This window comes from Mus musculus, chromosome 9 (genome assembly GCF_000001635.26).
Source record: "Mus musculus strain C57BL/6J chromosome 9, GRCm38.p6 C57BL/6J".
In the NCBI taxonomy this organism is placed as follows: Eukaryota; Metazoa; Chordata; class Mammalia; order Rodentia; family Muridae; genus Mus; species Mus musculus.
This window is the reverse complement of record NC_000075.6, coordinates 74,778,084-74,922,262: the sequence shown is the minus strand read 5'-3', so window position 1 is coordinate 74,922,262 and position 144,179 is coordinate 74,778,084. Positions and strand designations below refer to the sequence as shown.

The window sequence follows — 144,179 nt, the reverse complement described above, 5'->3', positions numbered from 1 at the left end:
AGCTGTTTGTCTGTTTGTCTGGGAATGGGAGATAGTTCTGTTCTCAGCCCCTGCACAGACAATAAAGCCTTCTGTGAATCAGGGCTGAGTAAGGGCCAGCCACAGGCTCGGCAGAGGTCAAGCATGAAGACATAGAGATGACCACTGATTGTGTGGAATGAGGTCACAGATAACTTAAAGGAACTAAGGGAAAGTGTCTATGATGAACGGTGCTGTGTAGCTTTGGATTAGCCAGGAGTTTGGGATGTTTATCTGCAAAGCCCTGGGCTGATATAAAACAGCCTGGAGAGAAGAAAGATCCCTACTTGCTGGAATAGTGAGATGTTGCTTGAGAGGGTCAGAAAACAAAACCTTTTAAAACATGGGACTTTTTTTTTTTAAAGACAAGTTCTTGTATGTTTCAGGCTAGCTTTGAACTTGCTATGTAGCTGAGGCTGGCCTTGAACTCCTGATCTTCTTGCTTCCACCTCTTGAGTGTTAGGATTAGAGGCATGCACCACCAAGATTACCTACATTCTGGAGGTCTAACTGTTGAGGTTACTTCACTTTTTCTAAGCAAACCTTTAGTCTTTAAACAAAGGGAAAGTTAACCTCTCTCTTACTGTCAACACCTGGGCACACGGCCTTTCTGCTGAGGTAAGCACTTGGCCAGCCCATCAAAGCACATGCTCCCTTCCTCCCCTCAGGCAGTCCCTCCCCTTGGCTAGACTGCCTCCCCACACTTGCCACAGAGCCCTCATTCCTCTCTCACCTCTGCTTTTTCCATTCTCCTCCACCTCCCTAGCAAGGCTCCTTTTGCCCCTCAGAATAGTTCACATCCTTCAAAGCTAGCTTAAGATTCCAGCACATTCCTCTCTGGAGACATTTCCTAAGTACCAGGACCACCCAACTCCTGATCTCTGAACTCTGATATTCTATTATCTTTTTATCTATCTATTTTCTATCTATCTATTAATCTATCAATCTATTATCTATCATCTATATGTCATAATAATTGATTTATTTGTGTAGTACTAAGGACTGAGCCTAGGCTCTGGAGCATTGGAGACAAGGGTTCTCTCAATGAGCTACACCCCGTCTTCCTTCCCCTCTTTGAGACAGGACTCCACTTGATTGCTCAGGCTGATCTAGAACCCACTGTGTACCTCAGTCTTTGAACTTGTTATCCTCCTACCTCATCCTCCCAAGTACCTGGGTTTACACCCTGTGCCACTAGGTCTGCCTGAGCAGGCAATATTATAATAACACTCCAAATAATGAACCAGGTCTTAATGTTGGAATATTACTAAGAACGGCAACAACATGCTATTATCTTTGAATGTTACAGCATTGTTCCAAAGATAAGGGATCAATATTATTACTGCTTAAAAACAAACAATAATAAAAATATATAACAATACATATGGAAAATATACATGGAAACTGAGGTCAAGAACAAATAAATCTGTTTCAGAAGACAGCCAGCCTCCCTTCCATTTAGGTCTCTAGCTTGTGGATGGCTATGCACGTGGCCTAACACATCACAGACTTACTAAAATCACTGAGAGGTTTGTTTTGTTTTCGCAACTTAACTAGGCAGTTCTTTGTAGATGACAACATCGTTTCGCAATGGCAGAAGTTTGGACACACCTGGCAGTTTCTGATTTAATGTGGTTTTGCAGAAGCCAGGTGTGGTGGTACGTGTCTGCAATCCTAGCTACTCAGGAGACTGGGTCGGGAGGATCAGGAGTTCTAGACAAGACTGTGTTACTCAGCGAATCTGACAAATAGCAAGCACACATGTGCATGCGTGTGCGCGCGCACACACACACGCGCGCACACACACACACACACACTTCCTACAGTGCTTTCAAGTTCTTTTCCATTGCTAATTTGGCTCTCTAGTAAGATCATAGGTTTCTTCGGGGCAGGAAAACTCTGCTTGGGTTTTTATTTTGTTTGTGTTCTCTTGGCTTCTAGAATTGCAGCCAATGTGTAATTAAGGGTTTTAAAATGCTGCCTTGACAGGCAACAGCTTTAGGGACAGCCCTCACTCTGTTGTTGGAAGGCCCTTGTGGAGGCTGAGCTCCACATCCGCTGCATACATGCAGGGGGCCAAGGTCCAGTCTGTGTATGTTCTTTGATTGGCGGCTCCAAGAGCCCCCAAGGGTCCAGATTAGTTGACTCTGTTGGTCTTCCTGTGGAGTTCCTACCCCTTTCAGGGCTGCCTTGTCGGACGGACCTCAGTGGTAAAGGATGTGTCTACCCTGCAAAGCCTTGATACACCAGAGGAATGGGATACCCAGGGGTGGCCCTCACCCTCTCAAATGAGAAGGTAGAGAGGGGAATGGACTCTGTGTGTGTGTGGTGGGGGAGGACCAGGAGTTGGGGCAGTGATTAGGATATAAAATGAATAAATAAATAAATTAATAGAAAGAATGCTGCATTGAACTGGGGGGTGAAGTTCAGCGGGAGAGCTTTCTTCCAGCATGAAGGAGGCCTGGCTGTCATACACCAGCCATGAAAGATGAAAGAAAACTCTGTTGTGGTGAGGAAGACCCTGGGCTTACTCTCCTGGGCATGTGTGAATGTGGACAATGAGGCTTTCTGGGTGAGTCCATTCACCGCGTTTGGGTGTTGGAGGGAATGAAGAATATGAAGAAAGCTCTGAGATAGGAGCTTCTATTACTAATTGAGAGTTCTTCAGCATTGAAGTCCAGGTAGGAAGAAACGAAATGTCTCCTCAGATGAATGCGGCGATAAGGATGAAGAAGGTATGTTGGGAAGACGGGCTATGCAGCTGCTCACTTATCTATTCATCTGAGGGAGAATTTAGGGAGGAAGAGGGTGTGGCCTATCTTTCCTGGGGCTAAGTTGGAGAGAGATGGCCCATGGGTCATCAGCCTGGCTCTGCTTTTGACCCCTGGACAAGAGGAAAGAGGGTTCCCTGAACTTGCTCCAAACCCAATTCCTAAAGGTGAAGCTACTGAAGTTACGGTGATGGGTGATGGCGCAGGGACAGATGGAGAATGGACTGACTCGCGTGTCCTAGGAATACTGGAGCTGATTGATGTATCTACTGTCTTGGTGCCATGTATGCTTGTGTCCCACGATGAGGATATGCAATCTTATAATGGCACCAGAAAGATTTGCTAAGATTTACATTTGTAAACATAATGGAAGGAATGTTAAAGTTTCAGTACTCGGAGTAAATCCTACTGAGTATTGATCACTGCACAAAAGATTAATTTGAACCATGTTCCAAGTTGGGTATGTAAGCATGCCAGCAATATTTCTGAGGAAAAATTATCAACGTACACCTCCCAGGCTCCAGATCAGTTTTAATAAATGTGTAATAACTGCTTCATTTCTAACTAAGACATCAAATATTCCTGAGAACTTGACCTTCTCGAGAGGGAAATCAATCAAACTATGATCAGCAATGAATGACTTGAACAAACATAAGAGCTGGGGAAATAAAATATATTTATGATGGCAAAGATTGCTTCATTTTTCAGCATATTTCACCCCATATACATATGCCTCAGAATTGGCTGAGAAAGTTTAAAAAGCAGTTTAAAATTCTAAGTATGCGGGGTGGGGGTGTAGCTCAGTTGGTGTGGTATTTGTCTAGCATGTATGAGGCTGTGGGTATGATCTCAGTACTGAAAAAGTGGGTGTGGGGATTTGTGATCCCAACACTCAAGGTAGAAGCAGACGCATCAAAATCATTCTTAGCTACATAGAGAGTTCCAAGCCAGCCTGAGTTACTAGGAACCCTACCTTAAATAAAATAATACATTTTAAGTATGCAAATATTTTTGTATACATATATTAAGGTATAAAACCATATTAGACATTCAGGAAAGTAATCAGACACTGCAGGTTAAGTTAGAGAGACCAAAATGGTAGATGTACTGAATAGGAACATGGTCTCAGTTCATTCAACTGGTCTTTGAGGACAAGATAGCAAGCTTTCCTGTATTGTCACTTACATGCCTGGTGTTGTCTCAAGCAATTTCAGCATATTGACATACTTAATTTAATTAACAACTTGATGAGTTAGATTTTATTCTGTTGGTTTCATAGATGAAGAAATCATGGTCCTGAAATTCAGTTCAGCAATTTATCCAAAGTCACAGTAAATAACAATGTAGGGGAATTTTAATTCAGCAACATGGCTGCTCTGGCAAGAGATCCTATCCAAAGACCTTCTAGGCCTGAGTGATGGAACTGGAATACAGACACACCTTTAGTCCCTCTGGCTAGAATATGGACACACCCTTAGCACATATCTTTAATCTTAAACAAGGTAGGTAAATTTAGTTTGTAGAAGGAAGCGTCTGTGTTTGAAAGTGATGTCTAACTGAGAAGCAGACAAAGAGACAAATTAGAGAAAGATTTGAGTATAAGTCAGAGACAGGATATACCCAGTAGATGGGAAAGAGAGGTATTTAAGAGCAGTGCAGGGAGAGATAGTTTAGTTCGTTCAGTTCAGTTTGGTGCAGTTCAGTTGAATGAGTGCAGTGCAGTAGAGTTGAGTTCATTTGCCAGGAGATTAGAACAGATTTCGAGAGTTAGTTTGAAGTCAGGCAGAACAATTCAGTGAGAAGCCAAGAGAAGCCAGTTTGAGTCAGTCAGCTTGGAGAGGAGGTGAGCCAGCACAGCTGAGTTGAACCAGCTAGCCAGAGTTCAGAAAGGACTAGAAAGGGTGAACATATTTAGCAGTAAGCCTCTGAGACAACAATTACATCAGGTGAGTAAAGGTTACTTTTGCATAACAGCACTGGAAATACAATCCCAAGTCGTACAGAGCTAGGGTCTCATTATATAGCCCAGGAACTCAACAAAATCCTCATGCATCAGTCTCACAAGACCTGGGATTATGAGTATGCACTATCACACTGCAAGGTTGTAGTCTTAACCACACAGAATCTCAAGCTTCAAGTATGACTACTGACAATAACAACAATGATGGTAATGATGATAAAAATGAGATGATGGTGATGATGGTGATAATAATTTTAGTTGTTTTTTCCTATGTTAAAACTCAAGGCAAAAGTTGGGATATTAATGAGATATATGCATGGAGATCCCTGATCATGGTTCTATAGCAAGCCATATCCATATTCCCCATCTTCTTATATCCTGGATTGTGATTGACAGGCAAGGGGCTGGCTCTGGAAGCCTCTAGTTGGTTACCAACTCACAAATCATCTGAAGAATTCTTTGTGTATGAATTACTTAGTTGGGGTGTGGCAACATGCCCCACCACTCCAGGCACCAATACCTGCTCTGCTGAGCCCCTTGACCAGTACTGTGACTGGCCCAGTCAGACTCATTCTGTGAGACTCCTCATGTCCTGCAGAGGGGAAGTGCTGAGTTAGATTCTGTGAAAGCAGTCCAGCCTTAAGGAGAAGGAACCCTGGGGTAGGAGAGGCTGGGCTGACTGGGAGAGTTAGGGCATCTGCTGGCTGGTGGTAGGGGCCATCAGTTTTGCAGACTTGCTTGCTGCAGAGCCTCTGGGTGACACCTGGTGACAGGGCAGTGTGGGCCTCTTGGACCATCACAAGTGACATTGTCTGTGAAGCTGGCAGTGTGAATGTGGAGACTTTCTCTTCAGTTCTTGAAGAGCCCACACATCCTTAAGAGAAGTTCCTATCCTCAGAGTGCTGTCATAGTTTCCTGTTGCTGTGATAAAATATCTAGACAAGAAGCAGCTTAGGGGGGAAGGGGTGTGTTTTAGCTCATAATTCCAGGTTATAGCCCAAGAGTGAGGTCATGGGCCAGACACTTGCAGACTTGCAGCAGTCACATCAGAGCCTCAGTCAGAGCACAAAGAAATAAGTTCATGAGTGCTTATTGAACGACTGACTTTCCTGCACTCCTCTACAGCCCTGGGCCACAGCCCAGGGAGTAACACCACACCCTTTCAGCCTGGCTCTTCTCACATCAGGGAAGGCAGTCACAGATATGCACACAGAGCACCCTCATCTAGACAGTCCCTCACTGAGTCTCTTCCTAGGTGATTCTGTTTGTGACAGTTGAAGCCAGCCGTCATATGTATATGTGCCTTTTTGCAGCTAACAATAAAAAAGAACCTAACAACTCAGGCATTATGGCCCCTTTCTTCATCCCCTCCCCCAAGGCTCCCACTATCAAACAGAACCAACTCTCTGCCAGCCTTCATCCCCAACCCACCCCCACCGTGAGTCCTTCATCCCTCCTACAGGAGCCAACAGGAAGCCCCCAATCGGATTCACTTTAGGAACGAATCTGCTTAAAAGTCATTCTGAAAAAAATAATTTATAATGAGTTTTGGGTTCATTTGCCAAAAAACAAAACAAAACAAAACAAACCTTTAAATTTGTCCCTTTTTGATTAGCATGCTATTATTGCTGATTGGAATCAGAACATATGAAGATTTCCAGGCTGAATTTCAGCAAAAGTGCTTACATAATGGGGACATGGGGCTGAAAAACAACGGTGGTGATTTATTAACATGTGGACTCCCTTGGGTCTGCTGTTTTTTTTTTTTTTTTTTTTTTTTTTTTTTTTTTGGTAAGGTGTCATTCATCAGCCTTGACAGACAGCCCCTCAGACTCCATGAACCCACACCAATCTTCTGCAGGTTGCGATTTCTTAGAGGAATAGAGTGTTACCGACCTCACTGCTCATACTTAAACTATTAATATTGTTTTCTGGAATAAGGGAGGTGCCCAAGAATCAATGGGGGTGACCACAGCTGTGACTCACAGAATTGAGGATATGGAATCTGAAGAGGTCACCTCCTGTAGCCAGGCAGGAGCTCCAATGGAGCGATAGGGACACCAACCTACCCACAAAACTTGGGACCTAAAATTTATCCTGTGTACAAGACATGCAGGCATGGAGGATGGAGCAGAGACTGAGGGAATGGCCAACCAATAACCAGCCCAACTTGAGACCCACCCCATGGACAAGCACCAGTTCCTGACAGTACTAGTGATACTCTGTTATGCTTGCAGACTGGAGTCTAGCATGACTGTCCTCTGAGGGGCTCCACCCAGCAGCTGACTCAAAACAGATGCAGACACCTACAGCCAAACAGTGGATGGAGCTTGGGGACTCTAATGGAAGAATAGGAGGAAGGATTGCACCTCTAAAGGGATAGGACCTCCACAGTGAGACCAACAGAGTCAATTAACCAGGACCCTTGGAGCTCTCAGAGACTGAACCACCAACCAAAGAACATATAGGAGCTGGACCTAGGCCTCCCCACACATATGTAGCAGGTGTGCAGCTTGGTCTTCATGTGGGTCCCAAACAACTGGAGCAGGCTATCCCAAAAGCTGTTGCGTGTCTGTGGGATAGGTTCTTCTAGCTGGGCTGCCTTGTCTGGCCTCAGTGGGAGAGGATGTGCTTAGCTTCACAGAGACTTGAGGTGCCAGGGTGGATTTCCTAGGGTGGCCCTCACCTGCTCAGAGGGGGGGGGGAGGACTGTAGGAGGGTATGAGTGGGAGGGGGCAGTGAGCAGGATGTAAGTGAATAAGTTTAAAAAAAAAAAAGCTTTTAAAAAAAAAGAATACGTACTTCTGGGGCTGGAGAGATGGCTCAGTGGTTAAAAGCACTGGCTATTCTTCCAGAGGACCTGGGTTTAATTCCCAGCAACCATGTGGCAGCTCAAAACTGTCTGTAATGCCAGCTCCAGGGTATATAACACCATCACACCAATGTACATAAAATAAAATACAATTTAAAAATATTGTTTTCTGGAATAACAAATACTTTAAAAAATTATTTAGGGGTCCAGATAGTAGATTGGTAGGAGGGGCTGGAGAGATGGTTCAGTGGTTAAGAGCCCTGACTGCTCTTCCAAAGGTCCCGAGTTCAAATCCCAGCAACCATATGGTTCACAACCATCTATAATGAGATCTGACGGCCTCTTCTGGTGCGTCTGAAGACAGCTTAGATATAATAATAAATAAATCTTTAGGCTGGAGTGAGCGGGGCTGACCGGAGCAAGCAACCTTCATTCCCAGCAACCACATGATGGCCCACAACCATCAGTGCAGCCACGGTGTACTCATATACATAAAAATAAACCAATCAATCTTTAAAAAAAAAACTAAAAATAAAAGTAGATTGGTAGGAAAATGTTCGCTTATCACATGAATCCCAGATTACAACCCAGCACCTCAAAAACTATTTATGAGCTGGAAGGAAAGTGAGGTCCCTGGACCTACAAGACCCAATGCTAGGTCATCTCCACTGCCTTCTTCTCTTGCCTCTCTGGCCATCTTCCACCAGTGTCCACTGCACTCTGAAAGACTGTGCTTCATGTAGCCCCACTTCCAGCTTCCCCTCACCCAGTGGTCTCAGTTGTTCCGTCCTCTTGTCCAGCATCCCAGATGGCTGAATTCTGACTCAGCATTTGTACTTTCCTTCCTTCTTCTTTTCTACCTTCTTTTCCTTCCATTCTTCCCTCCCCACCCCCTTGTCCTAGAACTCACTATCTAGTCCAGACTGGCCTCAAACTCTTGACAATCCTTCTGCTTCAGCCTCCCTAGTGCTGGGATTCGGGGCATGAGCTTCCAGCCAGGCTCTCTGTCCGTGTTTGCTGGGATTCCCACCCTCAGCTGACCAGGCTCTCTGTCCGTGTTTGCTGGGATTCCCACCCTCAGCTGACCAGGCTCTCTGTCCGTGTTTGCTGGGATTCCCACCCTCAGCTGACCACAGTTTTCCCGTGCCCCGATGTTCTGCTTTTGGGACTCAGCTCACATTTTACCTGTATCCCCGAGAAATTTCCCGTACCTTCTACCAGCCCAGTGATCCCAAGAAGTCAGATTCCATGGCAGGTCCTGTTTCGTATCCTGGGCCCTGCTGCCTCAGGTACTCTGTGAGCATTTTCTTGCTCTAGCTTTACCCTGTGCTGTCTTCCTGAGCAACCTTCCCCAGCGGGCTCTGTCTTTCCTTACGCCCTTAGACCTGTACAAATGCTATTTGTTACCACTCAGGCTTTCCAAGAACCAGGGACCAACTGTTCCTGAGAAAGCCGTGAAAACAGAGGTCGACTCTCACAATGCCTCTCACACAGCCCATAAGGCAATGCCAGCTGCAGTGTGTGTCGCCTTCACGTTTAACAACCAGACATCTGTTGCTTGTCAACATTGCGTCAAACAAGACCACGGGGTAGGCTGTGGTTACTAAGTGGTCTAAGTGTGTTTCAACAACAAAATGATTCCGTCTCAGGCCTGATTTAGAAAGTCTCTGAAGAGGTGAAGAAAGCACCTTCCATTCTGAAGGAAATGATCTCATGGATGAGGCGGATAATCCTGAATTATTCACCAGCCCTGATCTTCCTGAGACACAGCAGAGGGGACAGAAACTAAAGTTCTCGTCTCACCCGGAAAGGAAAGCACACAGCCACCTGTTGTGACTCACACGGGCTGTCTGGCAATGGTTTCCAGGTTTACTTCCAATTAAGAAGCCGCACAGAAGGACGGAGATTGTCTAGTTGAGCCTGGAGGGCAACAGGTGTTCAGACCTTGCAGTCGCTCCCAGGATGGCGACTTGGTCTGAAGATGAATTCTGATTTTTTAAAAGTGCTAAGACCAGGGGCTGGGGGTGGAGCTCAGTTGGTAGCGCCTCGCCTGCACAAAACCCTTGGCTCAATCAATTCTCAGTGCGGCCTAACCAGGGGTGGTGATACCTGGTTAGAATCCCAGCCCTTGAGAGGTAAAGGCAGGTGGATTCCAAAGTTCAAGGTTACCCTTGACTACACAGAGAGTTCAAGTCAGCCTCCATAAGATACTCCCTCTCTTTCATATATATATATATATATATATATATATTGGTTGTGAGTCAATATACTATGTATATATTATATGATATATATTTTATATAGTAATGATATTTAAAATTGTATATAAATATTGCATAAACTTTAAAATAAAAGCCAAAGTAGCTGAACTCTGTTATGGGTTCTGACAAATGAGTCACTTCATGCTGTTGAAGGAATGAACAGGGGACCTAAGTGACAGATTCAAAGGTTCAGTAGCCATGTAGCCTCTGGTCATAGGAGTCCTATGACTTTGGGCTGCATTTCTAACAAGCTATCAGATAAAACACAGCTGGGGAGAAGGCTGAGTAGGCAGGAAGCCGGGGGAGTGGGCAGACAGGAATGGAGTCATAAAGAAGGCAGCCAGCCTGTGGCTGAGAGGACTTGGGAATCTGGAAACAGCTCTCCTCCCCTCCAGCCTGAGGGGCTTCCTGGAGGGTACTGAGAATGGACAGACACTAGCTCTCATACAGAAGCCAGCCCTCAGCTTGTCCCGTCTGAAAGATTTCTGAGGGCTCAGCTTGTTCTTAGACCAGTGGTGAACTCCAAACATAATTCATTGCTGAAAAAATATGACTCTTTTGTTTGTTTTCCAAGACAGGGTTTCTCTGTGCGGTAGCCACAGCTTGGCCTTGAATCCCCAGAGATCCGCTTGCCTCTGTTTCCTGAGTGCTGGGATTAAAGGTGTGTACCATCACGCCCGGCTTGATTTAGACTCTTGAATAGGGTGTTTTCTGAAAGGCCTTTAACAGGCAGAGTGTGGTGGCACAGGCCTGAAACTTCAGCTAGGGGAGAGGTGGAGGCAGAAGGAGTTAAGATCTCAGGGCAGCAGCCAGGGCTACATCGAAAGAGCCAGGGCCTGGACTGGCAGAGCAGTTAGGTTCCCAACACCCAAGCCACATGGCTCACAGCCATGTTAACTCCAGCTCCAGGGGATCCAATGATCTCTTCTGGTCTCTGTTGGCATCTGCATGCCACACACACACACACACACACACACACACACACACACACACAGAGAGAGAGAGAGAGAGAGAGAGAGAGGGAGAGAAAGAGAGCACTGCGAGTTAAAAGGTCATATCATGTTGTAATCAGAATTAGTTTTATGATTATTTCTTTTGAACCAAAGCCATTCCCTGCTTTTCTCTTAAGGGTAAATACAATGACCACTAACTGGGAAGAAACTAGCATGATGTCCTAGTCCCGCACACAGGCTGAGGGAGGTTTGTGGAGATAGCATACTTGCTTGATATTTTTGTACCAAATCTGAGGGTGGTGGGTCACACCTACAATCCCAGCTACTCTGGAGGCTAGGGCTGGGAAGAGCATCTTAGTTCAGGAGTTCAAGGCCAGCCTAGGCAACACAGTGAGACCCTGTCTCAAAGGAAAAAGACAATGTTAAGTCATTATTCTTTCACTTTCTGTGGTTTGTTTGTTTTTAGATTTATTTATTTTATGTATGTGAGTACACCGTAGCTGTCTTCAGACACACCAGAAGAGGGCATCAGATCCCATTACAGATGGTTGTGAGCTACCATGTGGTTGCTGGGAATTGAACTCAGGACCTCTAGAAGAGCAGCCAGTGAGTGCTCTTAACCACTGAGCCATGTCTCTGGACCAACACTCTCTGTTTTTTGAGACAAGGTCTCATGTAGGCCAGGCTGGCCTCCAGTTCACTATGTAGCCAAGACTGGCCTTGAATTCCTGGTCCTCCTGCCTCCATCTCCTAAATGCTAGGATTATAGGCTTGTGCCACCCTGCCCCGATTCTTCACTCTGCCTTGGGAAGAAAAACCACCCTCCCCCAATTTCCAGAGATCATTTGTGTGTAGTACACCTGCTTCCGAATACGCCCATTGTACTGCAATGGGATCAATTTCCTGTTGAATTGGTTTGTCCCAGACACGTGCCAGCCAGCCTTATGACTAATGCACACCTTAAGAAGCCCTAAATAGCTGACCTGCCATTCTGGTTTTTGGTAATAGGCCTATATATATCTGGTATCTCTTCCTCATCGAGCTGAGGCAGCTGATATGGAGGTAACTTTCCTGTTCCTTTCCTACAGGGACATGAATGAGGTTAGCTGCCCCAACTCTACTTCTGTGTCAGAAACAAGTTAAAGGAAGTATCTCCAGGACTCCCAGGGGGCTGAGGATATAATAGCTCAATTGGTAGAGTATTTGCCAGCTTGCACAAAACCTCGGGTTTAGTCTCTAGAGGTGAAGGCAGGAAGGTCAATGCCATTCTTGGTCAGTTAGTGAGTTCAAGGCCAGCTTGGTTGAGAAGAGACCATTTCCTAAAACACACACACACACACACACACACACACACACACACACACACACACACACACACAGAGAGAGAGAGAGAGAGAGAGAGAGAGAGTGAGTCAGAGAGAAAGAGAGAGAGACAGAGAGACAGAGGTGTAGCAATTTTAGAGGCCAGGAGAGGGCACCGAACCCTCTGAAGCTGGAGCCACAGGAGGTTGTGAGCACCCAGATGTGGGGGAAAGAAACTGAACCCCTTTGGAAGACCAGCAAGTGCTCTTAACTCCTGAGCCATCTCTCCAGCCCTTTCGGCGGATTCTTTGAGACGAGGCTGTTCACCAAACCTGGAGCTCACGGATAGGCTGAAGTAGGTGGTTAGCAAGCAAGCCCCCAAAGAGCCTACTCTTTCTGCTTGGCCAGCCCTGGGATTTATACGCATGGGCCACCTCGTTGGCTTTTTGTGAGAGATCCAAACGCAGGTCCTCATGCTGGCAGGACAAGCACCTTGCTCACAGTCACCCCCAAGGTCACAAGCAAAGATGTTCTACAGGCGTTCAGGCACACGCACAGCGCCTGCCCGCCCGCCCGCTGGCATTGCCCTTGCCTTTTAGCTGACGTGAGTACGTCCCAAGTGTCCCTGCACCTGCCTCCACCCCCTTTATTTATTTGTTTGCTTTCGAAGCTTCGTTTGGTCGGAAGATCCTTGTGCTTGGGGACTCCGGCATTGCCCGGTTCCCTGCTCACCCTGCAGCACTCAGAGGCTGGCTGGGCTCCAGGATGAGTCAGAGGCTCGTGCCCCACACACTGGAAAACAAAGGGGGTTTCCAGCCTTTGTATTCCAAGGTGCTGAGCTTCGGTGGCGTGAGCAGGTCACTAAGGTGATGTGTATTAGATACAAGCTCACAGAACAGAGTGTTTGCTCCCTAAAACCTGGGCAAATGTTTCCAACTGGGTTCATAATAAGCTTCAGGTTCAATTAGAGGCTATTGAGGCCATGTGTGTGGCTCAGTGGCAGAGCGTGTGCTCAGCGTGTACACGGTCCTGGGTTTTGTCCCCAGCACCACCCAAAGAGGAAAGGCATTCATAGCTGTTGAAGACCTGGAGAATCCGGCCTCACCTATCTTTGTTCTCTCCCATCTGGATCTGTCACAGGTTTGTGGTCACCAGAAAGGTTGGCCCAGGAGCATACTAAGAGTAGAGTTAAGGCTGAGGGTCAAAAAGTAGACCCTAAGGCTGGGGCTGTAGCTCACAGCAGACTAGTATCTTAGCATGTGTTTCAATCTCCAGTACTAAAAAAAAAAAAAAAAAGGTTCATGAGCACACCTCCTAACACAGGCACACATACACAAATACACACACACACACACACACACACAGAGACACTCAAGCAGACACACACACAAAAGCAGACACACACAGACAAATACACACACAAAAGCAGACACACACAGACAAATACACACACACAAGCAGGTACACACAGAGACACACAAGCAGACAGACACACAAATATCTACACAGACACACACATACAGACACACACATACACACAAGCAGTTCCAAGAAGACAGAAACATAGACACAAGTAGGCAGACACACACATAAGTAGATAGTCACACACACACAAACAGACTGACAGACAGGTAAGTAGGCAGATATAGATACACACACAGACACATAGATATAAGCAGACACAAGTAGATGGACACACATACACAACAGACTGACAGGCAGGCAGACAGGCAAGCAGGCATGACACACATACACACACACACACACACACACACACACACACACAGAGAGAGAAAGAGAGAGAGCTGAGTCAAAGAAAAAGCAGGAGGACACTTGGTGATGGCTTTAAATATCCTGGTAGCTTTTGTATAGATTTCTCCCAAATTGCCATATTCTACACACAGTTACAAGTAGCCCCCTCTCTGTGTGACACAGAGTGGGATCTGTGTTTCCCAGGAGGAAGATGAATGTAGTCTCACTGAGCAGTATATGCATGCGTGACACTCTATGTGACTTAGGTGTTCATCATTTACAGAAGTCAACTCTTCTGTGTAGCACTTTTTCTTAGAGTGGCTGAGGATGAGGCTTCGTCACTAGAAACCAGGAGTAACAAGCACACCTGTAATCCTAGCTCTCAGGAGGTGGAGGCAGGAGGATCAGACATTCAAGTTCAACCTTGGCTGTATGGTGAGTTTCCCCAGCGTGGGGTAATAAGATCCTGTCTAAAAGCTTAAAATCCTAACACCTCAGAATATTTAATCTGGATACGGAGATACAACTTCCAGCTTGCAGAAAATCAGTAGAAAAAGTGCTGGACACAACCAAGTGACCTGGCATCCTTTGGGACAGGTGACCCCGTCTTCAAGGAGTCAGAACATGACTAAGAGGAGTTTAGTGGCTTGAGAAAGACATGAAGGTTTCAGGTCTATAAAAAGCAGGCACATTGTATGGTCTTATACTGGATACTACTTCCCACAATCTCACTATAAAGAGCATTTTTAGGGACAATTTGGGAAATTTTAACATTTACTGCAAATTATATAGTATCGAGGATATAAATGCACAAGTTAATTTGGTTAACTATGAAAGATGTTATTTCGACTCCAGAAACGTGTTTTTATTTTTATTTTTTAAAATGTGAACCGAGTTTAAAAACCAACTTTCTCTCCCTTTCCCTGGAATTTTCAGCCTTTAAAAGGAAGGCGACAAGACCAGGGTACGCGTGGCTGTGCTGCAGTTTTATTCTTGTTCTGGCGACCTGAAAGCAGGTGTTAATAGTCACAAGTGGGGCCAGATTCATGGGGAGAAAAGAAGAGCAAACTAAAGTGTTTGTGGACGGACACACACACACACACACACACACACACACACACACAGCTCTCCTGTGCTGCCTCTGTGAGTGGCTGAGTTCTGCTCAGTCGGCTGGCTAGTGTAGGCAGGACCTGTGTTACAGGAGGCTTCTTGCACCACAGTCTGGAGAGGCCTCTGACCCACATCCTCTCACACTCACCGGAGCTATGGCAAGGCACTCTGCAGCAAGAGACAGGCACACCCTTGTTTGCATCATGTGTTCCAGGCCTCCCAAGTTCAGGGACCCACTTCAGAGGTAGCAGGAAGCTCTGTGTTAATATTATCAGAGGACTCACCCGAGGGTGGGAGGGCAGTTGAAGTCTCTCTCTAGAGTCTTTAGTTCCTCCAGCCACACAGACCTCAGAGCTATGCCTTTAACCCCTCCGGAGAGCCTCAGGAGGGAGAATGTATAAACTTGGCCTTGACTTCTTGGATTGTGCAGTTTGGAATAAACCTTGAGATTCACAGACAGTGGCCTTGGATGTTCTCAACAGGAACCAAGAAACTACGGATGAAGTCAACTCCAAAAAGCTCATCTGTGCTTGGCTGAGGTAGAGCACACCTGAAATCCTAGCACTCACTGTGAGGCTCAGGCAGGAAGAGGCAAAATTGGAAGCCATCTCGGGCTGCCTAGTTAAGTTCCATCTTAGCTTCCATAGTGAGACTGCCTCAAACAAAACCAATACAAGCGAAAAGAAATCCCCAATCTACCCTCACATCTCCTACGTTTGAGCCGCAGACCGTCTGGGTTCTGTTCACTCAGAGAGGACTGGGTGTCCCACACTGCTAGGAAGCAGGTGAGAAATAGCTGGGTATTCCAGTGTTGCTCTGGGAGCAGGCAGGGATGCCCCTCCACCAGTTAGCAGCAGGCTGTGGATTAGGAGTGGCAGAAAGGATGTCTTTAAATAGGTTTCCGTTTCTGTTTGTTTGGTTTGAGGCTTGGTGATGGAGGTCACTCTGGGAGAAGCTTGGGACATAGCAGAGACTTTGGGCTTACATTTCGGCACCATCGCCCTTCCACTTCCATGAAGGGAAAGAACAAGGTTGGCTGGGCAGGGTAGAAAAAAAAAATGAGAAACAGAAGGATCTCTGTGCAGGGAAGGCAACACCTGCAATATTATTAAAGTATACTTTAGGGCTGGCAGTGTTGCCCAGTGGTAGGAGCATTTGCTCAGCGTGTGCGAGGGGGGCCCTGGGTTCTGTTCTGAGCACCGATAGGAATGATAAACACACCTATGGCTTAGTCCTCCCTGGAGTTCAGCCCGGCTGGCACAACCCAGCTTGACGAGGACTCCTTGGCGCTCAGTGTTGGAAAGCATGTGTCCTAATAGCCACACACCTCCTTCATAGTTAAAGGGGTTCTTGCTTTGTGAGCAAAATGTGCCTATCCAAGGTCCTAGCTAGATTAAGGTTAAGTCCTTCAGTGGACACTTGGTAGCTTGCTTGCTTTTGGTGTGTGTGTCTGTGGTGAGCATTAAGACAGTGTTTTGCCATGCATCCCAGCCTAGCCTTGAACTCACAGCCAACCCCATCCCCCGCCCCCCGGGTCACTGTCCGATCTTAGGATACAGGTGTGTGTACCCTCGTACCCAGATAGCCTGGGTGTTTTAAACACATTGTTTGGCTTCCCAGGGCTCTGCAACTAACAAAGAGCTGAGCTCACCAGGGCAGGGTGCTGACTTGAACAACTTCATGCTGAAGTGAGCAGATTTGGTTTGTGAGAAAATTGAATGAACCCATCCCAGGTGTACAATTATAGGGGAGAAAATGTGTGTGTGTGTGTATGTACAGGTAGTGCATTTATCTATAATACAAATATAAACTTACATAAATTTGTTTATAATTTTGTTTTTTAAAAATGACTTAAGGAAAAATGAGAAAAAAATGATGTGATATATAGTTTATTGGACTAAAACATTTGGGAGTACCTTTTGCTACTTTTCAGAAGTGTGACCTTGGGCACTTGGGGAGTCCTCTGAGAGCACCAGACAAGCCCTCTCTTGGGCTCCTTCAGGACAGTGCAGGCTGCAAGAGGAGGAAGGGTGTGGTGGGTGGGGTAGATAATTTAGCCTCGGAACTCGACATCACTGTTTATTGCCTCATTCTTTTGTACCTCGTCACCTAAATGTCCATAAAAACTGCATCTCCTTGTAGTTATTATACATCACACAGTGATGTCACCTGCTCTAATGTGAGCAGAAGTTATCTCAACATTTTACAGCCCTCCCTCTTTTTGATCCCTGGGTCTTCCGAGTTTTGTTGACAAGCATGTGGTCAAGTGCTGCCATCTAGTGGTCAAAGTCGATATAACTAAGACGCAGAGCTCTGGGAAAGATTAAGGAAAGGCCCAAGCCTGTCTAGCCTTTTGACCCTGGACACATGGTCATTTACAAAGTTTAAGCTGGAGACTACCCACTTGAGTTACAAAGCCAAGCGCACACACACACACACACACATACACACACACACACACACACACACACACACACACACACACACACACAGAACTCATAATGTTTTAACTATGTTTCCAATTTCCTTCCATTGCTATCTAGGGCTTATTTCCTCTTATTGATTTTTATAACCGATTTTATAGTGACAAGCATTTGTATGCATGCTTCATTGTGACCGGGCCTTTTTTCGTTCTTTTAGTTACGAGTGCAAATGGAAACTGTATGAAGAACTTGATGTGAAAGTGTCAGGTTGGTCTCTAAAGTTCCTGAACTTCTTACACTCTGGTCAATGACATGATGAAACTTAAATTCCTCTAGGGAGTCTCCAACGTGAGTTGAGGCTTTATTTATTTATTTTTGGTTTATTCATTTCTAAAACAGGGTCTTGCTGAGTAACTCTGGCTTGCCTAGAACTTGCTGTGTAGATCAGGCTGGCCTTGACCTTGTTATGGTCCCCCTTTCTCTGCTTGCCCAGGGCTATATGACAGGCATATGCCATAAGGCTTAGATTTAAAAAGAAAATGCTCTCCTAGCTGCCAGAAAGTGATGTGTCATTACGGTTTTGATCTTCATTGCCTTAGTGATTTAATATGTTAAGCATGTTTTATGTGCTTGCTAGCCATTTGTGTGCCTTGTTTTGAGAAATATCTACCCAGGTTATCTGGCCAATTACTAGCTAATCTTTGTATTTCCAAGTCGTTTTCTATATATGTTGCATGGTCCATGTTTCATCTGGGCAGCTCTTAATTCTAATTGGCCAGGTCTCATGGCCATGTTTTTATGACTCACCTACCCGATAGAGTCTTCTCCTCTCCCCACCTTCTCTCTCCCTCCTCCTTGATGTCTCCTCAGACCCCCAGTCCAGGAAACAAAACAAGACCCATCTGTCTTCTGCCCAGCGATAAGCTGTAGGCATCTGTATTCATCAATGGGGCATAACTTGGCAGCAAGATGACATAGCATCACTTGAGTTTGCGTTAGACTCTCCTCATCGCTGGGGGCCACCAGGCCAGTATTTAGCATTACAACACATAGCAACATACTAAACCTCAACTGTCCCAGTAAAGAGTGCCACTCATAATTGGGATGGGTGTACACAGATTGCCCAGGGACTGGTATCCTAGGTTCTGTTAAGTTCACAATCAAGTTTACAAATATTAACTGTAGGCATATATATTTTTTGCAACCTACTTATAATAAGGGTTCAACCTCTCCTCTAGCCCACCCCCCAGCAGAGGTAGTGGAAGAGGAAAGTCATTAGGATATGGGGAACGTGGACCTGTTCAGCAATAGCTCTTTGGGGGCGAGCTCAATCTTTTTTCTCAGCAGTTCAGTCCCATAGCAAACACCAAGTAGGATTCAGCAGCATCAGTCCAGTCCTCCAGGCAGGCAGACACCACACATGAACTGGCAGCTACAGCCCAATCCTTTCGGCAAGCAGACATCATGAATAGACTAGCTGCCGTAGCTCAATCCTCAAGGAAACGCAAGGCTCGCTAACCAGCCTGAGGCAAGGCCTCAGAAGCTGCAAGCTGTCTCAGGAACCTCATGAGCAGTTCTTTAGCAAGTTTCTCTCAATGGTGTCGTTATCACAAGTTGAGGTCAACAACTCAATGTAAGCTGACCCAGTATATGTGTATCATTAACAAAGAATAGCAAGGCAGAGCAAACCAAACCAATGCTCTCTGCTTGTCTCCCACTGTCTGTGGGGTCATATTTATACTCCTTCATCACGGGTTCTTTCACATGTTTGCTATATCAAAGCATCCTTTTATCCGTGTCTGCTTTAGCAAGACATCCTTTCACCTGTGTGCCCCAGCAAACCATCATTCGACATAACTAACTGTCCAAAGAAACTAGAAGTTTCCACTTTGATTACCAGTCACTGGTAGGAAGGTGTTTGGTTTTGTTCAGGCTGATTTCTCCTAGCTCAGCTCCCAGTTCCACAGCCCAGTATTCATCTAGAAGCCTGTGTTTTGTCAATGTGATTGTTGTTTATAATCTGTGAACACCAGGAAGTATTCTGGATAGATGTGTGTGACTGTCCAGGTTCCCAGCAGTGTCCTGGAAGTTTCTAAAGCATGTTATGAAAGTCATAGCTGCCTTTCCCTTTTTGTTTTTAACTCAGCTTTATGGGGTCTCAGTGTGGCCGGTACTTCCAGCAACTGTGATATTAAACTCTTAATTTTCACTGTTCTTGACAAAGCCCCCAGGACACCAGGACAAGCTCCAAGTGTCAAATAAATACATATCCTGTGAATAGAGATCTCGGGGCTTCTTGTTTTTGTAGACAAGGGCTTTGCTGACTGGGTGTCTCCCCAGCCCTCTGGTTTTCTCAAACACTCACTACTCAGATTGTGGCAAACCCATGACTAATTCCTACGGCTGACTAAGTTGTTTCTGCCAGTGTCCTTGTTGGTTTTGTGGGAGACAGACTTTGGGGAGCATCTCTCCCTCCCCTGGTATGCCTAGGGCCCCTTTCAAGTCACAGGTCAGTGGAGACCAGCTTCAGAGAATAGAGACTCTTCTAGAGCCTCTATTCATGGCTACCTTCCTCATTCGGTGTCTGTCTGCTTGAACAGAACACGAGTGTCTTCATGTGGTTGTGCTACCCAGCAATGTGCTGGGGAAGAGATCCATCTACCCTCTCCTGAGTTCACTTCTTGAGAGCATCATGGCTCTGTGTACTCAGTGAGGTCTGGAGAGAGCTTACTGAGCACTGAGGCTCTGTTGTCTTCTGGTTCATTCATTCTAGATGGAGCCTTGCTGTAAGTGTCAGGTCTAAGGCACAGCAAAGCAGAGGTGATGACCGATCTCTTGTGAAGAGTGACCTCACTGGATGTCTCTGGGCAACACAGACAGTGTGCTGACCCACTAAAGAGCACTGTGGTGTGTGGGAGGAAGAGTATGTGCCTGCGTGTCTGTGTGTGCACACGTGCGTGCGTTATAAAAGGGGTCAGACAGAAGCCAACATGGAGATGAGGAGTGGGAAGCTGTGCTAGAGAGTCACAGAGAGGGAATGGGGAACTTCCGGCAGTCAAGGTGCCTCAAGGGTAAGGCATTGGCAGATGGCAGTCTTGCAGGTGATGACAGCTGAAGGGTGGATGGGTTAGTATTCCAGGCAGAAGCCTTCAAAGGCTGAGGCAGTCAGAGCAGAGAGAACAAACCTGGGGAGTGGCCCAAGCTGGGGAAGTCAGGAACAGGACAGCTCTTATAGTGCCTCTTATGACCATCCTTATGTACTTGGTATAGGGTTTAGATAATGCAATGATTAGTACGGCAATCAGTATGAATATAAGGAACACGAACTCTATCCTAAATGCATTAGATAGCCAAGGGCTTTTCTGCCAGCTTATTACCACGATCTTATATGTATATGTATACATATACAATATCTTGCATATATGTCTTATATATAATCTTATATATCTATATGTATAATATACATGTATGTATAAATATGTATTTGTGCACGTATATGTTGTATAACCTAATATGTTGGTTGTTGTTTTGAAACAAGCCTTCTTCTCTGTAACCTAAGCTGATCTTGACTTCATAACCATCCTCCTTCAACCTTCTTAGTCTAGGACAGCAGTTTGAGAAACCCGTGAGTCTCAACCAGTTTGAGGGGGTTACATATCAGATATCCTGCATATCAGATATTTACATTATGATTCATAGCAGTAGCAAAATGACAATTAAGAAGCAGCAATGAGAATGATTTTATGGTTGGGTCACCACCTAGAGAGCGACAGTTTTAGCAAGGTTGAGAACCACTGTCCCAGAACCACAGGTGTGTCACGCTCTGCCTTCCTTAGGGTGCCCGGCTCTTAACAGTGCTTTTCTCAGAGTGCTAGTTAAGAGAGGACGCCATCTGTAGCTTATGGCCAAAATTCTTGTCTTAGAGAGAGAACTTTTGAGGCCTTACTCCTAAACAAAAATCTTTAAAGATGAAGCCAAATGCAAAATTCTCCGGTTTCACATTCCCTTAAGGGTCTGGCTGACACCACAAATTCTGTGCTTATGAATCCAGCAACTGCATTGGGATTAGAGGAGAAGACTGAAGGTCGAGTGGCCCTTAAAAACCCGGAAAGACAGAAGGGTGAGGCCTCCCTTCCTGCACACAGTCAATGGCCCTGACCTGGGTGGAAACTGGAAGGCCTGCCATAGAAGGACTGCTCTTAGCAATCAAAACTTACACTAATTTCAGGGCTTTAAAAAGCTGTTGGTGAGGGGCTGAAGAGATGGCTCAGGGGTTAAGAGCAATGACTACTCTTCCAGAGATCCCGAGTTCAATTCCCAGCAACCACATGGTGGCTCACAACCATCTGTAATGGGATCCGATGTCCTCTTCTGGTGTGTCTGAAGACAGCGACAGTGTACTCACATACATGAAATACATAAATAAATCTTTAAAAGAAAAAGGAAAAAGGAAAAGAAAAAGAAAGCCATTGGTGAGATGGCACCACAGGTAAAGGCACTTGCTGCCAAGCCTGGAAGCCTAAGTTCAATATTCAGGACTTAAGGGACTCTGGCCAGCTCAAACATGGCAAACATGGCTCTGGCAAGCCTTGCCCTTCTGCCCAATTCCCTCTTCCTTGTTAAAAATTCAACAGACAACATCCCTAAAGCAAGCCATCAAGGTCTATTCCCTTATTAGCCACTTTTTCCACCTGGGTCGACTACCAAGGTCCAGCTATCAAAGTACCAAAGTATTCAAGTCCAGCAATCAAAAGCCCCCATCGGCTCCCATAATTAACACATTCCATTAAGAGTAGATGCCTCGGGGCTGGTGAGATGGCTCAGTGGGTAAGAGCACTCGACTGCTCTTCTGAAGGTCCAGAGTTCAAATCCCAGCAACCACATGGTGGCTCACAACCATCCTTAACAAAATCTGACTCCCTCTTCTGGAGTGTCTGAAGACAGCGACAGTGTGCTTACATATAATAAATAAATAAATAAAATCTTAAAAAAAAAAAAAGAGTAGATGCCTCATCCTCACATGGGTTTTTTCCTTGTACCTTTTAAACTGCCACTTTCCTGTGGGTCACGTCTGTCTGCTCTCTAGAGGCAGTCCTTTGACCTCCAGAGACACATACTTCTCCTCCCTCTCCCTTGTTCCCTTCTCCTGCTCCCTCATCCTCTGTCTCCTGTCTTTGTCTCTTGTTCCCTGCCCTCTGTCCCTCTGGGGCAAACATATCTCATTTGTGCTGAGAACTGGGTCTTGAGAGTCCTGGGCCGATACTTTTCCTTTCAAAGACCCTCATAATGGAGGGAGAAAATCGATTCCTGTAACATTTTGTTTTCTAACCTTCACAAGTACACTCTCTCTCTCTCTCTCTCTCTCTCTCTCTCTCTCACACACACACACACACACACACACACACACACACACATCAATGTATTTTTTTTTTAAAGAAAGATTCAAGACAGTGACCGTTCCTGGAATGTTTCTATTTGGGGGGGGGGGCAGGGTCTCACTATGTAGCCCTGGCTGATTTTGAACTTTGCTCTGTAGTCCAGGCTGGTTTTGAACTCACAGGGATCTGCCTGTCTCCGACTTCCCAAGTGCGGGGGCTAAAAGCATGAGCCGTTGTGCCTGGTGTCTTCTGATGTCTTTTGTTCCATTTTCCTGGTGCTTGTAGCCCCAGCATGCTTTTGCTATGTTCCTTTTCAAACTTACCCATGGTTTAAGCCATGCTTAAAACTGGGGCTTCTGGGGGGGGGCACCTTTGGGAACCCTTTCTAGGAAAGGTTCAAGATCAACTCAACTTTCAAATATCACCCAGGCACATGGCTGTGTCTCTAATGGTATTCTAGTGCTTAGTCTTTTCAGCCGGGAGCCTCTACAGGCCCAGTCCCCTGGGTGATTGGAGGGACTTTGCACTGCTTTACCCTGAAGCTTCCCCACTACCGTGGCAGATATCATGCAGTGAAGGATGCTACTAAAGGCATTGTGTCAAGAGAGCAATTCAGTTCTTATATTTAAAATATGTAAAATATGATAAACTTGGGCCAGAGAGATGACTCGGAGGGTAAAGGCAGCTGCTGCCAAGCCTGGTGACTTTGAGTTCCATGTCTGGGACTCACACTGTGGAAGGAAAGAACTGATTCCCACCCCTACCTACCACTGTCCTCTGATCTCTAGTCATATGCTTTAGAGTATGTATGTGAGCACACACACAAACACACACAAAATAAATTAATTTTAAAAATGTAGTAAAAAATGTTAAAAAGAAAGCCCTGACTTGAGAATCAGTTGTGGGGGTTTGAATAGGCATGGCCCCCATAGAGTCATGCGTTTGAATGCTTGGTGGCCCACGGGGAGCGGCACCATTAGGAGCCTTGTTGGAGGAAGTGTGTCACTGTATAGTGTGAGCTTTGAGGTCTTATTCATATGCTCAAGCTACACCCAGTATGAAACACAGTCTCCTCCTGGCTGCCTGCAAAATACAGTCTGCTTCTGCTGCCTGTGGATCAAGATGTAGAACTCTCGGCTCCTCCAGCACCGTGTCTGCCCGCACGCTGCCATGCTTTCTGCCATGACGATAAAGGACTAAACCTCTGACACTCTAAGCCAGCCACAATGAAATGCTTTCCTTTAGGAGAGTTGCCACGGTCATGGGTTTCTTCACGGCAATGAAACCCTAAGACAGTTGTTTTCGTTGTGGCTATGCCAGGGATTGAATGGGGAAAAAAAGACAAAGCAAGCCTGCTTTTAACAGGTAAGCTAAGCGTCACCTAGGACTGACGGAGACTGAGCTAAACTCTACTTCAGTAAAAAAAACCTGTAGGTTTCGACCCCTTTGGGAGTTGCATATCAGATATCCTGCATATCCTATAACATTACAATTTAAAACAGTAGTAAAATTGAAGTATGAAGTAGCATTGAAAACAATGTTATGGCTGGGGGTCGCCACAACATGAAGAACTGTATTAAAGGGTTGAGGCCAAGTACTCTATGTGTGTCTTGTTCTAATCTCCATAACAACCCAGTAATGCAGGCAGGTCCATTTTACAGAGGAGAAACTGAGATTGGGGGGGGTCGTTTGCCCAAGCTCACATTCCTAGTGGCCAAGTACAACAGGAAGTCTAAACCCACTTCCTCTTTTCCTTGAGCTCTTCCCCCAACCTGTTTTTACTGGTGTGTTGTCACTGTTGAGATAGGGGTCTTTGCTATGTTTCCCAGGCTAGCCCCAAACTCTTAGGCTCAAGCCAACCTTCTGTCTCAGCCCCACCCCTCATTGCTGGGGTGACAGGTCCAGCCACTATATCCAGCTCTTATGTCTTAGTCATTCTCAAAGATAGCTCTAAGCAGTGTATGACTCAGGGCTATATAACAATTCCCTGTCTCAAGATAAAATAAAATCAGGATTCTAATTCTCCAGCCATCTAGTAGCTCCAGAGACACTCACGTATACAATCATTTGGCATATTCGTATTGTAGAGAACTGGAGGACCCTTAAGTGCCAGCCTCTCTCAAATCATATTTTACTTCTTTTACAAGACCACCTGGCTGTTAGGAATGGCTCACCTGTAGAAACAGAAAGCCCCACTTTAAAAAAGATATCCTCCTGCAGGCAGCCAGGAACGGCAAACACCTTTAATCCCAGTCCTAGGGAAACAGAGGTAGACGGATGTCTGTGCGTTTGAGGCCACTCTGGTCACGTGTCTGGGAGTGGGAGTGGGGAAAAGATATCTTCTTGCCCCACTAAGCAGTATCTGTTGTTAAACGATTGTGTTCATCCCCCTAACTTCTCCCAGAGCTCCGGAAATATGAAGGAAGAGGGGGCAGAAAGGTAGTAAGAGCCAGGGGTCCGGGAAGGACCGCCGGGGAGCAATGTCTACCTGAAGTGACTGAAACACTGCACTCATAAACAAACACACAGTAGCTGTGATTGCCTAAGACCCGGACAAGATCAAGCCAATCGACATTCTGGCATGGATGGGGGAGGGGCTCACAAGCTCCACCCCTAGCTGAGGAACTATGGACCACTGAGGGCGGCTGGAGGAGGAAGAGTTGGTTTCTTTAAGGGTTTGGCCCTTGGCAGGTTGGCTATGTTCCAGTGAAAGGCCCCACACCAGTGAGTATATGGGCAGCACAAACTGGACTCAGTGGGTTATTAATAAAAATACATTTAAAGTTTTGTTTTCTTATTCTTTCTTTAAGTGCAGCCCTGGCTTGGGTTCTTAGGCACGCTATTCTCTGACCTTTGCCCTTCCCCCAGAGAAAATCCAGAGAAAATCCAGTGTGCTCACCCAGCACTGCTAGTGGAATAAAACGAAAGAAGGCAAGGAGTGTCTAAATTTAAAGTGCTGGAAAATCCAACATTTTATTCACTACATTTCGGTGACTACACAAATGCGGAAACATCGTAACACTGGGAGCGTGATGACATCACCACTTGCTTTTTTTTTTTTTCTTTTCTTTTTTTTCTTTTTCTTTAGCAAACACAGCAGATGATATTGCACGGCATAAAGTGAGGACAGTATCGAAGCTCAAAAAATTAAAAAAATAAAAATAAAAAAGAAGAGGAAAGAAAGAAACCTTAACGCAGTACAAACCAGAAGAATGCCTAACACACGACACATTTTTGTCGCTACGCACGAAAAAATACAGAAGAAGCATCAACAGAGAAAGACAGACGAGGTATCAGCAAACGACCGTAACTGGGTACAATAATAATTTCATCTGATGTGTTGATGCAGTGTAGAAACTTACCACCATTTTCTAGTCGACAAAGAAAAGGACAATAACATTTGTCTCTTATCAGAAATCTTCTAAGCCCCTCATGGTCAAGTGTGTAGTTAGTTAATCATGTATTTACCTTTTCTGTTGACTTCTTTATTCGTTGCTATGGAAGAACTCCCCCTGCCCTTGGAAGATTTTCTATTCTACTGATCTTTTCTTTAATTTTTACCTGATGATTGTCTTAGGCACCCTCCTTATATAATAAACCATCAAGCTAACTTGAACAGGGAAACTGTGTCACACTCTTATAATAGCTGAGGTCAAAAGTGTACTGAAAAAGAAAAGGGGGAGGAAAGGACGAGTTTCAGTGAGTGACAGATGGGTTGGTTCTGACTGGACAGCAAAAGAGGGGGAGATAGGACAACAACTAGCAAAACAAGTGGAAGGCGGTGTTTTAAAGTTTATTATTACTTTTTAAATTGTCAGTTGATTCAGATGGCAAATCTAAAATGAGCCCACAATGATTATGTAATAAATGCAGAACATACTATAAAAAAATTCAACACTAACATAGAAGTAGAAAATGTGACCTTGTAAAGAATTCTGCTTTGAGCTTTATTCCCAATCCTAACTCCTCTCTCTCAAAGCCTTTCCTCTTCTCCCTGACTCGGGGCAGACTTATTACCCTATTCACATACATAATCAGTATAAAATTGTTCCTTTTGGCCTACACCCTCCCTTCTCCGTCCCCACCCCAAACATGCCTGCAAAAGAAAAGAAGGACAAATGCCCGTGTTGAGAGGAATGGTGTGTGCATCAATGGGTCCATGCAGCTTAGGTCAGAAAAGCCGAGAGGTGGCTCCGGTGAAGGTGGTTCTGGTCCTTGAGGGTCCTGTGTGTGCTGATCAAGAACCAGACCTGCCTTGGCTAAGGGGCCTAGCCAAGGCTCATGTCTGTGAGGTGTAGAGGGAGAAGACACACATTCAAACAGCTCCGGGGTGCACTATTCCTCCCCAAGACCATTAGAGTCCTTCCCGTTTGGGTAAGGCAAGGATGGGGCAGCCACGGGGAGTAGGAGTGTGGCGTTCTTAATTGTATTTCCTAAATTGGGGTGATCATCGAGCTAAGTGACTTTCATTTGCTTCTTGCCTGGGCTACTGGGGAGTGGCGGGAGCTCCCAGCCTTGTCTTTCTCTCAAAGACAGCTTGGTGGGTAGGTTGACTTCCACTCGGAAGTGCAGAAGCATGGTTGATTGAGAAGTGTTTCCAGATTCTAGTTAGCTTGTCTCTTTGGGTTTTTATACTTTGACTTATACCCATGCTTGGATAATTAAAAACAAACAAAAGCATGGGTGGAGCCAAGTATCTCAGAAACACAGGTGCTGTGAGACACTGGGAGGGTCTTACACTCTTTGAAATTGCAGGTCTTACCTGCAAAGTGATATTTTTTCCCCTAAAAAACACATAATAATAAATGAAAGGAAAACCACAGGTAATGCCTTCTGTCTTCCTGTCTTGGTACACTCATTTGGCATGTACAAGTTTTTGAGGGGGAGCTGGCAGTGTTCAGAGCACGTGCAGATGTGCCCACATAAAACAAACTAAAGACAACACCCTGAAGGCAAAGCTCTTGCCTTCAGCTTAGCATCAAGAACAAAAGAGATAGTAACATAAAGTTTTGGCCATTTCAATTGTACTATATACACTGTAAAAACTACACAGTCATAAATTAACAAGGTGATTAAATAAGTTCATATAAAATGTAATTAAATTAAAACAAATCACAGCACATTATAGAGAAAAATAGGAACCAGTTTCACAAAAGATTATATATATATATATATATATAATTTTTTTTACCCTGTAGAAACAAATTTTCTACAAAACACAAACTTATGTAAGTAACCATCAAAATGAAAATCATCTCTTATTCCATTCTTGCATTTTTACACAACCCTTAACATTCCCAAAAAAAATAACTCTTCCTTGAGCAACTGAGGAGTTCAGCCAAGAAAACAAACCTCAAACCAAAGGGGGAAGGAAGGGAGTACCTGAACACACAGCTACAAAATAAATAGGAATTATAAAGGTTTTTGTTTTCTTTAAAGTAACCTTAACAATTAACAAACTAGTAAGTTCTGCCTTATCACATAGACTCTCTATACAACATAACCCTAAAACTTTATTACTATGAGGTATTTGGAGGAATTGGTAAAAGTGAAACACGGCCTGCCTGGGGAAGGGACTCCACGAAGGGACAGGGAGGGTCTCAGGGTGGAGTAAGAGGAGGAGCTTTGGTTTATCAGCAAGAATTGGGGCGGGGGAAGTCATCCTTTGGTATCAAAGAAAGTTTCATTGCATGGTTGCACAGAAAAAGCACCACGGTGAATAATTATTCCTTTTTTTTTCATTAGTGGCCTTTCTAAGAGGCTGAGGTATTCAAAGAGTATAAGGTGAGAGAGGTTAACAGCGGTTTAACACTTTGGTTCAAGCAAGGCACTCGTCCTAGGAGTTTACAAACTTTGCAACGTGTTTGCCTAGAGATTTACAAGAAGTAGCAGTAATAAGAAGAGGCGTTCCTAACGTTGTTGTTATCGGTATCGTATTGTTATTAAGAATGAAGACAACTTTACACACTGAGTGACAAGGGAGGAGGTGGGGAGGGGGAAGGGTGGGTGGAGTTCCCTCTGCAGACCATGGCCGTGCATGAAAATATCTTTGGTATTCTTTGGTATATCAATGTGATTAAAATCACCAATGGAAATTGAGTGAGGTAGCGTCTTTGGTTCACACTATAAATAGTAGATCTTTACACTTTTTTTTCTTTTTTTTTCGTTTTTTTTCGTTTTTTTTTCTTTTTTCTTTTCTTTTTTTATTTTAAACACATGGAAGTAGCTATTTCTTACCTTCTGCTTCTTTGTCCACACTATTTGGGAAATAGTTACCAAATGCACTGTAAAGCAAACCCACACCACAGTTATAACCCAGAAGGCCAAGTGCATCCCCACACAGCCTCTGGTATTTGAATGCACCCTAAACAACTAGATAGAAAAAGGAGAAGTGCTTTCTCTTTGTTTGCTGAATGCATAGCTTCATTTTGTATGTACAAAGGAGGGAGGACAGACCGTAGGGAGAATGTCCTTAGACTCTTTGGTTTAGCAAAGTTGCATTTAACCTGCAAAGGGTTCTTCACCTGGGTGGGGTAGAAATGGGAGTGGGGCGGGTCCAAATATAGCGAGGGCTTTTATGTTGTTCTGGAAAAATAATTATGTCTTTCTGAGGGACTGAGGGGCATGGTGAGTGTCAGGTTCTGTCAGAACTTGTGGGTCTTCCTATACATTTTTCTTTGGTCTTTGGAATCAATTCACATGATGCCCAGGGACAGGAGTACTTAGTCCCCAGCACCCAGAATTCCTCTATCTAGACAGTTACTGAAATCTGAGTTTTACAATCTCTAGACTCCAAACATCGTTCTGGATGGCTTCCGGCTAAAGCTTCCAGTTATTTGAGGACCTGAACGACTTATGTCCAAAACCACACTACCAAAAAAAAAAGTATATAAATAAATAAAAGTAAGATTAAAAAATAAAAGTAAAATAAAAAATAATAAAAAAGAAAAAGAAAGAAAAAAAGAGAAAAGTATTTGAAGCCTTACTTTGTGATGTGCACAGCGATGAGAAGTAAACTCTTGGAGTGAATGGTTCGAAAGGACTGAGGAATGACAACTGACAACTGACATGTGACCTGCTCTGCAGGTCATGGTGGGAGCCATCAGTTAAGGTTCCATAAACAAGGATGGAAGCGCGTTCTCTGAATGCTGGTTCCAAAACAAAGAAGGGGCCGCTCCTCTAGGGTGTGAGGAGGTATTGCTTATGGAAAGTGGGGTCTATTTGCTGCTATTTCTAAGAAGCAAAAGCTTGGAGTAAAAATTGCTTTTCAGGCTCTGCCTTGTGCCTCTGTTTATGAGAAAATAGATCTCTGGGCCCTGACATTGTATAATGGGTGCAAATTTAACGCTGGTATGGAATTATCTTTGGTGTCAGCAAGTAGGGTAACTGGTTATTTCTCAGAAACCCTTCATGGCAGGATTTTTAAAATGTAGTCATATCTTTTTGAAGACTGTGCCTCCACAGTACCAATATGATTGGCTTGAAAAAATGCAAAACGCAGTTGGGTTAATCATGAAAGGAACATGGTAGAAGCAAAGTCAAGACGCGAGGTTGACTGAATCCACTTTTTTTTTCTGACTTTTCTTGGAGTTTTTAAAGTTGGTAAGATTGTGTGCAGACACAGCTGGGTTTCCCCCGAATTTTAAATTCCTTTGTTTTAAGTAAATAAGGCTATCCTCTCTCATGTTATATAAATGCACCTGTATCCCCCAGCTCCCTCCACTATGAAGAGAGAAAATATATTTCTGCTTTTATTTTTTGCTACTGAAAACCAAAGCAAAACTCGAAGGGCAGCGATTTACTGGCTCTTCATGATAGAACTGGAATTGTGCCATATTCCGAAGGAAAACTTTTTAAGTTGGAATCTTGGGTGAACTTTTAAAAATACTAAGACAAAACATGTCAAGCCATTTCCTTCGCTCAATCAACAGTGAACAGGAAGGGGATGGATGGTCCACTGGTCAGCTTAGGTTCCTGTCTCTGGGTCCTGAGATTTGACCCCAAGGAGTGAGATTTTGTGTTATAAATTTTTAATTTTTTTCGATTTGGCATTTTAGTGAATCTCAGTGCAGAACTTACTATCAATATTGCTTTTGGTGTTATCTTTCTATTGAGGTGCAATATTAACTGAGGGTCCCCCATTCTTGACCTTCCTGTTTAGCAGGTGTTCATTCACATCGGTTGTAGTTCAACTGAGTTCAGAGTGTTTCTGGGAGTCAAATGATTGCTAGAACTTTGTTTTCTTTTCCTGCCTTGGTCTGTTCATCCCCAGTTAAATGATTTGGAAAAAGTCAAAATTTAAATTTTTGATTAGGAAGCTTGGGACTCATTTCTATCCTAGCCCTGTCAGAGAGTAGAAACCATGTGGTAAAATTACCAGGTTCATTGATAGCAAGAAGGACTGTGACTTGCTTTGGAGGCGATGCTTAGTGAAATGAGTCCTTTAATTCTGAAAGGACGAAGCGTCTTATGTGAGACCGGACCTCTGGCTTCTTCTGTGTGGTTCTACCATTCTGCTGTTTCTCAGTGGCGCCTGCTGATTTCCTAACATCTACACTGTAAAACACCTGAAATGGCCAATAAGTCAGTTCAAATGCTTTTTAGGATGGTTATAAAATATGGGATAACGAACTGTGATTAATATTGGCATGCTTGCTTCATTAGTGTTTGGGAAGGATTTTTAAATGATATTTGGTGCCAAAGTACATAGAGTAAATTTAAGCGAAATTAGTCTAAGTTTTTTTTGTTAACGGATCACTTTGGACAATTTTCGTTATTTAATTATCTGCTGTGTTAAGCTTATTTTTCTAGTGTTTATACAGGGCCCTACTCTGAAAGGGTCCTCGCATCTTCTCAGCTGTGAGTAGATTATTCATTATGTCTTTTCTGTGTGTAAGCGGCATTTATGGGTCCCACATGCATGGTGTCAGACTCTCTGTCATGATGGTAACTGCTTCCCTGAAGCCACGGTCTTCCTTGCCAGTTCTGAAAATTCATATTTCAAATGCTTTCAAGAGTCATAAATAATAGTCCTGAATCTATGTGGCATGTGGATTACAGCTAGATCAGTTCATAAGTATAACTTTACATAGTATCTTGTGTAAAAATAGCTTTGGTTATTAAAATCATTGCAATAAAATACCTGCACTATAATACTGTGTGTTCTTTGGTACCTAGGTGATTTTTTTTAATGGATGGACTCGTTTCATTTTTTTAAAAAATATCTGAACATTTCTTAACAAACAAAGAGAGTGCACTGGTTTAGGCGCCATTCAAATGTTCTCTGCTGGGTTTGACTCTGCATTTAGGTTGTGGGCCTGGCAGGTTCAAACGCTAGGCTAGATGAGAGAAATCACATCTCAGATCCAATGAACTTAGAAATCCCACACCGGGTTGGTCACACTCCTATGGTGCAACCCTTCCTGAAGACCAGCCCCGCCCGAGTCCCTAACCACTGTTGTTGTTGTTGCATGTGTGTATATGTGTGTACACACACACACACACACACACACATCCATACCCACATGTGATATTGAAACGCTATACACCTTTGTGGTGTGGTGGAACAGATAAGAATGTCTGATCTTAAAGGATGTCCACTCAATGGCTCAAACATAACTGTGCTTAGAGCCACTGAGCAGCCGAGCACAGTGAGGTGCAGGGGTTGAAGGCGTGAGATCAGATGTTTTCCCCATCATCTTTCCTGCCGGGTCTTGCCCCGCTGAAGTATGTGTCTCTGAACAAAGTCAGAATGCAGGTGAGCTTCAGTCTTTGGTTTCTTTGGACTATAAATACCACTTGTTTTTCTTCAAATATTTCTAAGTATAAACCTGCTATCTTGAGGTCCTGGTCTTTAAAAACTTTTTTTTTTTAATTTAATTTAAAGCTTTTCCACCGAGGTACTAGTCCGTGGTTCTTCCTCCCTCATGCTTTGGTACAAGTGCTCGATGAGGACGATGAACTGCCTGAGTTGGAGCCGCCCTCGTCCTGCCACTTGTCCAGACTCCTCCTCCTGGCATTCATGAAGAAGTTGCTGACAGTGCTCAGCTCCAACCCCAGCTGCTGGGAGATGGTGATTTGTAATTCTTTGGACGGACGCTTATTTTCCTTGAATATTGCATGTAGAGTTCGACGTTGGACGTCTGTGAAGACCAGCCTGGGCTTTTTGGGGGTGTTGCCTCTGTCCTTCCCGTGTTCTTGCTCTTTCCGTTTGCAGGCTGCAAAGAAATATGGAAGACGTTTTAGAACAAATTCCCTGCTGGGGATTGGTCAACCATTCCTCACAGCCCCTTTTCCTGTCTGCCGACCCATGACTAAAGCTCCGAGAATGGATGGGAGGAAGTGTAGTAAAAGCACAGAGAACTGAAGTACAGGTGGGACTTTGGGCCCGTGAGTGGGTCCTGGCTTTGACCAGTTTCTGCACTCTGTCTTAGGAAGGTCAGGTAGCTCCATCAGGCCTCTAGCTAAATGAAATGTTTGAGTTTGAGTTTTTCTTCTAAAAGGACATTTAATTCTCCAAAAAAATATATATGTGTGTCTGTGTGAGGGTGTGTGCACATGAATGCAGGTGTCAATGGAGAAAAGAAGAGGGTGTCAGGCACCCCCCCCCCCAGCTCCAGATCTGGAATTACAGGCACTTGTGAACCACTTGACTTGGTTCTAGGAGCCAAACTTGGGTCCTCTGGAAGACCAGCAAGTGCTCTCAATCACTGAGCCATTTTTCTAGCTCCTAACTTGAACAACTTTTAAAATTAAATTTCTTTATTCGTCTGTATGTTTGTGGCCTATGTGTACAACTCCATCACACTCTAACTCCACATTCCCCAACAGAAGGTTTTCTCTAAAGTGCCCACCATTTTCTCCCAGCATGCAAATCTCTCAGTCTCCCAGAAACCCTGAGCCAAGAGAGAAGTCAGGTGGAAGACCCAGAGTTAGACAGTGGCAACTGAGTGGGATATATTTCTCAGAAGGTGGAATCCGGAGAATATGTTAACAATCTGGCTTAGGGCCTGGGTAGAGAGAATTCAGAATACTTTTAGGTTTCATGTTAGATGATGGCATATGGAAAAAAGGAATTTTATGAGGGTGTAATTACTTGTCTATAGGACAAAGTGCATTGGAAGTGCTGGCTGGGCATTCTGTTAAAGATCTCCGATAGGTAGTTGTCCAGAAGACAGCAGGATGTATGGAGCCTGGAGCTCAGGGGACAGGTTTGAGCTAGAAATACAGCCTTGGAAGTCATTAGGGCTCTAGATGATAAATTATACAACACATACTTATGGAGAGGTAAATAACAGGATTGGGCGAAGCCTCAACTTATCTATCATTCAAAAGGCAGAGCTAAGGGAAATCTCTGCAAAGAGATGTCCATTTTCCAGCTAACCAGGGAGCACATTTGAAGGTCTTTAAGCAGGTCCTGGGTACTTGGCAGGATTCCGTGGACTGAAGCCACTACAGCCATCATTTTCTGCCTGGCACCAGAGCAGAGAGACGATCTCCACAGGGGTCTTTGAAGGGAGGATTTACAGGCAAATGGTACCTGGAGAAACCTTACTACACAGCCTCATCTTCAAGATTCACGTTTGACATCTGTTTCTCAAATCTACTCAACCCCAAATCCTTTGTGGTGGAGTATGCATATTCATAAATCATAAAATACCCACATCAGGGAAAATGTAGGTCACTATATTTTGCTGGTCAAGGTCTCAAGTGCTGTGTATACTGCAGGGTCAGAAAACTGGGAGGTGAAATGCTATTGGAACAGGGACTGAGCTAGACTCCTCCTCCCTGACCCCCAGTTAGGGTGTCCTGAAAAATGCAGGCTGTTAGGGATCTCAGAGCCTATGGGGCTATTGGCGATGGTACTTGCATGTTACATTTGAAGAGAACTCTGCAAGAGCAAAAGCCAGAGTTGCCAAATATGAAGGCTGTGGTATCAATAGAAGAGAGAACAGACAACTTCATGTAGGCCATGAGGTGAGCAGAGAAGAGGACTAGCACGCAAAAGCAAAGCCATACTTCTGGATGCTTCCATAGGGTATAACAGAGTCCTTCGGAGACCGTATGAATGAGAGAAAAACTTTGAGATGTCTATGGGATACTGTACAGGATAGAGATGGCCCATGCCAAGATAGAAAAGTTCAAGCTGGAGGTCTGAGTCTCCACATGTGTCTGTGGGAGCTTGGGGAGGGGAACACAGACAAGGAACGGGGGGGGCTGGGGGCACTGCAGTACAAGGAAGTACTCACATACAAAGGCACACACAAGATATGCACGGGTGTGGGTTAATAGGAGGGAGGCAGAAGTGGATTTGGAGGGTACTGGAGACACATGAAGCCCCAATGTGAGTCCCCTCTGGGAAGGAGGCAAATCACCATGCTTTCAGGATTCTTTGGCAAGTTGTAGTGAGAGATGCCTCAGCCAGAGAGGCCGCTTTCGTCTGCAAGAGTGTGGTCATTCATAGTCCCACACAGGAGGCAGAAGTAGGCATGAAGGATTGTGCACACCAGAGAGGAGGGAAGAAGAGAAGTGAGCCAGGTGCAGGTGGCACGCATCTGTCATTATAGCAGAGGAATAGAGGCAGAAGAATTTCAAAGATAGGAAAAGGGCAGTATAATGTCTGGGAACTTGCTCTGCCTATAATATGGAAAACAGAGCCAAATGTGTTTTTGGAAACCGAGTCTTCAGGGTGTTAAAAGATACTCTGTGAACAGAGTTTTGAGGTCAAGTTGGTTTGGAAATGCCAATCGATCAAAGCCCAGTTATTTAATTCAGAGACTTCCTCCCCTGCCCCTACTGCCATACATATCTCAGCCTGCAATGTGGGAATGTGTCCCCAGCTCACGCTATCAGAAAAGTTTAGGGTTTGTTTCCCTTGGAGGAGTGTTTCTTAATGTGTGGTTGGCTGCCCTCAAGCTGGTCTGTGGGTGTACAAGAGGATCACTGTAGGAAACTAAGAGTGAGCAGGAAGAACTGCCTATAGATGCTCGACATTGCTCTACTCATGCACAAGTGTACGCCTACCAGGACATCTTTCCCACATTACAGAACAACATGTCCAAGACACATGTAGACTAGCAATCAATCAACAAACAAGCAGTGCTCTACTACCTAGATTTTAAGAAGCGTTGTGCTGGAACACACTTTAAAAGTGTGGTGTGTACTGACACCCTAGAACCGACTCTGAGTCAAGGATCTAAATGTCACCTTGTCAGATTTCCTTCCATAATGACCCAAAGATCTTTCCAGCATTGGAAGTGTTGACTGATGGGGCTGGAGAGATGGCTCAACAGTCAGTGGCTCTTGCTGCTCTCCAAGGGGCTAGGGATTTGGTTCCCAGCATTCACTTGCATCAGGAGGCTCACAGTTGCCTCTAACTCCATCTCCAGGTGATCTGACACCCTTTTTTTGGCCCCTGTAGGCACTGTGCTCAAGTGTACATACCTACACAACACACACATGCATACATGTAAATTAAAAATAAAATAAGTCCAAGTATTGACTGAGTCGTGCAGAAGTCTACCAGGAATCTATCTGGAAATATGTGGGCATGGATATCATGGCCTGGAGAACATTTACAAAGATGGATGGACTTGGAATACCCGTTAGGTAAACCTGGACTCAGGAGAGACAGACAATAGTTCTGGGGCCGGAATCCCCTAAAGAGAATTCTGTGCATGTTCCTTACCATGTCTGAGCTTGATGTTTCTCGGTTACAATGTGTTTCTTGTTTCCCAGGTTGGTAATACATTTTAAATAGGATCAAATGCCTAGATATGATTAAAACCATAAGCTCTTAAGAACTACTGCAGAGGTTTGCAAATTAGAGGCTGGAGATGAAGCACAAAGCCAGGAGTTCAAGTCCCATTGCTGTAACTTTGATTTTTGCATATGAATTTACCAAGCTTTCCTTCTGAAGTCAGCATGCAAGTCAGGCAGTGGGCTCAAGTCTTTGCTGACTCTGACTTGTGCTATGAAGTTGTTAGATCCTGGAGACCTCTTTAACTGAGCAAACATCGGTGTAAGGCCTCCGAGGGCTCTGAAACTACCACTCAGGGATGAAGCACCTCTTCTGGTTTCCAAAGCCTACTATGACCTTAATTAAATAATATTTGAAGCCATCCCCCGTCTCTCTATCTCAGTGTCTAGCTGCCCCGTTGACTTCCATTATACCATCTGTGATCTTTATGGATTTTTATTCTCTATTCTTATTGTTTGATTGGGACAGTAATTTCTCAGGCTGACTTGGAATTCAATGTGTGACTGAGAACGAGGATCTGAGAACCTCTCAAGTATGGGGTTACAGGCATAAGTGCCATCACCTCTCATTTAGGAGGTTCTGGGGGCTGAACCATCACCTCTCATTTAGGAGGTTCTGAGAACTTCATGCAAGCAAGACCAGCCCTCTACCCACTGACTATATCCCCAGACACCTTCACTGCTTTTGAAAAAGGAGTAAGTAAGTCATGAGTTATGTGATACATACTTGTAATCTATTCCAGGCCATGCTTGGATACAAGGGGAGAGCCTGTCTCCCTCCAAGGAACAAATAACAAGAGCGACAACAAAACGAAGCTGTGGTAGCTCTGTAATCAGCAAGTCCGGATTCAGGCTCATTTAGATGGAGGCGGTAAAGCAAATCCATGCCCCCTCACAATGGCCCAAATCACCAATATAAGAGCTTAAAACAATGACAAGCACCACAGACTCCACCAACAGCTCAACACTGCGTCTTCCTAGACCTCTGAGCCATTAAAAAGAAATAGAGGCTGGAGAGATGGCTCAGCAGCTAAGGGCACATATTGCAATTATAAAGGACCTGAGCTTGAGTCCCAGAACCCAAGCTCACACTAAGTACAGCTTTAGGACATCTGTCAAACCTCTTCTGGCCTCTGCAGGCAATTACACTCATGCACACCTACACTCAGACAGACACGTAAACCTAATTAAAAAAATAATAAAAATACATCTTAAATACGTGTGCACACGTACACGCGTTTCATAGGAATATGTGTGTGCATGCTTTTTGAAGCTGAATTTCCACTCTTCCATTACAGGTGTAGGAACAGTTGTTTGAATGCACTTGCTGGTGTTTCTCATGAATCTTTGTCTCAGGGCTAGCTGTTTCACACAGGCTGGAGAGAAGGTCTTTTTCAGTGCACAAGTGCTGTACATTCAAAGGGGCCTGAGCCATGAGAAAAGCATTCACTCTGCCAGAAGCTTTGGTTCTGCTGTGAAGCCAATCAAACCTCATGTCAACCTGGGCCAGGTTCCTCGAGAGGTAAAATGAAAAGCAACTTCATGGCTTGCCAATACCGACAACCACCATGTTCTAGAACAGACCTTGCCAAGGACTGTTAGCCTCTGTGTAAGATATGGACAGCTTAAGATGGGCCTGGTGGCACTTGCTTGGAATTCCAGCACTTGGGAGGCTGGTTTATGGGGATAGTTGAAGGAGGCAAACCTGGGCTACATTACAAGATCCAGTCTCAACCCACTCTCCATCCACCACCAAAAGGAAATGGACTCCTCAAGAGGTGTGGGTTGAACTGTGTGGTCATCTCTTGGTGCAGTTGGGCAGACCCTCTGTTCCACATCTGTTTGTCTCACTGTTCTTATAAGTCAGTATCAGTCCTTGGTCTTGTAGGCAGAGATGAGTACGAGGTGGGGGCAGACTAGGAAGAGAAGGCCTTTTAGCCTCTATGTGGAAGGGGAGAGATGGCAGCTGAGGGCATAACACATACACATAATTAAAAAGTATTTTAGGGCTGGCGAGATGGCTCAGTGGGTAAGAGCACTGACTGCTCTTCTGAAGATCCTGAGTTCGAATCCCAGCAACCACATGGTGGCTCACAACCAACCATAATGAGATCTGATGCCCTCTTCTGGTGTGTCTGAGGTCAGCTACAGTGTACTCACATATAATAATAAATAAATCTTTTTAAAAAAGTATTTTAAAGCCCTTCGATCATTTGGGGCCCAATGATTGGTATGGTCCTACAGTTATGATTGTTTTGCAAGCCAGTCAAGATATATAGCTGACCTGATGAACTACATGCTTAGTATGCCCTTTGGCTCATGTACGTCTATTGTGAATTATAAAATTGACTGCTCCAATTTTTATAATTGGCATCTATATATTTTATAGTATTCATAACAACTAAAAGTTATAATAAAAAAAAACACCCAGAACTATAAAAATCAGTTTCCAGGGGCAGGAGACGACTCAGCGGGGTAAGAGTTCTTGTTCTACAGGCGTGGGGACCTGAGTTTGGATTGCCAGCACTCACATCAAAAGGTGGGCAGGGCTGCATAGGCCTGTGACCCAATGCCATGGAGTCTGGGGAATTGCTGGGGCTTACTGGTTGCCAGTCTAGCTCCAGGTTCAGCGAGAGACTGTCTCAAGGGAATAAAGAGTGATAGACAGGGACACCTGATGGCTTCCTCAGAGTATATCATGGATGTGCACAGTCATGTACACGTGTGCACACACAAAAATAGAAATGAAACTAATTTCCTATAGCTAATTTCAAACAAGTGGAGCTTGCCTCGTTTGGGTTTCTAAAAAAATGTCTGTATAACCATACTATACATTTCCATAACATGTCAATAGTCAACACTGAAAAATGAACCCCATAGGGGTATCCTGAAGCCCAAGAAGAGAGCTCAGTGCCTGTTCTGCCTCAAGGATCTTGGTACTATGACTTCAAACAGCTTGCACCTTTCTCCTGACTGCCCACCACTCCTACCACACTGCTCAGTTGCACCTCAATGCACTAAGCACATTCATGCTTTACCTAATAAGCTATTTCCTCCCCGTCCCCCCCCCCCAATGCCATTTCTGTCTTCTTTCCATACAAAGAATTCCTTATAGAGTAAGGCCAGGTTCCAGAGTTTCCTTTTCTCTATGCCTTCGCTGACCCAGGGGAAATTGTTGGTTCCCATGACAACAGAACAGCCCCCCCCCCCAGTTTAGTTATTCCTCATCAATCTCTCTCACTGGTGTGGAAACAATCTCTTGTATGGTAACATCATCATCATCATGTCCACAGATTCCCCACCCCCAGTAAACTAGCATTCTTGTTATATAAATAGGCTAGATGTGGGCCTGTAGAAAATAGAACCACTAAAGACAAAACTTAATATCAAATTTCAAAAATACTTTTCCTGGATGGCTACTCTTGAAACAGGGCAACTCTACTAAGGAGCTATTCTAAGGAGACTTTGGAGATCACTGGAGGGCTGGAGAGTTGGCCCAGTGGTTAGAGCGCTTGCTGCTTTTGCAGAGGACCCGAGTTTGAATCCCAGCACCCTCTCGATGACTTGATGACTTAACAACTGTCTGTAACTCCAGTTCCCATGGATTTGACACTCTCTTCTGCCCTCTGCAGGCACCAAGCACACACGTGGGTGCATGTTCATACATGCAGGTAAAACATTCATACACATAAACTAAATAAAATCTAAAAAGGAACAAAGGAAGAAGAAAGTCAGCTGAGACCTTGGTGACGGAAGCTGTGATTCCCTGAATCAGAAGGCGGTTCAGGGACAGTCAGGCAGGGAACATGTTGGAAAGATGGGGCTAGAGAAGCAGAAGGTTCAGGGGAATTAAGTTTGTCTGAGACCCTGAAATGAGTTGTTAGTTGAGTGACCACGCCTTTCACAAGCAATTGGTGTGCAAGTGCAGGCTCTGTGCTCCAGAAGGTCAAGATACACTGTGATCTTCCTTGCTAAGCCTGGAGTGTAACTGATCAATAGATCCCTAGTTCAGGGGACAGAAGAAAATAATTGGATTTCTTTCCCTCCTAAGACAGGGTCTTGTGTAGGTCAGTCTGACCTCAAGCTTGCTATGTATCTGAGAATGACCCTGAACCGATCCTTCTGCCTCCCAAGTGTTAGAATCCCCATGCTGGTTTATGCATTCGGGGGAACAAACCTAGCACTCTAGTATCTGAGCCATCTCTTTAGTCCAAGAACTGGATTTATGGGTGTGGACAGCACATATCTACCTCCCTTGTAGTGGAAACCATAACAAAAAAATTCATGAGATGGCCCCTGGAAATTTTCCACCTTGGGGAAATTCAATCACTGGGGCTAAAGCTCTCACACAAATAATGTGTTTGGAAACACACAAAGATGTCATTTTGCTTCTTTTTCTGGCAACTGCATGTTACTGAATATTTTGCCACTTGGATCCCTCTGGCTACTGGTTCCCCATCTCCATAGGTGATAGTATCATGCTTTCTCCTGGACTCCAGGGCTAGCCTACACTCTGCAGTGAAAAAGGCTAGAAAAGCCTTCAGAAGTTTTAAGTGGTGGGTAGACACTGTAGCCAACTGGGAAGCATTCGGAGCTGGGACCTGGGTCCCAGCTCTAGATGTGCAGTGCACACAGCGGCCCCAGGTGATTGAGTCACACAGCTAAAGCTGAGGTGTTCTAGGTCAGTGTTTCTTAGACTTGAGCCATGTGAGGACTCTGCCCGAGCAGAATAATGGGAACTGAGATTATAAACGCTACCCCAAATCAGGACCTTCTGAGGAAAGTGGAAGTTGGGGTGCTCGGATCCGTGACTTTTGGTGCTGGGAATCTAACCCAAGGTTCACCATGCTGACGACATACTGTACCTCCCACCAACAGTGCAGCCTCTGGCCGTTGTAAGACTTTTCAGCACTAACTAACGGAGCCTCCCCCCAACATGCAAAGCAGCTAATGAGGAGAGAGTTCAGGGAAACTGGAAAGCAGCTTCTTGGGTGGGTACATATTTCAGGACCAGAGGGATGAAGAGGAGTTTTGGAGTGCCCCTCATTTACCAGGCTGGTACCAGATGAACAGGACAAAGCTACATTACAACGGTGAGCTGAGTCTCAAAGTTTAGTGTGTGTTACAAAGGCTTTGGGGCTTGTTAAGATATTGACGACGAGGATCTGTCTCAGTGCTTCTGATTCAGTGGGGTTTCTAAGATGCTCCCAAGTGATTCGGGGACATGTGTTTGAAGGAAGACCTGGGGGTTAATTCCTCTGGAAAAATCAGGGTTAGGCAGGTTTGTTTCTGGATGTGCCACGGGACTGAGCAAATGTGTGTGTGTGTGAGTCTCTCTCTCTCTCTCTCTCTCTCTCTCTCTCTCTCTCTCTCTCTCTCTCTCTCTCTCTTTCTCTCTGTATATGTGTGTGAATGTCTATCTGTGTCTGTATGTGTATCTCTGTGTATGTGTCTGAGTCTGTCTGTGTCTATATGTGTGTGCATGTCTGTGTATGTGTCTGAGTCTGTCTGTGTCTATATGTGTGTGTATGTCTGTGTATGTGTTTGCGTGTATCTGTGTGTCTCTGTGTATCTATGTGTGTCCATGTGTATGTCTCTCTCTGTGTGTAAGTGTCTCTTAGTGTGTGTTTGTGTGTGTGAAAGAGAGAGGGGGAAGGGAGAGAGAATGATAATTGAGTATTGAGTGTCAGGTTTCTGACTGTAGACCAAAGAGGGATATACAAGTAGGGTATAAGGAAAGGCAAACAAACAAACAAACAAACAAACAAAACCCCTGCATGGGTTTATTTAACAATTGTGTGAGTGCAGGAATTGATATAAACTTGTGATTTTACACACACACACACACACACACACACACGATAGCCAAAAGGGAAAAGGAGCTTGTTATTAGGCCTGGAAACTGTAGTTTCATCTCCAGGACCCACACGATGGAAGGAGAGAACTGATTACTGTAAGTTTTCCTACACATACTATATCATGTACATATGCATATATCTATATCTATCTATACACACATACATATATCTATGTTCATGAATACAGACATGGACACAAAAATAAATGTAATACAAATGTAAATATTAAGCATGTTCCTGTGTGCATGTGTGTTATATATGTATGAATGTGTTTATGCTTACCTCTTTGTATATACTTCCCAGCATTATCTGAGAGAGTGGAGAAACAAGGCCATGCTAATAGCGCACACACAGGCAGTACCCAGCTCTTCTCAGTCTCTAGTGCCTTATCCACCAGCATAAGCCATGGTTCATGAAGGAAGGGGTAAACCCAAGGCTTAGGGCAGCAAGGGTACCAAATGAACTTGGAATATCGCTTTATGTTGGAAAGTTTTTTTTTTTAAAGTAGTAATAACTTGTCACATAAGAGAGGCAGGCTTCCATTAGCCAAGTCTAAGACAACTTGAGCACCAGAATACTTAAAAGCAAGCAATATTTTTCAAATTGTCAATAAAAAGGAAGTGTGCACAGTGCTGAGGGTGGAAAGCTGGAGCAAGCAAAGACAAACAGGTGCTAAGTAGATGGGGATTTTTGAGGAGAAGTAGAATATTTCCACTGTCTTAGAGTGCTTCCCACGGGTTGCCTTTTGGTTGGAAGGAAGGGGGGAATGCCCAGTAATTACACAGTGTAGAAATTAGACAACACTTTGGGTAAGCAAAACTCACTCACCAGGTAAGGGAGGAGCAGACAGTTGGGGGCCTCCAGATGTCCTCAGAGAAGGCACACTGCCACCCATGGCGCTTTCTGGGTAAGAGAGCAGAAGCTCAATGGAAACTCGAGGAAACAACAGAGGCACACACAGGAGAACAAGCGAATTCTACAGGGGCTGGGAATTAAGGGAACTTGACTAGAGTTCAATTTCTGGGACCCCCCCCCTAACCCCCGCCAGTGGATGGAGAGACTGGACTTCTGCATATTGTCCTCTGACCTCCATATAGGTGCCTGGCATGCTGCCCCACCCCCCACATATACACATGCACACACACCTGCAAACAAATGAACGAATGAACGAATGACTGTAATAAAACAAATACAAATTTTAAAGAGAATAGCATTTCTTTCAAACATGCCAGCTTTGTAAGAGAGAGAAGGTGGAAGAAGACTACTGCACAGTAAAATTTGGAAGCACAATGGAGACAGAATTCTGTGCTGGAGAACCGTGCTCCGAGGACACCACGAATCACTGGACAAAGTGAGCAGTGACCATGCAAGAGAATATCCCTGGGCTCAGGAAGACACTGGAGTATTTTGAGGTAAGGGGCAGGCCATGATGAACGTAGCATGCCTTCAAGGAAAATAAAACCCCATGGGAAGAGAGCAAACACGAAACAAGTAAGTAGGACGCTAGCCACTGGCCAGTGCTCACAGCTGCGGGAGTCGCCTGATGGCCTTTGCTCTATCTATCTTTGCAGACTTTCATGATTTGAAATGGGTTCCAAATGAAAGTGTGAACAGCTTTCTGCACTTCTGAGTGGTATTTAATAACACGGAGGCATGTTTGATTGAACATACTCTATCAGTGTAATTTTGTAATAGAATAAAAAACTTAAGGTATATCTTTCATATTCGCTTTTATTTTTATAGCATTTATTTGTGTGTGTGTGTGTGTGTGTGTGTGTGTGTGTGTGTGTGTGTGTGTGTGCAGTTGGAGGTCAGAGGATAACTTGGGGGAAATGGTTTTCTGTGCCCACCATGAGGGCATTGAACTCAGGTCATCTGGCTTGTGGCAAGGTATCTCACTTATATACGTGCCATTAAGACACTAGGAGGGAAGATTATGGGATCCAGAGGTCAGGGAGGACTGAGGCAAGCAGTATCTTCTGGACATGACAGGACCTCTGCACTCATGAGCTCATGACCGCTGTGGTTGCCAAGGTTACCTGCACAAGATCAACAAATGAGCATTCCAGCATGAGGTGGGAAACCCATGAGTGTGTGAATACACACACATATATGTACAATGAAATGTAATATAGAGAGTATATATATTATATATGTTAATATATTAATATATAATTAACCCCACTAAGTCCAATTTATGCAACATAAATTGGGCTTAGTGGGGTTAATTTTTTAAAAATAGAGGCCATGAAGTTGGGAGAGTAGAAAGGTAGAGAGAGAATCTGGGAGGCGTTAGGGGGAAGTATGTGGGGGGTGATTATGAGCAAAATACAGTGCATGAAATTCTCAAAGAATTAACAATATTATAGGGTTTTTTTTCAAGCAAGAAGGAAATAAACCCGTATTTAGAAAGGCATCATCTCTTGGTTACAGTGATGAGCAATTTTGTTCTGTTTTCTTGCTATATTTTCAAGTTTCTATGCAGGCATCTACTACTTAAACAAAAGCCGTCTTTGACGAGGAAGCCAAATCTTTGTCAAGATCTCATGTGTGATGCAGGCTGCCACATCATTCGACAACAGCAGAATCAAGCAGAATTCCTGAATACAGTGAAATATTCAAGGATGGGGATGGTTGTCAGAGAGGACATGTGAATTATGATACTTCTAAAATATAAAATCATAAAACTTTATTTCCCTCAGTAGTTTATAGACCAATGTAAGTGTCTAAAAATAGGAGATTGATTAAATAAATTATAGCACAACTATAAAACAGGAGATTCATAAATGTTTTCTGGCATAAGTGCTCTGAGAGCAAAGGCAGAATGTGTGCTTTGTTTGCTGTACAGCAGATTGTGACCATGCTGCCTCTACATAGATACTGAATGAATGAATGAATGAATGAATGAATACTACTCATAGTTTGGGCATGAGTAATGATGGGTCATTATGGCCTTTCCTATATTTTATGTGTTTTCAAGTATTCCACCATAAATGTAGTAACATAACATTTTTATTCAAAAATTTATTTTTATTTATATTTCTTTTTAGATTTATTTATTTATTTATTATATGTAAGTACACTGTAGCTATCTTCAGACACACCAGAAGAGGGCATTTGATCCCATTATAGATGGTTGTGAGCCACTATGTGGTTACTGGGATTTGAACTCAGGACCTCAGGAAGAGCAGTCAGTGCTCTTAAACACTGAGCCATCTCTCGAGCCCCCCAAATTTTTTTATTTTTAATTATGTGTATTCCTATGTGCCTGTGTGTGTGTGTGTGTGTGTGTGTGTGTGTATACACACACACACACACACACACGTGCATGTGAATGCAGTGCCTATATAGGCCAGAAGAGGGCATTAGATTCCCTGCAGCTAGAGTTACACGTGACTGTATGAGTCAGTTGACCTGGGTGCGGGAAGTCAAACTCCTCTGCAAGAGCAGCAGGCTCTCTTACACTGTGAGCCATCTCTCCAGCCCCCGAGTCACTTTTCAAAGGTGACTTGAAATAAGGAACCTCCATTGAAGTTGGGGCCGCTTTCCACCTCCCTAGGACATGGCTGGCCTGTACTGTTTCTCTACCTGTCACTCGCCCTACCACACTGGCACATTGCCCAATGTGAAAACAAGTATTTCTAGAGCAGCAACTGTCAGCCAAAAAATTAAAGCAAGAAGCATTCTCCATTTTCCCTAGAAATGTACAGTTTGGGAAATAAAAAAACCTTTAGTTATTTACAAAGGAGACCATCCACCCTACACAAAACACACACACACACACACACACACACACACACACACACACACACACACACATTCACATGCTTTTAAAGCCATAGGTTATTTCTGGAGAGTACAGAAGAATCAGGTTTTAGAAGTTCCTTCCTCCCAGGCTTCAGCCCCGCCCTCCTCCCAAACCCTATACAGATAACCGACCCTTTCATGTGTGAATTTTCTTCCAACCTATTCCTGATGGGATGGTAATATTGAAATCTAAAATTCTATATTATTAAATTTAGTAGAGAGTACTTGAAACACACAAAGGAACCTTGACAAACTTAATAACAGGAGAGTGGCTTGGGAAGAAAACTTTGTATGCCTACTGATTATTTAACTTTTTAAAAATTATGGTTATATGACATGTATTAAAATAAATACTTATTGATTGGAAACGACCCTGTTTTCAGGTTAGGGCTCATGGGACAACCATGCAAATAACTGGTGTGCCGAGTAGTTTTGTGAACGAGGCACAAGCTAGGATCATGTAGGAAAAAGAATATCAGTAGAAAAAAATTTATCCATCAGATGAGCCTGTTAAAATTACCTTGATTAATGACTGATGTGGGAGGGCCCAGCCCATGTGGTCCTGTGTTCTGCAATAAAGCAGGTGGAGCAAGCTGAAAATGTTAAGCAATAAGCAACCCCCCTCCATGGCTTTTATTTCTGTTTCTGCCTCTAGTTCCTCCCTTTGGACTTCTTTCATGATGGACTGTAAGCCGTAAGATAAACCATTTTCTCCCCAAAGTTTTTTTTTTTTTAATTTGTTTTATTTTGTTTTGTTTCTGTCTTTATTTTTAATATAATCTGGGCTGGCCTGGACTCCCAGAGGGTGCTGGGATTAAAGGCCTGTGCCATCGTGCCTGGCTCCCAAGTTGGCTTTGGTCAGTGTTTCATCACAGCAATAGAAAGCAAACTAAGAGAATTAGATGAAAGGAAAGTAGGGTTTTTCTGATAGAACAGATTTTTCTTTCTCTTTCTTATAGAACAACATGTGTTTAGAGTGCTGCCCCCCCCCCCCACACACACACAGGCTGACTCATGACCAAGACGAGCCGACACTTGCCTGCCATGTACAGGGGCTGTACTTAGTCTCCTCGCTCAGAATCGTTGCTGACAGATTGGCGCCCTGTTCTTGGTGTTACTTTTTTGTTCCTCTAACAACAGGGATGGGTGTATTTGGCCCCTTACATTGGTTCTTTAAGGGTCCGGTGTCCTCAGAGGCAGCAATTGGCTGGGGTGGAAAGGACTGACTACCATAATATTCACAGTTGCTCTGTGGATAAAGATATACCATTGTGTTCAGCTTTCCAAGGCAGGGTCACAGCCTTTAGCGCCCCCCTCCCCAGGATTTCTGCTTCATTTTATTTTTAAAGTAGCTTTCACACACACACACACACACACACACACACACACACACACACACACACACACACACACCCTACACATATTTGCAGCCCATCTCTCTTAGCTGCTACGGAGCTGCTCATCTGCTCTTTACCATCCCAGCAAGCTTTCAAAAGCACAAATGTGATCATTTCATTTCACAACTGGCCACAGCTGCCTTTAGCCCCTACTGCCAGGGGCCCTTAGCCTGTATAGACACACGAGGTCTCCAGCAGTACTTTCATGGCTCCTCTTTTGTATCTGTGTACTTAGTCCAGTGTCTGGTTGTATGAGAGTCTCCAGACAGCCAGTATCTACGAATGAAGGCATAGGGACATGCTGAAGGATTTTCTATAGTCTTTCTCGGAACTTAACATATATAAAAAACCTCCTGGGGACCCTGTGAAAAAAATCCAGATTTAGATGCAGGAGGTCGGGGCTGAACCCAAGTTCCCAGATGCTGCTGATGCTGCTGATGCTGCTGGTGCTGCTGATGCTGCTGGTCTTTGAGCCTCAGTCAGAGAAGAGAGGAGGCACTGAATCCTGACAGCGTTCAAGTTGGACGAGCGTATATTCAGAATTAGATGTTCCTACAGGGATCTTGAAATCTTAAGTGAACTTCAGAATTGAAAGAGATGAAAGGATGTTACAGAGTTTATATACATGCCCTGTGCACACTGAGCAATGCAATGGGCTATTCCAGAAACAAGAGAGACAAATAAAAGCCATTCGCTGTTAAATTCCCAGTAACAACTTTTCCTTAGCTCCTTGCTTCAGCCCTAGACTGCTGGGGTTACAGGTGTGCAGCACCGTTTCAAGCTGCATCTGGGACTCTCTCTCAACACATATCCTCTCTACCCCTCTCCACCCATCTGATTTTTCTCCCCCAGAGGAATGTGAAATGCATGGTGCTTTGCTCACCATCCCAGAAACCAGAGCCTGGTGGATGCTCTTGTTGCTGGTGGGGAGGTGTTGCTGAGCTGAGAGAAGAGAGAAGCAGTCAGGTTTATAGTAGTTCAGATCCAAGAAATCTGCAGAGAACAAAAGGTATGGGTAGCTCATGCCTGTAGTCCTAGCATTGGGGAGGTGAAGACAGGAAGATCAGAAGTTCAAGGCCAGCTTTGGCTACAGAGCAAGTCAGAGACCAAAGGATTTAGCTCTGTAGACCAGGCTGGCCTCAAACTCAAGAGATTTGCTGCCTCTGCCTCTCAAGTACTGGGATTAAAGGTGTGTGCCACCACCACCCAGCCCCATTAGTGTTTTTAAAAAAGAGTTTATATTATGTATCCATATGGCTCTAAGCATAGTTATTTAGTCTTGTCTGCTTCTAGGTTTTGCCTTATATAAAAAATTCTGTTTCATGTATGTGTGCTTACATTTGGGCTATCTAGTTTCTCCGTTCTTCGAATTAAAGGTTCCAGGAGCAGTTTTTCCACATTTCCAAGAAAGCTGTGAGTTTAGGATTATACAAAATAGTGGGATTTCTAGACATGTGTGGGCCCATAGCTATATGATGATGGCAAATTTGTTATAGCAAAGATGCTGATTTACATTACACAGTAGTACATAGGTAACGTATATGAGACCTTGGCAATCCATGTTATCCCTGTTAGCTTGTGTCACATGGACTGTTAGCTCCTGACCACCTGACTGGAGAGGCAAGCCGGAGACATGGCCATTTAGCTGAGCCCTGCACCCCACATCTTATCTAATCTTAATATAGATGGACAGGATACTGAATGGAAATAGGTGCCTACTGGACTTTGCCAAGGCCCACATGGCACACAGTCATGACAGGAGGCAGTCAATGACAGAATGAGACCTGGATGGAGCCTGAAAGTCAAATCCTTCACTTTACATTTAAGGAGATAGAGGCTCAGAAAGGTTAAATGACTTGACAAGGTCTAAGAGATACTTGCTGCATGAACCTTTCTCTGGGGCACTTGATTCCTAATCCAGAGGTGCCCACTCCTAGTAATTTAGGACAACATGATGTCAAGTATGAATTTATGGAAGAATTAATACAAATATTACATTAAAAACACAGCCTGACGTGATTCATAATTACCTTAAATATTCAAATAATCGATTTATTTTTTTAAAGGTAATTGTTTAACTTAACTGACTGATGAATTTGATAATGTCCACTTCTTTGCTTATGGTGTGCACAGGAATAATATTCAATGGGATGAACAGGAGACAGAGACAACCTCCTCAATTATGGTTTCAATATGCACATTTATTTATACTAAAAGACATGGATCTCTTTAGGAAAATAACCCTCAATTATGTATGACATTGGTGAATCTCATTGGATCACTTCCCTGGGAAAATGTGAGGCATCTCCTTAAAAAGCTTGTGTGTGTGTGTGTGTGTGTGTGTGTGTGTGTGTGTGTGTGTGTAAAGCAAACATCAAATCCATTAAGTTTCAATTTACTCTCCTTTATGAACACTCATAATTAAGCCATCGTAAGGGGCTGGAGGCCGTGAGATTATGGTAGCATAGCATCAGTGAACTTCTTTATAATGCAAGACTACTTTACACTGGGATACGGAAAACTAATTTGTAGCAGAGATATTTAGTGCCAAAGACTCTGACCCACTCACTGCAGGGAAAAGAATCAAACTGGGGGAGAGGGACTGCTTAGTGACAGGCATCGAGTCCATGTGAGAAGTGGCTCCCACACCCTACAGGGCAAATGCTGGCTTACGTTGTCCTTGGGAATTCTCTGCTTCCCCACTCCTGCTTAGCTGCCTTGCTTTCTCTACTCCAATTTAAACTATTCTTTAAGATGTTTCTCCAGGGTTGGAGCTGGAGCTGAGTTGGTTGTGTGCTTGCCTCAAATGCTTGAATGCTTTGGCTTTGATCCCCAGCACTGGGCATGGTGGCACACCCCAGAACTCAGGAGGTGGAGGCAGGAGGATCAGAAGTTCAAGGTGATCCTTGGTTACATAGTGAGTTCAAGACTAGCCTGGAATACATAAGACCCTGTGTATTTTTTTTTTTACTGTTTACATTTAACAATGACTTTGGTTTGATAATAAAAGCCTTCTGTGTGCCACCCCTCTTTCAATTCGAGGATAAAGCTTACCAGGTTTTTATTACTTTGGGGGTGAGGGCTTAGAGGCTTGAACACCGAGTGATTTTGCCCAAGGAGGCTGACTATACTGTACTGAGTTACTTCTTGTTCAAGTTTTCCTCCTGGCAGTCATTTTAATCAGCACTTCTCCTATTTAATGATCTTGTAGTGCCATTACATAATCGCCCAGCTCACCAGATTAATGATGAAAAGAGGAACTGATTTTTCCAGCTGCATCATTTGAAGTAAACGTTAACTTTCTTTCTAAGTCCTTCCTCTAACAGCATTAGCGTGACAAATACGTCTTTCTCTGGCATAAGTAATTAGAATTTAATCACTTTAACTGCATCTTAATTACCCCAAATGAATTGAAAGGACATTTAATAGCAAAGATTAAATTGCCTTAATGAACGATTTTTGTGACTCCATCAATATTGGAATCACGGTAGCAGCTCCTGATCCACTCGTTAAGGCGCCTGCTGTAAGAGCCACTGCCACTAGGTGGCGTGCTTCACACGCTTGTATGTTTAACACCCCTACCTCCAAATCTGTTTAAGAAGGCAAGAGGAAAAGACAAATGAAAAGCACATACTTTGCTGTGTTCTTCTGACAAACTTTCTTTGGGACCATGAAATCACCATCAGATGTTAAAAGAAAGGAATGATTCCAGAAACTGCCCGTTCTCTTTACTCCATGACATATGCGAAGAAAGAGGGGTGACAGGCACGTGGTATGTGACAGGAACGGAGTTGCTCTCAAACAATCACCAACATACAAGCAGAGATTTTGTCAATTTGCTCTCTCTCGCTCTCTCTCTGTGAGTGTGTGAGTGTGTGTGTGTGCGTGCGTGCGTGCGTGCGCGTGCACACACACACACACACACACACACACACACACACACACACAGAGTCCTAAATTTGAGGTAACAAACAAGTTTTGAAAGAACAGAGCCAAAGGCATATGAGAACGTCAGCCTTGGAAGCACGGGTGGCCGTGGGCCTTTGGGCCTTTCTGCAGGCACGGGTCCCAGAGGGCCAGGCTTACCCGCAGAGCATATCTAATGAGATGGGCCTTGCCTATCGATAATTGTTTAAGTGAAAACGTGGATAGAGAGACATGGGCTTCACATCTGTTACCACTCTGGCTGTTTCTTTGGAGGGGATCAATTAAAAGAAATCTTGCTTGTACATCTGAGAAGAAGGAATTGTTTCAAAAGCTTTCCTTGAGAGCCTCAAAGAAAAAAAAATTTACTCTATAATTTCAAGAGCTTCGTGATGCACAGACCTTGTTAAACGGATGCTTGAGATAATGATGTTTACATTCTGGGTGTATTGATTGTGATCTGGAACTGGCAACACAAGTTATTGGTGGAGGATATGTTTGGCCAGGACCTCCAAATTAGGGAAACCGAGTCCAGGGCATCAGTAAATTCCAGTGGGATGACTAGAGACAAATTATTTAACCCACTACAGAAAGCATCAGAGAAAGGCAGAGTAACTACCACACACTATATAGGATCCAAGACCTCCATGCATATGAGATCACCTGGGAACCTGGGTCACACCCCATTCAATTAAACTGAAATATACGGGGTCGCAGTCAGACATTAGTTGTTTTAGGCCTTTAAGTAATTTCCACGTATAGTAAGACTTATGAGCCATCGGCATAGACAGGGAGTATTAAGTGGGAATGTCTACCACAGCATGAAATAAATACAATGTGAACAAACAACTGAAATTCCCTTTTCATTCGTCAGTATGACAAACCTGATGAATTGTCCTCTAGGGTTGGGCTCTGCTCAGCTGTCGTCTTATTAAATCAAATTAATTAATTAATTAATTAATTAAACGAACAGAAATGCTTTAGAAGCTATTTGTTCCATCATAGCATCTTTGGGAAGAAAGGTTATGTAGATGATAGAACAGTGAGACTCTGATAAATAATTGTATGTTTGTATCAAATAGTCAAGATTGTCACATGGCTGGCCCAGTCATCTGTCACCTCAGGAAGAGTAAGCTTTATCTGAGTGAATATACTTGTTTTATTAAAAAAAAAAAAACATAAATGGGTGGTATTTGGAATGTATGATTGTATACCAAACTCATTTACATTAGAAATAAGATGTTCCTTCTTATTGAACCATGTAGAAATAACATGTCTATCTTCTGAGGGTGCACACTTGTCTTAGTCAAGTGTCAACACACAGAAAATGATTGGTGGTGCATATGGGCTGAATTTTTTTTTATATATTAGAAATGGATTCTATAACAAGCATTGTTTTATGAAATCCTCTTGCTGTAGCTACCCCACCAAGTTAGGCGACATTCCATTTTATCAAACTGTGGAAATCTTAGTATTTAAATAGGCTCTGAAATGAAACTGGCTATTTCATTTTCAAGTCACTGGGGTTGAGTTATGAAAATGAACATGTGTTTAAATACTCCATTATATGCAGTTTACTGAGAATGCTGGACTGCCACTAACTATGGAAGTGGAGGAGCGAGACACTTGGGAACCTCCCTCCCTCTAAATTACCCACAGCCATTAGAGTTGAATATTTCCTTTTTTTTTTTTTTTTTTTTTTACAAGAAAACCAAGAATGGATTTTACCGGTATACTCTGTAAGAACTGTTGCTTGAGAGAACTTTGGGGACTAGCGTGTTTGATTAGCTGAATTTGCCACGGATGTGGAAGATGACGACATCAAACAGCTAGTGTAACAACCTCCTTAAAGACCTCGTAGATTAGAGATGACTATAGATTTTCCCCAGCACGGATCAAAGGGACTGAATTGAACGTTTTAGCTTAATGATCCAACTCCTGTCACACCCACCGGGACGCAAATTCCGATTTTATATGCTTGTGTGCACGTGCCATGCCACGTAGGAACAAACCAATCAACACCTGATCTTTGACGACGGTTTTGATCTTTTCGACGACCCGACTAGGCCGGTTTTTATTCCAGGAGGGGCCTCTCGCTCTCACAAACTTCAGAATATTCGCTATGAATGTTTCTTTGCTACAGCATGGAATCCTGTAGCATCTTGGCTGCCTTTTTAGGGACAGAGACCAGGATTAGGCTACGGGGCTGCGGGGCTCTGTCCAGGGTCCTGACTTTGGGCCCGGGTTCCATGCCTGCAGGCTCTGACAGCTCCTTCACTCACCCCTCGGGAGGGAAAAACAAAGGCTTCTAAGCTTCAAGCCTGGGGGGTGCCCTCTGACTCACTCAGGCCAGTTTGCTGGGAAGCTAGCAAAACAAAGGAACTGTTAATCTGGGCGTACTATTCTGGTCACAGCCTCCGACTTCAGAGAGCCAGGGTCACCTCTGCAGTTATCGCTCCTTTCAGGTAAAATGTCAGCATAATTCGGGCAGGGAATCAAAACATTTACTTTTTCTTGGTAGGTTACAATTAGGGGGTGGGTACCTTAGAATTCGAGCTGTAATTGGTAGGGAAGGAATTGTGTTTCCCTCGATGGAGCTTGCATCCTCTTCTTCTTCCACACCCTCTTCCTATCAAAACAGGGCTTAGAAAAATTTTAAGACAAGGATGCCCTAAAAACAAAGCCTCGGCCAGACCAACATCTATCTCCTGTTCTCTCGCCAGGTGGCCACTAGGGGTCGTGAGCAGCGTCTTCTGCTCAGCTACTCCAGTTGCAGCAAATATAGAACCTGGGTTCGGAAGTCTGGGAGCGAAGCCAGTTTCATCTCTGCCTCTGCCCGGCTCAGCTCGCAGAGGGCAGAAAGCTTCGAAGATAGTTACGTTATAGGTTTTGAATGGCTTTGCTGCTACGATATAGCCGCACTACTGGCTATATATCCTCTGTGTCCGTTGTAACCGGCTGGATCTGGAATAACCACAGTACCCTGGCCCCTGGGCATATGGGGATGATATTGATAATCACAGGTCAGGATTATCCAAATATCACTAGGCTGCATTTTGGGGAGGATGCAATAAGTGGTAGGCACCTTCTGAACATGCCATAGGGTTTGTTTCTGGTGGGTGTTCTTTCTGTGTTGTGCACAAGGTCACTACACCACAGCAGGGTTAGCCCGCTACAAAAACTACAATTGCTAATTATCACCACAGGCACACCCAAACTTCTGCACTTCCTCTCTTCATGGGACGTGGGTTCACCACCACCACCAACAATAAAAAAATACACAAAGCCAACTAATATCCCACGGAGGGGATAGATAGAGTCTGTGAGAAAAATTGCCTTTCAGAGCCTTCTGATGACTGTCCTAAGTCCTTTTGACTTCATATCTGGTGTGTGTGTGTGTGTGTGTGTGTGTGTGTGTGTGTGTGTGTTTCAGCTACCACAGTTCACCCCACCATTCATCCCTGGAGGCTTTGGGACTCTCGGCTGCCTTCTGATAACGGGTTATCCCTTAGCCTCGCTGGGAGAAAGCCATTTCAGGCCTTGACCCCAGCCTCCAAGGCGGACACGGTCGGTCGCGCCCTGCAGGCCCTTTGTTCAAGCTGCAGCGGGCTAGTAGCAGCTGCACCACGGGAGAGCCACAGCTCAGGGCGCCAGGAAATCAGTGAGGTGGCACCGCCTTCTTTTCCCACTCTGTAGCCCAGGGGCCCTTCCAGCCCTGGCATCTCTCGTGCCCAGTCCTGGCCTCTCTCTCTCTCCACCCAGAATTCTTCAGGGGTTGAAAAAATGCTGTTCCTAAGACCCAGCCTAGCATTCCTGCCTGGCTGTCGCTGCAGCGGCAGTACCAGACACTTGAAATGTCACCGGTCGGGATAAATATTAACACAAAAGCAAATGGACGTGTGCAGAGCCAGTTATCAATCAACCAAGCTGCAAGGCCACTCACAGCAAACACGGCCCAGGTTGGGTTGGGTAAGACTTTCTCAGGGCCACTTCCAGGTAGGAACACTCCCCCCACCCCCATCCTCCCTCAGTTTAGATCTTCCTTTAGCACAAAGAAATAAATACCCGACCGCAAGGGGGCGAAGTCCCGGGTGCTGCAGGGCAGGCCATCTTCGCGCAGGGCTCGGAGGTCTCCTTACCTCCAGCAGGGTCGGCTTGCTTAGCACAGGACCTTGCCTGGGCTGAGGACCTGAGCAGCCACCACCTCCTGGGTGCACAGTGCTATAGTCACATTCATTGGTGGGTGTCTCTTGCGGTCTCTTTCCGTGCTGCTAGCAGAGGGGCCGAAGCCTTCTGGAATATTTAATTGGAGGCTAATCTCCTCCTGTCTTGATAGACGCCCACATCAGAGGCGGGGCACCCAGCTCAGTCTCCCCACCCCACTCGGGACCAGAAGCGGCGTGCGTCTGGTCACGCTGCGTTTTAATGAGCAGCAGCAAGCATTACATTGAGGCAACATCTATTGATTTTTAAAAGGTAGTTAATTTGGTGAGAATTTCCTCCAGTCTTTCACCAGCACTTGTAATTTATACACCAGAAGGCGCCTCCCCAAACATACTGCCACGTGCAGAAGATTTGACCCTCCAAACAAGCTACAGTGGAACACAGAGAGGCAAGTGGAGCACCTCTCTTCCACTGAAGAGTAAAGGAACTCAGCAGGGTCTTATAAAGGGGTTGAGAAAGGATGCTGATTTACTCTTTGGCGAACAGCTAACAAAGCAGCAGCAGCGGCGGCGGCTGGTCCTGGGGAGCAGGTACCAAGTTCCTGCAGTTGCCACACCAAAGCATCAGGCGGGTCAGTCCTAGGCTCCATCACGAGGCCTGCTAGTCACCATTTCAAGGATCAGAAACCGACTTCTCTTTAAAGAAAGAAATCAATGAGCAGGGCTGGGTTTTCTTTAGTGGCTCCAAAAATAGGCTGCGACTTTCCTGGAGAATGGGATGGTTCTGAGCTCTTTGCTGTGAGTACCTTTTTCCCCTCCCCCCAGCCCCCTCCCCTGCCTCACTGAGGCCTTTATGTTAAAGAAACCAAATAGGAAAAGAAGGAAGAAAGAAAGAAAGAAAGAAAGAAAGAAAGAAAGAAAGAAAGAAAGGAAAAAGAAACGAAATAGGAGGTGCTCTGCTGTGTCTCAGGACATCCAGTGTCCCCTGGTTTTACATCCACTGACGCCTCCCGTGTGCCACACATTCTAGGAAAGGGCCAGATGCCTGGTGCCAAGAATAACAGAGAGCTAGCCATCTGGACTTAGGTGTGTAGATATCCCTAAGACGACCTTCTAGGTCTCATGAGCTCAGCACCCAACTCATCCCTTTGGTGCACAGGTTCTAGAACTTGGTCTTCCTTCATGGGGCTCCCCAGCACCAAGCAGCCACCCCCCAAATCCCTGGCTCAATTTTCTTATCTGGAAGTCAGTGGACCTTGCATAGGACAGACAGGTTAGGTTTCCAGGACTAAGCAATCGGCTCAGTACAGGACCTATCATATCAGTCTGTCCTTCCCGGCAGTGACAGAGACCATCCTGTGACAGAGACCATGTGGGATGTCACTGACGTCTCGAGTGTCTTCACCAAGTAATGGGGTGTGACTTTCATGAGGGAGTAGCTTTTTATCCACACTCCTGGACCCCACAATGGATAGCCTCAAAGCACTACCTTGCCTGGAAGGTCTGGAGCAATGGCTTCAAGAAGGTGTAGTGGAAGGTTCTGGAGCAGAAGGGAGAGAGAGCAGCAAGGTCAGCTGCTCGCAGGGGCCCAATGGAGCTACACAGAGTGCTACAGAATGGAACCGGGAAGGCTTAGGGGTGACATTCCATCAGCCCAGGTCCTCCATCTGAGCTGAGGCCTCATCAGATTCCTGGGTCACCAACCAGAGTCTGCTTTGAGAACTTTATAGCAAAGGGCTTAGCTATGCTAGAAATTCTGGGTGGTCAGAGGCTGAAGCAGTATAGCATTCGCGAGGGAAGGCCTCTAGAAGCCAGATTGGGGGGAACCGTTAGGGTAGCCTCGAGGACTAGGATCTGAGGCTAGTCCACACCTACCTCTCCCCAGCTTCTCATTGGCAGACACCGGGTGGGGGAAGGGGGGTTCGGCCTCACGCTTTGATTTTAGTCTGTGAAACGGCTCAGTGCCCTCGGCTCAGAGCGGATTGACTGTCTTTCATTCTCTAGGGACGAATTAATGGAGAACGATCAGTTAATTAACAAACCCTCATTCCAGCGTTTACCTTTCTCTTCACCAAGACTCAGACCTGGGCGCAAGGCTCAGATGAGGCTGTGTGTGTGTGTGTGTGTGTGTGTGTGTGTGTGTGTGTGGCTTGGGGATGGGGGGTTGGGGGTGGGAGGACAAGGATACTGGAGTCAATCAACGCAACAACCTCCGCCCAGGTCTATGAACACAGTCCGCCCCTAGGCTGCCCTTTTCTCGCGTCTTCAAGGGTCGCCGAGTGTGCCTGGATCCCTGATGCAGTTCCAGCTGAGCTCAGCTGTCCACTAGGTCTCTTGGCCCACTACAGGAGCCAGGCCTGGTGCCTGCACTTGGCAGCTGAGACTTTCAGTGTCGTCCCCCGCCCCCCTCCCCCAATCAAACAGCCTGCTAGGAATTTTGAACTGGGTGACAGGCTTGCTGATTCGAAAGACATTTACACATTCCCACCCAGTAGCAGCACAGAGACTTAGATGGGAAAAAAAAAAAAGCATGACGACGACGCAAAAGCTAGTTGTCAGCCCAGGCTCAACCGGGAGTTTCCTGGGGGATCTGGTCACTGTCCGCCTCTGTCCCCTTCCTTTCCACAGCTGGTTATATACTCAGCGATGTGTGATAACCCCTCCAAAGCAGCCCGCCATGCACTGATCGCCTGCAGGTTTGGAATCTGTGTGCACACCCTATTGAAGTGCGGACCCCCTTGCGCGTGGCGCCAATAAAATCGGCCAAGAGCGGGTCGCCGCAGCCAGCTCAGCCAATATTGACTGGCAGCTTGAACAGCGCCTGGCCCGCGCGGGGTATGTGCCTTGAGCAACGGGTGCTAGTTCTTGGTATGCTTCGTCCCTTCCTAAACCCTCTTGTGTTCCGCTGAGATTCCGCCAGGTTCCAAGAGTCTCTCTGCCCGCGGCTCAAAACCTTGCAGCTCTGTCCCCGAGCACAAACGCAACCCCGAAGTCGCGGAGGCCACCTTGTTCGGTCTTCGAAGCCTCCCTTAGCCCAATGCGCTGAGCCCTTGGAGAAGGAGGAGGAGGAGGTTGACTCCCTGAGCTGGCTCTTCCAGGTCTAGGGACACCTCTCTTGAAGAAAGGGGAGGCGGAGCGGGACGAAGCGCGCCCAGCCTTTCTCATTCCCTCCCACCGTCAGTCCCTTATCTCGCCCACGCGCCCAGCGCCTCACCTGCTAAGCGGAGCGCCGACATGCGCTGGAACTCCGGCTCCTGCAGCCACTTCCACATCCTCCGGAAGGTCTCCCGACCCGACTTGAGTTTGCTCCAGGGCTTGGGGTTTCGCAGCAGGTCCGAAAGGGTCCCCTGGGAACGGCAGAGCACCCTCTGCGCGAAGATGGCCTGTGGGATGCTGTAACGTTTGAGCTCGGTGGTGATACGCTGCGCCACCTCTTTGGTATTGATCTCTTCCATCTGCCCTGAATTACTTCCATTGCTGACCTGCGCGCCGGTCACCGAAGGGTTGGGCTCTCGGGCTGTGCCCAGGAGCTGTCCGTGGCCCTGGGCATTCAGGTGGGCATGAGGATGGTGCGGAGGAAGGCCGTTGATGGGTACCATGCCGGCCGAGGTGGGCGTGAGGTGCTGCTCCCCGTGGCGACCGAGCATGGCAGGGTGGTGGGCTTCAAAGCCATTTGGGGTGAGCATCTTGTCGGTGGGCATAGCCGCGCCGGGATGAGCATAGTGGGGAAGTCCTTGCTGGGAGTTGTGAATGCTGCCCAGACCGGAGCCAGAGAGGGGCGAGAGGCTCTGGCCCATGCCAGCCACGTCCTTGTGGTAGGGGGTATAGAGGTTATTCATAGAGGCCAGCCCGCGCTCATCCCGCATAAGTGTGAAACTACCGCTCACGTTGCCCGCCAGGCGCTGGTGGTGGTGTGGGTGGTGGTGGTGATGGTGGTGGTGATGATGGTGAGGGAACTTGTCGGACACGGTGGAGATGGGCGGCAGCGGCTGCAGAGGGGTTAAGGTAGTGTAGGTGGTGGGCATGCTCATACCTGGGGGAGTTTCACAGGCCATGGTCATGGTGGGGTGCAGGGGGCCAGCCAAGCTGTGCTCAGGGGCGCGGTGGTGGTGGTGGTAATCGCTGCCTCCGCTGCCGCCGTCCAGCAGGGACGCCATGCCCATGGAACGCGGGTGCGCGGGAGGCAGGTGGCTGCCGCGGTGTCCCACGGAGCTGCGCGCGTGAGGGCTGCCGCCCAGCAGGTCAGCAGGGGCGGGCACCGGCTCATGGCTCACCCCGTGCAGCTCGCCGATCGCCTCCATGGTCAGCTGTGCGTTCATCGTGATGCGGGCGAGCGGGCTGCAACATCGATGTGGCCGGGCAGAGGCGGCGAGGGGCGCAAGGAGTCCAGTCTTCACATCGGCTGCCTGCGACTGTGGCCTTTCTTCCTCTCACTGTGGGGATCTGTGTCTCTCGCTCTCTCTGTGTGTGTCTTGCCTTCTCTCTTGCTCCCACCTTCCCCTCTGTCTTTTTTTTTTCTTTTAATATTAATTTCCAAAAAGGACCCGTGCTGTTGGGAGAGCGCGGTACCCCTAGCCCACCCAGCCCGGCCCCCTCTCGCCCCTCTTCTTAGAATCCTGCTGCCCCAGGCTCCCTTGACGCGGCCCGTGCGCCTGCCGCGGCTGCTGCCTGCCTGTGCCGCCCGCCAGCTCGAGCCATGGCTCGGTTACTGTTGCAGACTGTGGCTGCGATTCCGTAGCCGCCGCCGCTGCCGCTGCCCGCCCTCACGCCCGCCGGGCGTAGCGCGCATGCGCGCTTCCAGGCCCCGCCCCCTCGGTCCCAGCGCTCCGTGACGTCCCAGCACAAATGAACCGAGGGGGTGGGGTGGGGGTGGGGGGGACAGAGCTTTCTCAGCGGCGCCGAATGGCCCGGGATCAGTGAGCACGTGCACGGGACGCGCGCAGAGTGCGACCTGGAGCCGCCTCCACAGTCCTCGGAGACTTGCTACCTCCTGGTCTTCCTCACTACCTCCCTCTCTCTTTCCATCCGGACTTTCTTGCCTGGTTTCTGTCACCGTGAGCCAGCTAGGTTTGAGAACCAGAGCCCCTGAGTCTGAGTTGCTAGTTCCCGGTACAGGTTACCGGCGGGGAGTAGAAACTATGTCATGGCCCAAAGCCCACTCGCCCATTGGGCTTTATTCCCTAGAGGATCGCTGGAGACCAACTCATTCACTGTCCTTAAATAGTTGTCCTACGGGGACTTGGGACGTGTATATACCCTGAAGGCCTAGGTCGGGACGCTGTATCCCGAACTGCCATCCATGATCCTCTCAAGTACTCCTCGAACTACCTTTCTCCATCTGAGCCCGGGGCCGAGGAGCACTCAGGAATCTGTGCTCAGTGAGGAGCACTCAGATCGAGGCCACCCCTCACTGTCCCAGACCTCAAAGAAGGTCTGTCACTTTGCTCCCAATTAAGATAGCTCTCCCACTTTGGATAACTCTGCTTGGGGGATACTGAGGGAGACAGGAGAGAGGGCCTGGTTAGCATGGAAGGGGGCGGGGGGGGGGGGACGGAGCTGGTTTTTTAGTTACTCCACAGCCTTTCTAGAAAAGAACCTAGAGGCTTGGAAGAAGTACCCCACGCAGGCAGAGTGCACGCGGCTGAGCCGAGCGGCTTGGACCGCAGGGACGCTTTCCTTTTCCTGGCGTCCCTGCAAGAAGCCTCCAGATTTGAAAATCAATTCAGCTTTGGGCATAATTGTGCCCCTGTCACAGTCACGCTCCAATCCGGAATTGAACCCGGGCCTTCAGCCTGGTGGGGACGCGTGGGGAGGCCCCCAGTGTGGGACACACACCCGGCCGCCACATGCCGCGGCTTTCTTTTATTTACAAAAGAAAGAAAGAAAAAAGTCCGTAACAAAAGGCAGAGCCTTGTCTGCTTAGGTGCTTTTATCCCTTGGAGAAAGGACAGATGTGCCCATTGTCAGGCCCTTGGCAGTTACGGCCGGGTCAGCGCCGAGTCTCAGCCTGGGGCTAGCGGTGCTCACAATAAAGATAGCCTCAGAGCGGGCTTTCAGGGCTCAGCTACTGAACAAAGTGTCTGAGGCCTGCTCTGTGCCAAACACAGAACCCACCGCCTGTGTTTCCTTGTAACGGTTTTCAGAGAGCCTAGGATTGAGTCGTGGTGGTGGGGTCTATAAGAAAATTTTGGTGTGGTCAACCCAGGGTGTGGTAACCTGAAATCTCATCAGTTAAGGTACAAACAGGCTCATCTCTTAACCCAAGTGCCTGCCTCTAACAGCACAAGGCCCACAGTCAAGGTCAGTGGGTACAGAAACACTTCCTAGAAGACTAACTCTGCTGGGTCTCAACATTAGAACAGGATCCATCCTACCCAAATAATTCCTGTGGACCCTACTTCAAGCCAGCTTGGTCATGATCATTTAGGAATCTGAACCCCCCAGGAAAAGGTCATGGGGGGATACATTGGCAAAACCAAAATAATACTAATTTAATTTATTTATCATTGCTTCAGATACACTCAAGTACAAAATATTTTCTAGAAACCAAATCTACCTTCCTTCTTTTCTTTTCTTTCTTGAACTCCTTTCCAGTAGTATAGAGTGCTTGCATCTCTTGTAAGACCAAAGGATGGGTTGAAATAATCTCAGCTCAACTGTTCCTTCCACCATATTTTAATCCCATTGAAATGATTGATCTGCCCTTATGGCCATCTCTTCTTGAACGACTGTTCCTTAAAAAGAAAGAAAGAAAGAAAGAAAGAAAGAAAGAAAGAAAGAAAGAAAGAAAGAATTAGTTCACACATCATCGGGTATTAGTTCACACATCATCGTTCATGGTGCTACCATCCTCCAGTTAATTAGAGACTTGATCTTGGAAGTCCTTCTTCACGGTGACTCTTAGCTGAGCCCCCAGAGAGGTGGGATCAAGGAGCTCAAGTCTTTACCAAAAGGGACTCGGTCCAAAGGGACCTTGTCAAAAGGGTGTCTTCTTTCAGCTTTGGTTCCCAAAGGAGAAAAGAAGTTGAGGAAAAGATCTTTAGGCCTTGCTCCCCTCAGGGTTTGACATCACCCCCACCCCCACCAATCTCAGACTTGGTTTACAAATTTCCTCTCCCTCCTCCTCTTCCACCACCACCTCCACCTATTCCTTCTCCTACTTCTCTATTTTACACCTTTTTTTAAGCACTATTTTTCTGTAGTTGCTGAGTTAGAAGCATGGTGTTTTTCACACCTCAGAAGTATTTTCTGGCCTCTGAGGGAACTGGAGCTACCTGCTGTCATCTGGTCTTCATCTAGGAGTGCCCAGCACAAAGCTTGTCCATCCCCCCCCCCTCACTTCTTTCCTGCAGCCTATAGTACTTGCCTCCCTTATAAGACCAAAGATGGATTGAAGCAATCCTAAGGGAAGGGAAAGGCTATAGAAGAATTCCTTGAAACTGGACAGTAAGTGTGTGAAGCAGAGAACTTAACTGCTCCAGATTCTAAGCAACTGAAGGAGAATCAAAGAAGAGCAATGTAAAAACTATTAAAATACAAGTTTAAAAAACAGGGGCTAAAGGCTCAACTAGCTGCTTGTTGCAGGATTTTCATCTTGGAACCCAACTTTTGTGCTACTGGGGCCTTGAGCTGGGCAAAGGCTCTATCACTGATGTTTCTACGTGTAAATGCCTGTTGAGTGGGTAGGTATGTGAAATTTGTCCTCTGCTAGATTGGCTACAGTTTGCAGGGCAATGCCATCAGACTTGTGAAAAAGGCTGTTCTTGTAAATGCTGGCCACGTGCGGTTCTCTAAGAATGGCCCATGTGATTCAGGGTTAATGGCTTGGTTTTCTTTGTGAACAGTAGATGTGTAACATATGGACCATTCAAAAGAAATGTTTCTATGCTCTTTGGGGCATCAGGTGTTCAGTCCCTATTTGGTGACTGCCGTCCTGGGTTTCAGAAAGTGTTCCTACCCAGGGCTTCAGGTAAGAGATCCTTGGCTACAGCATTTGAAACCTAAACATTTCTGAAACTTGAATGAAACTCCCAGGGTGGGACATGCGGATGGCATCTGGCTTCAGCAGAACTCTTGATAGAATGGGGTCAAAGATTTTATTCTAGCTGCTTCCTGTAGGGTTCTACTGTTGTGCCCAAAGTCTTTCCATCTCTGGAGAAATTTATTCATAAAATTGCTGTTGGCTTAGAATAGATAAGAATTACAGAAAAATGGTGGCCTGATGATTTATTATTGAAAACAATTAAAACAACACATTATTTCCCAGTTCCATGCGATGTGGATGTGACTTCTCACTCTGGTGGAGGAAGTGGGAACCAGTGCTTCTAACATGCTCTTTCAAGCTTTGCCCCTGTATTTAATGTCTAGATAGCTTTCATTCGTCTGTTCAGCTACCCTCTTTCCTTCCTAAAAATTGTTTTACGCATGAAAATGGGTTTAAACCCAGCCTTTTCGCACCATTTCTTTTGTCTTTTATCCCCCAAATCCCCGAAGATGATCCAACCCCACCTAATGCGGAGTTCCAGGAACTGCTTGGAGCCGCCTCGGTGGCGGTCTGAAAACTGACCACTCCAAGAGCGTTGGTTACTTCCTGGGCAAGGAAGAAAACCGCTTGCTCTCCTGGGACCCTGGGTTAACTAGCAACGGATTGAAACTCTTTCTGGGGGTCGAATACTTTGGCAAAGTCTCTGTGCCTTCAAGTCAAGAACATCGAAGGGGTGTCACAGTGTGATTGAGGGAGAGGTGTCTGGCTCCTAGGTGACAGGTGGCAGAGCCCAACGCTGCAGAGGTTAACCTGACTCCCGGGAAACTGGGCTTCTATGGTCTGATCTTCAGTGGGTTTTCTCTCTTAGTCATAATTTTATAGTAACGGGGGAGGAACCTTGCCCAAGATTGTGAGGGAGCAAATGGGGAGAAGATGAATTTTGCAGATTTGGGGTAGCAGTGAACACTCCTTTTCCAGTCCTCATCTCTTGGAAGTCTACAATGGATTAGCAGTGGCTTCCTGATGGTAGAGAGCCAACGCTGGGAACTGGAAACGAAGGGGTGAGAGTGAGGGGCCATGTGTTTGCATCATTCAAAGCGACTCAGAGAAGCGAAAACTCAGAGGGGTGGACGGAAGGCCAAGTGTATTAGAGATGCTCTCTAGTAAGATATTATTCTCCGACTTTGGAGATAATTAGAAAGCAGAAGTCACCAGCCACCGCTCACCCTGGAGCTTCAGATGCGCAGGGCTTGGACCAGCCAACCTTCCCCAAGTCCGGTCGGAGGCACGCCCTCTCGGCGAACTCTACGGTCGCCCAGCAACGCCGACGCAGGCCCAGAACAGCTGCACTTGGGAAGGAGGAAAACTCTTTAAACAAATCATTTTGGTGTCTAATCAATTAGTGTTTGCGCAGTCAAGTACCATAGATTTAACAGAATAATCGTTACTGCCCTTGTCTTTATTTGACCCACAGACACCTAGAAGATTTAAAAATAAAAACGCAAGGTGTTCCGAGCGCCTGCCCTGTTGCCTGCTCTCCCCTCCTCAGCCTTCTCTGCCGGGTTTGGGTTTTGCTCTCTCCAAGGGGAGATTCATCTTTCTCTTGGTACTTCACTTTCCATACTTTGTCTCCTCCCCACTTCTGTCCCGGCCCGCCTTTTTCTGAATAGGCTAGCCACATTATTGGTCTGTCCGCACCCTTGGTCTCTGACCCATAGACTCATTGCGAAGCCCTTTTAAGAAGCTGAGTTTAGGATTATAGAGTGGAGCAGAATCCCCTGCTTCATGCCAACCTCCAGACCTTGTTGGCCCTCATGCGTCTTTCAGAACCTAAGATAAAAGAGTTCTGCTTGACCTCTAGTTTCTATGGGGCTGGGGAAAGACCTTGGCCTGGGCGCCCTTTGGGGGAGAGGGGACTTGCAGGCGGTAGAGGTTTTGCTCGGTAAATGCAACCAGTTGCTCTCTCTCTCTCTCTCTCTCTCTCTCTCTCTCTCTCTCTCTCTCTCTCTCTCTCTCCCTCTCTTCCTCCCTCTTTCCCTCCCTCCCTCCTCCCTCCATGTGTGTGTGTGTGTGTGTGTGTGTGTGTGTGTGTGTGTGTGTGTGAGTGTGTGACTAAAAGGAAAAGGAAGAGGAAAAAAACTTTGGTCCCATCGCATCTTCACCTTGCCTTTAAGTAGAGTGTGTTAGTCGGTGTGACTGAAGAAGAGCCAACCCAGAGGATTATCAAGGCGCGGGGAACTGTCTATCTGATGCAGGCTTCTCTGGATCTGACCTGTCCCATGGTCTATGAGTAGGTGTGTGGGGGGTGGGGGGGTGTGGGGGGGGTGCACTGTTTTGCCACTGGAATTCCCGTGCCTGAGATGAGGTCCCAGACAACTAAAGAGAGGGTCATTAGGGTTAAGATTCATAGAGGTGCAGCTGTGGGAATATAGACATACAGGTGAGAAACTTGGAAGACCCAAACACCTGCATCCTTTTCCTTCCTTTAATACCTTAGGGGAGTAGGGAAGTCGGCAGTGAGGCCAATACACCTGAGTAAGCTGTAACTCTACTAGGAGAGAGTGGGTGGGAGGGTGAAACTGCAGGGGAATCTGCCCCATCCCCCCGTTCCAGATGCTCCAAATACTCCAGAGTATTTCCTCCCTGTTGGAACTGCCTGGTGCCCCGGTTCCCAACATCACCTGAGAAACCTTCCTCTCAACAATAGATGATTATAATGTACTTGACTAATGCCCGCATTTTCCTGTTTAACATACATTAATCCAAGTAACAAAAAATCAATATTGCTAACAACACTGCAAACAAATCCTAGTCCATCTCACACAAAAACCTCGGTAGATTTTCAATCACTCCTATCATCTTCAATTGTGTTAATCTCTGAGGCTACCCATAGCTCCTGACTACTGTGAAAGTCAACCCTAACTTTTCAATAGTGGCCCTCTAAAATTCCATTCTCCCCAACACTTTTATAGTGAATATATATGTGGAGAGGCACGGATGACTTTCTAAACCCTAGCCACCTCTCTTCTGGGGCCATTTCAGGACTTCTTTCAGTACTCTTAAATCTGTCCCATTGGGTGCCAGCAAATACCCGAAGGTCACCGGACAATATTCTGGGTTTTGTTTTCTCTCCTGGACAAATCCCCATATGTGGCAGATTCCAGTATTTTCCCAGAGCAGGAGGCCCCACACCTCGGATCCTCTCACGTTTGTGCCTGTCCTAGCTCTTCTGAATCTAATGTTGGTAAGGGGTTCTTGTTGGGAGTTTATTGTAATTATTTTTAAAAACCGGTGTTTTCCACCTGGAAGAAACAAACTAGAGGGGCCGGCTAATGAGGGAACTTAGGTTTGCAAAACACCATAAATAATTCATTATTGTATTTCAAGGGAAAAAAATAGCTTTCTTAAATCATCCCTGTAATATAAATGGCAGACTTACAGTATGGTCCTGGTAAGTCTAAATTTTTAAAGGAGCAATATTCAAAGAGACATAGATGTCTGTATTAATTATTTATTCGCCGGTGCCTTCCTTCGTTTCTGACTTATTATTAATTAGGCGCCTCTAGTCTTTCACAGAGCGCTCCACTGAGCCGGTTACAGCTTTAAATATGAATTAAAAGCAAATCCAAGCTACTGTAATGCGAAAATTATTCCGTGTCTTGCATGGCAGAGATGAATAGCCGCGCGGATCAATACCGTGAAACTCGGCTCCCAACGACAAGGTTATTGATAGTTCATAGTAATGACATTAATGATGGAAAAAGGGAACAACCACCCACCCGCCATGGAAACTTTTTAAGCCACTGAAACCCCGCAATAAAAACGGGAAGGGGGCAGGAATTGGGCTTAAGTGTAAGAAGAAAATTATTTATGAAACCCGGATAAATGACTTCGGAACCTTGATGCATTTGAACCTAACGCTCTTGGCTTCTGGCGGCCCTGGCTCCAGCTGGGGAGACCGCGAAAACCCCAAGCCATGGAGGGCTGGGGGGGCCGGATAAGCTACAGCAGTCTCAGCCTCCGGTGTGCTGCTTGGAGAACCTCTGCTCGGTTCTCCGCTGGGAGAGCCCTCTGGAGGCGCCGAAGGCAGAAGATTCTGGAAGTGGGCGAAGGAGACCGACGCGTGAAGCTGGGCCCCAGTGTCCAGGAGGGGACAGGAGGCCGCACCTCTGCGGCCAGTACTTCAGCCTAGGTTTTTCCTCTGGTTAGCTTGGCACTGGTCCCCTAAGCGGGGTCAAACGCTGCGGCCTCCTGGGGACCAGGGGGTGCTGGACACATCTGTAGCGCGCAGCTCACCCGGGACCTAGGGATGGGATAGCTGTTCGAGACCCCTCAGGCAGCCTAGGCTGCGCAACCTTTGCTTCCTACTGCACCCCAGGGCTGCTCTGCGATGCTGAGAACTCTAGGCATACAGAGCAGGCAGGCTCAGGTCTTCACCCACATCGGGTCCTCTGCGGCCACTGAGGCTGCCAGCCCCGGCATCGACCTCCCTGTCCCCTAGCTGAGGCCACAGCTAGGGGGAAGGCAGGCAGCGGGGGATACGAAAGGTTACATCCTGACCCTGGGAGGCTGCTAGAAAGGTCAGAGCCCAAGGGACAGTTGCAAACTCGTGGTCCCCTCCTCCCCTCTGCAAGGAGCTCAGTCGCCCGGTCCCCTCCTCCCCACCCCACAGCACGAGGACAGGCCTCTGAGGGCAGAGGTCGTGGTGACCCTGACAGCCACGGGAAGGGCTGCCCAGCCGCTGCGGGTTGCTGAGGGTAGTCAGGCAGGCTGGCGATTCTGGTGCATCCTGGCTTAAGTGTTTTGGGTTAGAGCGGGAAGTTGCGACTTTTGCTCTGGCGCCGAAAGGGGCAAGAGGACGTCCGGTGCTGGGGGCAGGTGGGTCGATCATAGTTTTCTTCAGAAATAGGGATGATATATTTTTGTCTATTTGGTCTCTTAATACACTCTCCCTTCTTTCCTCCTTCTCTCCCTTTCCCCGTTTCCTTTCCAACACAATCTTTCATTCTTTTCATCCTACATCCTCTCTTCCAGTTTTTTTCCTCCATCCTTCCCTCCTTTTTCTCTCTCCTACCTCCAGTCTTGTTTCTTGCTCCTAGCTTCCTGCACTCCTCCACCTCCTTCGGCGGCGTCTGTACCCCTTGGCGGTCAAAGTAAAAGGTATCAGTCATTTTGAGCACCAATACCAAGGAATCCCTTCCCCCCCCCCTTTTTGAAGGAGGGGCAGGTGAGCAAAGGGCCTACCTGCGCTTCCGTGGTCCCTTGCTGTTGCCTGACCCCCTTGACGTTTCTCAGCTAGATTTTTACTACTGCCAAGGTTCGTCTGGCTGGAGCTCAGGCTTGCCATCATTTGGGAAGAGTTTCTAGGGCCTCGTAGCCTCATGCTGACGCCAGACTTCAGCAAGACTTCTGCGTGCTTGTTTTTATTTTACTTTATTTTATTAATTAAAGGGGAAAATCGAAATGAATCTCAGAGGCTCTAACTACTAAAATCACCACCTGAGCCTTAGCTCTATTTCAGGACATAAGGGTGGCTAAGTTGAAACCCGTCTTGCGATAGTTAGACCAAACCCAAACTTCCTGCTTTGGAGAAAAATCTCTTTTGAGGTCCACTATGAAGTTTGTGTTTCAGAGTAGCAACACCCCCTATTGGATCCACGGGCCCCATTCCCACAGGGTAAACAGAGAATGAGTCTTTTCAGAAAGGAAACACAACAGACTGCAAAAGAAAAAAAAAATCACTTGATTCTGGAAAAAAATCAATATCGAAATTAGATTTATTGTCTGCTTATGCAATTAAAAATGACAAAGTGTTGGCTTTTATTTTCATAAAAAGACAGAAGGCTGAACAAAATAATTTACTATTGAGTTCTTTTTGTTTCATTTGCCTGGCAACACCCCGAGGGGCCTAAGGCAGTTGGGAAGTGCAGTACCTCTGTCGGGAGCATCCTGAGGGAGAGGCAAGGACACCTTAACTCAGGTTTGGTGCTGTGCACGCCAGGGGAAGAAATTTCCCAATCTCCAGTCTGAAGTGACTGAGTCCTGCTAAGTTCTCAGCTATGCTATGCTCCAAAGGAATACTGGATGACCCCCCACATGACCTCAACCCCGGATCTCAAGTCTTGTTTCCCAAGGTAACTTTTAGTTCAGGATGATCTACTTAGCTTTTTCTCAACTCCACAGTCCCAGACCTCAGCCAGCCACCCCTATAGAAAGGACTGCTTGAAGTCACCCTCCCTTTGTCCCCCAGAGTGGTTTGTTTGTTTGTTTTGGCTTTCAGAGTTTGTGCTGGAATCAACAAAATGTTAGTTTGTTTTCCACACCAACGTAGGCTATATATATATATCTTGTGAATATACTTGGGGAAATATAAATATGCTACATCTGAGATGCTATGATTGTATCAACAGCCTGGTTTGGGGGGGGTTGTTTTTAAAACTACATAAAAAACACAAAAGAGCCCACAATGTATCTTCCTCCAAACTCCCAACATGTTCAATGTAAGTGTCAGAATTCACTGCAGTTTCTCCATGTCTCCCACACTCCATGTTTCCCTGTACTCCATGTTGGGCATGCTATCTGCAGTGCTCACTCCTACAATTTTACTGCGTGAATCTGGAACAATGTGGCTTCTTGGCTGTGGTTTCACACACATTTAACAGTATCATTAGAAAAACAAACAAACAAACAAACAAAACCAACTAGTACCTATCCTGGTCCCTTAGCACCCTTAGATGCACCTTTAGGTTTGGAGTCAGGCGGCACAAGCTGGGACTCATTTAGAAAACCGTTAATTGCTTTCCTTTATGTTCTTGTTGCTGCTCTGGAAACCGGCCTAGAAGGTTTAGCTCCCAGTACTTGTTGAAATGAAAGCCCTGCCAGCCATCCCTTCCACGGACTCTCTAGGTGTCAGGGCTGAGGGAGAAGGGTATGGGTTGCTTGTTTCTTGGAAATCTGACAGGTTCTGTGGTCTGATTCACTTGGGCTTGCTTTCTTTTGAGTCGAGGTGACTTTCTCCCAGATGGAGGCAGTGAGGAGGTGAGGTGGAGGTCCCTTACTAGGCCAGGAGGGAGATGGGCAAGCACCCTTTGACAGGTCAAGTTTTTGGGTCTCCAGCATCAGCTTCTTGCAACAGGAATGCAGACTCCGTGACTGGCTTCCTGGGGGACTCACTTGGTCTTTCTCATTGTCCGGTTCTCCAGCCTCATTTAGGGACTAACTCTCTTCAGCCACCTGGAGCTGTGAGTTCCAGAATCAAAGATCAGATATTCTCTGGGCACAGGTTCCTTCTTCACACAGTTGGACACTATGGCTGTGGCTTCGGTCATGGAGGCTGGGTGCCCACTGCCAACCAGACTCAGATCTCAGGGTACCATCTCCACTCTAGCAGCTCTGTAATGCCCTAGAGTCTTGAAGGAGTGGGGGTGGGGTTGAAATTTAGGACGTGATCTTCATGTGGCAGAATCAAAAGGTCTGGTTTAATATTTCTTCAAGTATTCCTGCCTTGGGTTAGCTTTGACCAAAAGCCCGTGGAGCAATCTTCCATTGTCTCATTTTCTCCCCCAGCCTGGCTAGAGCTGGAAAGAACTTGCCAAATGTATATCCAACCTTCCAAGTAAGCAAATCTGTTCCAAAGGGGCCGACCTTTTCCCTGAATTGGAGCAAGGCAGGCAGAATAAAAAAGCAGGTTTCTATGCAAGGCCACGTGGCTCCAATCACCAGCATGTCTCCATCAATTCTTGCTAGATTTACTTGTTTCCAGCTTCAGCTCTGAGCCCAGAGCAGCAGTAGTTAGAATTCTCTCTCCGACGAAAGCCATGGTCAATAGAATTCTGAGTATCAAATGAGCAATAATTTGCTGTGGCTACATGCTGGATAATGAAAGATGTTAGTGGGATCAATAAAAAAATGAAAACACTTTTACTTGCATCTTGAGTTACAGTTTTAGGAGAGGGAGAGAAGCAACCAGCCCAACGTTACTTCAGTCAGAGTCTTGTAAGTCCGTCCCCAGAGCCAAGAGACTTCCTCACCATCTGACTGGCCCTTCCTGACCCCCAGGGCTTCTACTTTCTCCTGTGCTGACAGGAGAGTAGACTATTTGCATTAAATTAACTCCACAGGAACCAGTAATAACTTAACTGCCAGGGATCCCCCCCCCCCCAAAGGCAGAGATAAAATTAAAATAGTTTCCCACCAGAACTAAAGGCCCCCTAATTGGTTCTAGTTTGCTGAAAATGTATGCAACTGTCTCAAAGTGACTCTGCCTCTCGACAGCCTCTGACTGCACACTTGCCCAAGATGGCTCTGGGAAGGCCTCTTGTCTTCGGTTGGACATTCAAGGGCAAGGCCACGTATTTAGTTCTTTTGGCTTCGTTTTGTTTTGTGAGTAAAGTCTAGAAATTTCAGTCTTTAAACCCGTTTCTCCCACAGATATTAATTGCTCGCATCTTTTTCGTAGCTCTATTTGCTTTGTCCTGAATTGGAGCAATATGCTTTCAATTTATGTTGGATTTATTTGCCCCAACGTGTCTGCTTTACTCACTATTCGATCTCCAACACTTTTACTGTTTTGGTTGCTAAAGAATAGGTTACGAAAAGAACAGAGAAACAGTCTATGTTTATTAAAGATACCAAAACAAACAAACAAACCTGAGAAAATTACCCTGTGCGTTCTGCAAAAAGCAAGCACCACAAGGAAGCATCGTGCTCGCTCTCAGCAATGAAGTAGTATGAGAAGAATATTTGAAAAATGTGTTTAGCTAAGTCTGCGGGCTTAAATGACCCACGTTTCCCCCAGTACTTAAAAAAAAACAATCAGAACGCAAATTCAGCCACCACAGAAGAGAACGAGATAGTTATACCACCGCATTTAAGAGTCTCAAGGTCAGTGGCCGTGATTGTCTTTAAAAGGGTTGGGTAAGATTCCAAGGGGCGACGGGAGTAATCTGAGCGATGTAGAAACTAGACGGGGGGGGGGGGGGGGGGGGAGAACAGACAGATTTCAGTTGGGGGTGTTGCTCGAAGGAATGGATCCCGCCCGTTCCGTTTGTACAAAACGCACAAAGCAGGTGCACGGGGCCGCGGCGCGCAGCTCGGGAGAAGAACCGCGCGCAAAGCTCAGCCGCGCGCTCGCGTGCCCGCCACCCGCGTTTACACCCTGCTCCGAGGCCAGCTCTCCGCTCTCATTTGCTGCTTTAAACTCGCGGGGAGGACCTGTTACCCACGGTGGCGGGCAGGAGGGCTGGGAGGGGGACTCCCCCTTTCCGCTTCCCGGGCGTGACGCGGGCTCTGCCCTCCGCCCCCCGGCTCCCACGCTGTACGCGTGGCCACGAGCTCAGTCGAGGACCCGCGTGGCACACCTGGCCGCACTGACTCCCCATTCTTGGTCCACGGCCGCGTGGACCTGAAAGGCTGTCTTACCGCGAAGGGCGAGTCGGGGCGCATTAGCGGATTTCACGGCAGGTTGCTTCTGACACGCGACAAGCTTTCAGCTTTGCCTCCTAGGAGCAAGGGAAACCCGAGTCAATTTGCATAATTTCCAATGATGCATATTTTTAAATGAGAAACGAGTAAAAGAAGAGCTTAATTTTAGGTCCTCAATCCCAGCTTTCCCGTATAAGTCACCCCTCGCCCTCCCTGTGCAGAACCGGAAAAAGTAATCGCTGCCGCGTCGCAGGTACCTTTCCTTTGCGTTGATTTTAAAACCCGGGACACAGCCGCCGCCACTTTCTGCAAAGCCCAGAGCCCGGGCGCTCTCAGGCCTGAGGATTCCTGCAAGGTCGCTGGGGTTAGAGAAGCGGGCCAGAGAGCCCACGAGCTTCCCCTCAGCACCTAGGGTCTGAGTCCCACTCAGAACCCCCAAATCCCCCGCACTTCTTCGGCTCCAGCTTTGAGTCTGAGGAAAGATCAATTTTCTCCCTTGCACGCTGCCTCGGCTCGCTGGCACACACGTCTGGAGCCATAAACAAACAGCTAATTCAGGAACCGGAGAGCGAGGGAAAAGCCGGGAGAAAAGAGGTGACCCAGAACCCCAACGCTGGTCTCGGCTCGCACGGTGACGAGCTGCTCCTTTAGCTCAGGCCAGCCGCGCATTTAGGGACGCAACTTGCATTTGAATAGCTGCCTGCGCTTGTTATGGGCCCGAGAAAGCTCTGAAAGGGAATCACTATGCAAATTGTCCCAGTTACAATCGAAAGGTTCGATCTCCCGGAGCCGCCTGACGGAAGTTGATGTCAGCTATCTGTGCATTAGGCTGGCGTTACCGCCTTGGCCTGCTCGCCGCCCCCGCTCGCGCCTGCCGGGAGGATTTTTTTTTTTTTTTTTTTTTGCTTATGTGTATATTTTTCCCCTAGTAATTAAAAAAAAAAGCGTTTTAAAAAAGAGGCTGAAGGTGGTTGTCTAGCTGGCTCAGTCCTGGGAGTCCCCAAGGGCACTCCAGGGAGGTATGGCGGCTGGGCTGCCCCCCTTTTCTTTTTCTTTCTTCTTCCCCCCTCTGCAGGTGTTAATAGTGTATCTGAAATCAAACATTTAGAATCGTGTCCTTCCTTCCTTCCTTCCTTCCTTCCTTCCTTCCTTCCTTCCTTCCTTCCTTCCTTCCTTCCTTCCTTTCTCTCTCTCTCTCTCTCTCTCTCTCTCTCTCTCTCTCTCTCTCTCTCTTTCTTTCTTTTTTCTTTTTTTAAAGAGCTTTGCAGGACCAGGAGGTGGAGGGGTGGTGGCGGCTGGGCAGCATGTCTGCCTCCGCCAGTCTGCTTTATCCTACAATGCAGGCTGCAGATCAATACCCGCTCACTGTAATCCCAGTAATTGTAGGGCTCACAGCTTTTATTTTAAAGAAATAGGACACTGGGATAGGCAGGCAGCTGAGGACACGGGGTTGGGTCCTGGTGCCTCCAGGAATCTTTGGGATATCTATCTATCTATCTATCTATCTATCTATCTATCTATCTATCTATCTATCTATCATCTGTCTACCTACATATCTCTGGAAAACCAGGGACTCCCGAGAGAGTTCTCCACAATAGGGTGGTGGCAGCACATGAGCCCCACCTGGGACTTGCCAAGCCCACGTGGCTTCTATCTGGGAAGGGCAAATTTGGAGGTAGAGTCAGTTCAGCAGACAGCTCAGGATGAGCAAACCCTTCTACAGACCTGGTCCCTTCGAGGTCTGGTCGGCCTGAGCCTTTTGGCCCTAGGAGCTGAGTCTGGGGTGCACACGTGCCAGATCCTGTTTACAGAGGATTCAGGATACTTTGGGCTAGAAATGGAGGGCTAGAGGCCCATCCAGTACTGGGCTGCAGGGAGCTTCTTGGCAGGCAAGGAAGGGGGGATGGGGGGCGCAGGGGCGCTAGGACCCGGTGAAGCGGCCCTCGAGGCCGCGACCTCCTCCAGGAGCCGGCCAAGGCAGCGTGTGCAGCCGCTGTGACCCACCTCAAGCCCTCAGGCCCCGTGGTCGCCCACCCCCAGCAGGCAGAGCCTAAGCAAGGCCTTCTCGGCCTGAGCCCCTCCACTGGCCAGCGCAGCTTCTGGCGCCCCCGAAAATGACCATCTGTCATTCAATTAAGGTTTCAGGGCAGCTGATGGGGGAGCGAGGGTCAGCGACCCCAGGACAAAACGGCCTGCTGCCTCGGATAGGAGAAGTTCAAATGTTAAACGAAGAACATTGTGTCCTGTCCTGGTCCCGGCCCCCACCGGGCCGCAGGTCCGGCCTGTGGACAGCAGCGAGGTGAAGGGCAGCGGTCATTAGACTTAGATTTCAGCTCTGGGCCGGGCCCCTTCTGTTGGGCTATTTCGACCAGAAAACCTTTAACCCTTTCCCGCCAGCCCTCCCCCTAGGGTAGGACAGATTGTGGAAGAGAGAGACAGATGTAGTCCTATAAAGAGATCTGTTCACTAATCCACAGGAAGTGCAAACGACATACCTAGAAGAGAGGCTAATATTCACTATAGCAGACCAAAACGAAAACTTTTCAGGGAGGTATTTATTAAATGACAGTGTACTTGTCAGATGAGAGAGGGGGTGGAGAGAGAGAGGGAGGGAGAGAGAGAGAGAGAATGTAAAAAAGGCAGACTTTTTTTTTTTTTTTGAATGATGCTTACCTAAACCTGCATGAGTGGATATGAGCCTCAGATAGCTAGAAGGCCCCTTGTGGTGTACAGAATCTTCTTTTAGAGTATAAAGAACCAGTCTCCTTTATATTTGAAAATATGTCAGTTGCCTTCCTCGGTCTAGACTGCCCCACAATTAAATGAGGTAAAGAGGGACTGGAGCGCTAGCTCAGCTCTTAAGAACACTTGCAGCTTTTGCAGAACACCCAAGGCTCACAACGGCTATTAATTACAGCTCCAGGAGCATCTGATGCCTCCTACTGGCTTATGTGGGCACCTACACTCACCTGCACACACACAAACAGGTACATAAGGAAAAAAAAATAAATTCTATTCATTAAAAAAAAAATGAGATCAAGAGGGGACCGGAAAGACGGCTCAGTGGTTAAGAGCACTGGGTGCTCTTCCAAAGTACCAAGGTTCAAATCCCAGCATTCACCTGGTAGTTTACAGCCGTCTATAATTCCAGTTCCAGAGGATCTGACATCCTCAACAGACATACACGGAGGCAGTACACCAATGTAAATAAATATTTAGGAAAAAATGAGATACATAATTGTTACTAACCATAAGACTGAAACACAAGAACCATCCAGAGGCCCATGGGCATTAGGGAGTCACATTGGTTTCTCCACAGGACTAGGGAGAAGCAGGCACTTCCTTAGCCAATTCAGTGGAAGAGATGATTATTTTTCTCAATGACTTGCCATGAAGCCTAAAATCAGCTCTGTTAAGATGATAGATACTGTTGTAAGGTATAGAAAGGTCTAGATCCTCCAGCAGCTTGGGGAGCAATAGAGGCTGTCTAGAACTTCATCCTTCACATGATGCTAGTCTCCACATGAAGTCTAGCCCCAGTTTTTGGAAGTAACAATCAAGTAATCGATTAATCAATTGGGCATTCAGCATGGAAGTGCATTGGCAAATTTTTCATTAGGTAACAATGAATAATGCATGACTGTGGTAAATGATTTAAGGTAAGGTGCTGCAACAAGTACCTTTAAATAAAATCAGAATAAAAAGTTTACCACAATCATAATCAAGTGTTCCGTCATCTCTCTATTGACCCACATAGCATCTTTCTTCAGGGACATTTGGAGTTATTTCTTTCCCCCCTTACAAACAGGCCAGAACAAATTGATGAATTGAGCTTTCACTATGCTAATTTAGATATTATTAATATTTAATTAACATCTCTAATAGCCAGTCATAGAGGGCCTCCGATCTACTTTACAGTCTTAGTAATCTAAAGTAAATGCTTTTCCCATTAATAGTCTGATGCCACCTTAGGAACTTCCTGGGTAAAAAGGCTCTGTCTATCCCCAAAACAGAGGGGTGCTAAGTACCCTTCACCAGGCAGTGGCTTATTCTCACTTGAACAGGATCCTGGGAATAATGTCAACTTTGTACAAATTATACCTTGTCTAGTTTTTGCATGATGCTAGTCTAAGAATAGGGCAGATCTTTCCATTCCATTTTGTTAGGCAAGAGGATCATGTGAGGTTGTACTAGAATAAGACTGTATGCATTTTAAAATTTATTTATCTTTTTATATTTTTATATATGAGTTCTGTTTTTGAATGCTGGTACCATACATGAGCCTGGTGCCCATGGAGGTCAGAAAGAGGGCATTGTTGGATCCCATGGGGTTGGATTCATAGGTACTTGTAACTCATTCCAGTGTTCGGAATGACCCTCCATCCTCTTCAAGATCAGCAAGTGCTCTTAAGCACTAAGCCATGTATGCGTTTTGTAAGGTATATGCTAAAGTCCATAATAGATCATGTGGGACAAACTTCCCAGCATGGAATATTCTAGTCTTTCCAGTGGAGAGTGGTATGGAGAAGACATTTGAACCCCAAAGGATCCACACTGAAGTGCAGTGGCACTCACTAGCAGTGTGAATCTAGGTACATCTTTCCCGAGAGCCTCAGCTTTCTTCTTTGGATGGAGATGGTTAGGGCTGGAGAGACGTCTCAGAGGTTAAGAGCTCTTGCTGATCTTCCAGAAGACTCAAGTTCAGTTCCCAGCATCCATGTTAAACAACTCACAATGACCTGAAGCTGATTCCATTCCCTTCCTCTGGGCTCCATTGGGACTTGCCCTCACATGACATACATTCACACAGATAAATAAAGATAAATCTTAAAGAGTCCAGATAATTAAAGTCTAGGACACAGTGCTAAAGATAAAGATTGAATGGAAGAAGACATTGTGTGGCATGCAGTAGACAATGGCTTAGTCTGTGAATTATTACCCAGAATTCATCTCTGCATTTATCCCCATTGCCTCTGAAACGTTGTTATAAAGTGCCCCGGCAACACTTCACAGCTCCAAATGGTGACTCATCAGCCCCTGCTTTCTCTAATGGCAAGAAGTGAAGAACCAGGAGCCTTAAACGGACTGATTGGAGCATCAAACCAGGTACTAGAATGTAAACATTGAAAGGCTTCCAGCCGCTGATATTCTTACAGGACAACCCCTGTGTGGTGGAGGAAGATTATGGAAGCAGCATTGTCTTTCCTAGGGGTCAGGAATCAAGTCAGAATTGAGGGCTCAAAACAAAACAAAACCCCAGAAAATTCCTGGCTAATCTGAGTCTGACAGGAGAATCTGGAGAGTCTGTAGAGTCTGGCATGCCTGACCCAAGAAGAGAAAGAAATCTCAGGGCAGGAGTATTCAAAACACTGCGAAGAGAATTTGATACAAAAGAGAATTGATTGATTGCATGTTGCAAAAGAGCAACCCGGAATTATTCTTTTTGTTGGCACAAAATAAGCATTTGCGATCGTAATACAGGCATTAGTGCTGACATAACATATTTGTTTAGGTGGAATAAATATCTCAGTAAAATCACATACTTCTGATTTTGGGGGGCAAGTCATATTTCTCTTTTTGTTTTCTTTAACAGGAAAGTCGCAGGGAGAAAGGCCAATGGGGAAGGGATGAGGACTGGCTGGTGTAGAGAGTATACAGGAGATTCGAGCTGTAAATGGCAGAGCCTGCTCCTGCATGGCAGATTCTCTTCTATCTGTTCCTTTCAAGGGCAGAGTCCCTGGTAGCCTAGACTTGTATTGAATTTATGATGTAGTGAAGGATGATCTTGACCCGCTGACCCTCCTGTTGTACCTCTAGTCACTGGGATTATAGCCATGTGCCACTAAATCCAATTTCATATACCATGGGAGAGCTAACATAGGGCCTCATGCAGGCTATGGCAATCTACCAACCAAGTTATATCCCTAGATCCTATTCACATTAAAAAAAAATACATGAAGCCTTAGTCTGTTAATGGGATTTTCAAAATTTCCATTAAAAAAGACTTATTTTTATGTTATCCGTGTTTGTCTGCATGTATGTATGTGTACCATAGGCTTGCAGTACCCATGGAGGCCAGAAGAGGGTGATGGATTCTCTGGAACTGAAGTTACAGACGCTTGTGAACCTCCACGTGGGTGCACTGTACTTGTGGAGGTCCAGGTTCTCTGCAAGAGTAACAAGGGCTTTTAACCATTGAGCTATCTTTGTAGTGCCTAGGTTCCCACCCTCCACCCTCCGAGGCAGGGTTTCACTAAAGCCCTGTCTGGCCTGGAACTCACTGTTGAACAGGGTGGCCTTGAACTCCCAGAGATCCACTTGTTCTTGCTCATCATTTAATTTGATATGCTTGTTTGATGTGGACAACCTTGTCCTGGCAGTGTGATCTGGCTGTTTCCCAGTGAAACACAAAGCGTTCAAGAGCCTTGAAGATGGCTGGGGGAGTGCCTCAAACAGCTGAGTATATCGCTCAGTGAATCCATCCCGGCAGGCTTTGAAATAAATTCCAAATCTGGCTGCCCTAGTGGGGTATACTGGCATTTCTGATCACAGGTCCTTGTTTCCTTAACTTTGATCAAGTCCAATTTGTTTATGTGTGGTGGTTAACCCCAATCATCAACTTAACAGGATTAAAGTCATCTAGGAGACCTGCCTCAGGGCATGTCTATGGAGGGGTTTCTAGACTAGGTTAACTGAGGTGGGAAACACTCTTTCACTGTGGGTGTACCATCTCATAAACTGAGGTCCTGGACCGAGCACAGAGAAAGTGAGCTGAGCTCCAGTACTCATCTCTGCTTCCTGACTACAGATGCAATGTGACCAGCTGCCTCAAGCTTCGGCCATCGGGGCTCTCCCATGACCAAATGTAGCCTTGAATTACGAGCTGAGATAAGCCCCTTTCTCTTAGGTTGGCATTTGTCAGCAGTGAGACAAATGCCTTAGTGCACATGGTATATTGGCTGGTTCCTTTTAAATTTTATCATATTCAGGAATATATGATTTCTTACTACTTACATGAACTCTAATTTTGCCCTTTGATAGTTTCACACATGTACATATAATTCATCCTGGTTAATAATATAGTGTTATAATATAATATTAGATACAATTTCATTTCTCCCACCAGTGCCTGTCCTCCCTCTTTCCTGTAAATCTCTTTCCTATATTCATGAGTTTTTGTCTCTTTGGTGTTCCACTGAGTTTAACTGATGTCTGTGTGACCATGAGTTTAAACTATCCATTAAAGCCTGGTATGCCCAGCAGTGGGCACACAACTGCACACTATGACTCCCTCTCTTTTAGAATCTATTGGTTGCCAATATGAAAATATCTAAGTTTTTATTCTTTGTCATTTTTCCCTTGATTGGTCTTTCATTAGAAACGGTTTTGGATTTTCTTATGTTTTTAGAATGAGGCTGATTTACTATTGATCTTTGTAAGCTTCCGCATACTCCAATAGGTCTTGAATATCGTCATGCCTGAGCACTGGCAGCCAGGAGTACAAACTTTTAAACAAGAGTCTGCTTTTATTTCTGCCATCTCTGTTGGAGTCATGTGAGATACCTGCATTTGTAAGTTACGGCATCAGCAAAGTTTACTTCGTGGCAATAAAAGAGACAACAAAAATGTTTCTTAAGTGAGAGTGTTGGGTCAGATTGTGCTGAGTGATGCCCTTCCTTTCAAATCCAGAGCAAAAATTCTGCTTATCCAGGCTGATGAGCTGCTATCGGAGGCAGGCCTGCATCCAGGGGAAGTTTAAAGTGATAGAGACTGGAGCATCCACAGAAAGAACGGGACTTGGTCAGTAGAAAGGTCACCCCGAATGACCTTATTCAAAAGGCACTCCAGTAGGATTTCCTCTTGAGTTTGAATTTGTTTCACTTATTCTTGTCTCTCTTGAAACATAAAGCACCGTTTTCATCTGTGTTGGGATTAACACTCTTCATTTCCGATTTATTGATATAAGCAGTAAGATCCTTAAATATCCAGAAAAATGTGTCCATGCCCCTCTTCCTCTTGTTCCCATTTCTGTTCCAGAGCACTTGGCCATCCCTGCTGACTTCTGCTGAGTGGCGCCACTTGCACTTCGCATCGACAGCATCTCCCGGCCTCTCTTGATTTAAAATGGAGTTGTGCTGCTAAAGTAAAGTATGCAATTACACGAAAACGCCGACATTATCCCTCGAAGTAGGCATTCCTTTCTCTTTGTGTTCTAGTAACTTGAAACTCCAGCTGGAATTATAGTCTAGAAATACAATAAGAGCAGAAAGACTTATAGAACAGGACAGACATCTTGATTAGAGGTAGGTATCTAGCTATTTAGGTTAGAAAGCCAAATATAACACACGTTGCTACTTAAATTTGTGTCTGAAAAGGGATCATGTTCAATAGGATGGGGGTAAAATTCCAGGGACTTGTGTGGCGAGTGAACCACAGCTCCTGGAGCTTAGATTCTTAGGAGGTCTGGGGGTGAGGACGGGGTTTGGCAGAAAGAGCATTGATTTTGCCCCTGCTTGTACATGTTTAGGGTCTTAATTAGTATTGCTAGAGAATGCTACCCTGGAAGCCATGGGAGTCATTGTGCAGTGACTTCTTGTTGAATTCAAGCATGCACAAGCAGTTAGTATTTTCAGCACCTGTGTGTTATCTAAGTCTTACTATTATTATTATTGTTGTTGTTGTTGTTGTTGAATTTAAGCATGCACAAGCAGTTGATATTTTCAGCATTTGTGTATTATCTAAGTCTCCTCCTCCTCCTCCTTTTCCTCCTCCTCCTCCTCCTTCCTCCTTTGGAAAGTTGTGATTACTAACCAATAAACTAATACAATGAAATAAAGACTCTTTAAAGTCACATTTTGTGCCGTGGAAGTTGGTTGAGTGCTTATCTAGAATGCACAGAACCCTGGGGCTCAGGCTCCAGCATGGCTTGCTGGCTCGTGACTGTAATCCCTGCACTTGAGTAGCAAAGGCAGGAAGGTCAACTCATCTTGAGCTGGCCTGAGCTATATGAGACTCTGACTCTCTCCCAACTCACAAAATTATCTTTAGCATTCAAGCAAAAATATAGCTTGACCCATATTGGTAGAAATAGTTCATTTGTTTTTCTGAGTTCTTAGATTTGTTTGAAATGTCAAAGGTCCCTAACTGGGTATTTGACATTAGAAGATTAATGATAACCCTCTTTGTGACATGGATGGCTGATGTATTTCAAAAGCTTCCTCATCATAATGACAATACGAATCTAATACCCCACCCCCCCATGGATATCATCTTGAATTGGAACAATATTGCAATTTTAGAGATACTAGATGATACAGACCTTTAAAACACTTAAAAATTTAATAAAAACAAATGTAAGACATGTAGCATTCCAGTTCTTAAGACTTCTGCAAAACAAATCCTATATCCGATGCTGACAATATTGCTCTGTAGTTTGAATTACAGCCCGAGGCTCCATTGATGTTGAATTTACATTCAAGAGGAAGTAGCTATCCCATGTACCACAGTTGTTTTATGCATTTCAGTCGTCAAGGAAGGATAAAGTCACTGCCCACTTGTTTCATACTTATACTAGGAGGTCCAGATATGGGATTAAAAACAATAGCTACGACCACAAAGGCAGGTGACTGGTGACTGGTCATGTGCTTGTGTGTGTTGAGATATATTTGTTCAAATACAATTCATGTGTCTGTTAAGATGGACTAGTTTGGTACTTAAAGCCCAATAGTTGAGACCACAGTGGCATAGACAGAGATGTAGAGTTGGGAAAGAGCTTGGCTGTGCAGAGTCTTGTGAACCACAATAGAGATACACATGTTTTCCATTTGGTGGGAGGCTGGGTGCAGGATGCAGCTCAGTTGGTAGACTGCTTGCTTAGCATTCCTGAAGCCTTGAGTTTGACCCCAGTACTGCACAAAGTATAGTGGTACTTATCTGTGCTGCATAGGAAGATGGAAGCAGGAAGATCAGAATTTCAAGGTTGTTCTCAGCTCTGTAGACAGTTGGCCAGCCTGGGCTACTCAAGATCTTATGTGTGTGTGTGTGTGTGTGTGTGTGTGTGTGTGTGAATGTGTGCATGGAAGAGAGAAGGAGGGGGATGTGGGGGGGGGGGAAGGGGGAACGGAAGGGAGACCAGTGTACCAATGGCAGTCTGAGGACAAGTTTCAGGAGTCAGCTCTCTTCTTCCACCATGTGCATCCTGGGAATTGATTTCAGGCTGCTAGGCTTGACAAGTGCCCTGACCCAGTATGCAATCTCACCAGCCCATAATTTGTGTTTTAAAAGACTCCTCTGACTGCTTTCTGTTTACCAAATAGTGGGAGTCAAGAGTGGGACTGGGTGGGGTGCTATAGAGGAGCTCTGAAGTTTTAGATGAAGGAGGACGGTTTGGACCAAAATGGAAAGTAAAGTTCACAAGATAAAGATTGGCTTAAGTGGCCAGGTGGATGGCAAGGTGAGGCTGTGGGAAAGGAGAAGACATAGCAGAAAGGTGGGGGTGGGGTGGGGAGAAGAAATAGAGTGCCCGCACTTTGTATTCTAGTTGAGAGAAACCTTTTATTCATCTTAGTTTCTTCCTAAGGGAGATGTCAGCAGATGGAGAAGCTTTCTAGGGTCAGTTTAATGCTGTGAAACTCACAGCATAGATATATTGAACTACGAAACCATAGTGTGGTGGACTGTAGCTAATTTATTTTGTCGAAGGAAGATACTATAATTATATAGATTTATTTATTGTTTTAAAGGAGTTTGTGGAAGGGCTCTAACAAGCCAGTTTGCTCCTGCTGTTGCTGGAGAGGGGCTTATACTCTGACAAGAAGCTTTTGTGAGGACAGGTTGCTCTTTATTGCTCACTTAAGCAAAGTCTAACAAGGAGACCATGGATTGGTGGATGTCTTCTGCTGTAGTCACTGGAGTACAGGCTCCTTTTAGCTTAGTGAGGGTTTCTTTGTATGACATATCCGCAATAGAAATTCATAAACATGGGTATGAGGAGATGTTTCTGTTAGCAAAAGCATTTGCTGCACAAGCAGGAGGACCTGAGTTCAAATCCCTAGGCCCTACATAAAAAAACCAGACTTGGCTGCAACTGTCTGAAACCTGCAACAGCACTGTGGGGCGCAGAGACAGGAGGATGGCTGGGGCTTTCTGAAGAGCCCGACTTAAGGCAGAGGGTGGTAAAGCAGGACTGACATCCTTCTCTGACCTGAAGTGGACATCAGCACTTTCACCTGCACCCCCACAAGCATGTGAGCCACATACACACGCACACACATACATACCACATACAATATCACTCCCACCCCCACCCACCCCATACCCCACGTCTACACTCATCAAAACCACACACTGCACTTAATACCACACACACATACCACACCACACCAGCACACACCAAACCATGCCTGTACTCATCAAACACACACACATACATACACAGACACACACACACAGACACACAGACACACAGACACACACACACACACACACACACACACACACACACACACACACACAGAACATATAACTCCCCAGAATTAAAAAAAAATCTTGCTGGGATTTAAATAGGAATTCCATTGAATCGTTGTACCAAATTTAAGGAGAACTGACATCTAATTGAATCTTCCAATGTATGAGCATGGTGTTTCTCTCTCTTTTCCAATCTTTGATCTCTTTCCTTTGCCAGCACTTTTTCTTAGCTTACAGACCCTAATCACTTAATTAGAGGTGATTTTATTTATTTTTTATTTTTTATTTTTTTTCCATTTTTTTATTAGGTATTTAGCTCATTTACATTTCCAATGCTATACCAAAAGTCCCCCATACCCACCCACCCCCACTCCCCTACCCACCCACTCCCCCTTTTTGGCCCTGGCCTTCCCCTGTACTGGGGCATATAAAGTTTGCATGTCCAATGGGCCTCTCTTTCCAGTGATGGCCGACTAGGCCATCTTTTGATACATATGCAGCTAGAGTCAAGAGCTCCGGGGTACTGGTTAGTTCATAATGTTGTTCCACCTATAGGGTTGCAGATCCCTTTAGCTCCTTGGGTACTTTCTCTAGCTCCTCCATTGGGAGCCCTGTGATCCATCCATTAGCTGACCGTGAGCATCCACTTCTGTGTTTGCTAGGCCCCGGCATAGTCTCACAAGAGACAGCTACATCTGGGTCCTTTCGATAGAATCTTGCTAGTGTATGCAATGGTGTCAGTGTTTGGATGCTGATTATGGGGTGGATCCCTGGATATGGCAGTCTCTACATGGTCCATCCTTTCATCTCAGCTCCAAACTTTGTCTCTGTAACTCCTTCCATGGGTGTTTTGTTCCCACTTCTAAGGAGGGGCATAGTGTCCACACTTCAGTCTTCATTTTTCTTGAGTTTCATGTGTTTAGGAAATTGTATCTTATATCTTGGGTATCCTAGGTTTTGGGCTAATATCCACTTATCAGTGAGTACATATTGTATGAGTTCCTTTGTGAATGTGTTACCTCACTCAGGATGATGCCCTCCAGGTCCATCCATTTGGCTAGGAATTTCATAAATTCATTCTTTTTAATAGCTGAGTAGTACTCCATTGTGTAGATGTACCGCATTTTCTGTATCCATTCCTCTGTTGAGGGGCATCTGGGTTCTTTCCAGCTTCTGGCTATTATAAATAAGGCTGCTATGAACATAGTGGAGCATGTGTCCTTCTTACCAGTTGGGGCATCTTCTGGATATATGCCCAGGAGAGGTATTGCTGGATCCTCCGGTAGTACTATGTAGAGGTGATTTTAAATGGCTTCCTGTTTTAATTTTCAGTTTCAGTAAGAGTTCTGATTATATTCACATATAGTTGGCTTTTAGTGTTGATTTTTTTTTGTTTTTGTTTTTGTTTTTGTTTTTTTTTTTTGTTTTTGTTTTTGAGTCAGAGTTTCTCTGTGTAACAGAGCCCTGGCTGTTCTGGACTGCCTTATGTAGACCAGGCTGGTCTTGAACTCATAGATATTCACTTGCCTCTAGAGTGCCAGGATTAAATGCATGTGCCACCACTGCCCTGTTCCTTTTGATCTTGTATTGTGGCTAGTTAGTGTGCGTGGATAGATAGTGGATCTAGTCTTCTGACAGGGGTCCTGAATTACTAAAGGGGAGAAAGGTTGCGGAAAAGCCGCATGCCTTTGTTGCTCTCTACATCCTGGCTGCCTATGCAATGGGGCTGACCACGTGATGGGCTTAAACTATGCGACTGACCACGTGATGGGCTGCTTCACGTTCCGGATTCAATTTCCCTGCCATGACAGACTGTACCTTAAACTATGAATGAAAACAAACGTTCCCTTCTTAAGTTGTTTCTGTCAGGGTATTTTGTCACAATAGCAAGAGAAGAAACCAAGGCATGTTCTAAGTGCTTCTTCCACTTTTTACAAAATGAGAGGATTGTAGCGAATAAACTCGGAAATTCTCCGCACAGCTGAATCTTTGCAGATACTCTGTGTGGAATCCTGAGGCTTGCAGTTATAAACGAGGTGGGGAATATGAACATATTGCCCTTCCTCAACATAGTATTTAATTTACTGGTGTGAAGAAGTTGTAGACAGTTTCCCCCCAATCGTAGCACAGATTTTCCTGCTCTAAACACAGTATATTCCTGTTTTTATTGTCTATTGTTCTTGTAGCATTTGGCAATTGAGTACAAAATCAGTAAAAGCCATTTTTATGTCTTAGCTGAGCTGTATTGCTTTAGTTTTTGCTTTCTTCACTCTTTGGACTTGAGTAAAAATGATGCATTAAAAACATTCATGTACCCGTGACTCGGTACCTAGGTTGACGAGTTAATCTCCCAAGCACACATGCTCATGGTGGAATGAAGAACATCCAGGCTGTAACTATTTCCCAGAATTTCCTTTCTGTAGGCTAGAAATAAAGTGCAAACAAGTTAACACTTGCTTTGAACCAGTGTGTTTGGACTTGCTTGGGACAGTGTGCTTGCCTGCCTTCAGTGTGGGGATCATCTTGCAGAGGGCACTGCGGAACCAGCAGAGGTGGGTACACTGTACCGGGTGGGGACGTTTTTGCAGAAGGAATGCTCAGCCTGTTTGAATTTGAATTTATTTTTGATGTGGTTCTTACAAACAAGCATCCAGGTCTTAGCTTAGGATTTGGCAAAAATAAACACAGACAAATAACCATCAGTTCTGATCATTCAAATCCTTGTAGTTCTCAGAATGTGGAGGGATTCACAAAGATAGTACAGGGAGAACCTTTGTAAAATCTTTGCTACCCAACACCTCCCTCAAGATTTCTGTCTTTTAGGGCACTTGTGCCACAGTTTAGCTTAAACTTCCTCTATTGCCCGTCCCCCCCCCCCACACCCGCCCCCACAGATCTTTACTGTGTAGCCCGTCTTTATTCTCTTAGAATAGGGAGAAAGTGAAACTTTGGGGGGGTTCGGCAGTGCTTTCTTTGCTGGGGAAGATACTGAGTAGTCGTGTATTATCAATCTTGGTCACATAACGCTACAATGTAGCACAAATTAGATGCTTGGGAAATACTTGTTGAATAAGTGGATGAATGCTGGTCCTTCTTATATTGTAGAAATTGATCCTACACTGATTAGCTAACAAGATCAAAGCACCTCATGAAATACCAGCTTCATCCTCTCTCAAGTGAGACAAACTTGATTTTTTAAAAAAATATTTTATTTTTATCCTTTGTGCATTAGCGTTTTGCCTTCATGTACGTCTGTGTGAGGCTGTCAGATTTTGCAGTTACGGAAAGTTGTGAGCTGCCGTGTGGGTGCTGGGGATTGAACTTGGCTTCTCTGGAAGAGCAGTCAGTGCTCTTGACCAACAGATTTGATCTCAAGTTGGCTCAGCTGAAAGCATCCTGGCTGGTATGTAGTTATCCAGAGTATAGAGAATATAGAATAAAGGATGGAATATGGAAATAGTATAACTAGTGACCAAGTTGAATTTGTCATTTTATTACAAATATTAGAAGCCACGGTAACAACTCTAATTTTATTCTGCAGTGCTCACTACGAATGTAGATTGTAAAGTAAGTCTGCCTGTCTGCCTATCTGTCTGTCTGTCTGTCTGTCTGTCTGTCTGTCTGTCTGTCTGTCTCTTTCTACCACTTAACTAGCTATCTAATATACCAATCATCTATCAATTACTGTAGATCACCTCTATGTCTGTCTATTATCTACTTATATGTATCTATGCATTACCTTGAACTTGGCTTCTCTGGAAGAGCAGTAAGTGCTCTTGACCAACAGATTTGATCTTAAGTTGGCTCAGCTGAAATCATCCTGGCTGGTATGTAGTTATCCATAGTATAGAGAATATAGAATAAAGGATGGAATATGGAAATAGTATAACTAGTGACCAAGTTGAATTTGTCATTTTATTACAAATATTAGAAGCCACATTTCTCATTTCTCTCTCTCTGTCTTAGGGTGACAGACTTAAACCATTTTTCTTAAAGATTGTCCTGGTCTAGGACCAAAATTCTACTATCTCAAGAATGCTTCTCACTACCACCAGACCCAGGGAAATGGAATAATTTGGAAATTGAATAATTTGGAAATTGAATATAAGAGCCTGTAATTCTTACTTTAAGAAAACTTTAAAAAGATAGCAGATACCATGACATCATACATTTTTTTTTAAAAAAAAGAATTATTTACTTTCTTTATGTGAGTACACTGTAACCGTCCTCAGACACACCAGAAAAGGGCATCAGATCCCATTACAGATGGTTGTGAGCCATCATGTGGTTGCTGGGAACTGAACTCAGAACCTCTGGAAGAGCAGTCAGTGCTCTTAACTGCTGAGCCATCTCAGCATCCCTATAGTGTAATTTTTGTCTATTAAAATTTACCTACCTATTTATTTGTTTACATGCATGTATGTGTGGAAGTCAGAAGCCAGCTTGTGGGAATCAGGTCTCTCCTTCTACCATGTGGGTGTCAGGGATTGAGCCCAGGTCTTCAGGCTTGGTAGTAAGTATCCCTAATGGCTCAGCCATCTTGCTGACCCATCTACCTAGTTCTACCCATCCAGTGACATACTTTCTGTGTAAGCATGAATCCAGAAATCCAGAACCCAGTGGGTAAAAAGCCAGGTTCTATGACAAGTGTCTGTAATCCCAGTGCCAGGGAGGTAGAGACAGATGGATCCGTGGAGCTGGCTGGTGGCTCAGTTGAGCTGAATGGGCATGAAGGACGGTAGAATAGACCAATGATTTACTGGATTATTTAGTGATTCACTTAACACACTGCTTGGACTGCCCCCTTGCCAAGCCTGACTTCACTCGTTGCCTGGAACACAACGACCTGGAGAAATAGCAGAGACAATGGATCGCTGCCCTTAACAACCTGCTGATTGCCATATACTCTTCTGTAAGATCTCACTTGACCATCCCGCCTTTGCAGCTTTAGAGTATAAAAAGAGAATGTCAACTGGAGCCAGGACTGAGGTCTTTCAGGAGCTGTTCCTACTTTGGTCCATTCGTGACATCTCCTTCTCTCCACTTATGCTGGTGTCAGAAGGCTTATTCCAGAAAGATTCCTGACATAGGTAATCGTACCAGGTACACTTAGACCATAATTCTCAACCTGTGGGCCGTGACCCTCAGGGGTGGGGGGTAGTGCAAAATGACCCTTTTACAGGGTTCGCCTAAGAGCATCAGAAAACACATATTTATATTATAATTCACAAAGTAGCAAAATTACAGTTATAAAGTAGCAACAAAAATAAATTTATGCTTGGGGTGCTGATCACCATAACATGAAATATGAATATTAAAGGGTTGCAGCATGAGGAAGGTTGAGAATCACTGACTTTAAAAAAAAAAAGCTGGAGAGTTAGGTCCAAGGAGGAACATGATATGGGCTGGAACTGCCTGCATGCCTTCGCTATTGGCACCCGTTGCAGTGCACTGCAGGGGAGAATCCTGTGTGCACTGGTCCCTTGGTTTCCATCTCAGGGCAGGACCAGACTGAGGAGTATTGTAAAGACTGGATATAGATGGGTAGAAACCAAACCAGGCTTGTTGTTGGGGCTGGGGAGGACACAGATGTGGTGGACCTTGGAAAGACTTGTATGCTGTAGACCTTCATCATGGTTAGCTGACTGAATGGGCTCTTAGGAACTTCTGGAGATCTCCCAAGCTGCTCAACACGCCCAGGAGAATAGCTATTCTGCAGAGGAAAAGAACTCACCAGGCAGGGTTAATAGAGCCTCATCAACCTGGCTGCCTAAACATGTGCTGAGTGAGGACAATACACACAGGCATGCCACAGCTCATCAGGTGGAAAGACTCGAGGTCTCAACCCTACACAAGGAACCCTAAGCAACTAAGGAATGCCGAAAGTGAGAGAAATAGCAGGGGAAGGGGGATAGAAATAGAGTTGTGTATGCACATATGCATATATGAACAAGTTAGGAAAAAGAGGCTATGGTTTTGAAAGAGAGGAAAGAGGGGGTATACAGGATGGTTTGGAGAGAGAAATGAGAAGGAAAAATGATGTAATAAAAATAAAAAAGATAAAAGAAAAAGTAATAAGAAGGGAAGCCTCTTAGTCTTCACTTTGGCCATTGCCTCTGTAGGTCACAGTTCTTCTGCGCTTCCCCTTCTCAGTCAACAGGAATAATAAAATAAAATGAAATAAAATAAAATAAAGTAAAATAAAATAAAAATTATACATGCTACATGCTTAGCAATTGCTGAAACGTGGAGAGAACTCTCATCTTCATCACTCTCCAGAGGCAGACAACATGTTGCTAGATGAATTAATTATTTTCATATATATGTTGTTATATATTTTGAGTCATGATGGAATACTGAAGACACACCAAGAGATGTGAAGAATAAGACAACCAGCTGCCAGGTACCCAGTGCTCTGCTTAGAAAATAAAAATGCTCAGTGTGCTTCGAAAACTTAGATGCCTGTGGGCAGTGCTTTTATTCTTATGTCTATTATTAAGTACTGCACGTTGACAACCAAGTATTGCAAGGCATCTCTTTGCTTTCTTGCATGGTCTATATGCTTACTTTTCTGTAATCTACACATGTTGTTCAATGTTATATTAGTGAGATTTAACCATGTTGCTATGGCTCTACTTTGCCAGTTTTTATTTCTGTGAAATATTCCTCCAAATGTTTACCATTTAGTTATCTTTTTTTTTTAATAAAAATTAATCATTATCTGAGTTCATCTATAAGTGGTTGTGGTTCAGCATTATAAAGCAAAAACTTCCGTGGTTGTCTATATATTTATAAAAGGTTTCTTTGGGAACCTATTTGGAAAAGAAATTCTTCAATTATGGTTTAGCAATTATGGTTCTAGGCCCTGCTATTCCACACATTTACTAATACCTGATATTTTCAGACCTTAAATTCTGTTGATCTGATACTGTGAAATGATATCTCATTATAATTTTATTTGCACTTCTCCTAGTGAAATTTAAGCCATGGCTTTATGAATATATTTTTATAGTCAAATTAAACTGTGTACACATTTTTGATTTATAAATTCAAACTTACATATTCTACTTTGTTACATGCTCTTTATAAACATTTTAATGGCTGCATAATACTCCAGCATGTAAAAGGAAAAGGATCACTTGTTGTTACTAGAAATGTAGGTGCTGTCAAGGTTTTCCCTGTTACAGCTGAGACCCCAAATGCTTCGACTACAAAGTCTTTTACACATTTTGGATGCTTTCCTTGGTTGGCTTGAAGAACAGTTCCAGAGTGCTGGCTGTGGCAGTTGCCAAGTTGCTCTTCGAAAGGCTGTTCCAATATTCTCAGCAACCAGTGGTACACAATTACAACCTGGGGTTAGAAGGGCATTGCTCATATCTTCTCTGGATTTTCTGGAGGATGGTTCCAAATGCTTCTTATAAGCTCTTTGGAACACATGCCAAAGCCGTGGAGTGGGAGCTGGCTCAAGAGAATGATTAGCATCTGCAAAAGTACAAAACCTTTAGTAGAACAAATCTGTTCCCCTCTACTCCTTCCCAGGTAGCCCAACTAAGAAAGGAGGGACCATGCACCTGGGGCGAACTAGAGCTCGCTGCACAGGAGTCCCCTTCTTCCCCTTCAGCATAGTTGATCCCTGACTTTTCTGACAAAAAACTCTTACCTGCTTTCCTCAGATAAGACCCCACCTCCTCACCCCCTTGAGACAAGTTGTCATGAAACTCAGGCTGGCCTTGAACTCTCTATGAAGCCAAAGGTGACTTTGGCCTTCTGTTCTTGTTTCCCAAGTATCACAAGTATGCCCTACCAGTTTATACTATCTCGACTCAAACCCAGAGCTTTGTGGATAGTAAGCTTGCACTCTGCTGTCTGAGTCACATCACCAGGTCTAAGACTTCACTTTAAAGAAGTGGAGCCCTTCCTTCCCTTGGAAATAAGATGGCATGTATATTATGCTCTATTTAACAGCATATCAAGTCCAACAACTATCAGCCACTTTCCATATCCTGGGAAAATCCCTGGAGGTTCGAGAGCCCATCACCTTATCATGGACCCTGTAGCAGCCTATCTACCATACTCTCTATAATGTCAATATTAGTTATAGAGAGATGCAATCAGTTGTATCTATGGCTTATAGTGATAACTAATGTTACTGTTGGAACCGGCAGTGACTGAGAATTTGTTATGAAATAGTGCTTTTGGGGGGCATAGCTGAGATGCAGGTACAGGTATATGTTTACCCTGGAGTTAGCAGATATTTCATAGCTGAGCCAATATGCTACACCGTGGCTTCTGAGCTCTGGCACGCTGCCCTGCTGGGCTAATATGTTAATAATAAGTGGTGCTCCTTCTGCACTGGCCCTGCCCCTCACTAATGTCCCCCAGGATCTGCTCTGCCTCATGAGTCTCCATTCTGCCCCCAGTGTTCCACAGGGGTGGAGTTTGAGAGCTGCTTATACATCATAGGTGGCTCTTTAAAAAGAGATTTTACAGAAGGCAGGCTAATTTAATGGCTATGAGTAACACTTGAAGGTCCAGAGGCTGAGAGAATGATTGGAATGATAAGATCTTGGTGCCCAGGACAGGTCTCCTCGTCTGATGGGGAAGAAGCCACCAAAGAGTAAATGCATAGCACACAGGGAAGGGAGTTCTTTTCCTTCCTCCCAGTCTTCCTTTGAAGTTCATGGACTATACTTACTGAGAGACCAGTAGGAGAAAGGAAGGATACAGAAGTAGCTGGGGAGGACACCATAATATCCCACCTCAACATGGTAGATTGGCTCTTTAATTCAAACAGAGGGAACATATTCTATAGAAGTCTAGAGCTTCTGTAGACAGACAACACTAATGCGACATTCTTAGCTGGAAGCACCGTGCTTCTGTTCATCATGGGGAGGTATGGGGGGCTACATCATAACTATAAGGAGCGTTTTTATTCCCTCTAGGCACACACTTCCAGCAAGGATTTCCCAGTCTAATGCAAATACCTGTTAAGGTTTAATGATATGCATTGCAATGCTCCCACCTCTGCTGTTTGGAAACACTGTCTGTATTAGTTACTTTTCTGTCGCTATGCTGAAGTACAAGGACCAAGGAAATTATAGAAGGAAGTTTATTTGGTATTACAGTTCCAGAGGGATAAGAGTCCACAGTGATGGGTAGGCATGGCAGCAGGTGGCAGGTGTGGCGTAGGAAGCAGAGAGCTCCCATCTTCAAATGGAAGCACAAAGCAGAGAAAGTGAGCTTCAGTTTGGTGAAACTATAAACATCCAAAGGCAGACAGACATACTGCCCCCAGCAAGGCTACACCCCCTAAGCATCCCCAAACAGCTCCATCAACCACGGACCTAATGAGAAATGGGGGCATGCTTGTTAAAACTGCTTCACTCTTTAACAATAAATCACACAGGGCCTAAACCCAGCACAAACAGCAACAAAGCAAAGCAAAGCAAAGCAAAATAAAAACAAAACACTCACGAGCCCACATAGTTGGGAACTGATTTTGTAAACTGATAGACTATTAACATAGTTGGATAAAACTTCTCAATATAAGATGTTACTTCTGATTTATTAATGTTCTAAGCATATTAATTGTTATCACCATTATTAAAATGGATGAATTAGACTTGGCACTGGATTTCCATATAATTAGAGAAATAAAATTCTCTGAATGCTGAACTCCTGGGCAAGCTGACGACTCCACCAGTTCCATTATTAATTTCAGGGTTGTTCAGCTCAGCTTCAATTAAAATCAAACATTTATTTTATTACTTTCAATTGAGTTGTTATCTTTGAATGGGTAATGTGGGTAATATATGCACAAGGTAATAAAATTCAAACAGTAAGTCTCTGTCCAACCACTGACCCGTGTGCCTACCACCTCACCAATGTTGTCAGAGTTTTATCGTGTATCTCTGAGAGATTTATCAGAGCTCCACCTGCCCATTTATATCTTTATATAGTTCTATCCATATCTGATTTTATTTCATATAAATGGGAGTATAGTTTATATATTATTCTGCCATGGCATTTTGCCTAGTGTCTGTATCTTGTCCATAGTTTCACAGTCTCTTGGTCTTGAATGGCTGCATTGAATTTTGTTGTAATCCTGAAACATATGGAGCAACTGCCACATGCTACCTGGGAAGTGAAGATGAATATGGGAGGGTTCTGTGTGCAAAATGGTAGGCTGTGTGTCTCTAGGAAAGCTATGAGAAGAATCTAGGAATAAGCCTCAGAAGGGGAGGTTAGTTCTATTTAATGCTCTGACTCCTGGAAGGGGAAGGTTTGAGCAAAGCATGAAAGGGGATAAAGACACCAGGTGGGGAGGAGTGGAAAGGGATGTAAGACAAATCTGTTAGAGGCATGATGATTCTGGCATGAGGACGTGGACTGACCCCCAAGCTGGTGGTGGACAGGGAGACATAGGCACGAGGGGAAAGCTTGGTGACTGGGATGCCAAGCCGACGAGCAAAGTAGTGTGTGTGTGTGTTCATGAGTGTGTAGAAGTGTGTGCACATGCGTGAGTGTATTATATGGAGTCTTGGAAAAGAGAGGGGAGAGAGAAGAGGGGAAGCTACTGAATAGGCCTGAAAGTAGGAAGGACCTGGATAAGAGCAGGAGAGAGAAGAGGAAGTGTGAACTCTTGAGACATCACGGAGCTAATCTTTCTTAGGAATAAGGATTGGCAGCCTCCTGACATCATTAGCCATTCTAAATCTATTCCCTGATGAACTTGGAGTTTTGAATTTCTAATGAGGACATCTGACTGACAACCCATTTAGGGTAATACACTTCAATAGAACAGTCAAACACACTTATTTCAACTGAGATACGGAGTGCCACTAATTTGTAGAAGAAAAATAACTGTAGGGTGACACCCTTCAGCATGCATCTACCATTGACAAGGCTGATCGGAGCCGTCCCTGAGTTACGTACATTGGCTTCTGAAGCAGAAGGCAGAGCGTGCTTCTATGTCCCATCCTGTACTTGCAAAGGGAGATGATTTTTTTTGAGTTAATGTGTTAACAACTTTCAAAGGGCAACAAATATGAAGGAAAATAAAATTCTCCAGGTAACTTTAAGAGCAAAGTATAAATGGTATTTTGCAAGGCAAGTTCATTAACCTGTCTCTACCATCGGCACCAGTGATGGATGGGTGGCACTTGATTTCCTGTTACTTCGCCTCTCTCACAGTTCCTAGAGGTTCTCCATTAGGAAGCAAGATAATTAGCACAAAATGTATTGATGAAATTCAAAATGACTTGATTCTAAAGCAATATCCTATGTTTCTCCCATCACAGAATGATTTAAAACACAAAACAAAACAGACCTCTCCTTGTCCTCCGGGGAGAAATACACATAACACTGAGAGTTAAATTGATATCTTTTTCTGTTTTCCTAATAAATATATTTTTTTTTGCCCCGAGTGAGTGAGTACCTATTTTCAAAGCCTGTCAAATATTTCAAGTTGCCTGCTGAGGAACCCTGGTGGTTCAGCCATTGCTTTTGTTTGGCACAAGCTGTTTTAGTGGGTGGTGATTCTCAGTAAAGAAACGCCCGAATTCTAATCCAACTCTCTGCAGAGGATCTGAGACATAACCGCAGGAGCCATCACCCTGAGAGTACGGTCAAAGTCGGAACTGGCATGGGGAAACAAGAGTGCCACCGTCTCTCTGCTGAGGCAGAAAGTCACTGTGAGCTTGCCTCCTCTGTGACCTCCTTTTGAACACTCTTGGGGTCAGACACATCCAACCTCTACGCTGTCTCTGAAATGCCACTGGACATCGGAGCTCTCCCCAGAGACCCAGACCTGAAGGTACACATGAGGCATCCAGGGTTGTATTTTCCCCTTTTCTTAAAATTTCTCATATAGAAAACTTAAGGCATAATATAAAAAGTAGAGGAGGCAGTTATGTTAAAAACTTCTCCTTTATTCCTAACAGTTGTCAAAATTTTGAAAAAAATTCCATCAATACCATCTACCTTTTATAATGTAATACAAAGCAAAACTCAGTCATGCGCATTCATCTGTGTCTACTTAAAACACACCTCTGCCAGAAGACAAGAGCTTTTCTACTTCTTGTAATGTCACCGTCACAGATCAAATTGAAGAGAGGCCAGAGGCTCACAACTCTAATCCCAGCACTTGGTAGATAGAGTTAAGCTTGAGGTCAACCTATTCCAAACCAGCGAGGGCTGCATGATGAGACCCTGTCTCAAAATTAGAGTGGGGAGGGGCAATGGGATTTTCCTCAGCTTTAAAGAAGGGAGTCATGTTATTTTTCAGGAAAATGAATGTAACTGGAGATGTCCTATTGGCTGAATGAAGCTGCTCTTAGAAAGACATTATAGTGTGTCTTCTCTTTCTGTGGTTTCAAGACTTTCTATATTTTTTAAAATATGTGTGTGTGTGAGTGTGTGTGATATGAAAGGAGAAGTGAAACTGTCTAGAGGAACAAAGTGGGTAAGAAGGGAAAGGGGAGGGGAGGGGGAAGGTAAGGGAAGCATAGGAGACGTGGGTGAAATATTCTAAATGTATGATATATACTTACATGGAAGTTTAAAAAGGACAATAGTCATTTTCTAATATTATCCAGTCCCTAGTACATTCCCGCTGTTTAGATAATCCCCAAAATGTCCTGTAAAGGTATTTTCTTTCCAGCTGCATCCAGTCAACATCTGCACGTTAGAACCCGCATTGGGTTTAGGTTTAAATATCTCTGAATCTATAGCAACCTCAGTTTCCTCTGGAGAACTGGTTATGTGCCTATAAAAGGTGCTGTGCTGTGGATTGCTTGCTTACATTCATGTGAATTGGAGTTCAGCCACACACATCTCCTGTAAAGTAGGAGTTGGTTCTGAGATTACTTTGGCTTATTCCCATCTTCTGTCAGTAATGTAAGACAAGTGCTGCTGTGAGCTTCCTCACATACCTTAGCAGGAGTGGCTCACTATTAACTGGTCCAAAGTGGAGGGAATGAGGCCCTGAGAGTCAGTCGGTAAATCCAACTTAGGTGTTCAAAGCATGGTATTTGGGGGCATAGACACATGTTAATATCTGATCTGTCAGTGTATGTGTGTAGGCATGTGCATGTATGTTCATGTATGTAGAAGCCAGAGGTTAGCCTTCAGTGTCTTTTTTTTTTGGCAGTGTTCACTTTATTTTTTGAGGCTCTCATTGGGACTTAGGGCTCACTTTATTTTTTGAGGCTCTCATTGGACTTAGGGCTCACTTTATTTTTTGAGAGCTCTCATTGGGACTTAGGGCTCACTGGTAGGCTGGGCTGGCTGGCCCCCAAACTCAAGGACCTTCCTCTTTGAACCCCCTTAGTCCTCATAGTTAAGCACACGTGCTATCATGCCTGGCTTTTTAGGTGGGTGCTTGGTCTCGAACTCAGGTCCTTATGCCTATGAGACAAGCATTTTACAGGCTGAACTATTACCCCAGATCCTTCCTATATCTCTTTACCTGATTTACACTAGTGACACTGAAGAGAAAGCCTCCAGCTTCTCGCTAGATCATGGAGGAGAATCTGGAGAATTTGAGAATAAAGAGGATGAGCCGCCACCTCATCGGTTAAGATCACATACGGTTCTCACAGAGGACCCGGGTTTGGTTCCCAGCATCAAGTAGGGTGTCTCATAACCCCCTGTAAGTACAGTTCAGGGAGGATCTGACATCTGGCATTCTCAAACACCTACCTGCATTGACTTATGCATACACACACATGGATGCACAGACATACCCACACACATCATTAAAAATGAATACATCCTCAAGAAGCCCCCCCCCGCCCCCCAGATCTCAGCAAATCACTCTTTTAAGCTGAACAAGAAAGATGAGGCTATCTCCCTTGCTATAAAATGTGTGCTTCATGTTAAAATTCATCATTGCAGCCATTCACATGCAGCTGTGGGCATCACCTGTCCATAGCTGTCAGATCACATGGAGGTCAGCCTGGTTTTGTAGAGTATAAAAGAGGAACTCAGGGTCAGAGGAGGTTGTGGGCTGCTTAAAGCTCTGCAACCTAGAGCTAGGGAGTGCTGTGATCCCACTTTTATTTTTATTTTTTAAAATTATTGTTTTGAAATGACATCACTGAATTGAAATTATAATTACATCATTTCCCCCTTCTCTCTCCTCTTTCAACCTCTCCCATGTACCTGCACTTGCTGCCTTTCAACTCCATGGCCTCTTATTCTTTGCTTTATATAGTATATGCATATATACTCCTAAATAGATTAATACTATCTGCTCGGTCCATATAATGTCAGTCGTATGTAACTCAATTTCAGGGCTAACCAGTTGGTATTAGATAGCCAACTCGGGAAGCTCTTTCCCGGGGGACGGTATTTCTCCTACACTTAACATCCCTTAGTTGCCTGGCTATAATTTTCTAGTTGTGCTTCTTGTAATAAACCCAAGAGAAAGCCCAGGAGGGCCGAGACTAACAGCAGTGCTAACAGCAGTGATGTGCCGAATCTGCCTCCTGTACACCCTGCTCAGCCTGCCAGATCCCAGTGAGGAAGGCGAAGGGGCTTCTTGTAGTCATGTAGAATGCACAGTCCTGGCATTCTATATCTGGATACATCCCCCGACATTCTTGTCCCTTGTAAACAAAGGTTTTTAAAGAAGCCTCTACTGGGAGATCGTTAAAAAACAGGAAGCTGTATGAATAAAGATTCCTTTGTTGCTCCCTTTTCTCAGACTCATTTTCCCGAGTCCTTTGATGTTCTTCTCTTATGAAAGATGGAGACAGAAGGCTACATTAGCAACCTGGAAACCTGGGTGTCAGATTTGCCATGCTTTGTCTTTGGGAAAGACATCTCGCGTCTTTGGACCTCTGTGCCAGTCAAATGAAGGCCTAGGCCATACGATTTATAATGTTTGATAATGCCAATTTCTCTCATCTGCATGAATGGAAGATGAGAGAGGTTGAAGGCTATTAGAGGGCCCACGCTGTTGGCGCTGCCGTCAGCCCTGGATTTGGGACTCTTCTTTTGTTTTGACTGTCCCTTTACCCACTTCATGCTCTACATTTGTGTTGTCCTGATTCCCACCTCACTCCCATGCATCCCACAGAGCTCTTCTATTTACCTGATCTTATTGTGTCTTCGAAACTCACCAGCTCTGGGTTTCTCTCCCCTGAGTGCCTCAGTCCAATGATGGCTTGCTGAACACTGACTGTATACAAACCTCTGTGCTACTGAGCTCAGGGATATAGATGAACACAATATAAACTCTCAGAGTAAGCGCTGTCCATGGAGGGCTGCGCACCACTGCCAGCGATACAGGGTATCTCTCTGAGGGGAGGATGGAAATGGTTAAGCTGAGGCCTGCTGGATGAAAAGCACCCATGGATAGAAGGGAGGGCATACTGGTTGGGTGAAGCTTCAGGAGTAATCTGTGTAATGAAAAAGAAAGTCAGTGTGGTGAGCAAGTTGATGAGCTGAATGTGAGGGTGAGACTGGGGGAAGATGAACCGTGGGGGAAGCAGAGTGACTTGGGTTTTGAACGTCATGTTGAAGAATATGGGTGGCTGGGCTCCATTGAAGGTGAGCTGGATTCTGGGGAAACACGAAGCTATGCTATCCTAGAATTTAGTGTATTTTGAGGACTAAAGTGACGGGCATAGACCCAACTCCATAGTCTACTTGTGTTTGGGATCCAGGACCCTAAATTTCAGGTGGTTCCATTGGAACAGCACAGATAGTAGAGACCCGCTTGATTATAACAAGAGTGAGAGGAGACGGAATCGGCAGACTCAAGGAAGCACCTTATGAGATGGTGTTGGAGCACCCAGGAAAGTCCTTGGGATTCTTGAGATAATGTGGGAGAAATGGGGTGGTCTGTGGCTTCTACAGAGTGGTAGGGATGGTGGTGGGGACAGAGAAACTCTTCTGTGAAAATGTCATTGCCTCACTGGAAAGGAAAAACGATGGAAGGATCTTAAAGGCAGTGACCCGTGGCTCTGGCTGTTAGAATAAACCTTGAATAAACTCTGCTTGACTCTGACCAAGGCCATATGTCAAACCCCAGCCCCTTCCCCCTTACTTCCACTGCCAGACTCAGTCATCCACTATGGCGCACATCCTTATAGCCTGGGCAAAGCAGTTTCTAAGGCCTTACTGGACAAATACCTCTAAGAGGGAGAAACTGCAAGCTTGCAGAGTCCCAGCCATTGTGTTCCCCAAGCCCCAGATATGAACTCTAAGTGTCTCCTTTCCTTTGGGCAGACTTCCCATTCTTCCTGTGTCTGCCCCTGCTGTTTGAAATAAGTAGTTCTGTCTGTTGAGGTCAGACTGGTCTCTTCTCTGCCTCCTGACTCTTTAACCCACCTCAGAAATCTAACAGCCCCAGGAGGAAAGAAGGGAACTGCTCACTAAGTCTTCGTGGGGTCATGTGATAGAAATGGGCGGGGACTGGGTAACTCTAAGCAGGTGACTCCCCATGACAGTGCCGGGAGGGACACTGGCTACTTGTTTGATCCCCACATAAGGCAGAGACTATCCAGGCTTCTTTCTGTGCCTGAAGCCTTTGGACTGTGGAGATCAGATTTATTTATTTGTTTGTTTGTTTGTTTATTTGTTTATTTATTCTTCATTCACTTTACATCCCATTCACGGACCTCCTCTTAGCCACCCCCTTCCACAATCCTCCCACCCTCCCCTTCGCCTCTGAGAGAGTAAGCCCCCAGGGACAGGCAACAGTTTTAGGGATAGACCCACTCCAGCTGTTTAGGACCCAAAGGAAGACCAAGCTGCACATCTGCTACATATGTGCAGGGAGGCCTCTTTGGTTGGTGGTTTCAGTCTCTGAGAGCTCCAAGGGTCCAGGTTTGTTGACTCTGTTGGTCTTCCTGTGGAGTTGAGATCAGAGATTTTGTTTCTTCTGCTTGTCTTGCCTTGCAGGGCTGCTATGGCTCTTTGGCATTTGCACACTCTAGGCAAGTGCTCTGTTATGGAATTCCAGCTCCCCTTTGCTATTTATGCACAGCCGTATCCCAGGAAGCATCACTGAGCTATTCTCTTGTTTTAAAAAATGTTTCTGAATCTTTTAAAGCCCACGGATTATTAGCTGATGGGTTTCTTCAGTCATAGAACAAGCCAAGGTCCATTTGTAGAAGGAGCTGGCCTCTCTCCCTTTCTTCTCTATGTATACCTCGCTGCTCACCTCAGCCCCAGCCACTAAGGCTCGGTGCGCAGTGGAAGTGAAAAACCCCTTTAGTTCTTGGTAATTAGAGTGAGATGTGGAAATCAGGTCTCAAGAAGCCGAGGGCCTCATTCTGGCTGTCTTTCACATGTCAGCGCCCTCTGATCTCTCATTCTCTGGTGGCACCTGCTCAGATCCATTCAACTCGTCCACTTCAGTAACTCGATTACCCTGGGCAGTACATTTACATAACACACCTCCCTCCAGTCAGGTGCGGAGCTCAGTCATTCCGCATGGGGCCTGGCGTCTCTCCACTAATATCACTTTACACACAGATAATGAACACAGGTTCCCAACAAGTGACTACATCAGTCGATATAAGAGGCGCAGTCCTACCTGCATGTGCTGCCCGCGCTGCTTCTGGAACCAATTAGCTAGCCTAAGTCCAGCGCTGCGGGAATACTTTCCCCAAAGTGGTTCTCTCGCTCACCCTGGGGTTATCTTTGTCTGCTCTTCAGAGGGCATGTGGAGCACTCGTGTTGTGTGGCTCTCTTGGGAGGCCAGTCAGGGTATCGTGCTAGCTGAGAGCCTGGCTTGAATTCCCTCTTCTCAGTGCCTTGATGCATATACAAGGACTCGGTGATTTGGTGTGTGGAGAGATGCCAGGGACCCATGCCAGGCCTGATGCTTTTGTAGTGAAGCCACAGAGAGACCAGAACAGACATCTCAGACGTCCTCCTCCTCAAGTCTCAGGTTTTTAACTCTGCTCATAGTACCGACCCAGGAAGAAACACAACTGCCCTTCTATCTTTTGCATGTGTCTTCCCTCCTGTCCCCTCTGGCTGAGCAATCCTAGATGGTGGCAACTTGGGAGAACAGCTTATCAAGTTCCTAGTTAGCTTTCCCATGGAAATGTCAGTTTTCATTAAAAACATTGTTTGTGTTTGATCACTTGCGCACGCGCGCGTGTGTGTGTGTGTGTGTGTGTGTGTGTGTGTGTGTGTGTGTAGGAACACATACATGTACATGCACGTGGGCTGGGCTGTTACCTCTCAGGAGTTGTCCACCTTGTTTTTCTGAGACAGGATCTTTTTCTCCCTGAACCTCTTAGGCTAGGTTGGTGGCCAGTTAGCCCCAGCCATCTGCCTCCCCAGCTCTGGGGCTACAGAGCCATGTCCTGCTTTTACATGGGACCTGGAGTTCTATCTGAGGTCCTCATGTTTGCTCGGCAAACCCCTTACTAGCTGAGCTGGCTCCCCAGCCTTGGGGTGCTGCTGCTTTTCTAGGCTGCTGCCAACCTCTGCTGAGGACAGTGTGCGCAAGCAAAGCTCTGCAGAGACACACAGGGAGCACAGGGCCAGGTGCTGATATGCAAGGCAGAAACAGCAGTGCCTTAAAGGCGAAGGCAAGAGGCTGGGATGCTCTGCTTATCTCTGTTGCTTACAGGGATGGGAGTCTCATCGCCTTACCTACACCAGGCTCAGTCTCCTCAGCAAGCACGGACCTCACTCAAGGGTGTTTGAGAATTAAAGAAGGCGATGAGTGGTAACGTTCCGAGCACCAAGGATGAGATACACAGGGATGGAAGGGGTTGTTAGTGGCTTTACTAACTTAACTGTGACTTTAACCCAGTTCTCTCAGACCCTTGATTATTTAAAAAAATTAAAACCTTATTTATTTAAAAAATTAAAACCTTATTTACTTATTGACAGGGTTTCTCTGTGATGCCCTGGCTGTCCTGGAACTCACTCTGTAGACCAGGCTAGCCTTGAACTCAGAGTTCTGCCTGCTTCTGCCTTCCAAGGGCTTGGATTAGAGGTGTGCACCATTATTACCTGGCTGTAATTATTCATTTTTGTTTTTGTTTTTATATTTTTGAGACAGTGTCTCACTTATGTAGACCTTGCTGTCCTAAAACTCCTATGTAGAGTAGGCTGGCCTCAAACTCATAGAGATCTGCCTGCTTTTGCCTCCTAAGTGCTGGGATCAGAATTTCTTTGTTTTAAAGTTTTACATTTATTTGTTTATTTCTCTCTCTCTCTCTCTCTCTCTCTATATATATATATATATATATATATGTGTGTGTGTGTGTGTGTGTGTGTGTGTGTGTGTGTGTGTGTGTGTGTGTGTTCGCATGTGCCTTTTGGTGCTTGCTGAAGCCAGGAGAGAGTGTCAGATCCCATGGAGCTGAGTTCCAGGCAGTTGTGAGTCTCCTGGTGTGGGAGCTAAACTAGGGTCCTCTGCAAGAGCAGCAAGGACTTATTACTGCTGAGCTATCTCTCCAGCCTTGGTTATTTCATCTACACTTTGATTTCCCATTAGTTCACTATTGCTTTACTTTGAAAAGCACTTCTCTCTGCTTTAGGTCTCAATGAGATAACAACTAAGACAGGGTCTGTGTGGACAGTCTTTTCATGAACAGCTACTCCATTGATGACTGTATACAGTTAGCGCTTAGTGAATCTTGCCGGTCCATAGCAGCCATCTCAGCATCTGGGGGGCTGACTTGTGACTTATTTTTGAAAAGGGTCATAGAGATTTGACTCAAGCAAAAGGAAAAAAGAATGAGCCCAGAGAGTTACTTTGTACCAATTTATCCTTTCCTTGATGCACTTTCTCTTTGATTTAATGAATGGCTGATTCCCTAAGCCAATTGTGGAAGCCAGTCACTCATCACCAGCTCGCTCTCCCCAGCGAGAGAGTAACGTCTTTAATGATGGTGCCTTGTCGTGACTAATGGAATGAGACCGGGAGAGATATCTCTTGAGGAAAGTTATAATCTCCACTCCAGTCTAATATGATGTCTTAGACTGAAAGGTGCAATGGGATTAAAGCACCATCCCCGCCCCATCAGATTAGAAGTAGTGACACATTTGAAACTTTAAGGTCTCACATCCGTTGCCTTTTGATACAGTTTTGAACAGGGTGACTTCCCAGAGGGACACGGCACTGGGAAGGCTTGAGTATCTGTGACTGGCGTCAGATTGCTGCAAACAACATTCTGCTCCAATCTGTCAAGTGCTCGTGGAGCTTCTGGGAAGCACAGAACACCGTACTGAGCATTGTGGGAGAGACAAAAAATGAGGGGATGTGGTTAGTGCCCATGTATCAGCTCTTGCCTATGCGGGGCCTGCATCAGGAAGCTAGAGGCTGCAGGTGTTGGTTTGCAACCCTGACTGGATGCTTCCTTGCAGTTCTGGGAGCCTGGACTCCAACCTTGGACTTCACAGCTCTGTGCCTGTGCTTGGGAGTCTGAGTGTTGACACAGAGAGGATGATTCTCCTTCTGCTTCCATTACTGCAACTTTGACCACAATAAGCTTGGCAGGTTAGTGACTTGCCAGCAACAAAAGGATGTGAGAACAGTTAGGCATGAGAAAGCTGGGAAGGACAAAGGCAAACTTTTGGCATTGAAAATGACCTGTGTTGCCTTAACCATTTAAACACACGTTCCCAAGGTTATCTGGGCTATTTCTTCCCCTGTCTCCATGGTCTCTAAGTTGTTTCATCACATCATTGGGTAGAGACTGCCTTTACAGTCTTTGTTATAGACTATTAGATCAAGATTTCCTTAGCAACTAGACTCAAGTCTAAAGTTATTTCAAATGTTCCCACAGAGACTCAACTTCTTTAATTATGAAAACCAAACTTACTCAAGTCCCCTGAGAGAGCTTCCATGGGAGGAAGCACAGGGAGCCAAGCCACAGTCTGAATACAGCTGCAGACAAGCTTCTACTTGGATCCAGTAGCAGCTCTTCCTCCTCTGATTAAGGTACAGAAAAGCTGAGTCCTTGCACAGTCAACAGAGTGCTGCTTTTGTTTGCATATGTATGTGTATGTAATATGCGTATTCATGTTTGCTTATGAGTATATGGGTACATGTGTAGGTGAGTGTGTGTGTGCCTGTATTCTCTCTCCTATCTATCTATCTATCTATCTATCTATCTATCTATCTATCTATCTATCTATCTATCTATCTATCTATCTATCCATCCATCCATCCATCCATCCATCCATCCATCCATCTATCTATCTATCTATCTATCTATCTATCTATCTATCTATCTATCTATCTATCTATCTATCTATCTCTTATCATTTATGTATCTTTATCTAGCTACATATCTATGTATTATCTATCTTTTAAATATAATCTATGTATCTATCAGCTATGTATCTTCCTATATATGTATCTATATATCTATTTATCTATGTATTATCTATCTATCTATCTATCTATCTATCTATCTATCACCATTTATGTATCTATTATCTATCTACATATATATCTATGTATTATCTATCTTCTATATATGTACGTATTTATGTATCTATGTATCTATCTATCTATCTATCTATCTATGCATCTATGTTTCTGTCATTTATGTATCTATTATCTATGCATCTATCTATGTATCTATGTGTCTGTCTGTCTGTGTAAAGTCCAGAGGTTGATAATGGGAGTCCTCTTTAATTGTTCTTTTTGTTATTCATTGAGGTAGGGTCTTTCACTTGAGCTCAGAGCTTGGCAGTACAGCTAGCTTATTCCATCGAGCTTGCTTGGGGATCCTCTGACATGTTTTCTGGGCAGTGAAATTACAGGTGATTTTCTATGCCCATCCAACCTTTATATGGATGTGGGAAATCTGGACCTCAGTCCTTGAACACTTGTGTGCCAGCTGTTTATCCACTGGTCCATCTCTCTAGCCCACAGATTGGTGACCACTGATGAGCCAAAGCACTACATCTGATTGCACAGTGGTGATGGTTGGATATCAGGCATGAGATGAGTATGAATTTTTAAAAATGTATTTTTAAAGTTTTCATAAGATATTTGGAATTGGAGCTGGGCGGTGATGGCACACGCCTTTAATCCCAGCACTTGGGAGGCAGAGGCAGCGGATTTCTGAGTTCGAGGCCAGCCTGGTCTACAGAGTGAGTTCCAGGATAGCCAGGGCTATACAGAGAAACCCTGTTTTGAAAAAACCAAAACCAAAACCAAAACCAAAACCAAAACCAAAACCAAAACCAAAACCAAAAAAAAAAAAAAAAAAAAGATATTTGGAATTGGACCACTTCCTAGAAATTGCTCCATTTCACTATCAACAGAGAAGAATCAGGTAATGTGGAGGTGAGGTACAGGCATGTAATGTGACATTTAAGACACAAAGCAGATTTCCACTCTGCCCTGTTTTGCGTTTTCCCTGAGGAGAAGGTGAGGGGTCAAGTCAGAGGTCTAGGGCAAGATGTCTCCCAGAGATACTCAGTTAGAGACGGGGAGATACTGCACTTTTATCCTGATTAGTCCTGTGTTAATATCTGTTTGGTTTAGTATATTCTTTCAAATATTTTTGAAATGGATATTTTTCAATATGCACAATGTGGATAATTAGTCTCCCATATACCCCTTAAATTTGATAGCTTGGCAACATCTGCCAATCTTATTTCTTCTATCAACTTCCAATTTTCCTGGAGTAGCAGAAACCCTGAATAGCAATAGCTCAGGAGAGAGAGTCAACACTAATAGCTGACACCAAATTACACTGTCAGCATCAGTGTAATGTCGCACCACTGCCTCTGATACGGGTCTGGTGCTTTAGCAGGAAATGTGTCAACTGGAGTCCATGACACACCATCTTTACATATCTGTCCATCTACATTTGTTAGCAGCAGGCTGGCCTTGGATGGCTTCCATGCTGCGTAGAGGCTGCACTGTCTCTAGATGCAGTAAATGGTGCTGACAGGACCTGCTTGCCAGGGTTGCTGTTCTTATGCTTTCAGTGGTGACTGACAAAGGCCAATTAAGAAGAGGACTTTCAGTAGGCTGTAGAGATGGCTCAATGGTTAAGAGCACTAGGTGCTCTTTTAGAGGAGCAGGGTTCAATTCCAAGCACCCACATGGTAGCTCACAACTGTCTGCAACTTCAGTTTCAGGGGATCTGATACCGTCACACATACACTCACACACATACATATGGACAAAACATCAATGTACATAATTTTTTTTTTTTAAAAGGTGAGGGCTTCCAGAGTTTCAAACTGTCCCTCTTCTTTCTGGGAGAGTGGTCATGGGTGCATATTTTTTTCTGTGTGCTTCTTGGATTGGCTTCTAAAAGGTGTACTTTCTCATGGATGCAGGATTAACTATTGTTTGGGAAGATTAGAAGTTTAGTACAGATAGACTCATCTTATTAATGAAACGTGGTTGGGTCCCAGCAGAGTCTCCTTGTTTTTTTTGTGCTGTTCAGGCAGACCATCTCAGTGCAGCCATAGTACACAGTAGTTATTTTCTGTAGTAAGAGCAGGAGAAATTGATGGTCAGGCCCTTTGGCCATTATGGGTTTGTATATTTTTTTATTTTTGCATCTTTATTAACACCTTCAGCTCACGCATACTTGTGGGTACCACACACAGCTTTCCAGGCTTAATAATGATTTGTGTGTTATCTTTGTTGTTTGAAAAAGATTTATTTTTAAATTTTTATTATTTTTTAGTTGTGTGTGCATGTGTATGCACATGAATGCAGTGCCCACATAGGCCAGAAGAGGAATTCCCTTGGACTTGGAGTTACAGGCAGATTGTGAGTCTCTACTAGGCACATGTCCTTGCAAAAGCAGCAAGTTCTCTTAACTGCTGGGCCATCTCTCCAGTTTCCCAGGCTTTTGTTTGAAGAGGTTGAGTTGTTGTCTGTGAGGGAAGATGCTTCCGTGTTTCTGACTTTTTGATTGGAGAGCCTTTGGTATTGTAGCTGAATTGGTGATGTGATGCTTACATGACCCCGTGACAAGGAACCCTTCAGTGCCCTGGTATCATTTGGAAATTGCTCTTACTTGGGACACTGGATCAGTTTTCATTGAATGGGTGGGTTTCTTGTAGGGTTCACAGTGTGTTTTGCAGACAACTGTGGAAGGACATGAGTTATAAATCCTTCTTGCAGACTATATAGGCTTATGAAGTTGCTCTGAGTTGAGGTGAAATCTATTCTAGAATGGACTCCCTAAGTTGGAGAGATACCAATTTAAATACCTTAGGATAGTCTGAATTGAGGCTGAGGACATAGCCCAGTCAATAAAGAGACTCCTATGTATGTTTGAGGATCTAAGGTAGGATCCCAGCACCCACATAAAGGCCAGGCATGGTGGTTCATGTGTTTAAACCAATATTAGGGTAGTAGGTCAGAGTTGGGGATCTCTGCAGCTCATGAGCCAACCAGCACAGCTGAAGTGATGAGCTCCAGGTTCAGTGAAAAACCCCGTGTCCAAATAGTAAGGTGGGAGGCTGTCAAAGGAGACAACTGAACTTGACCTCTGCTCTCCTTGTGCATATTAATACACATGCGCGCACACACAAACAGACACACACAGACAGACAGACACACACAGACACACACAGACAGACACAGACAGACAGACAGACACACACAGACACACACAGACAGACACAGACAGACAGACAGACACACACAGAGACACACACAGAGACAGACAGACACAGACAGACAGACAGACAGACACACACACACACAGACAGACACAGACAGACAGACACACACACACACAGACAGACACACACAGACAGACACACACACACACACAGACAGACACACACAGACAGACACACACGGATAGACATACACACACACACACACAACACACACACACACACACACACACACACACACACACAAACACACACACACACACAGGAGGTCACCTGAATTATCTTTGGATTTTGGAGTGGGTGTGTGGAGGGATGGGAAATACAGATGAAAAAAATCTTTCTAGGAGCTGAGAGTGTTGATGGCAGGATACGGCTACATTGAATTTACCATGTTCCCCGTGGTTTTTGTACATCTGTGAAACTTTGAATAATGCAAAGCTAAAAACAATTTTGAACTTCTGGAGAAGTCTAACTATGGCTATGTGAGTTGTGGTGACTGAGTTTGATTATACTTTTGTTTTTGACAGGCAAAATTCTCAAGCATTTTGCTGGCAATTTTATATGAATCTCTAAAATGACTCGGTACGGGCTCTGTTTTGTTGGTACCTTTGTGTCCTTCGTTTCACAAAGCCATTAGTGTGGGTGTCAGACTGCAGCTTTGGTCAGCTTCACACGGTATAAGAGAAATCCTATGTTTGACATACTTACTTAGGGTATTGTCTCAAGAAAATAAGGCCACCCCCTTCTCCCCGGAGTCTTCCTAATGATTGTGGTTGTGGGGAGAACGCTTTCAGAGACGAAAGAGTATTCTCATGAACACATCCGCATGTGTTCTTACTTGGGTGTGTGGTCCTCGGTGGGCTTATTCCTCTTCTTTAGAATGCTTTCTTGACTCAGAATTTTAGATACCCAATTACTCTTTGTACAGCTAATCTACACAGGAAGACAGGCAATGCCATACAGAGTCTAAAAGTGCTTTATGAATTAATGAATACTAGGAGAGTGTGCTTAGGATACATTCATAGGACACAATTCCAAACGAATTAACACCCAAGACTGCAATGTAGGATGTAAAAACAAAACAAAACAACAAAAACAAAACAAAAAACAAACAAACAAAAAACAACAAAAATCAGGAATAAATTTTTGCTTGCTAAGAACCTGCTTACAGTGAGGCCGTGACCCATTGTGGAGAACCAGCATGAGAGAACACAGTGTATATAATAGCAAAAGAAGCAAACTTAACACCCATCAAAGAGCCGGCTTAGGGAAAACACTTTTGTAAAATGATAAATATTCCAGCAATAAGAGAGCCATGGGAATCCTTTAACATACGACATCTCTGCTCAAACATACCTCTGAGATGAGCACGGAACAGGGTCGCAGCTAAAGTAAATCAGAGCATAAATGCACAGAGACCAGTCACACTAGACTATGGTTTCTGAGGCTGGGGCGTGAAGTGGCTAAGACAAACACTTATCCCACTCAGCTGGGGATTAGTGTGGGACGCTGACAAGCCTGTCTAATTAGAACACTCTCAGGCCATCTGTAATAGCTGTGGGGAGCTGCTGTCGGTAAACAGTTGTCTGTTCAGGGGGTCATTGCATGGGGCGCCTCTCAGCACCAAAGGGAGGCTTGACTCCTTGTTCTTAGCAGTCATCTTGCTTGCAGCTCTTCCCCCAACACCCCAAGGAGCCCGGTGCCCTTCTCTAAGAGACACAAAGGATCCTGAGCTCATTGTGGCTGTCTCTGCGGGAGAAGGGTGAAAGATGACACTTGGAAACACACGAACTAATTATAACCCTATTTAGTTCCTGTGGGTGACTCTCTCTGTCCGTCCGTCCCCTTCATCCGTTCCCACATTTCATTGCTATTTGGTAAGGAGGGATAGATTATTTCTGGAAACTAGCTTTTCCTCCCCCAAGCTCCCCCACCAGCCACCAAACACAGCCATCCTGTGGTAATTAACAGTCTCCACCTTCAAAATACATTTTCTGTGACTCTCGGTCAGGTAAATCTAAATTAGCTTATAAGACAAAGTAGAGTCCTCCCTATTAGCTCCTGGACCTCTGCCAATGCAGAGGACTATTTTGGGAGTTGGGCCAACCAGGAGTTATTGCCCAGAGACTGGGAGTAGGAGGCTCTGAAGACATGGGTAATAGTGGGCTTCCTTGTTTCTTGGGGTCACTCACAAGTTCTGGGGTAGTAGACAAAGGGTTAGTGCAGCTTGACTGTGGGGGCGGGAGCAGGTAGGATGCCCGAGGTGCCAGGTCAGGTAGCCAGGCTCCTGGGACTCCCAAGGGCTTGGAAGAGAATAGAAAGGTGTTCTAGGCACCTCTGAGAGTGGCTTGACCTCCTCAGGCTAATTATGAAGGCTGAGATTGACTAGAAAGGGGTGGGGCTCCACAATTCTTAGAAGGAACTACCTTGGTGTCCTTGACCAAGCCACATTCTCTCCTCTCCTTCCCAGAGAAGGGCTACGTAACACCATCTCAGAGATTTTCTTTTCATCTCAAAATGCAACTCCAAGGAATTTCCTATGAGTCTGTGGACTTCACCTGAGATGTTTGCCTGACTTCCGAGACACATCAGTGACCCAGATGAAGCATGGTTACCTGAGTTCTGAGAATACAGCCTTCTAAGATTCATAATTTACCAGCTACTTTGACTGCCATGCCCTCCAAGGAAGGGATGGATTAAACATGAAGTAATCCATTGTGCTGACCATAAAGAGATCATAAATGTAAACAATATGCAAAATATTTGAAGACCTACTAAGTGCAAATATAATTTTCAGGGAGGGAGGGAGGGAGGGAGGGAGGGAGAGATATGAGGTAAAGAATAAGTTCCTTTTTATATTAATAAGACTCTTTCTGTCCTTAAGCAGTTTGCAGTATAAAGGAGACCAAAGTGGACTCAAAGAACTCAAGGGAGGAAGAAGGCAGAGCGAAAGCTTGAATCTGGACTGAGTGTGAAAAGATACAGGCAATGGGCTTGGAGAGATGGCCCAGCATTTAAGAGCAAGTACCGCTTGCAGAGGACTTGAGTTCAGTTTCCAGTCCCCATGCCAGGTGACCCTTACAGCTGCCTGTATTTCCAGCTCCAGGGGCTCTAATTCCCTCTTATGAACTCCTGGGGCACCGAGACATGTGCATATCCCCTGCCCCCTTCCCACATAGTTAAAAATGAAAACTAATCTTCAAAATGTCTAGGAGAAAAATTGACCTTTGAAAGAGCAGGTGGAAGAGCAGGAGTGAGACCATGCTAGGTCTTAGGTCTAGAATAGCTTGAGAGCCCCTGGAGACCCTTGACACTGGGACACTGGTTTTACTAAAGATTCCCCAGGCTTACATTCTTTGGGCTCTGGGGAGGGCTGTCTTGGTTGTATTGCATCGTGGAAGCTGCAGTATGGTAGGTCAGAGAGAGAAGCCACATGGTAAGACAAGAGACTAGAAGATAGCCCAGAGGCCATTCTTGGTTTTTATTCTTACACATGTTCATGGGCACTAAGTAGTCTCAAGAGAACTACTTAATTCCTTCTGACGGTGATGTCTCCACCTCTGGACATCCATCAACTTTCAACATCACTACACCGAGGGCCACACCTCCAACAACACATTTCCCTCTTCGTGAAGAAGGCATGGCTGTATTATAGAGCTCTCATACTCAGACCCTCGTGTGGCTTCCATGGAAGGCTGCCCTCTCACCATGCAGTCTCCCTCTCCCTCTCTCTCCCTCTTTCTCCCTTTCTCTCCCCCTCCCCCCTCTATCTCCCCTCTCCCTCCCCCGTCTCTCCCCATCTCTCCCCCCCTCCCTCTTATTCCCTTTCTCTCTCCCTCTCCCTCTGTTTTCCCCTCCCCTTTCCCTCCCCCTCTCCCTGTTATTTCCTCCCCTCTCCCTCTCCATCTCTGTCTCCCCATCCCTCTCTCCCTTTCCCTCTTACTCCCTCCCTCCATCCCTCCTTCCTTCCCTCCCTTTCAAATCTTCAGGCTCGGATACCAAAGCCCTCATAGCATAGCCATCATTCCCTTTAAGACCCCTGTTGTTGAATTAGGGAAGGCTGAAAGAATTTGAGAAGAAGGGCGATCCTATAGGAAGACTAGCAGTCTTAATTAATCTGGACCCTGGAGATCTTTCAAACACTGGACCACCAAACAGACAGCATACACCAGCTGATATGAGCCCCCCAACACACATAAAGTAGAGGGTCAGTGTTTATTCAGAGATGATGCAGCTAACCTTCAAGAGACTGGAGGTTCCAGGGAGTTTAGAGGTCAGATGGGGTGGAGGGTGGGGGCATCCATGTGGAGATGGGTGTGGTGGGGAGGAGGTGTGGGATGTGGAGCAGTTGGAGGGTGGGAGGGGAGGGGTGGGGAATGTAATATGGAGTGTGAAAAATGAATTACAAAATAAAATTAAATAATAAAAAAAGAATATTCCAGGCCAGGGCAAAACTGCCAGAGTAACCTCTTCCTTCCCAAATTGCTTCTGAAATAATTGAAAGGGGTTCAGCTTACCCTGCCCAGAGCCCTCTTTCAAGGTGGCAGTAGATAAAAGGAGAGAGAGAGAGAGAGAGAGAGAGGGAGAGAGAGAGAGAGAGAGAGAGAGAGAACAGTTATGAGCCTTTATAATGACAAAACAAAACAAAACAACCCAAAAATCTGAAAAAAAAAAAAAAATCAAAGGCTCCAGCTCCAACTCCTCTGATATCGGTTCCCTCATCCCAGAGGGAAGTGATTTCAAGTTTGCTCTACAAGAAGGAATATACAATCACTTTCCTGTCAGTTTCCTAGTGGTGATTTTATATCCAGCAGTGCAGCTGCCTACAGAGGCTTAGCTGGGCTAAACTATGTAAACCTTTACAAAACACTTCCCCAGGATACTGGCAGAATCTTTCCTGAAGGAGCCCCTGTCCTATATCAAGATTAGAAACATTTGTCTGCCATGTTTGAGCACAGAACAGAACATAGTTCAGGAGCCCTTCACAACTGCTCCAGTGAGAGTGTCTCAAAGCCATTGAGGAAGAAGTCCCCTTATAGCCTCGGTCTCCCAGGAGGCCTCATGTCCATGGCCCTTCAGTCCCTCTACACTCCTGCCCTCCTCTCATCCAGGGACAGAAGCCACACAATGCCCCCCTGCAGGACTTTTTCTCAGCGAACACTTGACCTGCAAGCTCGGCAAACACTGCATTCAAGTTGTGGAAAGTGGAGGCACACAAGAGAGAAGCGAAGTCTTTAGAGTTGTTGTTTGTGGTGTGGAGGGAAGGTAAGCTGCCTCAGAAAACGCTCCCTTAAGAATAAGAACATCTCTTATGCCACTTAGCGCCTGAAAGAGTCACTAGAAGGGCCGGTATGGAGGGCGCTTGAGGATGCCACATTCAATGACTGCCACAGGATGCAAGGCTAGTTCTGTTCTTTAAATTGTCCTTCAGAAAATAGAGCTCTATATTGTAGCCATGTCAGCAAAAATAGTTTTTGCCGTCCTACGTGCTAGGCAGTGGTCTACAAGATGAGTTGGCTGATTTTTTTTTTCTCTAAGACAATAACCATTTGCCAGATAATGACTATTTTAGATTTTCTAAGCCACCCACTGTTGCAGTTGCCAATTAACCTCTACTCAAATCAACCCAGTGGTGTGCATTCCTTGCTACCTGCTCCAGTGTTCTGGGTTCCTGAATGAAACACACACACACACACACACACACACACACACACACACACACACACAGTGCCTTATATTTTAATATGCCTTAAGCAGCTCAATGGCTGGGCCACTTCCAAACCTCCACGTGGCTAACACAGTTCCCTCCAATATTCCTGAGTTATTATTTACTAAAATATATCCCATCTTTGTTGCCCTAGACCCAATGTGTGTGTGTGTGGGCACTCTTCTCTGGCTCTTACATGTTGGCCGTCTCTCTGTTCTGCACTTCTCAGGCCTTGTCTTTACTCTTTTCCAGTCATAGCAGGTCTTCCTTCCTTAGTCCCTTGCCTGGGGGTCCTAAAGTCCAGCCTGTGTCTCCCTGCCCAACCATTGGCCACTAGCAACTTTATCTACTAATCATAACTAACAGGGGGCCGGGTCCCTCAGTGTCTTATATGTAAATGTGCAGATTCCCATGTAATTTTGGGGACCTAATTGGCAAAAGTAGCATTAGACCAAATCCACAACAAACCATCTTTTATTACAACTCTGTTCAGCTCTGCCAAAGTCAATCAAAACAGCCAGAGGTGATGCCTTAATGAAGGGCCTGGGTGTGTTCTAATAAAACTTTATCTATAAATCCAACATACAGGCAGTGTTTTTTGATCTTCACTCTAGGCACTGGCCATATAGAGTTAACAAAGCAACATTCCTGCCTTTATGGAATATGTTTTAAGATCTCATTCTTAAGGCTGATGCAATGGCTTAATGAGTAAGAAGAATGCTTGCCACTAGCTGTGAAGACTTGAGTTTGATCTCTGAAACCTACATGGAAGGAAAGAACTAACTCCTGAAAGATGCACTCTGACACTGACACACACACACACACACACACACACACACACGTACACACACACACACACATATACACAGGTTTTAAAAACGTAATTGAGCATAAAATAAAATAAAATAAAATCTGAATGTCTACTCATTGATTTTGTGGCTTTCAATAAATGAGTCAATACCAGAATTATACAGGGATTGAAGAGGCTGTGATGGATAGTTTTATGTCAACTTGACACAAGCTGAAGTCATCTGAGAGGAGGGAACCTCAATTGAAAAACTGTCTCTATAGGACTGAGCTGTAGGAAAGCCTGTAAGCCATTTTCTTAAATAATGATTGTCGGAGGAGGGCCCAACCTATTGTGTGTGGTGTCATTCCTGGGATGACGGTCCTGAGTTCTATAAGAAAGCAGGCTGAACAAGCCAGAGGGAGGTAAGACAGTAAGTAGCTCCCCTCCATGGCCTCTGCGTAAACTCCTGCCTCCAGGTTCTTGTCCTGTTTGGGTTTCTGTCCTAACTTCCTTCAGTGATATAGTATCGATGTAGAAGCATAAGCCAAATAAACCCCTTCCGCCTTAAGTTGCTTCTGGTCATGGTGTTTCATCACAGCAATAGCAATCCTGACTATGACAGAGGCATAGATTGCAAAGGCCCCCTCTGGGTTCTGTTAAGCATATTTGTGATGTATTTGCTTACTACACGTATCCTGAGCCAAGTAAGAAGAATTTCATGAAAAAACAATCAAAATGTATTGCATAAGAAATTTAACAACAACAACAACAACAATAAAAAGAATTTCTAACTAAATTCTGCGGGTGTAATTTAGAGTCGATCAGCATGTTCAGGGTGATATGGCCATAGACAGTCGGCACAACTAAAATGTGTATGCACATGAGATAAAAATGTCACTGCCTTGTGTTCTTGTTTGAGACAGCATCTTGCTGTCTAGCCATGGCTTGCCATAACTAACAGAGATCCTTTTGCATCTGTCCTCTGAATGCTGGGATTACAGGCATATACCACTATGCTTGGTCTGAAATATCACTGGTTCAAGTACAAAACTGATCACTTCATTCATATGCTAGGAGCCATATATTCAAGTTGACCACACTGCTTTCTGGAGATATCTCTTTGGGAAAATGGGCAGCTGTCTCCTACTGGGTTGTCATGTCTCTTCGGCATTTCCATGATGTTAGCAAACATCCACATAAGACAGTAGGTTGAGAATTTAAAGGAGAACTTGTACTAAATTCTCAGGTGGGTGGCATTAAGTGGTTCAGCCAAGCACCTGCACTGAAGCCCAGAGAAGTGATCCAGATCTGGCCAAGTGGCAGTCAAGTTGACCCCTGGTTACAAATATACCCTTTAGGTGCTCCAGGGGTACCTGGGGAAGACAACCTGTTCAAAGATTAGGCTTGTCAGGAAGTGGAATAAACTGAAGGAGGCACTGGTAGCATTGTTAGATGGTAGAAGAAAGGGCAGTGCCCTGGTTATAGATCTGAAGACTGCTGGGTGGTACATAGACAGAAGGATATTTATGAAGACCTGCTCTGTGCCTGGTGCAGTGTTGGGCTTGGGGATGCAAAGCAACCCAGTAGCAACTAACAATGATCACTCCAGTAGTAACCTAGAACACATGGCAAGTGGCGGAGGTATGTACACGACATCACTTGAGTGAGAAAGATAGGGTGCCTGAGTTTATCTTAGAAGGAGAAGAAGGACCAGAAACAGTGCAAGGAGAAGGGAACACTCAAACGGAGTCTGAAAGTAAACCAGGGGAGGGCTAGAGAGATGGTTCAGTTGGTAAAAAGTTTACCTTGCAAGTGTTAGGACTTGAGTTGATCCTCAGAGCCCACATTAAAAAAGCAAACCTAGGTATGGCAGAGACACATATAATTCCTGAGCTAGGGATGCAGAGGAAGAGAGATCTCACTGGTAGCCATCGTGGTAGTGAGTCCCACGACAGTGAGAGACTGTCTCAAAACAAAACAAAGCAACAACAGTAACAACAATGACAACAACAACGACGAAAACAAAAAACCCTAACTCAAACCAAAACAAATGTGGTGGTTTGAATAGGTGTGGCCCTCATAGACTTAATGTGTTTGAATACTTAGCTCACAGGCTGTGGCACTATCAGGAGGCATGGCCTTGTTGGAGGAAGTGTGTCACTGTGGGAGTGGGCTTTGAGGTTTCCCATGCTCATGCTCTGTCCAGTGTGGAATGAGAGCCTCTTCCTGGCTGCCTTCAAATCAAGATGCAGAACTCCCAGTTCCCCCAGCATCAAGTCTGCCTGCACACTGCCATGATGATAATGATTAAACCTTTGGAAACATAAGCCAGATCCAGTTAAATGTTTGCTTTTATAATAGTTGACTTGGTCATGGTATCTCTTCACAGCAATAAAACCCTAGGACAACAAACAAACAAACAATCAAACAAACAAAAAGCCAAGGTGCATGGCAATTGAGGAATAATATGGGAAGTTGACCTCTGGCTTCCACTTGCACCTCCTTCCCCACACAGAACAAACCTAACAGCTAAATGGAGAAAGGAAGTTTGGGCCAAAACAAGAATGGAAGTTAATCCAGAAATATGAAGGAACACAGCTTTGGGTAAAGTCATGCAGCTCAGCAGTAGCCTTGTTAGAGACGGGTCTCGGGGCAGGGACTGGAAGAAGAAGGCAAGTCAATATGACAGACTAACATCTGGAGTTCATATACACAGTGAGGCATTTCTTTAAAGGCTTTAAGGGCATTTCTTTATGTCACAGAGTTGCATGATCAATGAGTTCTTAAGAAGCAAGTCATTCCTTGTGAACCTGATAGATACCTTAGGTTGGATCACCCTAGAGCTTGAGATGGGGAATGTTTTTGTATAGGTCATTGAAGGAGAAATATTTTAAAGGTTTATTTTTTTTAATCTCTGTGTTTGTGCATGTCTGTGCATGTAACTGTGGGTATCTGCAGAATCTAGAAGAGGGTGTTGGATTCTTTGGAGCTGGAGTGACAGGTGGTTGTGAGCTGTTCATTTGGGTGCTGAGAACCACACACAGGTCCTCTGGAAGAATGCCAAATGCTCTACTGAGCCATCTCTCCATTTGGAAATGTTCTGAGGAAGGAGCTTTGGGCAGATAACGGTGTAAAGAGGAGACCAGCTCCAGCTTGGAGCCATGGAGGTCACTGGGATGTCAGTCTTACTACAGGGCTATGTGGCATCCCAGGAATTTTCAGTTTAGGCTGGTCTACCAGTCATGACAGTCTCCTGGGAAACAGTACAGACACAAGCCACTCACACCTGCAACCTGCATCATCTGGGAGGACATTTCTACAGCTAGCTAATAGCACCGGGGACCTAACAGTGCTAGTTATAGAAATCAAAGGTCAGCCTGCCAGGAAAGGAGCAAAAAGGGGCTCGTCAGCAAAGTGTGAAGTGCCAAACGGAGAGCAGAGTGGGCAGGCTGAAGAGCTGCCTGTGAGGTAGAACTTCATGACCAGCTTGACTTGATGGTGGTTTGAGGCCTCTGGTTTCTGTTATACTATCAATGCTGGATCTTCACTGGGACTCTTCTTGGATATCCTGTTGTTTCCCCATATCATGGAGATCCTGCAGGTTTGGATTCATGTGCTCCAGCAGTTCAGAGATGGGGTAGATGTTGGCGTGGACCAACTCAAAGTCCTGGATATGGGCCTGGGTGGTAGCTGAATTGGTCAGTGCCCCCTCCAGTTCTCCTGCACTCACACCACCAGGGACAAGCTTTCTAGCACTGCTTCTCCCATCCCCCAGCTCACTCAGTACCAGATCCATCAAGGGGCTGGGCCAGCTCTCCTGACTATCACAGTTGGGGAAGAGCGAGGGGGGAGAGGGCATCACCCCATGCCCAGGCCACCTAATGGCAGATGAGTGGCAGGGTTAGCTTTCCCTAGCTTGTGAACATCCCTACTACTAGGGCCAGCTCTACTCTGCTGCCTGGCTGAGGTGTAGGGCCTCCTTTTCAGAGTGTCACCACAGGTAGGGCCAGTTCTCCAGAGGATTGTAGCTAGGGAGGGGCAAGGCCAGTTCTGCACATAGTCCCAGCTGGCTGCTCAGACTGTGTTCTCTAGTGGTTATATGAGCTGCATAGTCAAGGATCCAAATGTGGCCCTCAGTGGCAGCACAAGCGTGGACTTCACAATGGCCTCAGGTGACAGAGAAGGCCACTCACATGCTTGTTCAATCTAGCTCAAACAGTAACGCTCAAACAGTTCCACTTCTCTTTCTCTCCCATCTGTCTTTCACACACCTGCACATTGTAGTGGCTTCTGCTGCAGGTGGGCCAGTCACCCAGCCAGTGGGACTTTGGCTGACCTACTCTGTGTGCACCTTGTGCTGTGGTGTCAAGTAGGTCTAAGGGTCTACAGCCTGTCTGTGTGACATGACAGGAGGCAGGTCTATGGATATCTTCCCCCTCCTGTACTGAATGGTGCAGTGGCAGGTGGGGCTCTGTGTGTCTACATTCGTTCGGTGTCTCCAATTTTTTTATTTACCAGGTAAATATAGACAGGCTCTGATGATACCATACGTTTGGACTATGGAGAGTTATGTTATGACTAAAACTTCTTGCCTTGTTTTTCTGGTGGACTGTCCTGGGATGCCCACCTACGTGTCTTAACTTCTAATGGGTTAACCAAGGCTCCTGTAGGAAACACGTGTGCTGGGAACTTTAAATATTACACAGCTCCACCTCAGGCAGTCGACAGATGGGGATTTATTCTGAGAAATGTTGACGTGCTCTGATGGAGTGGCTGTTACAGAGCTGTTTTGGCAGAGTTGCTGTGCTGCTTCTGCCTCTGTGTAGCCGCAGCGTTCCCTCTAACATACTTGACCTACCCTGCTCTGGTGTACAAAGCCATTATGCCCTTTAAAAGGGTTTTAATGAAGTCTACTTTACGAGCAACAAAAGTTGACAGTTTGCAGGAACAACAGTTGGACAGATCTTCATGTGAAGACACATAGTAGCTTCATCTCCCTAAAAAGTTTCCTCTTTTCTCTTCTTGGTCAACCTTCTCTAAATGTCATCCCTAGCAGCGACTGGTCTCCTCTTTTTGGACACTATTAGAATTAAAACCACCAAAACAGTAATGTGACAAACTATTCATTTGTTAAGTTTGTTAGAATATTAATTTAATTAATTGTAAGAAATCCTGCCAACACTCAAAGTCTCTCCTGTGGGTTGTGTGTTCTAGAAACAAGGAGGGACACCACATTGTAGGTAGGACTTAACCTTTGGGTGGCAGGTGAATGACTCTTCCTGCACCGTGACATCAAGTAGCCAATTTGGGTTGTCATCAGGATATTTTAGGTCAGATGTATTAGGACGTTTGAATCGAAATGACTTTTTGTGGACCTTGAGATTCTGGCTGGTTAAACTTATTTACATAATGAAAATTGCTGCAATATGCCATTGATTCTTGTTATTAAACAAATACACATGCTGGAGACGAAAATAGAGTCAGGTATGGCTGAAATCATGAGAGTTAGGATGCATCTGTCTGAATATGATGGCCATAATGTCCTTCATTCACAGCCTCTCCCACCATGTGGTTGATTCTTTGTCATTCAGCTATGTGTTTGCTGTCTGTGCTCATGCCCTGAGCCCTGTGTGTATATGAGTATGTGTGTGTGTCCCAGTGAGTTTAACTAGAGTTGCTCACATGAGCAAGGGCAGGCTATTCACAGGAGCACGGACAACTTACAGGTGTCTGCACCACTGAAGAAAATGCTTCATTCTCCTCTACTAACTGTTAACTGCTAATGGTTTCTCAGGGAGGGCAGGGTTCCCATTTGCGATGGGATGTTGATAAGCCCAGCTCTGTTCAGGTCTTGTGCAGGTAACTATAGCTGCTTCTAGTTCCAGAGTGCAATGGCTTTGTGTGTTTGGAGGATACTATTCCACAGCACTCCTCCCCTTCTGCCGGATCTTACATTCTTCTGCCCCATGCCAACACTGTTCCCCAACCCTTGAAGGAGAACCCTCAATCATTTTAAAATCTGTTATCCATGTTATGGTATGAGAGGTGTGTGCACTTCACAGGTTGAGTGGGGGGGAAAAGAAGGGCTTTGGGAAGGTGGACCCCCTGGTCCATCTCTCTGGATAGACGAGTCTGTACAGCCACTTCTTTTTCTCAAAGGCTCCTGTGCCCCCTTTCGTTTTTCACTTTAAGACCCCATTTCTGCCCTGCTTGAGCTCCTGTGATAAAATATCCAGTAGAGTTTAGATCCTAGCAGTCTTTTGACCTTTTGAGAACAGAGAAAAATTACCCTTGTTTTAACCTACTTGGACCAGATGAAAAAGAATGTGTTTGTGTGTGTCTGATGGAGATGGGGAGGGGCGGGGAGCAGAAAAAATGGACTTGTTTTATATGAGCTAGGCTTTGGGACTGGGTGTGTTCATATGATTTTTATAACCAAGAAAAATCTCTATACCGACACTGTGAAGGCAGCTAATATTTTCTGAAAATTAGACATTATACTGGGTTTAACTGCCTTTTTCTCTCATCCTTCCTTGCTCCTCTCCCTCATCCTGTCCCCATTTCCTTCTTGAGACAGAGACTCAGGTGGCCTTGGGCTGGTTATGTTGATGAGTTTAGGACGACTTTGCACTTCTGGGCCTCCTGGCTCAGTATCCTCAGTACTGCAATTGCAGGTATGCATTACCATGCCTGGTTTATTCCCGTGTTGGGAATCTAACTCGGGGCTCTGTGCATGCATGCTAGGTGAGCAGCCTACCACCTGAGCCGTATCCCAGTTGTTTAGTTTGCCTTTTTCCAGATGAGAAAAGGAGGGCTCAGAAAAGCTGAAGTCAGAGTTGGTAACCCCTGATTGATTTCTCTTAGTGGATCTTGGTGAAGACAAACCCTGTTTGGAAGCCATAGGTGTTAAGAGTAGAATGGGCCACATCCTGTCAGCTCTTCTAGTTAAAGCATTACAGGGATGAGCAGGCTATCTGCCTGGGAGTTTGTGTGACTACATACAGCTTTGGTATGAGGAGTTGGTCATGTCACCATCACTTTTTGGCTCCAGTGGTCTGAATTTTGCTTCTTGTTATCTCGGCTTCTTTCTCCTGGGATTTGGGTGTGAGTGAGGTGGGTTTCCAGTCTCACCACCTGGCAAGTGGAAAAGGGAGCCTCACTCTCCCTGCTTCTGAACGCAGTGCTCCTGGGATGGAGCAGAATCCCGCCTTTATCCTGCTACAGAGCCATGGATAGATACTGTCATTACTAGGCTCTCAAGCTCACACGCTCTTCTTTAGGCAAATTGATTCCTATTGTCTGGGATGCTCAGGGCTCATCTGAATTACTGATGGTACTGAATGTGTCCCCTCCATCGCAATAAAAGCAACACGGGTCATCTGAACACCAAAACATTTATTACCTTTGCACCTTTCAGTTTCAAAGCTAGGGTACCTAGATCCACATGAGTGCGTAGTTAGGGTTTCTGACTAATCTGGATCCCTGTCTGGTCCTCTTCCAAGCTCATAAAGTATGCTTTGCTGTACAATACATCTTACCTATGGCTTGATACTGCATTAGGTGGAGGATTCTTTTTGTTTCTGGGTTTTTCAAGACAGGGTTTCTCTGTGTACCCTTGGCTGCTGCCCCAAAACTTGTTCTGTTAGACCAGGTTGGCCTTAAACTCAGAGATCCACCTGCCTCTACCTCCCAAGTGCTGAAATTGAAGGTGTAGCTCGGTTGACAATTCTAACAAGGCAAGGCTGAAGCTGGGCAGGCTGGAAGGCCTTGACCTTGACTGCTCTTCAAGTATGCTGGAGCTCACAGAGAAGGAAGGAGCAGGCATAAGGGCCTGTGGAGTCAGAGAGGCTGGTCCTGCTCCTCAGCTGCCCGGTCCTCGCTTGGCTCCTCCCCATTGACTGACCTGATTGGGCTGGCGAGGGAGTGAAAGGACAAATACATGGACACACAGAAAAAGCTGAGATCCAGTGGTCTGGGCTCTCTGATGGAAAAGATTCAGCACCATGGGCACTTGGGTTATTTCTTATAAACAGCTGATTAGGGAGGTGGGGTTATGGTATGCAGCTCGACAAGGAGATAGAGCTATTATAAACAGAGGACAATGAGGAAGTTTATTATGCACAGCTTAATACAGAGGCAAGTTTAGCTACTCTTGGTAGGAGCAGTCTCTGTAGTGGAATGGTTGTCAAACCTTCAAACACACAGGGGGTGAAAGCCAAGGTGTACATCTGCTGCAAACACGGTCAACATCCACACATGGACCCAGAGGGAAGGCTTTGCCAGTTCCCTTGCCTGGGGAAAGACTTTGCCAATTGCTGTGAGTCTAAGGCATTGGGGTCCTTGACACACCCATGTCAACAACATGTATTCCCTCAGGCCCTCCTTAGCCCCCTGTGTGTGACATAGTTTTGGGAAGAGGGAAACGTGAGGCTCTATGCAGAAGCATATATATCATGGCTTCCTGATGCTAGGCCAATCATGATGGCTTGCTCTCATGTATTGATTTCTTTTGCCTTGTAGTTTAGAAATATATATCACTGGGCTGGTAGAGGCTTCTCTGGTATTCCCTGGGGGCAGCAGCTCTTTTCCAATAGACTCATACTTTCTTCCATGTTAGGTCTGTGTTCATGATAGAAGATTTGGAACCTGGGTTACAGAGAGGCAAGCAAGATGCCAAGAGTGCAAAATTTGAGAAGTACCTATCTTGAGTAGGTTAAGAATAAGGTTAGTGATCGTACGATCTAGAGATGATCTCGTCTTTGTATTTTGTGCTCTGGGTACTTTCCTTGCCTTTCCCTTCTCCCAGCATTGCTAGGAATTTATAAATCATAGAAATGGCCCTCTGAAAAGGCACACATTTCATTAGGACAGGAAGAAAGCCCACAGCACTTTAGCCCATTGACAGAGCTGGCCTGTTTCTGTTGTCACTGGTATAGAAAATAAACTCTAATCATCTGTCTTGGGTCCCATTTGAACATATTAGTTCTCCTGAGGGACATGTCAGCAGGTACAGCCCACATGCCAGGGATCGGGGAGGCAGCAGCGACGAGGCTAATTTGAAAATACTTCTGTGGCACTTAGCAGGGTGTGATTTTAATTCATTTTTTTTCCCTTGATAATCATAAAGTGCTCTCAGGCTGTGAATATCCATTTTGGCCAGCATGCTCATACCTCATCTGGGGACTGCATTTAATGGCATGGTGATGATGGGAGCCACGGGGGAACTGTGTAAGGTACAGATGCTTGCTTCCCGGGGAGAAACACCATTGATACTAATTCACATGGCTATTGCATACAGGGACTTGTGGACCCAAATAGCTGCTAATATGAAAAACATTGTTTATATACTCACACTGAGCTAATATTTGCATGACACTTTGAGTTTGGCTAAAGTTTTATCAATGTTATGTATTAGCTACTTTTCTAATTTCTGTGATGAAATAGATAACAAAAGCAACTTAACGGGGGGGAGGGGGAGGGGTATATTTTGGCTCTTGGTTTGAGGGAGCAGTCAGTCTAACATGGCCAGGAAGGGATGGAGTCAGGATAGGAGGCAGCTGGGTACACTAAGTTCGTGGTGAGGAAGCAGAGACAGACAGAGAGAGAGAGAGAGAGAGAGAGAGAGAGAGAGAGAGAGAGAGAGAGAGAGAGAGAGAGAGAGAGACGTTGGTGTATCAGCTTGCTTTTACTCAGTCCTGGACTCCAGAGCACAGGGATGGTACTCACACCCTTAGGGTCCGTCTTCCTCCCTCCACAAAATCTCTCTTGAAACACACTCACAAATACACCCAGAAAAGTGTCTCCCCAGTGATCTAAATCAAGCTGACAATCAACCATCAACACAAAACTGCCTAGCGTAAGAGAAGGAGCATAAAGCAGGGTAGGCTATTTGATTCTGCCTTAACCAGGTATGCCACGCCTCATAAATTAACCGCTGAGCCTCAGTTTCCTCAACTGTAAAGTGGGAATCATCACACCTACTTTCTAGGGCTGCTGGTGGAGGCAGTAGGCAATCGACATATAATGTCTGCTACAGCACAGGCACATAGTGGGGATTCAATAGCTGTTGGCCCGGCTCCTCACTGGCTCCAAGCTTTTGGCATACTTTTCATTACAGCCTATGTATCCCCATCTTGTCAGCTCTGCCATCTTTCTGACACTGCTGATGGACTGAGTCTCAAGGGCGGAGAAAACCATCTGTCGCTGACATTTGTATGGATTAAGATCCAGAGGGCTTGGAGTTACTGCAAACTAGCCAGGCTAGGACACTACTCCAGTTTGTTAATCTGGGCTAACTCTACCTTTCACCCAGCTGGTGCCTGGTCAGGCTCTGACAAGTGCTGATTGTACTGCGTTCTGCAGTCCCATTGTGTTCCCCTGGCTTCTCTATCTGAGCATAGCCCCATACTACTCTTATCTACTTCTTCACTTCTTCCTTTTGCTCTTTTCCCGATGTAGAGAGCTTTGGACTGCTTCCTGTGAACCTAGACTTTGCACGGGTGGCGGCCAACTGCCAGAACTCCCAGTGAGAAGCAATTCCTTGCTACTCTGTTTCATAGCCTCACCTGGAGTGTCTAATTTACCAATGGGGTTAGGGAAAATGCTACAGATTTTATTACTTGACAGTCTGTTTCTTGGATGCCATCACAAACAGGAGAGGGATTTGTTGTTTTCTCTGATGGCTTTCCTTACCTCATAAGCAGCCCTGTCTTGATTCTGGGCAGTGGGTTTTGGCTTAGACACTCCAGTGTCTGTCTCTTTTGGCTTTGCTTTTCACTAGTCACGTACTTTCTTGGAGCCTTGATTTTTCTCATTTGCAATGTAGGAGGACCTATAGGATTTAAAAAATATTTTAATTTATGTACATATATGTGTGTATCTATGTAGCTAGCTGGTCTTTGCTACTTTGTGGGTTATTTATCCCATCACCAAGTTTCACTCCCTATCACTAGATAGGAGGGAAAGAAGGATAGATAGATAGATATATCCTGAATCTAATTTCTTTCTTTCCTTCTTTAAGCATGACTATTAACAAACTGAAATAACAACCAACCAACAACCAATCTACTAGAGCTCTGGCATTTATATATCCCCTGAAAGTTCCCAGAATTTCAAACGTCACACAATCTCAGAAATTATCTACAGCTGGCAAAACCACTCCTCTGGTTGAGCACGAGGTAAATCATAGTCAGCTGCTGTGGTCAGTCTGAAGTAGCCCCACATCCCTACACCTGGGATTAAAATGAAAGCACATTCTTACAATATTTCTATGTTTTCGAAAGAAAGCAGAATTCCAAAGTTGTCACTTCATGTCTGTGTGACTGAATGCCTCATGCATGCTGGTGCCTCAGGAGGCCAGAAGAGATCATCAGAACACTTGGTGGTTGTGAGCCACCTGATGTGGACACTAGGAATCACACTCTGGTCTTGAGCTCTTAACTGTGGAGTCACCTTCCAGGCTGCTGCCTGTCCCTGATTTTTATTTTAATTGACGAAAGAAAGAAGGTAGATGCCCCAACACTGCCATTAAGCCTGCATGGAGCAGGGTTTGTGGCCAGTGCATGCATGTGTGCCGGCCTGAAGTTGAAACCTAAAGTCTTCTTCAGTTGCTCTCAACTATAGTTTTTGAGACAAGGTTTCTCACTAAACCTGAAGCTCACTGATGCAATTGGACGTGCTGGCCAGAGGTCCCCAGGTATCTACCTGTTTCCTTCTTCCCAGAGCTGGGATTACACACTCATGGGGATCCGAACTCAGCTGTTCTCTAGCCTCCCCGAAGTTGCTTCTTGAAACAGCCTGTGCAGGGACCAAGTTCAGATTCTCCCTTCCCTTCCCTTTCCCCTCTCTGTCTCCCATTTCTCATCTCTCTTTCCTTTCCCTCTATTTGTCTCCTTACCCACAGACATTTCTCTTAAGCACTGGAGACAGAGCATCTTTGGAAAAATGTAAATGAAAAGAAAGCAAGACACCTTTTGGTCCTGTAAACATGACCGATGATTTAAATAAGGCTCCTTTAAAGGTGAAATAAGGAAATGGAAATTATATCAGATTTCTGTGGCATAATTCAAAACTGCTGGCACCTTTGGAAGTAAATGTATTTTCCTTCATAGCAAGACACGTTTTCAAAATAGAGTAGTTGTTACATATAAATGCATCCCTCCCCCTTGGAAGCATGGCCACAGCAGCAAAGAAATTGCCCTACCTTGACCTCTACGTGATTTCCATGGCTGCTCTGAGCCCTTAATGACTGGCCATTCGGGAGGGATCAATCCAGTCCCCTGCTGCTGTGGGAGTAAAAGGACAAACTGAGAAGCCATTTGTATCATTTTACAGAGAAAAGGGTTAAAGATGGCAAAGTGAGGACTTTTTAAAGACAGCTCCCAGGAACGTTAAGACCCTGAATATCTGGCCTGGCCCATGACTCGAAACCTCACTGGCTATGCTCCTCCTGTCATGATAATCGGTGTCTGCTGACCACTCATTTCAAGCAATTATTTTGTACCTTGGATTTTCCCCTAATCCCAGCTGTTTGTGTCACATCTGCATCCATGCAGCACCGGACCTTTCTTTAGCTTCTTCTCACATTTCTGGGAGCAGTGGGCGAATGTGGCTTTGACTCTTGCATTGGTGGGTCTGATCACATGATCCAATCTGCCCCCATCCCCTCAATAGGCTGGTCATAGAGTAAGGCTGTTTCCACCAACCATCTCCATTAATTAATTAGTGTATTTAGTGGTGGCCAGAGGCCTGCTCATCTCAAAGCTCACAGAGCATACCAATGCTGAGCGATGGCCTTGGTGACAGCCCATCTGTATTCCAGTTGGCCTTTGTGTGTGTGTGCATGTCACTTGTGTGCATATGTGTTCATGTGTGTGGTGCATGTGTATGTGTGCATGTGGGAGTCAGAGAGTGACATCAGCTCAGGTGTCTTTCTCAATCATTCTGCACACACCCTGCTTTTTGAGATAAGGTCTCTGATGAACTCAGGTCTTCATGTCCCTGTGATGGGAAGCATCTAGACTGAGCCATCTCCCAAGGTTCCAAAGTTCTCCTCCTTTTTTGTGGCATGTTGCAATCTGACAGGCTCATGACAAATAGGGATTGGCCAAGCTTGGCTCTTGCTAACACCCATGAGGTGTGATGTAATAGTTCATAGATCCAGCAGCACAAGTCTCAGTTTCCAATGTTCTGTGGTTTCCTCCCGTTGTTTCTGCAAGGGGCTCTGGCTGAATCCTTGAGGTGTTTGTAAAGCTCTCCTCTCACAGATGTGATAATTTGTACTGTGGAGCTGGGGGCTTCTTGGATCTTCTGGGTTTAGTTGTGGTTTGTCACCTTGCTGCAAAACCTTTGAACAGTGTCCTCAAATGGTTCCTCATTACTTAAAAGTTCCAATTCTGTGAACGAATACGTGTCCCAACAACCTCACACAAGCCACTTGTGTTTCTGAGAAAATGAACCAGAGAACTTCTTGCTCAACTATTTTGGCAATAAAAAACATATCATAAATGAGAGGGGAGAAGAATATTGTTTGCTAAAGGACTGCTGGGTGAACTGCCTCTTGGCCTTTTGATAGTGTCTTTGATATGGAAATGGACAGCTGCTTGACCTTCTGTTCAGTGGCCCTTTTTGTGCAAAGTCAAATTGCAGCCCCTCACAGCAGCAATGCACCTATGGACACAAACAGGATTTCTATTTTTTTTTCCTCCTATGCCTCCTCCCCCCACCCCCACAATTGTTACTACAAACATTTTTTTTTCACTATTCACACGAAAGACATCATGCTTAAGGGGAAAAAAGGCATCAAAACATTGGTGACTCGAAATGATTTCAAAGCACCCGTGACTTGTTTGTCGTCAGGTCTGCACTCTATCAGCGCCTTTTAAACGCATTGCAATGTGAAAAAAGCACAAGGAAAAAAATGATTATTCATGAATGAAGGTTGGGGATCCTCAGGTTCTCATTCTCCTCTTGCATTTGAAAGGCAGAGCAGGGGAAAATATCTCTTGTGAAAGAAAGAAGGAGGAGGAGGAGGAGGAGGAGGAAAAGAAGAAGAAGAAGAAGGAGGAGAAGAAGAAGAAGAAGAAGAAGAAGAAGAAGAAGAAGAACCACCACCACCACCACCACAACAGAGTAAGTCTATTTTATGTATTAGAAATGGGAGTATATAAACAAATGCCTTTATGCACTCTTTAGGGTCTTTTGACAACAGGAATTAGTGTCTGGAAGTGCTGTGCTGTAGGCCACACTGGAAAGAACAAACTGTTGGTCCCCCGTGCCACACAACAAGCCATTCTCTCTTCCTTGTGCTCTCTCTACCCTAACTGGGCAATGAAGAACATCTTTAGCTTAGAGAAAGTTCAGGACCATGTTGAGAGAAGTGGCTGGGCATCCAGCTGCTGCCCTGCCATGGATGCCACTGCTTTGATGGCCTACAAGGCCAGGATGCAGAGAGGCTGGCTTCCTACCCTGTGACCCACGCATGGTGTCTGTGCTTCAGGCGTAGGTAGGTCCTGAGTGGTAGTGGAGAAGCCACTCCTTCCCTGGGATGGACAAGGGAATGGAAGAAAGTAAAGATGTAGATCAGAGGGTTTCCATGGGAGTAGATTCCGAGGCACTGACTGTGTGCCTGGCTCGTTAGTCACTTTATTTTATTACTTTTTTTTAATGAAAAAAATTTAGGGCCAGTGCTATGGCTCGGTAGGTAAAGGCACTTGCTGTTGATCCAGATGACCTAATTTTGATTTTTTGTGTCTTCCATGGTGAAAGGAGAAAACTGACTCCCTCAAACTGTTCTCTGACCTCCACATGTGGGTTTTGTTATGTATGCAAACACACACACACACACACACACACACACACACACACACACTGTAATAAAGTATGTGTGTGTATGTGTGTTGTATTTGTGGTGTATGGCTGTGGATATGAGTGTGCCTGCATGTGTGTACATCTGCATTAGGTCTTTCCTTGATTATTCTCCACTTTTGTTTTTTGAGACAGGCTCTCTCAGTAGACCTGCTATGCGGGCTGGCAATGAGCTTCAAGGATTTGTCTCTACTTCCCAGTATCGGGGTTGTGGCAATGAACAACGATACTCAGATTTTTTTTCCCTGTAGGTTCTGAGAATTCAACTCAGCCTCTCATGTTTGCAGAGCATTGTGTTTACAATGCGTGCCCAGCTTACCAGTCACTTTAATCCCACATGAGTTCCAAGAGGCTGGATGTCAAGAGTGGCGGGGACAGGCTCCGGGAATGGGCAATCCTAGCTTCAGATTCAGGGAGCCATTCTGCTGCAGACAGAGGCTGGAAGCCTCACTAGGAGCTAACTGAAGGCTGCTATGGCAGTGGGCAGAAATGATGAACTCGGTCCAGTGAGTGCTCTCAGCCTACCACACTCCCCCTCATTCCCACATACCAGAGAAGGGAAGGCAGGACATGACCAGATTCTGATTTAATTTAGGTTTTTGTTTTTGTTTTTTTTCCCTTCCCATGAATTCTAAGTTCATGGCCCCATGACATTTCCCCATGTGAACAGGGAACCAGGAGTATTAATTACCCCCAGGAAGTTTTCTTCACTACTCTTATGAGAGCATCCCATCTGACATTTGCTGAGCTGAGGCACAGTTGGCTCCCATCCTGAGCTTGTACCTGTCAAAACATAATTAAGAGACCCTTCAGTAAATCACAATACAAAACACTGAATTGTCTTCTAACCCTCAGCATTTTCACCCCAGTTTGAAATAGTTGCAAGCAGCGTAGTGGTGCATTCTATTTATCTCATTGAATGCAAATCAATTTTGACAAACCACAAAGCATACATTAGATATGACCATTTTCGTACTCGTGTGCTGTGTAGGTGTGTACATGTTTGTGTGGGTGTGAGCATAAACACATTTTCTTGGTCTATCACCCTCTGCCTTAATTTCTGAGACAGGGTCTCTCACTGAACCTGGAGCTCACAGATTCAGCTTGATTGGCTGGCCAGCGAGCTCCAAGGATCCGTCCCTGTCTGCTTCTCCTGCACTGGCATTATAAGTATGTGCCTTTGCTTATATTTCACTTTACCTGGGTTTGGAGACTGAACTTAGGTCCTCATGTTTGCACAACAAACATTTTGCCAATTGAGCATTCGCCCCAGCTCAACATTTCTATTTATAAAACAAATTCAAATCCACAATTACTCTCAGTTAAATGGAAGAGTTTATAGCAAGTCCATTCATTTAAGCCTTTTCTGGATCCACCCACTCATTTAACAAATACAAAGTGTACAACTATCAAATATGAGGCACAGGGCCAAAAATAAAGGTTGACATAAATGCAGACATTAGTGGATCCTAGGATGAGGGCCAAGGGCTTGGTCATACAGCTGACACATACAGTTTAGAAAATCCAGAGTTAAAAAAGAATAATAAAAAAAAAAAAAACCAAACAAACCACTTTTGAGCTTTCCAAAGGTAGACTCCAAAGATCCATAGAAGAATTCATTTCTATCTGATGGTCTGTCATCATGAAGTCAGAGGAGGTTCAGCGGCTCAAGAAGCAATCAGGATTTGATTTTAACAGAGGGCAGGAGCACACAGTGTGTTTGACTCAGGCCCCTTTCTGCTGGGCTTCCCCACATGGGATCAGAAAGATTGTGTTCCACCAGTAACAATGGCTCCGGCTCACCAAGGTCGTAGATTTAGTTCAGAGAGGCCTCGGAGAGCTCAGATCTCTATCGGGAGCAGGCCTGAGTGTTTGAGGCCCTTTGATATCTGGTTATCAGGATGAAAACAGGACTTCTGGTACTAGATACTGCTGATGAACCCAAGTGTGCCAGGAGTCTTTATGGCCATTCTGCCCGGAGTCAGCTTTTAAAAAGCTTAATAAAAGAGAAGTGCAAAGGAAAAGATTAACTGGGATTTTCTAAGCCTTGAAGTTGCCATTCTGGTTTGGGTTTTGCACAAACTTCCAGTCCTTTGCTTCCTTTAAGGCTCCTGCTTGGGGCACGAGACTATCTATACATCATCGTGTAAACTTACATGCTACCATCTAAATTATGATAAAAGGCAAATTGCAGTATTCCTACAGTTCTGAGTGTGTTTCTTAAATGACATTTTAATTTTTAATTGTGTGATTGTGTGTGTCTGCAGAAGCCAGAAGATGGGCTCAGATCCCTGGGAGCTGGAGTTACAGGTAGTCTGCCCCACCTGATGTGGTTCTATTGGAAGAAGAAGAAGAAGTATATTTAATCACTGAACAAGCTCTCCATCCCCTACTCCAAATGCTTTTTACCTTTTCCACCTATAAAGGCTGCTTCCATTAATTTGGGAAGGTATAGGTAATTTTGTCACATAAAATAAGGGTGCTTCCCAGGGATCCATCCCGTAATCAGCCTCCAAATGCAGACACCATCACATATGCCAGCAAGATTTTGCTGAAAGGACCCTGATATAGCTGTCTCTTGTGAGGCGATGCCAGTGCCTGGCAAACACAGAAGTGGATGCTCACAGTCAGCTATTGGATGGAACACAGGGCCCCCAATGGAGGAGCTAGAGAAAGTACCCAAGGAGCTTAAGGGATCTGCAACCCTATAGGTGGAACAACAATATGAACTAACCAGTACCCCCTGAGCTCGTGTCTCTAGCTGCATATGTATCAGAAGATGGCCTAGTCGGCCATCACTGGGAAGAGAGACCCCTTGGTATTACAAACTTTATATGCCCCAGTACAGGGGAACGCCAGGGCCAAGAAGTGGGAGTGGGTGGGGAGGGAAATGTGTGTCGGGGAGGGTATGGGGGATTTTTGGGATAGGATTTGAAATGTAAATGAAGAAAATACCTAATAAAATATATATAAAAATAAGGGTGCTATTTTGCAGTTATGAAAATATTATTTTTTGAGGCATAGAGAACCACATGAAGATATTATGATATGTCATTAGTAAAACAATGGAACTTAGGTGTAGTGCTGACTGAGTTTGGCCCCCAAACCTATTTTAAAAACATCATGCTTATAATCCCAGCACTGGAGAAGAGGAGTCGGAACCCTGAGGCCTGGTGAACCCCATGGCAGTGAGAGAGACCAGTCTCAAAAGAGGGCTAGAGAGATGGCTCAGTGGCTAAGACACAGTGATGAAGTTATCTTTTTCTGTCAAAACTTAAAAATGTTTTCAGCAATTCTTTGAAAATTCCATACAATGTATTATAATCATATCCAGTCCAACCCCTCCTCAAAACCCCTCCTAGATACACACTCATCTCCCTACCCCAACTTTGAATGCTTTTAAAAAATATAACATCTAATAATCCATTGTCTTAGTTTTGTTCCTATTTTTGTGATAGACCCCATGACCAAAGGCAACATGTGGAGGAAAGGGTTTATTCTATATCACAGCTTACAGTCTGTCACAAAGGGAAGTTGGGGCTGGAGACTTTTGAGAATGAATGACAGTTCTGGCATTGATTAATTATGCCAGCAAGATTGATTTTGGAGTTCATTATTTCATCTTTAATTAAGATCCTTGTTATTACTTATCTAAGTGACTAATGTACTTATTTAAAATTTTACCCCTAGAAATACAAAACTAAAACAAAATATAATTAGTCTTTTAAAGGTGCTTTATTTTCATTTTTGTGTCTGTGCACATCTGTGCGAGTATATGTCACACGTGTGCAGGTACTTGTGGAAGTCAGAAGAGGGCTTCCAGCAGGAACCTAGAGGCAGGAAGTGAGGCAGAGGCCATGGAGGAATTGTGCTTACTGGGTTGCTTTCCCGGCTCACTCAGTACACTTCTTTATACAGCCCAGGGCAACCTGCCTGGGGATAGTATGGCCCGCAGTAGGCACTGAGCCTCCTACATTAATCTTTAATCAAGAAAATGCCCCACAGGTTTGCCTACAGGATAATATGATAAGAATATTTTCTCATTTGATATTTCTTCTTCTCAGATGACTAGCTTGTGTCAAGTTGATGAAAACTAGTCATCAAACCCATTGGCTCCAATTTGTCCTGCCTATATTCTCCTGGTCTTGGGGCCATACAACCAGAGCATGGTCAACCTACTTGGGCCATTGAAGAAATGGCTCTCCCTCTGCTAGAAGCCAACAGTCGTCCATAGTTATTTATTCCCTAAGTGTCTCAATTTTTTTGTATTTGTAAAATGTGGTCAGAGTGAGCGGGCAAGGTAGCTCTTGGGCATTCTCCTCTCAACTCTGGCATCTTCCCTGTGTAGGTTTTTGCATTCTAGTGTGTATGTCTACAGTGAACAACAGTTTTTTTCCTTTCTAGAGAAAACCTGTGGTGGTAGGGCCCAGTTTCTCAGTACTGAGTCTGTGCAGCAGTCATGATTTCAAGTGTTCTTGGTGTAGGTAGGTGTTTGGTTCAATGTCAATACTTTTGTAGGAACTGATGTCTGGCCTAGCCTGACCTGGGGGAAATCTGCTCTTCTCTTGGCAGTCTTGGGGCTGGAGACTTTTGAGAATGAATGACAGTTCTGGCATTGATTAATTATGCCAGCAAGATTGATTTTGGAGTTCATTATTTCCTCTTTAATTAAGATCCTTGTTATTACTTATCTAAGTGACTAATGTACTTATTTAAAATTTTACTCCTAGAAATACAAAACTAAAACAAAATATAATTAGTCTTTTAAAGGTGCTTTATTTTCATTTTTGTGTCTGTGCACATCTGTGCGAGTATATGTCACACGTGTGCAGGTACTTGTGGAAGTCAGAAGAGGGCTTTGGGTTCCCTGGAGTTACAGGTGGTTGTGAGCTGCCTGACATGGATGCTGGGAACTCAGCTCAGGTCTTCTGGAAGAGCAGCAGGTGCTTTTAATCTCAGAGCTTTCTCACTAGTCTTTACTGGTCTTTTTAAAAGGTTTGAGTTTGTTTGAGTTCATGCCAGAACTATTTACCTGGAAGGCTAAGTCAAACTCCAGGGGTCATCCATGACCTTTCTCTCAGTTTAGCACCATGTGCGTATCATGCCATTATAAGTCTCTGTATTTCCCCTGCTTCCCTAGTCTCCTAAGCTGCCTCCTTATATCCTCCAGTCTGCTCTTTTTATATCTGTATATGGCCACAGGAGACAGTGGCTGTGTGTTCTAGGTAGGAGAATAATTTATTCCCATCTTGATTGTGGCAGTTTTAATTAGCTCAGGGAGTGGCATTATTAGGAGGTATGGCCTCATTGGAGGAAGTGTGTTACTGTGTGGGTGGGCTTTGAGACCCTCCTCCTAGATGTCTGGAAGCCAGTCTTCTGTTTGCTTTCAGAACAAGATATAGAACGCTCAGCTCCTCCAGCCCAATGCCTGTGTCTGGATGCTGCCATGTTTTCTGCCATGATGATAAGAGACTGAACTTCAAGACCTGTAAGCCAGCCTCAATTCAATGTTGTCTTTTATAAGAGCTGTCTTGGTCACGGTATCTCTTTATAGTAATGGAAACTCTAATGAAGACACTGATTCATCTTCCTAGGTTCAACCATGGAACTTTGGATTTGATCACAATGCTCACCATGTTCTAAAACTCTTAGGTCACTTGGCTTTCACTTGATGACCTCATGGGTCTTCTCTGATGTATCATGCTTCCTTCAGTGTGGAGTGAATTTCATCATTTCCCTGTATACCTCAGGCCTGATGCTTTCTCTCTAGGGAAGCCTTTCCAGCCTCCTCTACATCTGGGCATGTTTCTCATCCTTTAGGCACTTGGGATTTTCTTCTGAAGAGGAGATGGAGAAACCAAGGCTCATAAAACCTTGCCCAGCAAAGCTGGGATCCAGAACCCCCAAGCTCTTAATGAAAGGACTAGGATCTAGAACTATGTCTGATTCTAAGTCCTTTGCTGCTATTTTCCAGAGTCAGGCAGTAAGTTACATCTCTCACGGAGATTTTGATTGACAGTGAAACCTGTGGTACTGTGATAAAAAGGATTCTGAGATTACATCCTTGACCAGTGGAGAAGAGTTGCATGACAGACTAGTGATACCTGCCGTGGGTAAAGGATTGGGGGAAGGAAAGTACACAGGACTGTGTGCTAAGTCATTGCTTAGTGCCCAAGAACATAGTGCTCATCCACTCTTTTAAAAAAACTTTTATTCTTTTCTCATGCATTATATCCTGACCACAGTTTCCCCTCCCCCTGCTTTTTCCCAGTCACTCCCAAAGCTCCCCTCTTCCCCAGATCTTTCCTCTGTGTTTCTCTTTAAAAAGAACAGATTTCCCATGGGTGACCTAAGAAGATACAATAAAACTAGACATAAACCCTCATATCATGGTTGGACATGGCAACCCAGTAGGAAGAAAAGGATTTTGAGGGCAATTCCAGGAAAAGTCAGAGACACCCCTACTCCCATTGTTGGGAATCCCACAAAACACCAAGCTACACAACCATAAGGGATATGCAGAGGACCTAGCTCAGACCCATGAAGGCTCTGTGTTTATTATTTCAGATTCTGTGAGCTCCTAGCTCAACCAGTCTTAAAAACTGAAAGCAGAACCTCCTTACAGGTCAAGAGAGTCAAGGGCAGAGTCAAGGTCTCCTTAAAGTGACGATTCCCCAAGACCTGGGGTTTAGGTGATGGGGGGGGGGCAAAATAAATGATAGTGAATGTCATGCCTGGTCTACTGACAGGCTCTTTATTCTGTTAAAAGCTCTGATGCACCACTGTGTATCAGAAGCAGACAGTAGAGAAGGGGTTTTCTCTGATGTACACCTCCACAGTTGGAACATACAGGAAACCCTGTCTACAGTTTAAAGCCATTAGGATTCCAGGAATGTGAGAACATTGAGCAAAGTTTGCTCATATCTCAGCATCAAACGGCTAGCATCTTGACACTTTCTCTTCAAGTCTACTGGACTGAAATTTATTTGAAGATCTGAGATTGGCCCTACACACTTCTGCACCTTCCATGTAACATCCAACCAAGGGCGTGGCTCATGGTGTTCATGATGGTTGAGTTGACTTGACTTGACAAAGGTCCCACTTTCCTGAGGCAAAGGCTTTGCTTCATTCTCTGTCTAACCAGGTGTTTTCTAGTCTCTTGCTTGTGGTCCACCATTGGGCATTAGGTACTCATTTGGAAGACCACAGCTTCCTTAGTTCTGTGGAGTAGTGTTTGTCCATCTTGGGCTGGAGGCTGTACTGTCCAAGCACATCTACCCTGTCTCAATGCTAAGGCCCATATGGGTGGATCTTTACCTCTTTCTGTGCTCTCTGCTTGTTATCCAGCAGCAGAAGGCAAATACTAAAGCTTTCAGAGTCTGTGGTTTAGGATTCCATGTTCCTGGTTTGAAAATTTGCTTGCTATTTGCATTTCTGAGGTTTTATATTTTTTTTAAAAAAAATGTGTGTGTGTGTGTGTGTGTGTGTGTGTGTGTACGAGAGCACTTGTGGATGTGTAAGCACATTTGTGCACAAAAGTGCAGATGGTGCCTATGGAGGCCACAGGTGTCAGATCCTTCTGGAGCTGCAGTTACCTGACATAGGTACTGGCAACAGAACTTGGCTCCTTGGCAAAAGAAGTACATGGCTCTGTGCTTTAACTGCTACATCATTGTTGACACACAAATGGGTTCCATGGTTGTTTTTATTGAATGATTTTTCTTTTCTTCAGGGTCTCAGTGTAAGCCCCATATGGCCTGGGTCTTACTGTGTAAATCAGGCTAGCCTCAGATTTCCAGAGATCTGTCTGCCTCTGCTTCACAAATGTTGGGATTAAAGAAATGATCCACTATACCCTTGCTCATTTCTTCAAATCTGCACTGCCCACACCGGTGAGCTGACTTAGACCTTCTATCTTGTGGTTGAACTATAAACCCTGGCATGTCCTGGGGATGCCATGCAGTGTATTTCTCTTGTCTTTGTGTTCTCTCCCTAGTCATCCCATCTGTGGATTTTGATGTTATGTATAAGAGGATGATCTCTAATTTTGTATCTCTATTTCTTTTTTTAAATTATTTTCTTTACATACATTTCAAATGCTATCCCGAAAGTTCCCTATGCCCTCCCCCCACCCTGCTCCCCTACCCACCTACTCCCACTTCTTGGCCCTGGCCATTCCTCTGTACTGGGGCATATAAAGTTTGAAATACCAAGAGGCCTCTCTTCCCAGTGTTGGCTGACTAGGTCATCTTCTGCTACATGTGCAGCTAGAGACATGAACTCTAGGGGTGCTGGTTAGTTCATATTGTTGTTCCACCTATAGGGTTGCATCTATATTTCTGAGAGTGACCCCCAAATCTGAGACATTTATGTTTATTGTACCTCAATGTTTCTACTTACATGTTCAACAAAGCATTTCAGATTTAAAACATTCACAACAAATATTCTGAAGATGTGGGCTAAGAAAATGGATTGGTGAATAAAAGAACTTGTCATGTGTGTATGAGCTCTGAGTCTTGATTTCTAGAGCCCATGAAAAAGCTGGACACATAGCATAAGTGTCTGCTAACCAAGTGTTCCTATAGGAGAGATAAGAGGCAGAGACAGGGGGATTCCCAGAAGCATGAGGGTCATCAGCCTGGAATATTCATTGGAAACAGAATAGCAGAAACCCAGTCTCAAATGAGGGGGATGGTAAAGACTGGCACCAATCTCCCAATCTTTACAATTATAGTGGCACACCACATGCATGGATGTATGTGTGTGTGCACATGCATGCATGAACAATGTGAGAAAGCCTTATGTATTGAAGAATTAACATCAGCAAATATGGCTCTATTACTAGAAACAATCTATACCTTCAGTATTAATATCTCATTAAAATTCCAACAAGATTCTTCATAAACTAGAAAAGAATTGGAAAATTCATATGGATTTACCAAAGATGCCAAATAGCAGAAAAGCAATTTTGAGCAAAAAGAGATTTTAAAATTAGACCTAGAGGTTATAAGAAATCTGAGTGGCTCAGTATCAAGTAATGTGACTGAGTCAGTAGTTAAAACATCTCCAACAAAGAAAAATGCAGGGCTAGATGGATTCACTGCTGAACTATGCCCAACAATTGTTCTGAGAATAAATAGGCAGCTTTTCATGATATTTTGGACTTTCTTTTGATTCTTAGTGAGTTTCATATCATGTACCCCAGTCCCACTCATCTCCCAGTCTGTCCCCTCATATCTGCCCTTCTCCTTTGCAACCTGACTCCCAAAGTAACACACACACACACACACACACACACACTCACACACACTCACACACTCACACACACCCTACCACCACCAGCACTACCACCACTACCACCATCACCACTAACAACGAAACATAGAAAACATCTAATCATGGAAGGTATAGTTAGTCACATTTAGTGGCTCCTGCTACAGACTGGCCATACAATTGTTGGGGCCCTGGGTGATGTCCTTCATCCTTGCTGTGTGGCATAGTGGCATGGTATTGTGGTCCACAGGTTTCTGTCTGTCTTCCTCCTTCTGCACTGTGATGCCTGGATTTGATTTGATTTTTATGAGTCCAAGGCGTAAGATAGCTTTGGATGTCAAGCCAGGCATCAAGCTAGGATGAACAAAAGATGGCTATTTGCTCTGCCCCTGACCAATATAAGAACAACACCATCCATAAGGTGTCTCTTAGACCATTGTTGGGACAGACAGACAGACAGACAGACGCGCACGCGCAAACACACACACACACACACACACATATACATGCATACACACACACATGGGCCAATGGACAGATGGATGGATATGACAGCTTGCCTTAGGATTCTTAAGAAAGGATGGATATACTGAAAATATCATCTTTAGGACATTCTCTATAGAGTCTCTGCTAGAATTACAGTCCCTGGCCACATCTTGAAGTGCTTTTGCTATTACATATCGGAACACCAATTCTAGAATATTCCAGGTGCCAAAACATTGTTAATTAGATGCAAATGTGGAAGCTGAGTCTGGAAGGGCAGAGCTGCAGATCCTGTAGGCACTGTCTATCGCCCTGGTTTCCATACATTGCTGTGATATGATAGTCTGGTGGGATGGACTCATGTATTGGATTCTTTAGCTGCAGCTTTGACTTGTATAGCAGCGGACATGCTCAGCAGAGACACACTTGTATGCAAGTCTCCTTCTGCAACTCATAATTACCACATAATTCAAATTGAAGTTTTCTCCCATAAGGAATCAGTATTCTACTCAGTAGCCACCCAGTTTCCAAACAGTGAAAACTCACCATCAACAGCTTGATTGAATGACCCACCTGGAATTGCTTATACTTCATTAATGCTTTCCATAAATCATGGGGTTGACAGGCTACTGGCATGGACTTCCCAAATCTCATAATTGTGTTTTGTTTTTCTCTGGCTTCATCAGTTTCCTTTTGGATGCTGACAGCTTAGAGAATTTTTTCAAAGTTTATTTTTATTTTATGCGTATGGGTGTTTTGCTTGCATGTACGTCTGTGTAACGTATGCATGCTTTATGCCCGAGAAGGCCAGAAAAGGGAGTCAGATCCCCTGAGACTGGAGTTACAGACACTTGTGAGATGCCATGTGAGTGCTGGGAGTTGAATCTGTGACCTCTGAAAGAGCAGCAACTTCTCTTAACTGTGGAGCCATCGCTCAAACACTGTAAATGCTCTCAATATCATTTGCTACTCTAGTGACTTCTGTTGAAGATGCCAGTTATATGTCAAAACTGTCCTGAGGGTCTAAACATCTGGATTGTGCGTGTCCTTGGCTTTGCCATGTATAGGCTGTGTGACCTTGCTAGCTCTCTGCCATCATATCTGAAAGAAAAAGTAAAATGTCTGTTCCCTAAGAGGGCCATAAGATAGCATCAAACATACAGGTAAAGAATTTGGTGCAATGTCTGGCAAGCACCAAGGACTAACTTAGTGATACTGGCTTTTCTAATAGTAAGACCCAAGAACACTTGAGTAGATTACAGGCTGGAGGGCTCCCAAAAGATCTGCTGCAAAGTCACAGGGTACCTTATGTCCATTTGTAAGAGCAAAGCTTGGGGGAAGAGAAGAACTTGATCTATGCTATTACTTGGGTTCTTTATCTCACTTAGTCAGGAAGCCAGCCCACACTTTTGGCTGCTAAAGAGGGAGTGGCATTTCCCATCCATAGATCAGTGTCCTTCGGCGGCTTGTTTTTACATTATCAGGACCTAGGACAGAAACGGGCTTGGATGGATGAATGGATAAAGAAATAAAATAAAAGCAGGAGAGAATTCCATTGTTTGTAGCATGCTATATTATATATATACATCATTGTAGCTATTTATCCAGACATCATTTATGTGTGTATACATTTTCAGTTTATAAAGATAACATAAGGGGTGGAAGAGGTAGCTCTGTTTAAGAGTATCTGCTGCTCTTACAAAGGAACTTAGTTCAATTCCCAACATCCACATTGTTGCCAGAACCAGGGGATCCTATAACCTTGGCCTCTGTAGACATGTGCATTCACACGGGAATGCCTGCCCCTTATAAACACAGTTAAAAAATAATAAGGGCATTTTTTTTGTAAGAAATTAGAACTTGGTGTATAGCATATGCTGGTAATCCAGCACTGATGATGCTGAGGCAGAAGGATCCCAAACCTGAAATTTCCTGAGCTACATAGTGAGTTCAAGGCTAGCTTCAGCTACATTGAGACCCTCCACAAACAAACAATACAAAGTGAAGAAGGAAATTGTCCCCTAGAGTTGCAGCTCTAGAGCTAAATAGTGCTAAGATTTGCTATCTATTTTCTCTGAATACAACAACAACAACAACAACAACAATAACAACAACAATAGTAACAACACATGTCACCAAAACAGGCTCATCCTATTCAATATGCCCTACAATTTGTTTCTAAATTTAGATACAGCGCAAATGATTTCCTACGCTCCCTCATGTAGGTCTACATTATTTTCCAGAGTTGCATGGTTCCCTTCACAAGCTCACATCATCTATTATCTATCCACTCCCCTGATAAATACCTAGATTGGTTCTACTTTTTTTTTTAATGCTTCAATTACCTATATAATATTTCAAGAAGTGTCACATATATATCCTTGTCTTCCTGTGTTCCTTGGAACTCTGGAATTGGTAGGTGAAATATGAATGCATTAAAAAAGATTTCGTCTTACACATTCCTCTGCATTTGGAAGCATGCCTGCTTCAGCACAGTGGTTGCCCCCCCTCCCCCCGCCCCCGAACCAGAGAAGCAGGACCAGCCAGTGACCTGGTACTCCTCCACTGAAACAGTAAAAAAAGTTGCTGATATGGGCCCACAGGGCATTTGTGAATTGGACCTGTGGAGAGTTCCTTTACTGGGTAGCTTATCCTAGGCAGACCATGTAGTAGCTTTGTGAGGTAAATACCCACAGAGGGAGGAAGGAGGTGCCTATCAGATGTCAAATAAGATGATAGATAAACAAGGAAAGGCTTCTCACTTGATATGCTGTCTAGGCGTGGTGTGACTAGTTTCCATAATGTGTTGATATGAGTTAGGGTTGGGAAACATTTCAGACCCTTTTCATTTATAGGGGAAAATAATTTTGAGCAGAGTCACATCATCTCAGCATCCTACTCTGACCCCCAGCCTAAGGGCTGTAAAGTTTTATGCCCTGAAGAACAAAGATTGCCTAAAATCATTACAAACCTGAACATCGGAGGCCTGCCCGTTGGGGTGAAGACAGAAGGCTGAGGAGAGAGGCCTGGCTCAGGCTGGCTCTGCAACTCTGTGGAGCAGGCGGGGAATTTCAGGGTGATTTACTGTGGATTGATTTGCAGTTTGTTCTGCAGCCATTGTTTGTAATATGCCTTGCCAGCTCATGTTCTCTGAACCTTAATTGTTCTAAATTAAACTATAGGGACCAGACAGCACACATTTCCATCAGAAGAACAAAATATTGTACCAAATCCCACAGGGATGCACCAGTCCCTGCCAGGACAGGCTTGAACTTGAGGGAATTGTCAGAAGGAATACACAGAAGGTCACTCTCTGTGTGTGTGTGTGTGTGTGTGTGTGTGTGTGTGTGTGTGTGTGTGTGCTTGTGCACATGTGTATCCGAGTGTAAGTACACATGGATGTGCCTGTGAGGTCAAAGTTTATACTGGGCATCTTCCTCTATAACCTCTCACATTATATTTTGAGACAAGGTCTCTCACTACTCCTGGAATTCATTGATTTAGATAGAATGGTTGGACAGAGAGCGTTGGAGATCTGGATTCTATTTGCATGCATGTCCATGCACCAGCACAGGCTTCTGTGGCTACACACATGTGAACATGCCCATGTATATGTGCACACATCACACACAGACACAAATGCAGAAAAAAATGCTGTGTACACACTACAAATACAGAAAAAATCATATTGAACGATAAAGAAAGTTACATAAGGAAGACTATGGAATAATATCCTCCATTGCAAACAAACAAACACCCCCAAACAACACCTAAGGAAGATAGTATTACGTGTTTAGATTCACAAAGAATAAAACAAAGACATTAATAGCCAAACTAAGCACTAATGTCAGGACAGTGGATGTCTGGGGTGACAAAGGAAGATGTGTCAGATTCAGAAGGAAAACGGACTTTTAACTGTACCTGCAGAATTTTATTTCTTCAGAATCGTG

The 144,179-nt window shown here is 45.0% G+C and overlaps 1 protein-coding gene, 3 long non-coding RNA genes and 1 other non-coding gene across 8 annotated transcripts; 1 reads left to right on the top strand and 4 right to left on the bottom strand.

Moving 5' to 3' along the window:
- Positions 1-32,614: 32,614 nt before the first annotated feature.
- On the bottom strand, positions 32,615-60,342 carry Onecut1 (one cut domain, family member 1). Its single transcript, NM_008262.3, has 2 exons — positions 58,862-60,342; positions 32,615-32,957 (listed from the first exon to the last, which is right to left on the bottom strand). Exons 1-2 carry the CDS (start codon positions 59,964-59,966, stop codon positions 32,665-32,667), a joined length of 1,398 nt encoding a protein of 465 aa, NP_032288.1. The 5' UTR covers positions 59,967-60,342; the 3' UTR covers positions 32,615-32,664.
- Positions 45,718-56,465, bottom strand: Gm38678. Its single transcript, XR_870922.2, has 3 exons — positions 55,624-56,465; positions 48,444-54,113; positions 45,718-47,412 (listed from the first exon to the last, which is right to left on the bottom strand). It is a non-coding gene; the product is annotated as a predicted gene, 38678 (long non-coding RNA).
- Gm33562 lies at positions 59,127-129,681 on the top strand. Of its 4 annotated transcripts, none has more exons than XR_870924.1 (4): positions 59,127-59,201; positions 81,092-81,202; positions 105,289-105,443; positions 129,590-129,681. It is a non-coding gene; the product is annotated as a predicted gene, 33562 (long non-coding RNA). The 4 variants fall into 4 exon arrangements; XR_870923.1 differs by having other exon boundaries at positions 81,092-81,241; XR_379631.2 differs by lacking the exon at positions 59,127-59,201 and adding an exon at positions 77,268-78,160 and having other exon boundaries at positions 81,092-81,241.
- Positions 69,391-73,826, bottom strand: Gm16551 (predicted gene 16551). The gene is made up of 3 exons (NR_045284.1): positions 73,312-73,826; positions 73,052-73,131; positions 69,391-71,502 (listed from the first exon to the last, which is right to left on the bottom strand). It is a non-coding gene; the product is annotated as a predicted gene 16551 (long non-coding RNA).
- A 10,369-nt stretch (positions 129,682-140,050) lies between the features above and the next one.
- On the bottom strand, positions 140,051-140,193 carry Gm22315. Its single transcript, XR_003948477.1, has one exon. It is a non-coding gene; the product is annotated as a small nucleolar RNA SNORA48 (small nucleolar RNA).
- Between the last annotated feature and the right edge of the window lie 3,986 nt (positions 140,194-144,179).

What these genes read in the sequence shown, in the direction of transcription:
- Onecut1 (NM_008262.3), bottom strand. Translation starts at nt 59,966, where the DNA reads ATGAACGCACAGCTGACCATGGAGGCGATCGGCGAGCTGCACGGGGTG. An exon ending in GTCGGCGCTCCGCTTAGCAG is followed by an intron (nt 32,958 to 58,861) that starts GTGAGGCGCTGG and finishes ATTTCTTTGCAG; the next exon opens with CCTGCAAACGGAAAGAGCAA.